The sequence below is a fragment of the Polypterus senegalus genome, chromosome 3, assembly GCF_016835505.1.
Source record: "Polypterus senegalus isolate Bchr_013 chromosome 3, ASM1683550v1, whole genome shotgun sequence".
NCBI classification, from domain to species: domain Eukaryota; kingdom Metazoa; phylum Chordata; class Cladistia; order Polypteriformes; family Polypteridae; genus Polypterus; species Polypterus senegalus.
Genome location: NC_053156.1, coordinates 158,395,186 through 158,539,364, shown reverse-complemented (window position 1 = coordinate 158,539,364; position 144,179 = coordinate 158,395,186). Strand labels below are relative to the sequence as shown.

At 38.0% G+C, this 144,179-nt stretch overlaps 1 protein-coding gene across 2 annotated transcripts; it reads left to right on the top strand.

Moving 5' to 3' along the window:
- The first annotated feature begins 41,466 nt into the window (after positions 1–41,466).
- On the top strand, positions 41,467–143,970 carry rab10 (RAB10, member RAS oncogene family). Of its 2 annotated transcripts, none has more exons than XM_039748130.1 (6): positions 41,467–42,134; positions 94,366–94,426; positions 110,167–110,305; positions 128,095–128,184; positions 139,938–140,039; positions 142,129–143,970. In XM_039748130.1, the coding sequence occupies exons 1-6, from the start codon at positions 42,008–42,010 to the stop codon at positions 142,213–142,215; spliced, it is 606 nt and encodes a 201-aa protein (XP_039604064.1). In that variant the 5' UTR covers positions 41,467–42,007; the 3' UTR covers positions 142,216–143,970. The 2 variants fall into 2 exon arrangements, with proteins under 2 accessions (XP_039604064.1, XP_039604065.1); XM_039748131.1 differs by lacking the exon at positions 41,467–42,134 and adding an exon at positions 64,066–64,121.
- Positions 143,971–144,179: the final 209 nt, after the last annotated feature.

The window sequence follows — 144,179 nt, the reverse complement described above, 5'->3', positions numbered from 1 at the left end:
CAAAGGTGTGCCAGGCAATGCTCCAAGGCTTTATACTCTTTCTATATGTGCTGTCCCACACTTAGGTAAATCATGCCGTTTCAAACAAAGAAAAGAAAATCCAATGTTATGCTGACTCTGACACACAGAAAGTACAATGCCCATTTCACAGTTTGTCCTTAACTTGTCTTGTCTTAAAAAGCTTACCTAGCAGTTCTTATATGGTGAACTCGTATGTGCTAAATCTGGCCTTGTGTTAGCTGTACATGTGAGTGGATTTATAAAATATTTTTTGTACAGAGCACAGTGACATATTAAACTTATGTTCTGAATACAGATTTTTTTTACATTTTTAAATCTAAAGGCTTGTCTGTCCATTGTATCATGTTCTTTGTAAGAATCCTTTAAAGTATAAACATCTTGAAGTACTGTCATTTTTACATTGTGACTTTTTTTCAAAAGTTGAAGAAATGAAATAATCTTTTTATTCAAAATGTCTTTATTTCAAACCTGATTCATCCTAGTAGGCACTTAACCTTGTGAACTCATCAGAGCTGAAACAGCACATTAATGCTTTCATCACCATCAATAACACCTTGAACACCATTAGGATTGAATAGTTGGTCAGATTTCTGTTGAACCTTGTGTCATGCATCATTTAAATCAAGACAGAATCTGAATTATCTGGCCATATACTTTCAATCCTCTTCTCTCTCTCTTTTGTTTAACCACACACAAACATATATATATATATATATATATATATATATATATATATATATATATATATATATATATATATATATATATATATATATATATATATATATATATATAGCAACAGAAAGAGAGAGAGATGTATAATATAATATTTATAATATAACCAAGGCTGACTTTTAAAGATTACAAAAATAATGTATTAGTGATATATGGATGCTGGGCAATACAGCATAGAGTGTTTGTCTCCCAAGGTGACAGGTTTCAGCACCAGGGTGTTGCTACTACATATTTTATTCACACTTCAAGCTTTTATAACAAAAAGGCTGATGAGGCTGCAGGGATGCCTAAGGCTGACATTGAGAGCTCTAGAAGCAATGCCCCAGGATTTTTACAAGGCCAAGTTCTGTTGTTGAAGTAGAACTGCTTCAGTCCTTGGGCTCCAAAGAGAGTTAGGAGAGGAATGAGAAGCAGGGTCTGACAACGAAGAGAGGTTTGTACTACATGAAAAAGAGAAAGGTGAGGGAGGAAACAAATAGTTTTGTTTCATACTTTAAGTAAAAAAAGTTGACTGGTTATTCCACAGGTTAGGTATTTGTATTTGTCAAGGCCAAAGAGGCACAGTTTTTGTTATTTTGTCACTATTATATGTTTTAATTTCTTTTTACCTTACCATATATAATTGTGTGTGTGTATATATATATATATATATATATATATATATATATATATACTATATAAAGGCAAAGCCCCCTCACTCACTCACTCACTCACTCACTCACTCACTCACTCACTCACTCACTCATCACTAATTCTCCAACTTCCCGTGTAGGTAGAAGGCTGACATTTGGCAGGCTCATTCCTTACAGCTTACTTAAAAAAGTTGGGCAGGTTTCATTTCGAAATTCTACGCCTAATGGTCATAACTGGAAGGTATTTTTCTCCATTAACTGTAATAGAGTTGAGCTGGAAAGACGTGGGGGGGGCGGAGTTTCGTGTGACATCATCACACCTCCCACGTAATCACGTGAACTGACTGTCAACGCAGTACGTAGAAAACCAGGAAGACCTACAAAAAGCGCTTAAGAAAACATGCATTATATAATTGAGAAGGCAGCGAAACAATAAGAAGCGAGCGAGTGACATATACTACCATATTCATGAGTGCTGCTACCTCGGAAAGAAAGCAAGGTGTAAACCTAAACTTTAAATTAAGTTCATAGACAGGCTACCGCTGGCGTTTCACATGCCCACAGGTAATGCGGGATACAAGTTTAATGAGAGGACGCAGGATATAAATGAGAGTTTTGATCACTTTGTAACTAAGTTAAAATTGTAGGTGAAGGGGTGTGCTTATGCAAATTCCGAGACTGTGTTTGTGGGGATTGACAGTTAAGGCGGGTGGGGAGTCACGTTATCATCTCCCCTCCCATTCATCTCATTTCGCTCTGAGCTGAGCTCCGCAGCTAACGCCGTCTTCCGAAGCAACTTCGTCAGACTGCCACCAAATACTTACAGAAAAATCCACAAGTTAATACACATGCTGTCTCTAGAGTTTCTCCACACTGAATCCTCCAGGCACTACTTACAAAAGGTCAAATTGACAATCGTGTTACGTTATTTTTAAAATCTTTCCTTTTCTTAGCACAAGCACAGCTGAGAAGCTTCGATGCATGTGCTCCATAACCCATCCATCCATCCATTTTCTAACCCGCTGAATCCGAATAGGGTCACGGGGGTCTGCTGGAGCCAATCCCAGCCAACACAGGGCACAAGGCAGGAATTAATCCTGGGCAGGGTGCCAACCCACCGCAGGACACACACAAACACACCCACACACCAAGCACACACTAGGGCCAATTTAGAGTCGCCAAACCACCTAACCTGCATGTCTTTGGACTGTGGGAGGAAACCGGAGTACCGGAGGAAACCCACGCAGACACGGGGAGAACATGCAAACTCCACGCAGGGAGGACCCGGGAAGTGAACCTGGGTCTCCTAACTGCGAGGCAGCAGCGCTACCACTGCGCCACCGTGCTGCCCTGCTCCATAACGCGTTAAAAAATAATGCATTTAATCACACTTTGCATTACAAGCAAAGGGGAGCTTTTGTCAATGCATGATTTCCTGGTACACTGATTACACTGATCAGCGCATCCCGATTCATTTTACCCTCGCACCACCTTAGTTTGAGAAGAAGTATGAAAAAATATGAGGTTAACACAGAAAAACAGATCACCAATTCAAGCTTTATGAATAATCGATTCGCCATCAATAATTGTTTTGGTAAAGCCATCCTCCTTCCATTTTATAATTTTTCCGCCACTAGCCGTGATTAAATGAACGGTAAATAAAGTAAGAGCAAAGCGAGGGTGACTTATTTAGGCAGGCATATATATGACAGCAACACTCATGACAATGTCAAACATGTTACGTTATTATTAAAAATGTTTCCTTTTATTTTTCATTACTTCTTTAACACACTACTTCTCAGCTGCGAGGCGCGGGTATTTTGCTATATATATATATATATATGAATGACCTCCAAAGAGCGCTGAGACTTTTGATATCATGAACGTGTCTGCAAAACTGGGGTCTCCTGCCCAGCAAAGTCGAACAGCCAGCGCTGCGCATAGCTGTGCCGCCTTTGAGACGCTGACTGCGCTTCTGCCTTAAGTCAAAGTGAGCACTTTTCATTTTTTTCATCCTCCCCCTGCGCTATAGCCCAGACAAGTGCAAACACGGGACCCCTTTTCTACACCACGGCAAAATAATATTAAGGCGATTCACACTTTCTTTTGCACGTATACGATTATGAGGTCCTCAGCTCGGATTATGAAGACACGCACACGAGTGGAGGACTGACAGTGCCATCACAGCCGATTAATGGACGGGACGACTCACCAGTCTACACAAGACCCACCGCGACTGTCCCGAAAAGGCGATCATAACGTCAGCGAACACATCTCTCTATACTATATAAAAGAAAAAGGCAACTTTCCTTTCTTTACACCTTTTTTCCTTTTATCCCAAACCAAAGCCTTTCTCTCTTAACACTGCAGAGGACACAAAACTAATTTTCTTTAAATGCCGGTAAGGCACATTACCAGAGGCACAAATTTGAACATTCACATAGAAAATGTAATTTCAATGTACCTGTACTTCTTAAAACGTTAATGTTTTACTGTTTAATAACTTATAGACTATAATTTATTATTTTTCCCTTGCACTCAGTGACCAAACCTATACACACACATATAGACACATACAAACATACACACAAGTATATGTATGTGTATATATATACACACATACATACATACATACATACACACATATATATAATTTGTGTGTGTGTATGTATGTGTGTGTATATATGATGTAGATAGGTATGTATGTATATATATATATATATATTTATATATATATATATATATGTGTATATGTAGATATGTATATAGATATGTAGATATGAAGATATGTATGTGTATATATATGTATATATATATATATGTATGTATGTATGTATGTATGTATGTGTGTGTGTGTGTGTGTGTGTGTGTATATATATGACAGCAGCAATCCAAGCTGTGAGAAAACAGTAAAAAGGAGGCGTGTCAGATGTTCTGGTACAGTTTCTGATGCTGCTACCGAAAACAACTTTGTGACGCTGCTGCCAAATACACAAAACAATGTAACAAATCATGTTACATTATTTTTAAAATGTTTCCTTTTCTTTTCATAACTTCTTTAACACATGACATCGCAAGCTGGTATTTTGCTATATATATATATCACAGCGACACTCATAACAGTGACAAAACAATTACATTGACAATCATGTTACGTTATTTTCAAAATGTTTCCTTTTCTTTCTCTTTCCTTCTTTAACACACTACTTCTCCGCTGCAAGCGGGTATATATATATATATATATATATATATATATATATATATATATATATATATATATATATATATATATATATATATATATATATATATATATATAGATAGATAGATAGATAGATAGATATATATATATATAGATAGATATGAGAACAACATATATATATATAGATAGATAGAGATATATATATATAGATAGATATGAGAACAACACTCATATCAATGACAAAACAATTACATTAACAACCATGTTACGTTGTTTTTAAAATTTTTCCTTTTCTTTTTCGTACCTTCTTTAACACACTACTTCTCCATGGCGCTGGTATTCTGCTAGTATACTAATAAAAGGCAAAGCCCTCACTGACTCACTCACTCACTCACTCACTCAGTCACTCACTCACTCACTCACTCACTCACTCACTCACTCACTCACTCACTCACTGACTCATCACTAATTCTCCAACTTCCCGTGTAGGTAGAAGGCTGAAATTTGGCAGGCTTATTCCTTACAGCTTACTTACAAAAGTTAAGCAGGTTTCATTTCGAAATTCTACACGTAAAGGTCTTAACGGTCAATAACGGTCAATAACGTCCGCCATATTGAACTTTCTTATTTATGGCCCCATCTTCACAAAATTTGGTAGGCGGCTTCCCTGCGCTAACCGAAACCGATGTACGTACTTATTTCGATGGTATGACGCCACTGTCGGCCGCCATATTGAACTTTCCAAACGTCACTAATTCTCCAACTTCCCGTGTAGGTAGAAAGCTGAAATTTCGCAGGTTCATTCCTTACAGCTTACTTACAAAAATGAAGCAGGTTTTATTTCAAAATTATACGCATAATGGTCATAACGGTCAACAACATCCACCATGTTGAACTTTCTTATTCATGGCCCCATCTTCACGAAATTTGGTAGGCGGCTTCCCTGTGCTAACCGAAACCAATGTACATACTTATTTCGGTGGTATGAGACCACTGTCAGCTGCCATATTGAACTTTCCAACGTCACTAGTTCTCCAACTTCCCGTGTAGGTAGAAGGCTGAAATTTGGACGGCTCATTCCTTACAGCTTACTTACAAAAGTTAAGCAGGTTTCATTTCGAAATTCTACGTGTAATGGTCATAACGGTCAACAACGTCCGCCATGTTGAACTTTCTTATTTCTGGCCCCATCTTCACAAAATTTGGTAGGCGGCTTCCCTGTGCTAACCGAAACCAATGTATGTACTTATTTCGGAGGTATGACGGCACTGTCAGCCTCCATATTGAACTTTCCAACGTCACTAATTCTCCAAATTCCCGTGTAGGTAGAAGGCTGAAATTTGGTACTTACTTCGGTGGTATGATGCCACTGTCGGCCGCCATATTGAACTTTTCAACAGTCTTTGTTACTTATGGGCCCATCTTCAAGAAATTTGGTACGCGGGTTCCCAACGCTAACTGAATCCTACTTACGTACATAAATACGTCCATAGCCTGCAGCTCGGTCACTGTGTGAGGCAGCGTTGGGTCCCCCATCCCAACACCTCCCACGTTGTTGGCTGCCTGACTATATAAGGCCGTCTGTCGCTCCAGTCTCTACATTCCCTTCCTTGCTTCGCCACGGGATTCACGTCTCCCTGCTGATAACTACAGCCTTTTTATTTAATCCATGGCTTCTCCGCTGTTTTATTGTTCATTTATTACGATTATAGTTATTGTGTAGGTATTTTAGACTTACTTTACATTTGTTCAGGTACCCATTTCCTTTATCATTCCAACCATACCCACATTAACATGTCTATCGAGGTGATCACCATCGATCAAAGAACTGTCACTTACCGAGTGGTTTCCATGCCCGGAGATGGCACCTATCTTTTCCATTCTCTTTGTTACATATTGCATGGCCATATCAGGCTCACTCTTGATATCCGGAGGAACATTGTGTCTTATGTATTGAATGACTGGGACAGATTGAAGGTGTGGACTGATGACGGTACAGGAGATAATTAGACTACACAGGAGCACTAGATGCATCTGCATGTGAGTTGATGGCTGCCGCTGAATTGTTCGGTTGTCACTTTCAAGTGTACCGAAATGGCCAAATATTTTACACCTTTGCACAACCGCCAATGCCTCTTAAACATCTTAGATTCACAGGTGACAATTTCAGTAGTGGACACTTCGATGTTTATGAATATTTAAACTCTTAAAAGCTGGATGTAAAGTTATCGATGAAACCAGTTGTATACTTACAACGCTTAACAGATGCCGAATGTCTCTTCAACACAAGTCCTGCAAATACTGTCATAATTGAAACAAACCATGAAACTCACACTGATTATGACAGCAGCAATCCAAGCTGTGAGATTTGAAACAAGATTACTTTTCACATGGCCTACTGTACATTGCATGCTCAAGAGTAAGCTCAGCACACAGCTTGGTCATATTATAACAGGAGGGCCGAACTGACAATGTGGTATACAAAGAGATGCTTAACAAATAATTATTGGTATGTTTTCCCTCAGTTTAAAAAGGTTTAATTTTCTTCTTAATAAAAATTTTAAGGCAGTACTTCGCCGCTGCAAAGCGCGGGTATTTTGCTAGTATATATATATTGTGGCAGTAGGGGGCGCTAGTGCTCCCTTGAACCCTCAGGGATGACTCCAAACACCAAGTAAAAGTCCAAGACTCTTTTATTCTTTTATAAGACAGTGCACCAAGCACTTCCCACACTACACTATTCATAAACCAGTAACTAAATCACACTAATCTCTCCTCCTCGCCCAGACACTTGCTCCTCTACCTCCCAGCTCAGCTCAGCTCAGTGTCTGGACTGGGCCATAGTCCTTTTATAGACCCTGACCCGGAGGTGTTCCTGTCCCATCAGTCCACAGTTCCTTATTCCTTCCGGGTCAGGACAATCAGTCCTTTACTTCAACCCGGGAGCACGTCGTTCCTTCCCATCACGTGATCATGACGTACTCCCGGGTCATAAGGCATAAAAGAGCCCATAAGCCCCCCCCACAGCAACTCCTGGTGGCCCCCAAGGTATCCAGCAAGGCTGTGTATAAATACTACAAAGTCCATAAGGCCCTGCTGGACCTCGGGGCACGATCCTGCTGACGGGAGAGCTCCTCCTGGCGGCCTGGGGGTGAGGACCAGCATGAGAAGCCGGCAGTCCTCCACAATATATATATATAGTGGAGACTGGCCCAGACACAGACAGACTGACACATTCATTTCACCCACAACACGTTTATTTACAACAAAGTTACACAAGTGCACCACAAAAACCCCCAAAAGTTCTGGCCACAACAATGCTGTTCTTCCACTTCAGGCCGCCTCCTTGCCTCCTCCAGCAAGCTCAGTCCTCTCCGCTCCCGCCCTGAATGATCACCCGGATGTGTTCCAGGTGGGTTCCAGCAAACACCCGCTGACACGCCCCTGTGTGGCGGAAGTGCCGGCTGCATCCCCGGAAGCACTCCGGGTGTCCCTGCTCTTCTTCCCCCCAGCACTTCCTGGTGTGGCGGAAGTGCTAAAGTCCAGGGCTCCCAAGGCACGGGAACGCCCCCTGGTGTCGACCACGGGCCCCTACAGGGAGGAGCTTCAAAGCTCTGTGCCCGTGGCCCTCAAAGCAACCAGGATGGCGACCCCCATGTGATCCAGGGCGCACATAGACCCTCCTCCGGTCCCTCAAGGTGTCCCAGGCGGGTCTTTGCACCTGGCATCCCTGACAATATATATATATATATATATATATATATATATATATATATATATATAGTAACCACCAGGGGATGACACTGATCCCCAAGATATGTATTAACCACCACAACTGCTCAATAAACTTGTCCAAAGATCAGTCAATTTATTACTCCTTCCTTCTCCAAACAGTGTTTCCCGCCACCTCTTGACTTTGGTTCCTTGATGTGAGGTAGTAGGAAGTCGGACCCAGAAATACTTCCGGTGCCACAACGTGTCTTCTTGGAAGAATTTCTGTATCATATGGAAGCGAGGCAGGTCCTTCCCTGACAGCACTCTCTAACAGCACTCAGGGACTCTTACAGGGCTGCATTTCCTGACTACAACTCCCGTGTATTCCTGCAGATATCCAAAATGGGACACCTCATTAGAATCACTGCCACCAGTCATATGGGAGATGGAACTGTTCCTGGTGACCAGCATCCGCTTGTCCCTCATTCATATATTTTCTATATTCCCATTTACCACCACATGATTAAGAAATCTGGAGCATTTCCCAGTATAATGTGGATGTGCACGTAATCTTCCTGTGGTGAGTCTCCAGCCTATCACAGGACATACTTGCACACACCCTCAATCACAGGGCAAACTAAAATTCACCAGTTCATCAAACATGCATGCAAAGACAGAAAATGCTGACTCCACAAATACAGTGACTGATAGAAGGTAAAATAACTTGTGTATATATATATATTTTTTTTTTTGCTAAAGCATAATGTGAATTATTTTAGAACTGTAATGCAGAACTCTTATGCCTGCTATGAAAGTCGTATCAGCCCCAGTGAAAGCATTTCCTCTAATTGAAGATGTTTGGCAAAGATGTATACAAATATTCTTTGGATTTTGTGATTTTTTTTTTAACCACTCCTTTTTTCAAGTCTTAAATATTATTCCAGATGTTATCCCTGTGGATTTCATCACTGCATAAATTGACCACAACCACATGAGTATCTTTGTCTCAAATGTATATTCTCAAAGCCCTACAGATCACACAATGACCTTTCTCTCAGTCTGAACAACATGCCTGTCCTATAAGAGAGCAGGAAGACTTTAACAATGAGCAAAACTTGATTGTTTCCCATTACAGGGCACTTAATGAAAAACATGCCTCGTTTTCCTTCATGGAATTTTGGCAACATTCTTTGTGATTTCTTGTAATATTTCATGCGTGAATGTTAATGACAGCACAAAATCCCCAAGGACATCTCCTCCCAAAAGAAAACAGACTGGTCATAATAACAAATAATTAGTGACTTGGAAATATATTGAAATTAAGGTTTTTTGTCATTGGTTAGGTTTCTTTTTGTATTCTTTGTCTTACAAAAGCTAACAGCATGAGAAAGGTGTTATACAAATAAAATGTATTATTATTATTATTAATAATAATAATAAATAAGATTGCAGTTTCATGTAGTCAGATATCTTGATATCATAATCAAACACTTTTATTTTGTTTATTTCATAATAACATAAAAACTATGCCATTTATGTATCATTTATGATATTTCCTGTATGTGGTTAATATTATTAATAATTTATATTGTATTACTAAGAACCCACACCATGAGCCATCTCAGTTCACAGATTTGCACTGTAGTAGTTGTAAGTGCTCAGTCATAAACCCAAGATGTCTTGATTACGATGGCCCTTAGAAGCAGTCTGTTATCAACCTGAGCTAATAGTAGACTCCTGGCCTGGCTAAGCAAGTAATACTTCTGAACACTGTGAGCAGGGTGGCTGGTGACGTCAGCTGAGCTATGTACTCGGCCTTATCTTAATGTACAGCTCTACCAACGTAGGTATATTGTAAAGTTTTTCTTTTGAGAATTATCTATCTATCTATCTATCTATCTATCTATCTATCTATCTATCTATCTATCTATCTATCTATCTATCTATACACACACACATATAGAAATATACATATAAATATTTGCTGTCTCTGGCCATATGTGCACTTTCAGCTACTTTCCTCAGAATTTGCATGTGTGTAAATGTTTCTTCACCAGTTCTACCTCTATCGAGCATGTTCCCATAAAGACTGCTTTTGCCACTCTGTCGTTATTTTTTAAGCACCTTTCTTTCGTATACTTTCTTTCTTTTAAAGTGACTCTCTCATTTTGCCAATTATGTCTCTTCTCCTTGTGAGTCTCACACTCGCACTTCTTCTTTTAAACACATCACGAAAGCAAAACTGACCAATAACACAAAAGTCAAACTGACGACTCTGAGGCACTGGACATACCCACGCACAAACACACACACACAGACCTCAGTGTTTTATTATTTAGTAAGTTAATCTAGGTAGCTAATTTGGGTAGTGATTACCTTATGAACCACCTTGAGGATGCTACCATCACAACAGGAGGCCATTCAAGACCCTATACGTTATAATATAAGCCCTATTGCAGTGTTTGAGGTTCCCCAGACCGCTAGTGGGTGATGTGTTAGAGCCTCATTGGCACACTGTGGAGGAAAACCAATCTGGCCTTTTCCTATGGATTTCTGTAGTGGGAGAAATGTGCAGAAATCTCTCCTGCTGCTAGGGGGAGTCCTACCCATCTGACACCAGAAAGTAATGAGATCTGCTGGGACCCCACAAGGGCTTACAACAGAATACCTGGAAGTTGCTTCCTTTGCTCAAGGAGCTTAGAGATGAGTAACAACAGGCAACAAGAGCTCAGCTGGTCAGTGGGAGGAAGGAAAGCAAAAGTAGTGAAGGGTAAGCAGGGGAAATGTGGAACCGAGTAGCCAGGGGTTACTACTGTTAAGTTAGTCCCGGGGGGAAGAGGTGTTTATTGTTTTCTGATTTTATTGTACTTTGCTGTTCCCCGTATCACTTATTTGGAGTTTGTTATTAAAGTGTTTATTTTGTTTTTGTTAATTTGGACTCCTGTATTGGTGTTTGAGGTTGGGGAACCTCACACTACAATATATATATTGGCAAGCTCCCTAGTACTGTAAAATATGCAGTTTTGTTTTGGCAATGTTTAGTATCAACCAGCCAACTGGATAAATTACTTTGGGATCCTTTAAAATATTTTCCTGGTAAAATCAAATTACCTCTTTGAGAAAAATTATCGACTCTTAATCAACTTCAATCTTCTAAAGAGACAACTAATATTAACCATCTACCTTTCATAATAGGATTTGCTATGTGCCTATATCTGTTATCAAATGAACATTCAACCCCCTTTGTTTTCTCTTTTACAATGCCTATCCGGTTAAAATTTTTTATAAGTATAACTCTTCTTAATTAAACTTTCTTTCTGAAAACTGTAGGTATTCCCTTCTCTGTCTGTCTACACAGATACATTTAGCAGAGATTATATTTTAACCACCTCTAGCATTTGGTTTCACCAGACACTACCTTGATGTATTTTATTTTGAAATATACATTGTGACAGTGAGGCTCTTGTCCACCTTTCCAACCCTCAGGTACGACTCCAGACACTGGATAAAAGTTCAAGACTTCTTTATTTAATACCAATAATGTGCACAAAGCACCCTCCACACTACTCATAAATTCAATAAACAATAATACTATTCTCTCCTCCTCACCCAGACACTTCGCCCCTCTACCTCCCAGCTCAGCTCAGTCTCAGGGCTTCCCCACAATCCTTTTATACACCCTGACCTGGAGGTGTTCCAGCCCAATCAGTCCACAGTTCCTTATTTCTTCCGTGTCAGGGTAAACAGTCCTTTTCTTCAACCCGGGAGCACGTCGTTCCTTCCTGTCACGTGACCGTGACGTACTCCCAGGTTATAGGGCACATAACAGCCCACGAGCCCCCCTACAGCGACTCCCGGTGGCCCCCAAGGTATCAAGCAGGGCTATGTATAAACACTACATAGTCCATGAGGCCCTGCTGGAACTCGGGGCACAATCCTGCTGTCGGGAGAGCTCCTCCTGGTGGCCTGGGGGTGAGGGCCGGAGCACAAAGCCGGCAGTCCTCCACAACATATACCTATGTCTTCTCTGAGTTAAGCTCACTGTTGCCTGCTGCTAACGGGTTGCTTAAACCAAACCCAAACACTTTTAATTAATTTGATACAGTTTATCCTTGCAGCATCAGATATAAAGAAGGTAACAGCCCTGGACAGGGCACCAGCTCCCACTTACTGTACACAGTGCCAATTAACCTTAAATATTCAACTTTGAGGATGTAGAAGGAAAATCAGAGTACCTGGAGGAAAACTCAGACAAACAAGGGGAAAACATGAAATCTTCACATTGTCAAAACAAAAAGCTAAACAAATCACTGAGCTACCATGCCACCACTATTAAGAGTATGTAAATACACAATTCCATTAGTTTTGTTGTTGAATATATTTAAACACAGAAAAATGAAACCCTTACTAGAGCAAAAAAGGTAAAAAGTCCTGCAGGCGCAAAAATGTAATGTTTAGTAGCAAAGCACTAAAGATGAAGCCAAAGCATTACAGAAACACTACCTTCCACATCTACACTTTATATGTCAGTTCATCAACCCTTATTCTCCATAATACAAGATGGCTATCTTGGGAAAAAAGAACATTTCAAGAACTATTAGACATACAATAGGACTGCAGGGTATAAGTATGAGCAAAGACTGAACAGCCAGAACGCTTTCAGCCTAAGCAACCATAGTCATAGTTTAAAAACATGATATAATAGAGATTAAAATGTATACACAAATTAATAATTATTCCTGATTTCAGCTGTTATTTTAAAAGGATTATATCAGTGATGATGCAAGGTGGCTATAAAAAATTGTTAATAAATTTCTCTATACACAAACTTCTCTTCACCCTAATTTATTATACCTGAAACAAGTTGCCTAGCCTGGACCCTCAAATCATGACTTCACATTATTTTGAACATGTTAGGTGAATTAGAATAGATGAGCTCATATGGCAGAAAGAAGGACAATAAATTCAGTGACATTCTGCAGGTAAATTGAAGGGTTTTGGTCTTCACTTGGATGAAAATCATTCCTCAGGAGACAGATAAAACAGGAGCCAAGCAGTGCCTTCGGAAGTGCACGTTTTTGAAGGGAAGTCATGTCTCATGATCAGTGTATTCTAAGTAAAGAAAGTTGTATCTGACCATGAATTGTGGACTTTTGTCAGGTAAAACTGTTGAAAAGGTAAATGTTTCAGTTGCCACAGGCTAGACAGACATGGTGTATAAAATGACGTAACACACTCCTTCCAACTTAATTTAATTTAGATTTTGAAGTGTTTGGAGAAGTCTTACACAGAAACATTAAGTGTAACGTCAGAAACAACTCTGGCAAGGATGCCACTCTATTTCATGGTCAGAACTGGATATTGTGACCATTAAGGGGGCGTTGCAGCATCCCAAACCCCAGACACAACCTCACAGACACAAGTCCCAGTTTAAATAAAAGGTTTACTATTACAACTAGCAGAATACCCGCGTACTTCGCAGCGGAGAAGTAGTGTGTTAAAGAAGGTACGAAAAAGAAAAGGAAAAATTTGAAAAATAACGTAATTTGATTGTTAATGTAATTGTTTTGTCATTGATATGAGTGTTGTTCTCATATCTATCTATCTATATATATATATATATATATATCTATCTATATATATATATATGTTGTTCTCATATATATATATATATAGATATATATATATATATATATATATATATATATATCCGCGCTTGGCAGCGGATAAGTAGTGTGTTAAAGAAGGACAGAGAAAGAAAAGGAAACATTTTGAAAATAACGTAACATGATTGTCAAAGTAATTGTTTTGTGTATTTGGCGCAGCGCCACAAAGTTTTTTCGTCTAGCTGCATCAGAAAATGTACCACAACGCCTGACACGCCTCCTTTTTAGTGTTTTCTCACAGCTTGGATTGCTGCTGTCATATATATACACACACACACACACACACACACACATACATATATATACACATACATATCTTCATATCTACATATCTATATACATATCTACATATACACATATATATATATACATACCTCTCTACATCATATATACACACACATACATACATACATACACACACACAAATTATATATATATGTGTATGTATGCATGTGTGTGTGTGTGTGTGTGTGTGTGTGTGTATATATATATATATATATATATATATATATATATATAGATAGATGTGTGTGTGTGTATATATATATATATATATATATATATATATATATACACATACATATACTGTGTATGTTTGTATGTGTCTATATGTGTGTGTATAGCTTTGGTCACTGAGTGCAAGGGAAAAATAATAAAATATAGTCTATAAGTTATTAAACAGTAAAACATTAACATTTTAGGAAGTACAGGTACATTGAGCACTACTGGAGTGGTTTCAGGTAAACTACATTTTAAAGACTGTAACACAACAGGTAACTAACAGCAGCTAAAATGTATATGGATCATCTCTCGTTAGTAGATCCCTTTTGAAAGGCGCTACACGACGGCTGTGGTATAGAAATTACATTTTCTATGTGAACGTTCAAATTTGTGCCTCTGGTAATGTGCCTTACCGGCATTTAAAGAAAATTAGTTTTGTGTCCTCTGCACTGTTAAGAGAGAAAGGCTTTGGTTTGGGATAAAAGGTGTAAAGAAAGGAAAGTTGCCTTTTTCTTTTATATAGTATAGAGAGATGTGTTCGCTGACGTTATGATCGCCTTTTGGGGACAGTTGCGTGGGTCTTGTGTAGACTGGTGAGACGTCCCCGCCATTAATCAGCTGTGATGACACTGTCAGTCCTCCACTCGTGTGCGTGTCTTCATAATCCGAGGTGAGGATCTCATAATCGTATACGTGCAAAAGAAAGTGTGAATCGCCTTAATATTATTTTGCCGTGGTGTAGAAAAGGGGTCCCGTGTTTGCACTTGTCTGGGCTATAGCGCAGGGGGAGGATGAAAAAAATTAAAAGTGCTCACTTTGACTTAAGGCAGAAGCGCAGTCAGCGTCTCAAAGGCCGGCACAGCTATGCACGCGCGCTGGCTGCTCGACTTTTGCTGGGCAGGAGACCACAGTTTTTGCAGACACGTTCATGATATCAAAAGTCTCAGCGCTCTTTGGAGGTCATTCATATATTATATATATAGCAAAATACCCGCGCCTCGCAGCGGAGAAGTAGTGTGTTAAAGAAGTAATGAAAAAGAAAAGGAAACATTTTAATAATAACGTAACATGATTGACATTGTCATGAGTGTTGCTGTCATATATATGCCTGCCTAAATAAGTCACCCTCGCTTTGCTCTTACTTTATTTACCGTTCATTTAATCATGGCTATTGGCGGAAAAATTATAAAATGGAAGGAGGATGGCTTTACCAAAACAATTATTGATGGCGAATCGATTATTCATAAAGCTTGAATTGGTGATGTTTTTCTGTGTTAACCTCATATTTTTTCAGACTTCTTCTCAAACTAAGGTGGTGCCGCGCGTCGCAGCGAGAAGTAGTGTGTTAAAAAGCTAGAAAAGAAAAGGGAACATTTTAAAAATAACGTAACATGACTGTCAATATACAGTATTTGTTTTGTGAGTGTTACTGAGTGTTGCTGTCATCAAGGATTTGATTATCATTATTTCTTTCAATCAGGTTCGTATTTGTAGGATGTGTTGTGTTCATGTTACATTCCGTGTTTGTCAATCGTTGTAAAGATGACAGGTTTCATTCATCGATTCGTTTCTTACTGCATCAATAAACAGCTCGTCTTCTTTATCTGAGACCTGACACACTGCATGCACGGGTATTTTTTACACTGTCTTCCTTTAGCGGGACATTGACTTTTTCCAACGTGTGCTTTGTTTCCGCAGTAGTTGGATTTATGAATATGCTTGTATGTATGAGACGCTTCATATTTTTTGCTGCCTTTTCAATTGTGTAATTCGGTTTTGTTCAGCTCTTTGGAACTGTTGCCTTTTATCTGTGCACTGCGCCAGTTCACGTGAGCCACTCGGTGTACATGCATCGAAGTTTCCCAGCTGTGCTGGTGCCATCTCGTGCTATGTCCATGGCTGTATTTAATGTTACCTTAGTCCTGGCACTTAAAACTTTCTCTCGCAGTTTCGCTGAGTTTGTGTCAAACACCACCCTGACCATCTCATCTTCCTCTCCATAAGCACAGTCCTTCACCCGTGAATATTTACCCGTGGCAGATTGCTATTGGATTGCCGCTGACGGACGGCCTTATATGGGCAGGCACTAAATTACAAACGCCAGCGGCAGCCTGTCTATGAACTTACTTTAAAGTGTAGGTTTACATCGTGCTTTGTTTCCGAAGTAGCAGAACTCATGAATATGGTTGTATATGTCACTCGCTCGCTTCTTATTGTTTCGCTGCCTTCTCAATTATATAATGCATGTTTTCTTCAGCGCTTTTTTCAGGTCTTCCTGGTTTTCTATGTACTGCGTGATTACGTGGGAGGCGTGATGATGTCACACGAAACTCCGCCCCACGGCGTTGAAGCTCATCTCCAGTACAGTAAATGGAGAAAAACTGCTTCCAGTTATGACCATTACGCGTAGAATTTCGATATAAAACCTGCCCAACTTTTGTAAGGAAGCTGTAAGGAATGAACCTGCCAAATTTCAGCCTTCCACCCACACGGGAAGTTGGAGAATTAGTGATGAGTCAGTGAGTGAGTGAGTGAGTGAGTGAGTGAGTGAGTGAGTGAGGGCTTTGCCTTTTATTAGTATAGATTACCTTTTCAAAAAGCTTCAACAGTGATATCTCCTGGGAATTGCCTGTTGGAAGTACTCCTGGGTCAAACAGAAGTCCCCAAAAGTAGCAATTGTGAATCCTGGCAGTACCCTTGGTGGCCCCCACAGATGCCCACAGAACAACAGGTCCCAGCATGCTCTGTGGGTATCCATATGGGAATCCTGATACTGAGAGGCTGCTATCTAGCATATTGGGGGAGAAAATATTCTGCAGTGTTCATCTCCCCTGGTCCTTCCATAGCACTGGCTTCCCAGCCAGGTAAGGGTCCTTATTCAGTCCTGGCCAGGATTCCAATCCATGTGTGCAGTCAATTACAATATCTATTCACATTTTTCATATAGGGGTGGCGCAGTGGTAGCGCTGCTGCCTCGCAGTTAGGAGACCTCGGTTTACTTCCTGGGTCCTCCCTGCGTGGAGTTTGCATATTCTCCCCGTGTCTGTGAGGGTTTCCTCCGGGTGCTCCGGTTTCCTCCCACGGCCCAAAAACATGCAGGTTAGGTGCATTGACCATCCTAAATTGTCCCTAGTGTGGGCTTGGTGTGTGTGTGTGTGTGTGTGTGCCTTGCGGTGGGCTGGCACCCTGTCCGGGGTTTGTTTCCTGCCTTGCACCCTGTGTTGGCTGGGATTGGCTCCAGCAGACCCCCGTGACCCTGTAGTTAGGATATAGCGGGTTGGATATTGGATGGATGGATGGATTTTTCATATAAGAAACAACTGTTGCAAACATTTAAAAACATGGAGCACATTAAAGCTCACAGATAATATTTCAGATCATATTGTTATTGAGATCTTCTATTAAAACAAATAAAAATCACTAGGACTGTAAAACTAATGTGTACTTTTATAATGTTGTTACAGATGCAGCTCAGCACGAACACAGCCAGTGACAGCAAACCTAAGTTTATGGCCAAGCTTTTGTCTTCTGTTGTTGTTGCAGTAAATGTGGAATTGATTATAAATGAACTGATGCCTGATTTTTCAGAAAGTATACAAATGAGCTCACTTGATTATGAAGTTTCCTGATGAATTATGCATGTAGTAGCACTTTAATGAGCTATTTGATAAAGGAATAGATTGAAACAAATGAAATATAATAATTAAAAGTACAAATGGTAAAGTAGATGCAATGTCAAATTACAAACTGAGCCAACTGCCACATCATAAATCAATTTGATAAGGTAACACAGAGTACATAGATATACAGGAAAATGTCATACTTTATAAGAAGACCTAGACACCACTTTCTAATCCTGATATGAATTTACATTTTCAATTTTATTATAATATTATATTTAGTAGTGTGGTGTGTAGCACTACTGGCTTATCAAGTCCTAGAGACCTCTGTCTGGCCACTATCAGTGCAAATTCATTTCAATGAATTGTGATCCTTGAGCATTTTCCAAAACACTGTCAACTGTTTGTGTCCTGACAGCATCTGCAGCCAAGCAGGAACCAAATCTGAATAAGATGCCAGTTCAATGCAGAGTACACTCAGACCCATACCTACACTCACCCAAACTGGAGCAATTTACACTCAGTAATTTTAATAGTATTCTGTAATTCTTTGCTGCTGCATTATGCATTCAGAGTCCAAGGATAGAGGGTCATGCCCTATCTTTTTCAGTATGGGGCTTGAGAATTGTGTATGTATGTGGATTTTTCATAGAGGTCCCCATTTTTTCATCATTTCATCAATGTGCTTGCTAGATTAGTTGTTTAACCCTAAATTGGCCTGGTCTGAATGAGTATGTCCCATGATGATACTTCAAGGCAATTAATAGAAGCAATTATTAAAGAATTTGTGGCCGTGCTACTGCCTCACAGCTCTGGGAGACTGTGTTCAAATTCCAAACCCAGTCTGTCTGTGGAGAGTACAATGTTCTCCCTGTGTGAATTTTTCTCCAAGTATTCTAGTTTCCTTCTTATATCCCAAAACATTTGCATGTTAGGCTGATTGATGATTCTGAATTCTGCGTGGGTGGACCCTGACATGGCCTGGCATTGCACCCAAAGTTCATTCCTGCCTTGCATAGGCCCTAGTCCACCACACTCTTGAATGAGATTAAAAAGTATGAGAATAATATGTTGTCTAAAGCTCTATTTCTTTTTTCAACTTTGCACTTATTGAACTATTTTATTGTTATTCATAGAAGCACCTTAGTGGTGTAGTAATTAATGCTGCTGCCTTGTAGCTGTAATTCCTGGGTTTCAAGGAGTACCCCCTTCACAGTCAAGCAATAATTAAGAGGATAAAGTTGTCAGGTTTGTCTTTATTCACATCTATAGGCATATTAAAACTATTTCAAAATTGCATTATAATAATACACAACTAATTCAGAAAGTTCGATGTCAAAGTCAGTAAGGGCCAAAAAGTAAGGTAGGCAAAGGGGAAGCAAAATTGGCTAACACTGAGTGCAGAGGTATCATAAACACAGAAATAAAATAAACAATACTGGAAACAACAATGAAAATAATTCAGAAAAGTGCACAGATTGATGTGGGATATAATTTTAACAACATAATTAGAGGAGCTATTCATGTAGTAACTACTACTGTAATGGTTTAGATATTTTTGCTCTTCTTCTGATCAGTGGCGTAGCTGGGGGGGCAAGGGGGGTACATCTTTCCCCGGGCGCAGCATCCAGGGGGCACCAAATTGATGTTACGAAATTTTAGAATGATTAAATGTGCTAAAAAGTAAATAAAAAACATTCGCATACTCAGTCCATCACTCCATCAGTATGAGGATATATTTTTCCTATGTTTTTTGTCTCTTTCTGATTTTAAAGCACGTATTAGTTTTATATACCCAACAGACAATAATTTATCCCCTCCACTACTCTTAACATGCTTGACTCCCACCCAGAAACATTTTTGACGTTATTAAACAGGTCGCACGACTGACATGAGGCATTAGTGTATGGAGCGGGAGGTTACCGACAGTATACATTTTGATGAACTAATCGATAAATTTGCAGCAGCAAAGGCTAGGAAAATTTCTCGTTGAAGTTAATAATTACATTTAAAGCATTATACATCAAACTATTGTTTTTACTTTATAATAACTTCATTTTCAGGTTATTATATTATTATATCCAATGTAATGTTTAAGTTTTTGCAATGTTATATTTGAATATTTTAGAATAATTATACTTTCAAACTGCCATTGTTGTCTTAATTATTTTACTTCGTTTTATCTTTATAAATTTAGCGAAACCTATATCGAAAATATACACATAAAAGTGCTTTAAAAAATTTAAATATTTAAAAATTTAAAACTATAATAAAAAATATGAATTTTTTTTCTTAAAATACTATTATTTTAAATACATTTTTTAAAATTTTCTTTCCCTTGCTCATTGCATTTTGGCAAACAGGAGGGGGCACGAAATCTTCAGTTGTCCCCGGGCGCTGAAAACCCTAGCTATGCCTCTGCTTCTAGTATCAATTTTCATTAACACCACCAAGGCTTTTTAAACTATATTTTTCAAAGCTGATGCTTAATTTACTCATTTCGTTGTGTTAAAAAACACATTTTGTTACTGAAGGAGTTTACTTGCTATGTGCTTGAAAAGTTGCTGTCTTAGTCTTTGAGGACTGGAATCTACTGTATGTACAGTGCCCTCCATAATGTTGTGGCAAATAAATATTTTGCCTTGATTTACCCCTCTGCTTTACAGTGTAAAATTACGCATACAATAATTCAGATGTGATTAAAGTAAACATTGCAGAATTTCATTTAAGGGTATTGCCATACATTTCAGTCACAGCATGTAGAAGTGATAACACTTTTTGTACACAGTCCCCCCAGGGGTCCAAGGGTCGGGGGGACCCTCATGAAAATGAAACCAACTGAGTTGTGAAGCTGAACCCAGGTGCATTAGATGTTTAGAGCGCAGCTTGTGAGCATCAGCAGTTGCAGTGCTGGAAGTTAAGCATCAGCAAACTCCAGCGCTGCACCATTTGTTTGATTTTAGCAGGGACAGTCTCACTTCGAGCAAAATAGTGACTGTGATTTTTGTAGAGAAACAAGTCAGTCAAATGATGAATGGATAGTTTCCCAAATTGTGTTATAATGGGGGCGTACTATCACAAGGTTTTACTGTATTTGCTTTTTATTATTGAATACAAAGCATGTATAGGCTATTTCATTTTCCCTAATTGCCATCTCTTCATGCCAGACACGCTAATCCCAACACAAATATGAGTAAATTATGTAATATGAGATATCTAATCAGCTAGAGTTATAAAGCTATTAGACTGTGTTTGATGTTCCATAAATAAAAATAAATTACATCATTTAGTTGTAGTAATACAGTTTTATTCAACATATCTGCAAGCTGGTTGTGGCTGGCAGCACGGTTTGGGGGAGAGCGCTCAGTGGTCAAGCCCAGGGGCTTAAAGAGTTGGGATGTGTATCTTATAATGACCAGCCGATCAGTTTCAGAATGCGGACAAAAAACAGTTTAATGAAGCTAAACTAAGAACAAGATCATTAACAGCCAACTCATATTAATTCAAGACCTCACTTGTAACTCTGTAGTAAAAGGCAGTACTTTTTAAATGTGTTTAGTGAATTGCATATAAAGAATATTTTTTATTCACTTCATACAGCTAAGCTGTCAATAGCAGTTATTGTGCTGCCTTTCTCTGCCCACTCCATTAATTGAGATTATTATCAATTCAAATAAAAAAATACCTTGGCAATAAATTATGTTGCTAAAGGCTAACAATAATAAACAAACAAATAAATAAGAAAATGTCTTCTTTGCTGCTGCCAATCAATATGTGGTGCTCACGTACTGACGTTCAAGTTCAGTAGTGTCAATGAAGAATCACTGAACCGCATGTACAAAGTTTGTGAGGAAATTGTTCCTAGTGTTTGGTACATAAAGCAGACTACAAACAAGTGAATTTCTATTTATTCAACTTGCTGCTCACAGTCGTCCTGAACATAATCTTTCTCTGGCTGTCCATTAGCATCCATGGAAGGCAATTTAACAGACACGATTTTGACGGTTGCAGTTCCCACAGTACACTGCCAGAATTGTCAAAATGGGGAAGTTCTAAACCTTTAGCTATGTCTGAATCTGGAATTTAATTCTCCACATCAATATGGTTTTAGTTAATCTGCTTTCTCATTCTCTTATTTGTAACCATAAATAAACAGCAGTTTGTACATTGAAAAGCCGCAATATATGATCAGGCAATTCAAGTTCCTCTGGCAGACTATCAGGGCTCCTTTTATGAAAGAAATGCATCATCAGAACATGTGATAAAATTACATATTCATCAGCATAAAACACAGACTTGACACATTCTTGATTCATACACTAATAGTTGATGCATTGTACATCCCCATACCTAACCTAAAGGCTAATCTAATTTTATTTTGTCCTATTTTAGCTCCACCGATCAATGGAGACTTTATTACCTTTTGCTTTCACAGCCTGGATCAGCTCCCGGCATCCATGGAGCTGTTAAACTCTATTTATGTCTCAAATCAAGCATCCTAGTCAATGCCCCAGATAAGGCCAGAGTTCAGTGTTGAGCTGTGCCCCACACCTATTGAATGTGGATTGTTAAAAGATAATCTGAAAGAAAGAAGACAAAGCTCACAGAAGTAAAAGAAAAGGAAAATATTGTCAACTTACAAAAGCCAGTTTTTGTGTTATATTTAAGGTAAAATTAGATGCAATAAAAATTAAAGGGAAATAAAATGGGCATACCTGTGTGACATTGAAATTGATTAATATTGTTAACACATTAAAAATGGCTTTATATTAATCATGTATTATATTCTGCTTTTTGTAATGATGGGGTTGAAATTAAATTTCAATTATTCATGTTTTTATAAGGTGCTAAGAGCTGCTTGTAGTTTTATGTTTATATTAATGTCTTGAAAATCGTAAACCTCAACTTGCTTTGGTACAGATTTCAAAATTATTATAAACAATCACATGAATTCCACCCCTTTACTGTTAAACCTGTGAAGCAGCTGTTAATTATTACCTATTTCATATGGTGACTTACATGCTCAGGACACAGGAAAATTGTTTATAGGCATTTTTTGCAGTTAAAACACAGGCATTTACATGACTTGCTCAGGGTTACACGGTGAAACAGAAGTGCAAACTGAACTAGCAACCTTGGGATTGCGAGACACAATTCCACAAATTATAGCAGCAAACAGCCAGGTCCATAAGTATTTGGACAGTGACATAATTTTCATATTTTCGGCTCTGTACAGCACCACAATTGATTTGAAACAAAGCAATCAAGATGTGATTGAAGTATAGACTTTCAACTTTAATTCAAGGGGTTTAACAAAAATATTGTATGAACTGTTTAGAAAAGACATTTTTATGTCCCCTCATTTTCAGGGGCACAATAGTATTTAGACAAACTAACAATCATAAATATTCTGTAATGATCATTTTCGATAATTGGTTAAAAATCCTTAATAGTCAATGACTACCTGAACTCTGGGACCCATGACCATCTCCAGGTGCTGGGTCTACAGCCTAGGCATACTTTGCTAGGGCTTTACTGCAGCTGTCAACAGTTGCTACTTGTTCATTGTGCTTTTTGCCATCAGTTTTGTCTCCAGCAAGTGAAATTCATGTCCATTTAGGTTGATTTTAGCTGACTGACTTGGCCAGTTGGAAGAATTTTGCTTTGAAAAGTACTTGGTTTACTTTCGCAGTATGTTTTGGCTCATTGTCCATCTGTACTGTGAAGCATCATCCTACCATTTTTATAGCATTTGGCTCAATCTGAGCAGATAGTATAGCCCTATACACTACAGAATTCATGCTGCAACTTTGGCCATCATTCATATCATCAATAAACACTAGTGACTGATTTCAATTTGCAGCCATGCATGATCATTACATGAAACTGCCTTCAGCCTGTTTCATAGTTGATGTGATAGTCAAAGGATCATGAGTCATTTCTTCTCTTCTCCATATTCTTCTGTTTCCAACATTCTGGAATATATTGATCTAAATTTCCTTTGTCCAAAGAAAATTGTTCCAGAACTGGACAGACTTTTAGAAACGTTTTCTGGCAAAGTCTAATCTGTCCTTACAGTGTTTGAGGTTTACCAGTGGTTTCCATCTTATGCTAAACCCCCTGTTTTTACTTGGATGAAGTCTTCTCTTGATTGTAGATTTTAGCAATGATAGGTCTACTTCCAATGACAAGTTATTTTTCACCAAGGACAGAATTCTGCAATCATCCTAAACAGCTGTCTTCTTTGGTTTTCCAGACCTTCTAGTGTTGCTGAGTTCATTCAGTGTGTTCCTTCTTTTTAACAATGTATCAAATGGTTGATTTGACCACTCCTCGTGTTTCTGTTATCCCTCTAAAGGGTTTGTTTTGTTTTCTCAACCTAATGATGGACCATTTTTACTTGCATGGACAGCTCTTTGGACCTTATATTAAGAGTTCACAGTGACAGTTTCCAAATGCAAAATCCACACCTGGAATTAATTCCCGACCTTTTACATGCTTTATAGTTAACGAATTGAGGGAACTGCTCCAACCTGGCTACAAAACAACCTGTCAGTCATATGTCCATATACTTTTGAGCCCTAGGAAAAGAAGGGCTATGCAGAAAAATGGCTGTCATTCCTAAACAGCTCATAAGATATTTTTGGTAAACTCCTTAAATTAAAACTGAATGTCTACACTTCAATCACCAAACCAAAGGGCCAAAATTATGTAAATTGTGTTACTGTCCAAATACTTATGGATCCTAACTGTATATGGCTAACTGCATAATAAGAATAGGACAGGTTGGGTACTTCACCATATCTCTTTATTCTTTTTTGCCTGCTGTGCTATATAGCTCTCTCTTCTTAGCTAGCAGACTCTACAATTGCTTACCTCTCTACTAAGTGTGAAAGACAATGAGACTATATATCAGGGGTGGCGAACTCCAGGCCTGGAGTGCCACAGTGGCTACAGGTTTTCATTTTAACCCTTTTCCTAATCAGTGACTAGTTTTCACTGCTAATTAACTTTTCCCCCATCACTTTAATAGCCCTGTTAGAAGAGTTCAGCCCTCTGAATTGATTCCTTTCTTCATTAAATGACAGCCAAGCAGAAATGAGATGTGAAACGAGCTAACAGATGACCAGCTAAACTGAGGCTTCAAACTCCAACCAATTTCACTCCAATCACTTTCTTAATGAGAAGCCAATTATTGCTGTTAATTAAACCCATTATTTAATACCATGGCTTGTTGCTGCTCTCATTTTGCCACAGCACATATTTCGAAAATTGTTGTTTTTCTGTTCTTTCTAAGAGCACCGTCAAAATGTTTTGGTGTCCTGAGAGATCAACGTTACCAAGACTATCACCTCTTCTTTAATTTCAGATATTGTGTAATGGGCACAGGGGAGCTGGTCATGTGGTGGCTTGTTTTGTGTCTCATTATTGTTTGGCTGCTAATTAAAGAAAAAGAAACAACTATGGGGCCTGAGTCAAGTTAATTAAAAATTAATCAGCAGCAAAAACTGGTCACTAATTAAGAAGATAAGAATGAAAACCTGCAGTCACTGCGGCCCTCAAGGCCTGGAGTTCGCCACCCCTGGTCTATATCCATCCATCCATCCATCCATCCATCCATTATCCAACCTGCTATATCCTAACTAAAAGGTCACGGGGGTCTGCTGGAGCCAATCCCAGCCAACTCAGGGCGCAAGGCAGGAAACAAACCCCAGGCAGGACACCAGCCCCTGGTCTATATGCTTTTAGCAAACTAAAGAGATGATCCCAGTACATGTAAAGAAATTAGAAATTTTAAAGACGGGACTCCTATTTCTCAAATAACATGCCCTCACATTTCCAACTACATATTTTATTGAACTGATTTCATAAAAGGTCATCGCTGCCACCATACCAGGCAAATCTTGAACGAAATGGCCTTCAAATAGATCAGCTTCATACTGGAGCCGACCAAGAACCTGTTAAGTACACAGATGTCAGAAGAGAACAAATTGAACATCATGAATTTCATTTTGCTGTTATCATGTAAAGGTCTAAGGCCATAAAAGTTATTAGTTAAAATTCTAAAGGATAACAAACACTATAAGATGCATTGGTAAAACGTGTGAAGTAAACCACATTTCCACTATCAAAGCATAAAATTTAAACAAGGCTAATTTGAATGCTGTTTATTACTAATTAAATTTTGTGGCTGGGCATAGGATTATATTCTTGATCTTTGATTAAAATATTTTTGCATATAGTAGCTTTAAGACCATTTTAACTTTTGAAAAACAATATAGCCTTCAAAATCTGGTGTATTTACAGTTTACATACCTTACACATAGATAAATCAGAGGGAAATACAACTGAACTAAAAATATAATACTCCAATACTGAATTTTAAGTTAATACCTCAAACATATTAGTGTATTACCAGTTGGATACATTACAATGTTGAATATGACACTTAAGAACACATTTATTTACAAATGTAACTCTTTAAACCTTAACATTCACAGTCCAACTGAAGTGCTTCAAAAACAGCTTGGCCTCTAAAGTCAGAGTCTGATGTTACACTTTCCTATTTCTGTTTTCTGTTATTTATATCTCTCTCTACTTGTTATTTGACCAAGTAAACATATACCATGTAAAATGCAATTTTAAAATATGGTATAAAGATAAGGTAGCCGTCCACTTTTTAGACTCCTTGTCCTAGTATTGGTTGCTAGAGCAGTCCATTGAAGGATAATTAGTATAGAAGCATACCTTCTGGATTGTGAAATAAAAAGAAAAAGTTCCTTAAAAATTCCTCCACTAGATAAAACTGGATAAAAACATGAAGCCTGTATATGTAATTCACTACCAGCAGATTAAAAAAGTATAATAATAAAAAACAGAAGTTTTACTCCCACATTCAGAGCTACTGTTTCATTTCCCCTGTTTTGTAAATCAGAACAGGAGGGTTTGAGCAAGGAATGTCAAAAATTCACTCATATGGACAGTACCAATATTAAGATTGTTTTTTTAGGGTTTGTCAACATTGTGTGTGTCTGCTGCTTCCTAAATGTTATTCATATTTTTCTACTTCAAACAACAGCTCTTTGACTTTCATAAATGATGTTCTTTCGTCTGTATTACTTGCAGGTTATTTTTGTGACTTGTTTTCTCACAGTTACAAAAACATCCATCCATCCATTATCCAACCCACTATATCCTAACTACAGGGTCACGGGGGTCTGCTGGAGCCAATCCCAGCCAACACAGGGCACAAGGCAGGAAACAAACCCTGGGCAGGGCACCAGCCCACCGTAGGGCACACACACACACACACACACACATACACACCAAGCACATACTAGGGACAATTTAGAATCAACAATGCACCTAACCTGCATGTCAAACAATTGAGATTAAATACTGGATTCAAAACAAGATATGTATCTATATTTTGATGTTAAACCAATGTATTTTACATAAGATATTGAAATATACACATTAGAGATGGAGAACACGTACATCACTCAGGCTGGAATGTTTAGTAATCCGGTGCACTGTGTAGAAGTGGATTTTTTTTGTTTGGTTCACAGACAATGTCTGGTGCAAAACACAATTGTTACAGCACATAATAAGTTACCTTGCAAACAAAAGAAGGCAGTGATAGGACCTAGGGTGATAAGGACCATATTTAAGAAAGACTTGCAGAGTCAAGAGGAGATGACTTATGAAAGACAGACCTCAGTATGTGCGTCTTGAGAACTGCATGTCTGACATTGTGGTCAGCAACACAGGAGCGCCACAGGGGACTGCACTTTCTCCGGTTCTGTTCAGCCTATATACATCAGACTTCCAATATGATTCGGAGTCCTGCCACGTGCAAAAGTTTGCAGACGACACTGCTATCGTGGGCTGCATCAGGAGTGGGCAGGAGGAGGAGTATAGGAACCTAATCAAGGACTTTATTAAATGGTGCCTCTCAAACCACCTACAACTGAACACCAGCAAAACAAAGGAGCTGGTGGTGGATTTTAGGAGGGTCAGGCCCCTGATGGACCCCGTGATCATCAGAGGTTACTGTGTGCAGAGGGTGCAGACCTATAAATACCTGGCAGTGCAGCTGGATGATAAATTGGACTGAACTGCCAATACTGATGCTCTGTGTAAGAAAGGTCAGGCTGACTATACTTCCTTAGAAGGCTGGCATCCTTCAACATCTGCAATAAGATGCTACAGATGTTCTATCAGACGTTTGTGGCGAGCGCCCTGTTCTATGCGGTGGTGTGCTGGGGAGGCAGCATAAAGAAGAGGGACGCCTCACGCCTTGACAAACTGGTGAGGAAGGCAGGCTCTATTGTAGACACGGAGCTGGACAGTTTGACATCCGTGGCAGAGTGACGGGCACTGAGCAGGCTCCTGTCAATAATGGAGAATCCACTGCATCCACTGAACAGGATCATCTCCAGACAGAGGAGCAGCTTCAGCGGCAGACTGCTGTTACTGTCCTGCTCCACTAACAGACTGAGGAGATCATTCCTCCCCCACACTATGCAACTCTTCAATTCCACCCGGGGGGGTAAACATTAATAGTATACAAAATTATTGTCTGTCTGTTATACCTTCATTGTTATCATCACTCTTTAATTTAATATTGTTCTTTATCAGTATGCTGCTGCTGGAGTATGTGAATTTCCCCTTGGGATTAATAAAGTATCTATCTATCTATCTATCTATCTATCTATCTATCTATCTATCTATCTATCTATCTATCTATCTATCTATCTATCTATCTATCTATCTCAGTATAGCAATGTTAGAAGGCATTAACCCTGGAATGTATGACTGGTGCCCATATAATTCTAGTAGCTGTAGATGACAGAAAATGACATAGTGGGATCTATCATGGTACTAGCCTTATTTCTATCACCACTAGATTACACTAGGAAGTCCCAACAGAAAATGCTGTGTGGACTGTGCCCGGCAGTTTATCCCGGCCAAGTCCCCCAAGCCGCCAGATGGAGCCCTCCCTGCAGTATGGAGGTGCCCCTAAGACCAGCAGGGAGTCATGGACTATTTAGTTTTTATTCTCAGCCCTGCTGGATACCACAGGGGCCGCAAGAGGGAGCTGCAGGGAGGACCAAAGACTTATTTGTACACTATGACCTGGAAGTTCGTCATAGGAAGAGCGACGGACTTCCGGGATGAAGAAAAGTACTTTTTACCTGACCCGGAAGTGATACAAGATCACATGGACTGGGGACTGGGAATACTTCCGGGTCAGGGAATATAAAAGGACTGAGGGAACTCCCAGACGGCGAGCTGAGCTGGGTGGTAGGAGGGCAACGCGTCTGGGAGTGGAGGATTGTGATTATTGATTTGGTATTGTGTATTGGTTTATGAATAGTGTAGAGTGGAGGGTGCTTAGTGCACGTAATTATTATAATAAAAAGAATTATTGTGGCACTTTTACCAGGTGTTTGGCGTGGTACCTGAGGGTTCAAGGGAGTACTACTGCCCCCTACTGTGACAGCTGTAAGTCTACATTGAAAGTTGGAACTTTGCAATTCCTATGCACCTAATATTTGTAAAATATCAACAAATTGAGATTTTAAAGTCCATGAATTACTACTTTCAAAAATACAACAACAACAGTGAATTTCTTGTATAACCCAAAATCACATAAGGAATGCCTCAATGGTCTTTTGACAGCCCCACAGGCTTCCTAAGATGACAAAAAAAAAAAACTTCTCAGAAAAAGACCTTTGTATGGAAAAAATTGGAAGAAATTTTGGGAAAGGCAATTCAGAAAGAGACCCCCTTCCAGGTTGGTTAGATGTGCAATGGGTGTCAAAAAATGTCAGTCAGTCATTCTTCAACCCGCTATATTCTAACACAGGGTCACGGGTGTCTGCTGGAGCCAATCCCAGCCAACACAGGGCTCAAGGCAGGAACAGATCCCTGGCGCCAGCCCACCGCAGGGCACATACACCCACACACCAAGCACACACTAGGGACAATTTAGGATCGCCAATGCACCTAACCTGCATGTCTTTGGACTGTGGGAGGAAACTGGAGCCCCTGGAGGAGACCCACGCAGATATGGGGAGAACATGCAAACTCCACGCGGGGAGGACCCAGGAAGCGAACCCAGGTCTCCTTACTGTGAAGCAGCAGCGGTACCACTGCTCAATCGTGCCACCGTAAAAAAATGTGGTAAATACAAAACACAGAATAGAGCACAAGTAATCCTCTTCACGGAGCTAGTTGGCCAATCTATCATTGCCATGTCAGAAATACACAAACTACAAGGCAAAATACAAGAATAGATTATACCACTCACTAAATACAGACGTATCGCATATGAGGATAAAAAATTTGTTCAAATACACCAAAAACAAAGTACAAACTAATTAACATAAATGAAAAACAATAATAATAATTGGCTGTTCTACACCTGAGTCAGTGCTAGGCTGGCTAGTCTGATGAACAGTCCCTTTACCCTATGATTCCAGTGCTCAGATGACTGTTCCATAGGCTGGAAAATAACTGGGCAGTAGATACTGATATAGCAACAATACTTCTTGGTATCACATTTCCTATATCTTTGTTTCTCTGTGTGAAGAAATATTTTCTAATGTTTGTGTAAAATTTACCCAAATACCCTTTTCTATCTCTGTAAATTATTGCTGACAGGGTGGCATGGAGGTACAGTAGGTAGCACTGCTGCCTCATAAATCAGGTGTCCTGGATTCAAACCCTACACCTGGATATAGTCCATTTTGGAGTTTGCATGTTCTTCCTTTGTCTATATGATGTACAGGTTAGGTTATTTTTCAATTCCAAATTGGTTGAGTGGAAGGGTAGGTGTGCACATGAAAGTCTTTTGTGATAGACTGGTGCCCTATCCTGGTTATGTCTTGCCTTATGTACTGTGCTGCCGAGACAGGCTGTAACCTTCCCTGAACCTGAATTGGATTGAATGAGTTTCAGAATGTTTATTTGTATGCTCATTTTTAACAAGTCTCTTTCTATGTTTATTTAAAATGAAAAGATTCACTTGCTTCTATCTTTCTTTCCCTGTAGTCCTGAAACTAATCCTTCAGCTCCTCCCTGGACATCTTCCATTACTGTTCCAGATTTACTGTAATATGGAAACCCAAATCTGCAAAAAATATCCCCAATGTGATTTTACAAGTGCATTACACAGTTTAAGTGTAATCACCTTTGATTTGTGCCTGACACAGTGTCCTATGTAATTTAACATGTTATAAACCTGTCATGTCCTCTCCTGTCTGGGCGTGTAGTGTGAAAAGTAAAGTGGGATTACTAAATGTGTTTTCTGTTTGCAAGTGTGTGAATAGAATGAATGATCTTATTGGGCTAAATGGCCTGTCCCATGAATCCTTACCAGGTTTACCTTCGTTTTTAGCCCTGCATGAGGTATCTTATGAAAAGGATTTTGTAAATCATGATAATATCACATATGCCACTGTGAACAAATTATTTTTTATTTCTTCATGAAATTCCAGGATAATAGAAAAAGTTGATCATGATGTATCCCATTGGTTCTTCCATTACCCATAATTGCTTTATTGAGAATCCAGAAGCAGGAACCAGTCCCAGAAATAGTGTCAGACCACTATAGGGCTTATTCATGTAAACAGCCAGACTTACTTATACCAGGCCAATTTAATGCTGACAATTAGCCTGACATTCAATCTGTTAGGATGTGAGAATAAAGCTAGAGTGCCCAGAGGAAATTCATTCAACACTGAATTACAATTAAGTGTCAACATCAAGTGAATTATTGATTACTGGCCTTCTGTCTCCTTAAAAATGACACTATTGCTTGCTTCTTCTAATATGTTCTTTCATACGTAGACCTACCATCATTGTTCCTGCTACTGATTAGAACTTCTTTTGTTTCAGCCTAAAAAAATACTTGTATTCAGTACAGCTTCTCCACAACAATCATTAGTTTCTTTTACATATAAAAGCTACTCCAGAAAATTATCAGAAACTTTGTGGCTGTGAGGCAGCATGAAGAAAATCAAGTGAAGAATCCTGAGATGCTCAAATTGTCAATTGTCCATGTCAAGAACTAGTATAATCTGCAAAAATTTTCAAGGTTTGTATTATATGAGAACAAGGCCAGAACATTGCTGGATAAAGTGCATAAAATGCCCCAGTGTTTGCAAGCACAACATACTGAACGAACCAATCATAAACAGCCTAAATGTTGTGGAATGAAAGTCTATGACTCACTTAATTATTTTATGGGAGTATATTTTCCTTTTAAAGTTAGATATAAAAGACTTTTGAAGAAAAGAATCTATACTTCATCTAAACTAAGGAGCAGGCAGGGTTACTGCCAGATGCAGCTATGAGTCAGCCATCTGCTTCGCAGATACAGTTTTCCTACCGAGAAGGGAGCAATGCATTTGTGAGAGTGAAGCATGAGTGAAGGAAGGTGTGCCTGATAGTCTTTTGATGGAAAATAAGAATTGTGCAACTTTTGGGAAAAGTAAAATTTAAGCTTTGTGTACCTTTGGGTCCCTGCTACATTATATTGGGTTGTTTTATCATGTAGGTTTTTTCACTTTCAATGTGCAATGGAATAAGACTTTCATGTGTGACCAGGAAAATTACCACATTACCCTGGTATGTGTGCACAAGAAAACTGCAAAAGAAGTTTTGAGACTTCAACATTCTTTTTTTTTTTTTGCATGTATATAGTGCTTTTCTAACTACTCAAAGCACTCAGCAATTGCAGGTTAAGGGCCGTGCTCAAGGGCCCAACAGAGCAGAGTTCCTTTTGGCATTTTACGGGATTCAAATCGGCAACCTTCCGATTGCAGATCCCTAGCCTCAGAGCCAACACTCTGCCTTATATTTATTATATTTCATTATATTACATTATAAATTACCCAGACATGAAATGGAGTAATGATTGGTATGCAGGAGTGTAATTAGCATGAGAGAAAAAAAGAATCTCTTCAACACATCAGTTTACAGTCATATTTTAAGATTTCATCCAAACTTATAAACTTCTAAATGTACTTGCAACAAGCAAGAACTACACATTGTTTTGGATGTCCTGCAGAACTGTTAGACTGGAAATTGTAATGATTGCTACCATTTCAATGTACAGTGCACATGTATTTCCCTAAACACAAATAAACATTTGGTCATATGTTAAAGAAAAACAAGCAGTTTTAAAAGTCAGGCATACAACCACTGTACACAGGCAAGATGGAGAAGAATATCTCTGCATTACAAGGTACGAGTTATAAAAATATGAAGACAAGATATGAAGTGACATAAGAAACAATCTAAATAGGTTCCTTTGTGATTTATTCTACTAAACTACAATGACCAGTGCAATTTGAACTTAAAAAAAAATCACACACTATGACATAAATACCGTAATCCCTTTAGCCTCATTAATATTCATTACATCTTTTTCCTATTGAAGACTAAGGGACTTTGCTCGCCAACCCCCCCATGACTGCACAACACGCTAGCCTCTTTGCAGTTCTGTTGCTTGCATATGGGGAAGCGGATGTACAATTTAAAAACAGATTTTTATTTTCATGGGAGTTGTTACATATGCCTAATAGAACTATTTTACATTACAGCGAGTAATTAATCATATTAAAAAAGAGTAAAACGTAATAATTTGAAAGTAAATTATGTTTCATGTTACATTAGAGTTATTTATTGTGTAATATGATTTTGTTCTGTTTGGCTTTAAAATTAACACGGATATACTTTTTAAACTTAGACTTTTACTGTGAAACTTCAGTAAAAACAATTTTTTGAATTAAATTTTCGTCTATATCACATTGAATTTTGTTTCTTTCTCTCTATTAAATAAAATTACTTTTTCGAATGATTGGCTCTGAGATTTGTTAATTGTCTTTGCAATAGCTATTCTAACAGGAAACTGTAAATGTTTTAATACGAATGGCATATAAAAATCTCCTTTGTTGTCTAATGTTATCCGCGGAAGATGTACTATATTACCTTTCTTGGATACATCCTTCTTTCTACAATAATTCGTGCAGTGGAAGACCGGACGGTGTTAATATTCTTTGTGATATTGTAAGTTGATGTTTTCATCTTCTGCACGATCACCACCAACTGTTTCAGCACAGTCTATTGACTGTCATTTAACCAATTTGCTGTGTAACCGATTGACATTTTTGGCATTAATTCGTTTGACTTCATTGTTCCTCAGTGCTGGGATTGCCCATGTACTCATTTTTTCTGTTGATAACCCTTTCTGATTAAATTCTTCAATAAGATTTGGACATAATATGTCTTCTTTAATTGAGGAAAATGTTAAAATTTATAAGAGCTGAGAGAGCAGAAGCTGTGTCTGTCAAAAGCATTCACACGAATGAGAGGTGAGATTACCGTGTGCATGGTTGAATATGGTTGAGAGGAGGGCGTGACTTGAAAATCTCACAGCCAAAGTCTCATCTCGTGGGTCTTGAAAAACTTTTCCAAAAACTCTCATCTCGTTGCAGGATTTTGTTATATAATAGAGAGATAACTTCTAGATAAGTTCTAACAGAGCAGGTCAATGCCAAGGGGTCATTCAGCCAAGGTATAAGCTATAGAGGCTGCAGTGGTTGTCATTTTTTTCTTCAACTGTATTTAAAATGTTACACATTGAAGATTATTGCATCTACTGCATTAAAACTTGTCAATTAACTACTAGGTAGAAGGATATTAAAATCATGGAAATAACATGATCAACTTTTTCAATTACTTGCTCTACTTGGCTAGATTTCTATTTAAGCCAATGGTGGTGTCTCTTTCAACACTTAAGAAAGCTTAGAATTTTATAAGAAGCTATGCATTATAATGGATTATAAGCTTAAGTGGTAGAGGTAAGATCTGCAAAGTCATCAAGATTATGTGATCAGTGGACACAGAACACAATCTACAATCTGGTGTACTTTTTTTAAAGTGGCATAATACTTGCCTTCCTATCAGAATGAGACTTTCTCATTACAAGCCTGTTGCTGTAATTACTTCTCTACGTCAACACGAGAAGCTGCATGTCATGCTTAGTATTGCCAGTGACCAAGTTTCTCCACTTCTGCTAATCTTATATCTACTTTGTCTTTTAGAAAATGTTTTTAAGGATGACTTGTACAGCCACCAATGAAGGCTTAATATGGCAAAAATTAAATAAGGCATTTGTCTTTGTGACTTTGTCAGTCACTAGACATGTCACGGTCAAGAGTAGCAACAATGTTAGTAGATGGAAATTGCACTAATTAATAGGATTAGGCAAGGTTATTATAATACACATAGGCTATTAGAAATCCCAAGTTGTTTGAACAGATCAAATACTCAAAACTGAGATATACTTAAAGAAAAAGTGAAAACTTACTTGAGGTAGAAATTAAAATATGAATTCATAGAAAGGAAAGGACCCCATGTTGGACAATGAAGACATTCTGAAATGTGAATTTCCCCTTGGGATTAATAAAGTATCTATCTATCTATCTATCTATCTATCTATCTATCTATCTATCTATCTATCTATCTATCTATCTATCTATCTGAAATGCCTGTTAAATAAGTTTGCCTCCTGAGAAGGAATAACTGCTTAACTTCAACAGCTGCACAGCAAAAGAAACTGGAAAGTGAGGACAAGTAGAAACTGTATGTGATTGAAGTGACAAAAGCTAAACAGAGAATCGAATGTGTGCCTAAACCTGAGAAGACTGGCATTGATAAAGTAAGGCATAAGGATGATTGAATAGCGTTAATAAATATCTTAACTTCATTCAAATGCTTTGTAGAAATTCAAGATTTTAGTGTGTCAGGCCACTTTGTTTTGAATTAATCTATTTATATTATACTAATATTCATATGGCTATCAGAAACTACCATGTAATAAAACAGGTATATCACCTACATTTGACAATGCTCTTAATGGGGTTTACTTTAATAATCTTGATTATTATCAAGATGTTTAAACATCTATGCACATATAACAACTGCATTTTTGCTGGAGATGGAATAAATGATTCTCTACTGTTTCTGATTCTTAAACATTCCACTTTAACCTGGGAGAAACAGCTTTAGCATAAGTCAGTTCCTGGCATGCATAAAGGCTGGATGAGCAACGTTATTAACAAACATGAAACTTGACAAGGAAATTTTTTGAAACGGAATAGGCAATCAGATGATATCAAGAGAATCCGGAGGATGAATACCAATTCTTGTTTACCGCATCCCGCTAAAATATTTTTGTGGGTAATTAAAGTCAGATATCATTATATACTTTGGAAGGTTTAAATTGTGCAATAGTAATACCAATGCTCCTATTTTGAGGCTAATCACCAGCTCCCCTCCTTAAGGGTTTGATTTATTTTCTAACCCTGATATATGGTTTAGAGATCAATGAGTCCCATGACATCTTCAGGTGATGTAGAGTTTTTTTCATCTCTTAAAACCCTCACCTACTAATAATAAGCATTCAGCAATTTATTGGAAAGGACATCATTGTAGACTTTTGACTGCCATTTTCTTTCAAGACTGTCAATAAAAACATTTTAGTGGGTTATTGTCTAAGTTTCCCTGTAATGGACTGGCACCCAGTCCATAGTTGTTTCCCTACTTGGTCCCAGGGCTGCCAGGTGGGGGTCTGGTTGCCTGCCATCTGGAATTGAATTAAGTGGGTTCAGTAATGTACAGTATGTTTGCATGTGTGGATTATCTTACAAAATCTTGCCAAGTTCCATAAAAATCCATCTTTCAGTTTTTGCATGATGTAGTAACATAAGATTTATACATATAGTAGTACCAGCAGAGCAAGCATTGTCACATTTACAGAGCATAGTGAACTTGCGTCATACTTGTCTAACATGGAACATATCACTAATCTCCAGTGCCAATGAATTGGAATAAGCGGGTTTATATACTGAATAGATGGATGTATTCTTTAAATTGTCATGAGATATTTGAATATTGTCATTATCATAAATAACAAAATATAATGGAGGAGTTTACACTTAATTCAGGGCAGTGGCATGTGAGTTATGAGAAAACACTGAAGACATTGCATACTTTCCTCTGAAGCAAACTGCACTTGAAGGGTGACATGATACAAGAGTTTAATTTTAGAAAGGAAGTGGGAAGACTAGATGCCAGCTTTTAATTTAAACTGCTTTTCAACAAGAGCATGGGGGCCTAGACTGAAGTTAGTTAAAGGTAAATTTTGCACATACAGTATTTTAGAATATATTTCTTCAGATGTACAAGTGAAAAAAACATTGAACAAGTCACAAAGTAGTAAACTGGAAATCTTTGGTTCCCAACAATATTTTGAAAATATATTGGAAAAAGAAAATGCCAAACTCTGTTGGGATATATATCAGTTCTCTGAAAATTTTTCTTATGACAAAATTTAAGCAATGACATTGCTTCAGCTTTGCTTCTAAATTGTGTAATATAGTGTAAATAATTTTTGCTAGAATTTTACTAAAATAATATACATTAAAGTGTACATAATAGATTGATAACTTTAATTTGGATGGCTGTTCCCTACAAATAAACCATAATTACCTTTATTTGAAATGATAACAAAGAAGGCAGTTTGGTGTTGTGGTAATTAGCTTTGGTGTCTCATAGCTCCAGAAGACTGGGTTCAAATCCTAGCCTAGTCAATATCAGCAAGTTCTTCTTTTTTTTTCCTCTGGATTCTCTGATCTTCTTCTCGCATCCCAATGATGTCAATGTAAACTTAACTGGTTATTCTAAATTGATTCCCAGGTTGGGTGTGAAGTTGAATGTGCCCTGTGACAGACTGACTGGTTCCTGTATTACAACCCATAGTAACAAAACAGGCTCTGAACTCCCATGACCCAGCACTGAAATAAGGGGGGGGCTGGATGATGCTCAGCTCTATCATTCAATTGACTATACCTGTAAAACGCAATTACAGAAAAGAAACAGTTTCTAGTCTAAATAGATGTGTCAGCAAATATTCAAAAGAAGTGTAATTGAATATAAAAAACTGTTACTTGCATGTGTTATATTTAAATATACTGTAATTACATACAGTAAACAAAGGGCTCAGTTATGGTACATCTTCTTGGCACCCTGGAGGCAGCAAATGACAGAATTAAAAAAATGAGTGCCATTATGAACAAGGCTGCATATTCTCTCACTGCCTTGGCAATATGTGTTTATAATGCCTCAATGTGGGTGTGACTGCTCTTTTTTTTTGCCAAGTCATAGGTTTTTTTGTTTGTTTTTAGCTTTTTTTTGTCATGCTGGTGTATATTTCAGAGGGTTTGCTATTTGTCAAAACATAATAATATTTATTTATTGTGCTTCTATTAAAGGGCAAATTTCCCCTGGGGACAAATAATGTGCCATCCATCCATCCATCTATCCATCTATCTATCTATCTATCGTATACACATGTATCAAGTTTACATATAAAAGCATTTAATCACATGAGCCACATTTACACATAAATAATGTTTATTGTAGCACATTGGTTAGCACTGCTGCCTCACATATAAAGCATCCAATTTTGTGAATTTGTGAATAATAAAGTATCTATCTATCTATCTATCTATCTATCTATCTATCTATCTATCTATCTATCTATCTATCTATCTATCTATCTATCTATCTATCTAAAGATCAAATCCTATGCCCAGTCATGTGAGATTTCTACTGTATATTCTCTGTATGGGAGTTTTCTTCCCACATCCCCAAAGATATGCAGGATAGGTTAATGGGTAATTCCAAACTGGCCATTATGTGTGAGTGCGTCCTACCATGAACTAGTGTTCAATCCAGGTCTGTTTCCTGTCTTCTGCCCACTATTGGTGATATAGGCACTATGATCCCTGTGAATCTAAATTGGATTAAGCAAATTTAAGGATGAAAATTTACCTGATAATTATTCACAGTTTCTGACGCTCACTAACCCTTAGTCTACATTGCTTATAACATTTTAGCTTTAACTAGAAGTACTTTAACCAAGTTGGTTGATGAAGCCAATAGAAATTAAGCAGTAAAATATTATGATGCAGGTACCCTTACTTACAACTCCGGCTGATGTAAAACACATTACACTGTTTCTAGGTACACAGAGACAAAGGCCTATGACACCTGTATCTTCATTCAGAGTAACCACTGACCAGCCATAACCACTAACAAACACCTCAAGCTCTCTTTTACTATTGAGCTGAATAACCTTTGGTATAAATGAGTAACATTAGATATTGTATATGAGAGATCACTTAGTATTTTGGAAACTGTCATTTTTCAGCTCATTGTTCCCTTATTCTATCAGCTACTGATACCACCCCATGGGCTAATGCAATACCATTAGGAGAGTAGCAACATTTGCCAACTAACCCAGGTTTAATCTGTTTGTTACATTATTATTAACTGATTAACAGTGTACTTGAACCAAGCACAAGTATGCATATTTGTTCACCAGAACAAGGTCCCTAAATTGGGCTAACTTCAAAATATTAAAGTGGAATTTATTTTTTTCTGTCAATCCAAAACTCTGCAATACTTTGTCAAATGTGTGCTAAACATTCTGTTGCGAGATAGGGTATGGGAACCTTTTCAAAAGAATCATATTTATGTATAAATTTGCCTTAAAAATGGTCTGATTTTCTTGTAAGTTACAATAATAAATAAACAATCTAGTTTAACAAAGTGTACAACTTATTGTATTGTTCTTCTACATATTGAATACATAATTTAAACATTCATATAAGTTTGAAAAAGTATGTGAACCCCTAGGCTAATGACTTCAACAAAAGCTAACTGGAGTCAAGAGTTGGTAAATCTAAAGTCCACTCAATGAAATGACATTGGAGGTGTGGTTTAGAGCTATTTTGACCTATAAAAAATAATTCAGAAATTGTGAGTTTGCTGTTCAGAAGAAGCCTCCCCTGATGATGAGACCTATAATCAAGAATTTGTAACTTGTATAAACCTGGAAAGAGCTACAAAGTAATTTCAAAGAGTTTAGACAAACTAAACCAATTAGACAAACTGTGCATGAATTTAGAGTGTTTAGTACTGTGGTTACTCTCCCTATAAGCTGGTACCCAGCCAATAAAACTCAAAAGGACCATCACAGAATGATCATGTAAATACAAATGGCTCAAAATTCCACCTGCATGTATGAGTAGGATTTGCAACTACTAGAAGCTCTTGTTAGAGGTTATTGCTGCCAAAGGAGGTCTGAGCAATTATTAAATCAAAGTGCTCACATACTGTTTTCACAGCACACAACGAATGTATGATGGGTGCTTTCAATAAAAATGTGAAAGATTTTGTGCTATAATTGTCTGTTATTAGCTTAAGAATAACATGTTTGTCTATACTTGTGATTTAGATGCAGATCAGATTACATTTTATGAGCAGTTAATGCAGAAAACCAGGGCATTCCAATATGTTAACATACTTTTCTTTGCCACTTTAGTCTGTAAAATTAACTGAAAACTACAGATACTCAATAAATGTGACAGTGCCCTTTATTAAATACTGATGATCATTAATGTATATTGTGATGGGAAAAACTCAGGCATACAGTAACTTAATCAACTACAACTTTTGGAAGAGTAATGGAGAATGTGGGGGTGTGCTCTAAAATGGACTGTCCCACTGTCCGGTATTGGTCCTTGCCTCGAACAAAATTGTTTAAAATGTTAAAATAAGTGTGCGGATTATTTACCATAGATATTACCACTATAAAGTTCAAGATCACAAGAATGATTTTATATACAATACGTTCCTTGCTAATTGTCTTCGAAAACCATTGTATGAATCGATATGTAATAAATTCAACATCATTAGTACAAACTATTACTGATCCAAGCATAATATGGCTATTATATCTAACTATGACAGAACTACAACCAAAATCCCATAACTAAGTTCAGAAGCGCCGAATTTCCGCATTTCAAACTCGATTAACAGGTTTACAAACAGCCTTCCGACTTCCAAGATCCCCATTTTTGTCTTTGGGAACGCCCGCAGCCCTCAAGGCACATGACATCATCCGGGTTAAGTTGCCGCGACACTGGATACCACGTCACCAAATTGAGATCTCGTGCAAGTCTCAGTAACGGGTGGAGTCATTGATGCCATTTTGGCTCGAACAGGCACTGGAAATTACATTTTGTTGGATCCAGCATGTCGTTTATAAACTCCCAGTTTCAGCAGACGTTTCTGCGCCGTAAGCCCGCCCACATTTTGACCCGCCCACCCATGGTCGGCGAGATCAGTCCAACTCCAAACACATGCCAGTTTAGGAATGGGGAAACCTTATCTAAACGAATCATAAGCCAGGACCGGCCTCGGGAGGCGGAGAATGGGCGTGTCTTGAAGACCAGGGTGTCGCCGTTGGGGCTCCATTCGAAGGCGACGGCGGTCGTCTGTTTGAACGTAATATCTAGATTAAAAAAAAATCGAACGAAGACAAACGGGGTTTGACGACACTGGTATCTGAAATACGTTCAGTTTGCGGTGGAACGGAAAAAGTGCTCTCCACAATTCCAAACCTAAAAGTTGACTGGCATGTTGGGGAATAACGGAAATTTTAAAACAGCGAGTAGTTTGAAGAAAGAGTAAGTCGGGTTGAGAGGGGAGCCATTTTGTCCCGACTAAAAGAAAAGAGTAGAAAAAAATTGAAAATATTAATTCTGTTACCTAAATTTAATCATCACATTACAAGACTACATCTTTTAAACAGGGGGCAACCTTGTCAATCCATCCTTTTGTAAATATAGGCCGGGAAAGGACGTTAAGAGAACCAGGCTGGTTGCTTTAAATAAAAGGCGTTCCTTTTTCGCCTCTGTATCGCTGTTGGGTTCTTTTGGCAGAAAGCTTTGTTTTATATTTAAACACCACGAAGTACACATTCTCAGTTAAATGGCGAAGAAGACGTACGATCTTTTGTTCAAGCTGCTGTTGATCGGGGACTCGGGAGTCGGGAAGACTTGTGTCCTATTCCGTTTCTCCGACGACGCCTTCAATACCACCTTTATCTCTACTATAGGTAAGTTTTTAAAATGCTTTTTTCTTCATTGTATTATGGACTGGTATTACAGTGTCATATTGTATGATTGTGCAGTCAGAATGTTCTTATTTTGCCTCTTGTATCTTCAGCATGGTTTTACCTAGTTAGCCGGTTTCATTATTCGCATGGCTGTCGTATTGGCCTGCTCTAGGTCTAAATGTGAAAGTAGATGTCGCCTCATTTTTGTGTAATCTGGGTAGGATTATGTGATCGAAAGACTCTTGTCAGACCTTTACCTCATTATTTAAGTAGGCATGCCCAACTACTCTTTGTTTGCATTAGTCAGTTCATTTTATTTACCAGTCTCAAATTTTGTATCCGCGTGGAATAAAAATACATAAAAATAAATACATTGTCTCCCCGCGTTGACTTCTCTGTTACCATCAGAGGCAAAGTCAGCGGCCTGTGATTTGTATGCTGAAGGGATTCTACTGTACTGGGGATTCATTGGGAGGCGGCACCTCGTTTTCCACACAGCTGACTTGTGTGCCGGAAATGGCGTGTACGTTCAGTTTTTTTATTTTCGATAGTGACAAATTTTTTTGTGTTCGTCATCTCCGTTTGCAGATCATCTGTTATTTCTGTACATGCATTTGTTCAGAAATTATTTATTAGCTTTGACCCGTCAAATCGACGTCAGGTGTTCATTACAGTGATCACATTAAGAAACGTTCATGATCTGCTTGTTTATGTGCCCGGGTGTCAATAAGCAAATACATTCAAGTGTAGAGAAGTGTTTTAACTCTGATTCCCTTGTCATACTGCTGTTTTGTAGTTGCTTAATCAAAAAATCCTATATGTTTATATATGGCTCTTGTTTTTAGAAACGTTGTTTTGTGTATACCTACGTACGTGCATGCAGTAAGGTATTCGGTTGGATAGACTAGAAGAAATATTACAAATTAATGTGAAAAAAAGTTGGACATACAACACAATTTATATGAGGAAAATGTCTACTAGAGTTAATTTTTGGAAACGCAAATTTCCTCAGGTCAAGTATTATTTAATCTATTTTTTTTTCTTAAAACACTATTCCAACTTTAAAGGTAGATGAGATGTAAACCAATTGATAAATGCCATGTAATAAGTTATATTTTGATTTTAAAAAATAAGTTTGTAATATTGTGGGGAATAATGTAAACCATTGTCCAGTAAATGGTGGTGTCTGCTTGTTCAGCAAGTACAGGAATGCTAGATGTAATGTACGTATTCGTTGTCATTTTTTTCCCATGTTTTTACAAGGACAGCTTTCAATTGTGTGACACTGAAGGGTTTTCTCATAAACAATGAATTGTACCAGTATTCTAATATGAGTGTATATAATGTCCCTTGTCAGGCCAAAAATAATTTTCCTATTATTTAATGTGACATTCTGTTATCAAATCTGCTTTATCTAGTACAGAGTCTCAGGATCTGGAGCCTTTCCAGGCACCTGTAGTCCAAGGCATTCATTCTAAGACTCATACACACACTTGCAGTGTGGTATTGCCTGTTAGCCTAACCAAATTATCCTTGGGGATGTGGTAGGAATACAGTATATGTACGTATGTACAGAGAATATGTAATATCGAACCACGAGCAAGTGAAGAACTCAAATCATAGATGCTAGTATTCTCTAACAAGTACATCTGAATTGTCAAAGATGATGTTCTGCCCTGGCATCAGCTTATATTGTGTTTTGGAATCATCTGATGAAATGCAAAGCTCCTAGATGGTCGTTCATGTCAGACCAGTTGGCTCATAATGAAATTCTACAGCAGTTGCCCTGATATGGACAGCAGTGCTCTTTCTTAGAGGGCAAGGTTTCTTTTTAGCCGTCTTCCGTAAAAAATCTCAATTGATATTTATTGGTGATACATGCATGCATCTAATGAAGTAAAAATACCATAGATCATTAAAAGTTCATGTGGTGGTGGTGGTTTGATAAATCATGAATGATGTTGCATCTTGGTCTTTTTCAGAACTTTTCTGGACAAATTAGGAACCAGGCCTGGGCTAATGGCCTAGATTGCTATTGGAGGTGACACGCGTACAGTGGTTATCAAATTTAACTAATAGGCATTTGTATAACTATCAGTATGAAAAAACTTACTAAATTACTGTAACCTTTCTCATCTGTTTATGGTTGTTTTACTTTTCCCCCTTTGTCTTTTATTATGCTGTTTTGATCTTTTAATCATATCCCCCATCTGAATTTTAAACTTTCATCTTGTTTGAGAACAGAGCAAACTTTAAGCTCACAAGTTATTTTGCATGCTACAGAATGTTGAGCATGGGTTTGCAAGTCTTCCCATTGGTGTATATTACTTTAAGTGTCACCTGGCTACTGGTTTAAATTTAGTCATTATCTAGTCAAAACATCATTATCATTTTTTCAATTATAATGATAAAAATCACACTTTTCTATATATAATTTTAGGTCACTTGTCAGCTTAATTCACTGGTGCTTGAGCGATGGTTTAGAACTGAGGTGCCTTGTTTATGGCGTATTTTATTGTACATTAAGTAAATGCCAGCTGGTTTCCTTTCAACACAATAGCAATGGAAAATAACTACCATATGCTTGATTTTTACAGTGAAGTGTGTTGGTGATTTGCTTTTTAGCTGTATCCAACAGCAGGCAGATTATGAAAAATCTAGGTGGTTCCACTGATATCATATGAGCGTCTCTACCTGTCTTTGCATTCATTGGCTTTTGTACAGTAATCCCTCGCTATATTGCATTTTGACTTTTATGGTTTCACTCTATCCCAGATTTTATATTTATGCATATCTAAATATATGTGGATTTTTTGCTGCTTTGCAGGCTTCTGCGGACAATGGGTCTTTTTACTTCTGGTACATGCTTCCTCAGTTGGTTTGCCCAGTTGATTTCATACAAGGGACGCTATTGGTGGATGGCTGAGAAGCTACCCAATCAGAGCACACAGTTAATTTCCTGTGTGCTGATTGGCTCAGCAATTGATCGCTGAATTCGATTCCGCTGCGTTAACCAAGAAGTCTTGTTTCGCTCATTCAGCATCAACGTGTTTCGCTGTGTAAAGAGTTAACGTTTGTGCTCTTTTGTGTTTATTTTTTTGCATAGTCAAGCCCTTCGTTATGGCTCCAAAATAATCTGCTACCGCTTCAGGGGCCGTGCCCCAGCTCCAACAGAAGATGCTAACAATTGCCGAAAAGGTAAAAGTTTAGGATATGTTGAAGGAAGGGAACAGCTACACTGCTGTAGGATGCCATTACGGCATCAATGAGTGCACGATTCTTTTTTATTTAAAAAGCAGGAAAAAAAATATAAGATATACGGCCGCAGTGTCCTTTACCCAGGGCGCAAAATGAGTAGTAAGTGGACGTAATAAGGCTGTAGTCCAGATGGAATCTGCTTTAGGGATTTGGATTGAAGACTGCTGGAAGAAGAACAACGGCAGTGCTACACAGTCGCTTGAAGAGGCTCCTTTAGAAGAGCTGTAATGTTCTCCTTTGTTGTGCAGTAAAATCAAACTCATCATTATTGGACAACTTGGACAAGATTTGCCTGAAGAAGGGGCCTGAGTTGCCTCGAAAGCTTGTATATTGTAATCTTTTTAGTTAGCCAATAAAAGGTGTCATTTTGCTTGGCTTTTCTCTACCATGAAGAGTAAAATTTGGCTCTATTGGATTTCAGAACTCTTCTCCAGTCCATGGCTGGATATAGGAATGTCACAAGAACCGATATTACAGTAACAAGTTGATACCAAAATGCAGAATATTTCAAAGTACTAGCTTTTTTTTTTTTTTTTTAATTTTATAAACATTATCGGTAATACAGGGTGAAGATCAGTACCATATTGATGAGTGACAGTACAAGTGCATGTATTACTAATGTGTGATAAATTAGTGAGTAAAACTACACTTGAAGATGGTTCACAGTGCTACTGCAGTGCATTAACACACTTTAAAAAAGAGTAACAACAGAAGTCATGTTTGGAAAAGCGTTTTGAGACCGTTGAACTTCAGTGAATGATTGCCAGAGTCATACTTCTCATTTTTTTTTTAATAAAGGAAAATACAAACGCAGTCTTTTGCTATTGCCACTTTTATCCCATTATGGAGGTATGGATGGTAATTGTTTAATTTGTCGATGGTGACATGAATACTATGTATTCTCATGTTCCTTACAGTCCCAAAAACAGAACAGTGGCTTTGCATTCATTCTCAGATTGGATGTCTGTCTGAGCACCGATTCATTTTCTAACCATTGCACGCATCCAGAATCACACATATAGGACTATGGAAGTAAACTAAGCTGTAAGCAGTACTAACAACATTTGTAGCAAGTAAATCTTGATATGAGTTCCAAACGAACTAGATGTCTGACTTAGGTACACCAGTGATGAAATGAGCTGCTCTGTTTATTAGTACCAAAATCAACTTTATTTAGTATTCTAGTGCTTCAAATCACATCTCTTTAGTATTATGACATATACTACTCTAACAGAAAAACATCACATACATGCAGTTTAAGCAATGCAAGCAAAACAGTAAACGGAATACAAATATACAGACATGAAAATTGTGTCATTTGTTTGGTTTTATTATTATTATTATTGGTTTTATTATTATTTTATTATATAAAACAAAATCCTGTGGAATGAAAGACTATTGGACAATACATGATCTTCATGTTAAGATCACGAAAAACAAATAAAAGAACCGCGAGATGAAAGAGAATGGGCAAAAAAAAAAATAACCCAGTAGTGTAAAGGGAAGCAGCACACACAGATACAGGGGTCTCAGTCCACATCATTCAATGTACAAAATGTAGATTTACTCAATAATGGAACATACACTATGAGAATCTGTGGAACCGCAACAGTTAAAGCAACGGCAAGTTTAATTTCAAAGAAAACACAATTCGGTCAGGTGTATATTTATGATGACGGAGAAGCGACCACAACGCGAGCAGTAGAGACACAAAGTAGGAAAAAGGACAGCAGCTGTAAAGGCTTTAAACAGATCGAAGGGCAGCGTGACAGCAGCCCAACCCATGTGTGAGCAGCGTTATAGATAGATACTTTATTAATCCCAAGGGGAAATTCACATAATCCAGCAGCAGTATACTGATACAAAAAACAATATTAAATTAAAGATTGATAAATATGCATGTAAAAGCAGACAATAACTTTGAATAATGTTAGCATTTACTCCCCCGGGTGGAATTAAAGAGTCACATAGTGTGGGGGAGGAATGATCTCCTCAGTCCAGCTGCACTCCCAGGTATTTTTAGGTCTGTACCCTCTGCACACAGTCTCCTCTGAAGATCATGGGGTCCATGAGGGGCCTGTGCCTCCTAAAATCCACCACCAGTTCCCTGGTCTTGCTGGTGTTCAGGTGTAAGTGGTTTGAGTTGCACCATTTAACAAAGTATTTGATTAGCTTCCTATACTCCTCTTGCCCACTCCTGATACAGCCCACAATAGCAGTGTTGTCGGCGAACTTGAATGTGACAGGACGCCGAATCGTATTAGAAGTCTGATGTATATAGGCTAAACGGGACCGGAGAAAGTACAGTCCCCTGCGGCACTCCTGTGTTGCTGACCACAATGTCAGATCTGCAGTTCCCAAGACGCACATACTGAGGTCTGTCTGTAAGAGAGTCCACAATCCATGCCACCAGGTGTGAGTCTACTCCCATCTCTGTCAGCTTGTCCCTATGGAGCAGAGGTTGGATGGTGTTGAAGATGCTAGAGAAGTCCAGAAACATCATTCTTTCAGCACCACTGCCTCTGTCCATGTGAGAGAGGGATCGGTGTAGCATATAGATGATGGCATCCTCCGCTCCGACCTTCTCCTGGTATGTGAATTGCAGAGGGTCGAGGGCGTGGCGGACCTGTGACCTCGGGTGGTGAAGCACCAGCCGCTCCATGGTCTTCATCACATGTGACATCAGAGCAACAGGCCGGAAGTCATTCAGCTCACTAGGATGTGATAACTTTGGGACTGGGGTGATACAAGATGTTTTCTAAAGCCTTGGGACTCTCCACTGTTCCAGGCTCAGGTTGAAGATGCGCTGTAGAGGACTCCCCAGTTCCCGCGCACAGGCCTTCAGCAGCCGTGGCGATACTCCATCTGGACCCGCTGCTTTGCTGGCACAAAGTCTCCTCAGCTCTCTGCTCACCTGCACTGCTATAATTGTGGGTGGGTATGTCTCTGCAATGCTGGTATCAGCAGAAGGATGGTTGGAGGATGCAGTACTCCGAGGTGAGGGTGGGTTAGGGTGGTCAAACCTGTTAAAGAAGTTCATTTGGTTTTCTCTCTCCACGTCTCTCTTGATGGTGGCACCCCGCTTCGAGCTGTAGCCAATGATGATCTTCATCCCATCCCACACTTCCTTCATGCTGTTATTCTGCAACTTCTGCTCCAGCTTTCTCTTGTACTGCTCCTTTGCTGCCCTGAGCTGGACTCGGAGTTCCTTCTGCATGTGCTTGAGCTCATGCTGGTCACTGCCTTTAAAAGCCCTTTTCTTCTGGTTCAAAAGGCCCTTGATGTCACTTGTGATCCATGGCTTGTTGTTAGCATAACTGCATACTGACTGTTCTTACTGGAACTACAATGTCCATACAGACGTTGATGTAATCAGTTGTGCAGTCAACAGCCTCTTCAATGTTCTCACTATGTGACCCCTGCAGTATATCCCAGTCTGCAGTTCCCAAGCAGTCTCTCAGAGCCTGCTCTGCTCTTGTCCTGCAAGAAAGAATTTAACCACACCAAGTATTTTTTTTTGGGGGGGGGGGGGGGTATGAACGTCACGCGAGACCAGGCAGTGAGCCATCATTTAAAACAAGTCCACAGACATCTAACCCTAGCAGTTGTTGGATTGCATCTGTTAGACAAGTATCATGTGCTTCCAGCTCTTAAAACAATGACAAGAGACAAGCAAAATGTGCAGCTTGCCAGCAGCAGGAAGACAGCAGATGATGTGACAGCATATCGTTAGCATGCGTTCAGCCACCCCTCCTCTTCACAATGCGAGCACCATTATACATCTGGCGAGGAAGAGATGTAACCACGCATGGGGCTGAAAATAAAGGACAAGTATTGTTTTTACAAAAATTTTTAAAGTAAAAGTGAAAATAATGCATATGTAACAATTCCCAAGAAAATAAATTAAATAATCTCTTTAAATTGTATATTGCATGCCTAAGGTAAAGTCATCCCTGATGGAGGATCGCAGGAATCGTGGGAAAAAGGGGTTAGTCATCGGATTAGTGCTATGTTAGATGTGGAATGGCCAAATGGGAGAGGCAGCTTGATGAATGAGGTCCCCAGGGCTCTAAACAAATCCAAATCGTATTATATGATACTAGCCAACCCGCGGCGTACCATACGCCGCATAATCAGGCCGGTTTTTTAATGATTTTTAAACAGAGGGAGAAAATTAACATTTGAAAAATCGGTAATGTAATAAATCAGCAAGAAAAGCAACATTGTAACAATGCACGGAACGAACCAACACACAATCGTCTGTGACTGAAAACTGGTGCACCGTCCTCGTGCCTTCTCCTGCCAGACGGAGGGATGGGGGTGCACGGCGCGGAATGTGGAACGGGAGGAAAATGACTTCCATTCAGCTCTGTCCGTCATGCTAGTCTGCTGATTTCTCATTCAGTATGCACTGCCCGCTTATGTGCCCACCTCCAACTCGTCACTTGAGCCGCCGTCTTTATATAGTCCAGATGTACCTGTGAGTGACGTAGACTTTTCATTGCTCTGTGCGGTTTTGGCTGCTATTCTATATATAATCCACCAAGACACCCGACCACGGTAGTAGCGAGGTGGGAGGGGGGTGTGTACAAAGGGTTGGGACGCAACCAGTGGGAGCGTATGAGTCGCACTTAGTGGGAATTCTACGGTTTGCAGCCCAAATGGGGTTCAACGGCTTACCCACGCTGGGTAGACACACGCTCGATGTCATGCATAACTATTTATTGAATGCTAAACACTTCTGGAAAGGCATGGTTGTCTAAAACGGTTTGCTGTGAGAATACAACAGTAAGTGAATGAAAAGATGGAACTCGGGAGAGAGCAAAATGCAACACAATAGTGAACCAGCAGCATAACAAACACCGCATAATTATTTATTGATGGTTGGACACTTCTGGAAAGACACAGTTGTCTAAAAAGGGAGGGTTTGAGGATACACTTACCGCGTTAATCAAGTCTAGCTTATGATGCTGCAAGTTATTGCGAAGCTACCTCACACGATGCTGAAGAGAAAAGTTGATTCTGAAAATAGAGCCTTTAAAAACCGATGGGAGGCTGAGTATATGTTTACTGAACCCGTGTGTCTCATTTGTGGAGCTAATGTGGCTGTAATTACAGAATTTAATCTAAGACGGCACTATGAGACAAAACATCAGGGTAACCTGAAAGACCTGAATGCAATGCAGAAGATACAGAAAGCAGAAGAATTAAATAAGAATCTGACACTTCAGCGGACGTTTTAACCGTGCACAATCACAAAGTGATTTCAAGTGAAGCTGCTTTTATGGGAGACACAAATGCACCAGTGCAACTTGCCCCACTTTCCCTGTTGCCAAGTAATGTTGAACCAAGTCATCACTACGGTGTTCCCAAATACGCACTTTGCTGATAAACTGAGCGCACTGAGTTTGCACGGCGCTTTGGTGACTTTGAAGAACAAAAAAAGTCCGTCTACATGCGACTCGAACCTTGTGCATGTTTGGTAGCACATATTTGTGTGAGAAGCTCTTCTCAGTGATAAAGACTAACAAAACAGCACACAGGAGTCGCCTCACTGATGAGCACCTGCAATCCATCCTGAGAATCTCCACAACACAGAACCTCACACCAAACAAAAACGAACTTGTTGCCAAAAAAAGATGCCAGGCGTCCAGCTCTAAAATGACATATGAGCAAAGACAACTGAATGATTTGATTTGTTATTGCTGAAAGGAACACATTTTATTTATATTTCCAGGTTTTGTTATGCAGCATGTTCATATTTGAATTTGTATAATTTTGACAGGATATATTTTTATGGAGAACAAAATCTTTTGGGGTATTTAAAATCTAAGTTTATTGTTTATATAAAATTACATAAGAGTAAAGAAGTTTGAATGTTTCTTCTTTTAACGTTTACTTTATTTCTAACTTGTATAATTTAGACAGGATATATTTTTATGGAGAACAAAATATTATAAGTTGTTTAAGGTTTGAGTTGATTTATTCAGTAATAATATTCCTGTCTGTTTTTACCATTCCTACCAAAGATATTTCTGTCGACTAAATAAAAATTCCTTCTATTTAAAATTTAAATAGAACTTGAACAAATACGATAGTTTATATATATATGACAGCCACACTCGTCACTCACAACAGTGACAAAACAATTACATTGACAATCATGTTACGTTATTTTCAAAATGTTTCCTTTTCTTTTTCATTGCTTCTTTAACACACTACTTCTCCGCTGCGAAGCGCGGGTATTTTGCTAGTATAATAATAAAAGGCAAAGCCCTCACTGACTGACTCACTCACTGACTGACTGACTCACTCATTGACTCATCACTAATTCTCCAACTTCCCATGTAGGTAGAAAGCTGAAAATTGGCAGGCTTATTCCTTACAGCATACTTATAAAAGTTAAGCAGGTTTCATTTCGAAATTCTACACGTAACGGTCATAACGGTCGACAACATCCGGCATGTTGAACTTTATTATTTATGGCCTCATCTTCACGAAATTTGGTAGGCGGCTTCCCTGCGCTAACCGAAACCGCTGTACTTACTTATTTCGATGGTATGACGCCACTGTTGGCCGCCATATTGAACTTTCCAACGTCACCAATTTTCAAACTTCCCGTGTAGGTAGAAGGGTTACCCCATCTTCACGAAATTTGGTAGGTGGCTTCCCTGCGCTAACTAAAACCGATGTATGTACTTATTTCGGTCGTATGACGCCACTGTCGGCCGCCATATTGAATTTTCCAAACGTCAATAATTCTCCAACTTCCCGTGTAGGTAGAAGGCGGAAATTTGGCAGGCCGATTCCTTACAGCTTACTTACAGAAGTTAAGCAGGTTTCATTTTGAAATTCTATGCATAACGGTCAATAACATCTGCCATATTGAACTTTCTTATTCATGGCCCCATCTTCACGAAATTTGGTAGACGGCTTCCCTGCGCTAACCGAAACCAATGTACATACTTATTTCGGTGGTATGACGCCACTGTCAGCCACCATATTGAACTTTCCAACGTCACTAATTCTCCAACTTCCCGTGTAGGTAGAAGGCTGAAATTTGTTACTTATTTTGGTGGTATGATGCCACTGTCGGCCGCCATATTGAACTTCTCAACAGTCTTTGTTACTTATGGGCCCATCTTCAAAAAATTTGGTACACGGGTTCCCAACGCTAACTGAATCCTACTTACGTACATATATCGTCCATAGCCTGCAGCTCGGTCGCCGTGTGAGGCGGCATTGGTTCCCCCATCCCAACGCCTCCCACGTTGTTGGCTGCCTGCCTATATAAGGCCGTCTGTCGCTCCGGTCTCTACATTCCCTTCCTTGCTTCGCCACGGGATTCACGTCTTCCTACTGATAACTACAGCCTTTTTGTTTAATCCACGGCTTCTCCGCTGTTTTATTGTTTGTTTATTACAATTATAATTATTGTGTAGGTATTTTACACTTACTTTACATTGCTCAGGTACCCATTTCCTTTATCATTCCAACCCCCATTACCATGTCTATCGAGATGATCATATTGCACGGCCATATCAGGCTCACTCTTGATATCTGGAGGAACATTGTGTCTTATGTATTGATTGACTGGGACAGGTTCAAGGTGTGGACTGATGACGGTACAGGAGATAATTATACTACACAGGAGCACTAGAAGAGTGAAATGCTTAAGCCCTTCACCTATGGTTCTGCATGTGAGTTGATGGCTGCCACTGAATTGTTCGGTTGTTGCTTTCAAGTGTACCGAAATGGCCAAATATTTTACACCTTTCGACAACCGCCAATGCCTCTTAAACATCTTAGATTCACAGGTGATGATTTCAGTAGTACACTTTGATGTTTATGAATGTTTAAACTCTCAAAAGCTGGATGTGTTTTTATGGATGAAACCGGTTGTGTGCTTACAACACTTGACAGATGCCAAATGTCACTTTAACACAACAAATCCTGCAAATACTGTTGTAATTGAAACAAACCACGAAACTCAAACCGATTATGACAGCAGCAATCCAAGCTGTGAGATTTGAGACAAGATCACTGTTCACATGGCCAACTGTACGTTGCATCCTTAAGAGTAAGCTCAGCGCACAGCTTGATCATGTTATAACCGGAGGGCTGAACTGACAACATGGTATACAAAGAGATCCTTAAATAATTGGCATATTTTCCCTCAGTTTAAAAAGGTTTACTTTTCTTCTTAACAAAAATTTTAATGCAGTACTTTGCCGCTGCGAAGCGCGGGTATTTTGCTAGTATATATATAAACTGGTCAAAAAAATTAAAGGAACACTTTGAAAACACATCAAATGTCAATGGGAAAAAGAAATCCTCCTGGATATCTATACTGATATAGACTGGGTAATGTGTTAGGAACGAAAGGATGCCATGTCGTTTGATGGAAATGAAAATGATCAACCTACAGAGCCCTGAATTCAAAGACGCCCCAAAAATCGGAGTGAAAAAATTATGTGGCAGGCTAGTCCATTTTGCCAAAATTTAATTGCAGCAACTCAAAATTGTACGCAGCACTTTGTATGGCCCCTGTGTTCTTGTATACATGCCTGACAACATCGGTGCATGCTTCTAATGAGATAACAGATGGTGTTGTGGGGGATCTCCTCCTAGATCTGGACCAGGGCATCACTGAGCTCCTGGACAGTCTGAGGTGCAACCTGGTGGCATTGGATGGACCAAAACATAATGTCCCAGAGGTGTTCTATTGGATTTAGGTCAGGAAAGTGTGGTGGCCAGTCAATGGTATCAATTCCTTCATCCTCCAGGAACTGCCTGCATACTCTCACCACATGAGGCCAGGAATTGTCGTGCACCAGGAGCCACTGTACCAGCATAGGGTCTGACAATGGGTCCAAGGATTTCATCCTGATACCTAATGGCAGCCAAGGTGCCTTTGTCAAGCCTGTAGCGGTCTGTGTGACCCTCCATGGATATGCCTCCCCAGACAATCATTAACCCACCACCAAACTGCTCATGCTGAATGATGTTACAGGCAGCATAATGTTCTCCATGGCTTCTCCAGACCCTTTCACTTCTGTCACGTGCTCAGGGTGAACCTGCTCTCATCTGTAAAGCACAGGGCACCAGTGGTGCATCTGCCAATTCTGGTATTCTATGGCGAATGCCAATCGAGCTGCATGCTGCTGGGCAGTGAGCTCAGGGCCATTTAGAGGACATGGGGCCCTTGGGTCACCCTCATGCAGTCTTTCTGGTTGTTTGGTCAGAGACATTCACACCCGGTCATTTTGTAGGGCTCTGGCAGTGCTCATCCTGTTCCTCCTTGCCCAAAGGAGCAGATACTGGTCCTGCTGATGGGTTATGGACCTTCTATGGCCCTCTGCAGCTCTCCTAGAGTAACTGCTTGTCTCCTAGAATCTCCTCCATGCCCTTGAGACTGTGCAGGGAGACACAGCAAACCTTCTGGCAATGACACGTATTGATGTGCCATCCTGGAGAAGTTGGACTACCTGTGCAACCTCTGTAGGTTCCAGGTATCGCCTCATGCTACCAGTAGTGACACTGACTGTAGCCAAATGCAAAACTAGTGAAGAAACAGTCAGAAAAGATGAGGAGAGAAAAATGTCAGTGGCCTCCACCTGTTAAACCATTCCTGTTTTGGGGGTCATCTCATGGTTGCCCCTCTAGTGCATCTGTTGTTAATTTCATTAACACCACAGCAGCTGAAACTGATTAACAACCCCCTCTGCTACTTAACTGACCAGATTAATATCCCATAAGTTTCATTGACTTTATGCTATACTCTGATTAAAATGTGTTCCTTTAATTCTTTTGAGCAGTATATATATATATATATATATATATATATATATATATATATATATAGATATAGATATAGATATAGATATAGATATAGATAGATATATAGATAGATATAGATATATAGATATATATAGATATATAGATATATATATATAGATATATATATATATATATATATAGATAATCTAATGTGAAATTCTACTCCGTACTTCTAGAATTTTTATTTTTATACTGTATGAAGGATTTATTCTGTTCTATGTATTGTACTGTATTGTATTGACCCCCTTCTTTTTGACACCCACCGCACACCCAACCTACCTGGAAAGGGGTCTCTCTTTGAATTGCCTTTCCCAAGGTTTCTTCGATTTTTTGGGGGGGGGATTTTTTCTGGTCTTCTTAGAGAGTCAAGGCTGGGGGCTTTCAGGAGGCAGAGCCTGTTAAAGCCCCTTGTGGCACGTCTTGTGTGATTTTGGGGTATACAAAAAATAAATTGTATTGTATATCCAGTAAACCAAACACGGGGGTGGGCGAGCAAAGCGAGCAGGGGGTGCAGCCCCCTAGTATTCATAATTATAATCCCCTGTGACTAATGTAGTGAAAGAACATACAGTTTATCATATTTTAATGGTACACTGGCAAATGTATTGCAGTGTCTGTTACAATTAATTGACTACAAGTCAATTTGGATTTTTACATATGCTAGATAAAGTCTAATCACTGATGTTAGATACACTGAATCAGAACAACAATTGGCTTTTTTTTTTTTTTAATCAAGTGTTCTTGAGTATGTTAAAACCTCAATTATCAGTCGGGTCCGGGACTGAGGCCATGACAGATAAGAGAAAAGATAGATAACAGAACAGCTACTTTAAAAATATCATACAGCAAATTAGCTTAGCGAATAGTTGTTTTTTTAATCTGAAATACAATCAGTATGGTGTTGCTATTTAATTGGTGCCGACTTTGAGAGATGTTCTGTTGGATGAAAGTTACTGTGTAACCATGGACAATTTTTATACTTCGCCAGAGCTATTTGACGTCTTGCTGCAAAGAAAGACTGATGCATAATGAAAAGTGCGTCCTAACCATCGTGGCATGCCTGAAGACTTTGGCAGAGCTAAATTACAGTAAGGTGTGCAAGTAGCTTGGCAAAAGGGTAAAGTGCTTTCTCTGAAATTGAAAGACAAGAAAGATGTTCATCTTCTTAGCTCTGTACATAATTTAGCTACAGTCACTGTACTGGCAAAAGTTAACAAGCAGGTTACAAAGCCTTGTGATGTGAACGACTACAATAGCACGATGGGAGGCGTAATTCGCATGCTTCAAAAATTGGCAGATTTCAATCCAGTTATGTGAGTTTGGGACATTTTGAAATTTGAATCAGTTTGACTCATTAGAGAACATGAACTTTTTAGTAAGTTTGTACCAGCTAATGATGTAAATATTAATCTTAACAATAGCAAATGTTACAAACCTGAGGCATTCTCTGCCAAACCAGATTTTAAAAGCATGTTTTTATAGAAACTGTATTAAAGATACAGTTAAAAATATGGTAGGGTGGAGTGGTGGCGGTGTGGCTAGGGATCTGGCTGCAGTTGCATCATCCAGGTGGATGCTATATATTAATGATGGTTGAAATGGCTCCCCGCTGACTATTTAGAGTGCTTTGAGTAGTGAAAAAAGTGCTATAAAAACTTAAAGAATTAATTTTTAGTATCATAACGTTATACTGGTATTGGTATCAAATACAAAAATTCTGGTATCGTGGCATCCCTAGGTGGAATTAGCTGTCAGAATTTCTTGTCAGTTCAATGTTAGACAAACCTTACATTAGCCATCTAACAGCTAAGAAGCTGAAGTCCTAATTTGTTATACACACTTTGGTTACCAGACTAGTGAGCAACTGCATACAACTGATGCTTAAGTGCTGCTTTAGTTTATTGAGTATTTAGCAGCTAACATGGACTGCAAAAATGAGTGATTTAAAGGCATTCTTTACAAGATGAAAGCATTATAAACAAAAAGAGGATGTTTTATCCAGGCATGGGTTGACATTAACTCCAAAAACACACGATAAGCTAATGTTTTTTTTTGCCAAAAAACAATACTTTAATTCGTTTTGAATAAGTGACAAACTAAATCTTGCATATATAATATATATAATATTTATTTATATTTATTTATATTAACTAGCGACTGGGAGCCCGATCGAATCGGGCTTCAAATTTTATGTTTGTGAAATCCGTACTTTCTGTGCAAATAATTATTTGTTTTTTTAAGTCCTTGAAATGATTTTGTTATCATGGCACTGATTTTTGCTTAAAATAGACCTTTTTGGCTGATGTAATGAAGAGCTACCTGTTTAAACGGGGCTGCGAGATGTGAACTCAGCTCTTCGGCGCACCTAATTTCATTTTTTCTGGCAAACAAATTTCAATCAGAGTCAGAGTAATAATTATGTTGCCGTGGTCATTTTAGATCTGAGATCTGCTAAAATTTAAACAATGGTTGTTAATACCCAGCCATCATTACCCAGTTTGCCAATAGATGTCAGAAGGATGGATGCCAAAACCGAACTGCTCGAAGATATATAGATATATATATATACACACACACAGTGCATCTGGAAAGTATTCGCATCGCATCACTTTTTCTACATTTTGTTATATTATAGCCTTATTCCAAAATGGATTAAATTCATTTTTTTCCTCAGAATTCTACATACAACACCCCATAATGACAACGTGAAAAAAGTTTACTTGAGATTTTTGCAAATTTATTAAAAATATAAAAATTGAGAAAGCACATGTACATAAATAAGTATTCACAGCCTTTGCCATGAAGCTCAAAATTGAGCTCAGGTGCATACTGTTTCTCCTGATCATCCTTGAGATGTTTCTGCAGCTTAATTGGAGTCCACCTGTGGTAAATTCAGTTGATTGGACATGATTTGGAAAGGCACACACCTGTCTATATAACGTCCCACAGTTGACAGTTCATGTCAGAGCACAAACCAAGCATGAAGTCAAAGGAATTATCTGTAGATCTCCAATACAGGATTGTCTCAAGGCACAAATTTGGGGAAGGTTACAGAAAGGTTTCTGCTGCTTTGAAGGTCCCAATGAGCACAGTGGCCTCCATCATCCGTAAGTGGAAGAAGTTTGAAACCACCAGGACTCTTCCTAGAGCTGGCTGGCCATCTAAACTGAGCGATCGGGGAAAAGGGCCTTAGTCAGGGAGGTGACCAAGAACCCGATGGTCACTCTGTTAGAGGTTCAGAGGTCCTCCTGTGGAGAGAGGAGAACCTTCCAGAAGGACAACCATCTCTGCAGCAATCCACCAATCAGGCCTGTTTGGTAAAGTGGCCAGACGGAAGCCGCTCCTTAGTAAAAGGCACATGGCAGCCTGCCTGGAGTTTGCTAAAAGGCACCTGAAGGACTCTCAGACCATGAGAAACAAAATGCTCTGGTCTGATGAGACAAAGATTGAGACTCTTTGGTGTGAATGTCAGGTGTCACGTTTGGAGGAAACCAGGCACCGCTCATCACCAGGCCAATACCATCCCTACAGTGAAGTATCAGGCCAATACCATCCCTACAGTGAAGTATGGTGGTGACAGCATCATGCTTGAACTGGGAGACTAGTCAGGATAAAGGGAAAGATAACTGCAGCAATGTACAGAGACATCCTGGATGAAAACCTGCTCCAGAGCGCTCTTGACCTCAGACTGGGGTGACGGTTCATCTTTCAGCAGGACGACGACCCTAAGCACACAGCCAAGATATCAAAGGAGTGGCTTCAGGATAACTCTGTGGATGTCCTTGAGTGGCCCAGCCAGAGCCCAGACTTGAAACTGATTGAACATCTCTGGAGAGATCTTAAAATGGCTGTGCACTGACGCTTTCCATCCAACCTGATGGAGCTTGAGAGGTGCTGCAAAGAGGAATGGGCAAAACTGGCCAAGGATAGGTGTACCAAGCTTGTGGCATCATATTCAAAAATACTTGAGGCTATCCAACCTGCGAACGTTGCAACCAAGTCCCAGCCTCACTAAGTCACATGTTCTGGGCCTGCACCAAATTAACATCATTCTGGACAAAAAGTTTTAATTACCTTTCAGATAGCCTTGGACTCACAATCCCTCCTAACCCATTAACAGCTGTGTTTGGTGTTCTTCCAGATGGGTTTAAAGTGGAGAAAGACAAACAAATTGTGATTGCATTCACTACACTCTTGGCGCGCAGACTTATTCTGATAAACTGGAAGAACCCAAACTCTCCTCTTTTAAGTCAGTGGGAAACAGATGTGTTATATTATTTGATGTTGGAAAAAATCAAATACTCAGTCAGAGGATCTGTACAGACTTTTTTCAAAACATGGCAGGATCTAATCAGTAATATTTTAAAATAAGTTCATAAAGCACAGAGAATTTTTAATTTAGGTATGTTTACAAGCCTTAAATTTAACGCCGTTTGCCTTGCTCTCTCTCTCAGGGGTGGGGATCGATCGATCTGTTCTTAACTTAATTCTTCTTTTTGTAAAATCTTGATTGCTTTGTATGGATTGTAATAAAATTAATAAAAATTAAAAAAAATAAATAAATAAATACTTGAGGCTGTAATTGCTGCCAAAGGTGCATTGACAGAGTATTGAGCAAAGGCTGTGAATACTTATGTACATGTGTGTGTGTGTGTATATATATATATATATATATATATATATATATATATATATATATATATATATATATATATATATATATATATATATATATATATATATATATATAGATAGAGTGCATCCAGAATTTTATGTTACACTGTTTTATCTTGGTAGAGTAATACAACAGGGGAAAGTAGAGCAATATACTGTATATTATTAATATGTAGCCTTAGAATGCCTAATCTCACAGACTTAACCACTGTTTATAAGGTATTATTGTTTATAACTTATCCCCATCTTCCCTTCTATATCTATAACCTCAGGCAATTAGATGTAGTAAAAAGATAAGCAGGAGTTCAGTTACACATAAAATAATGTATTACTGATAATATTCATAAATAATAACAAAATGCACAGTACATTTGAATATTGGCAACCATACAACCTGATAAAATGGTGATGTGTAACTCAGGTGGCACACAGACTTGTAGTTACTTAAAATGTCTCAAGTTAAGGCATCATTGGTGCTTGGCTTTCAGCCACATGTCTGTTCAATATGTCTGAAACTGTGCTCTTCATTGTGTTGTCTTCAGTTCATGGTGTGATGGTCGTCTTCAGTTGTTAGCAAGAGAAAAATGCTTCTTCATCATTTATTGGTTAGAGAGAGAGAGAGAGAGAATGTGGTTGAGCAAGCAAATTTATAGGTTTTCGTCCAACCCCCTACAGCCATATCTCAGACCAATGGGGGAAATAGTACATCTTAACTCCTGCAACCCCCCAAGACCATATGTTAAGCTAACCTGGCTTTGTGTGGGGAATGAAAGAAAGACTTTAGCAGTGGCACATGTGCTGTCACTTGTGCAGAAGTGGTTGTACTGGCACCTGTGGCATGTTACCTTTCAAATTTTGATGTTAATTGTACAGCTGCATATGCTTAAACAGTGTTTGGGACAGGGGTCTAATTAGCAGTTAGACCGAGAACAAGTACGGATTAAGAACTCACACAACAGCCTAAATTGTAGTGGGTTAGTTTAGTGGAAGGTGTGGACTTGTCTCATTTTGAATCATCAGATCTGATGACCTATGTAGACTTCATCCTGGATGAAAACCTGCTCCAGAACACTCTTGACCTCAGACTGGGGTGATGGTTCATCTTTCAGCAGGACTACGACCCTAAGCACACAGCCAAGATATCAAAGGAGTAGCTTCAGGACAACTCTGTGAATGTCCTTGAGTGGCCCAGCCAGAGACCAGACTTGAATCCGATTGAACATCTCTGGAGAGATCTTAAAATGGCTGTGCACCGATGCTTCCCATCCAACCTGATGGAGCTTGAGAGGTGCTGCAAAGAGGAATGGGCGAAACTGGCCAAGGATAGGTGTGCCAAGCTTGTGGCGTCATATTCAAAAAGACTTTAGGCTGTAATTGCCGCCAAAGGTTCATTAACAAAGTATTGATCAAAGGCTGTGAATACTTATGTGCATGTTATTTCTCATTTTTTTATTTTTAATAAATTTTCATAAACCTCAAGTAAACTTTTTTCACATTGTCATTATGGGGTGTTGTGTGTAGAATTCTGAGAAAAAAAATGAATGTAATCCATTTTGAAATAAGGGTGTAACATAAATTATGGAAAAAGTGATGCGCTGTGAATACTTTCCGGATGCACTGTAGATAGATAGATAAACAAACAGTTTGTGTGTGTGGATTTACACTGATAAGCAAAAAAATTAAAACTACCTGTTTAATATTGTGTAGGTCCCCCTTGTGCTGCCAAAACCACTCAGACCCCTCGAGGTATGAACTCTACAAGATCCTTGAAGGTGTCCTGTGGTTTCTGTCACCTAGATGTTAGTAGCAGAAAGTTGTAAAGTGGGGCCTCCATGGATTGGACTTTTTTTCCTGCTTATCCCACAAATTCTTGATACCCATAAATGCTTTATATAATTGAGATCTTGGGAATTGGGAGGCAAAATCAACACCTTGAACTCTTTGCCATGTCCCTGAAACCATTCATGCAAAATTTTTTTGAAGTGTGGCAGGGCTCATTATCCTGCTGAAAGGTGCCATTGCCATCAGGGAGTGCTTTGCAGGGGTGTCCATGGTCTGCAGCAGTCTTTAGGTAGGTGGTATGTGTGAAAATAATACAGTATCCTGATGAATGCCAGGATCCAAGGTTTCCAAGCACAACATTGCTCAGAGTATTGTACTGCCTCTGCCGGTTCTTCTCAGAGAACCTTGTGCTGCCATTTTTTTTCCCAGGTAAATAATGCACACACACACCAGGGTATGCACATGATCTCAAAGAAAGTGTGATTTATCAGAGCAGACCTCCTTTTTCCATTGCTTCATGGTCCAGTTTTGATGCTCATGTGCAGGCACTTTAGGCAGTGGACAGAGGTCAGCATAGGTACTCTGATCAATCTGCAGCTACAGCATTCCATATGCAGCAGCTGCGATGCACTCTGTCTTCTGACATCTTTCTCTCATGGCCAGCATTTTGTTTTTTTTAGCAATTTTTGTTACATGTGGGATTGGACAAGACGGGCTAGTCTTTTCTCCCAGTGTACGTCAGTGAACCATGGGATTTTGTGACCCTTTTGTCTAGCCATCACAGTTTGGCCCTCATCAAAGTTATTCAAATCTGTATGCTGGCCAATTTGTCCTGCTTCCAATGCATCACCTTCAAAAACTGACAACTGACTTGCTGCCTAATATATCACACCCCTTGGCAGGTGCCATTGTAATGAGGTAATCAATGTTATTCACTTCAGTGGTTTTAATATTGTGGCTAATCAGTTTGCGTATGTATATGTACTTAATATTATTTTAGGGCTATCATATTAGCCAAACATTAAGGTTTGATTTTTCATATTAAAAAAAGTACAGAATTGCAATTTTTTTTTTTACGATTGGTTAAATATTCTAGATGCTAAATGAACATGTGTACCAAGGTTATTATAGAAATAAAAACTAACATTAAAAGGAAAAAATATTTGTTCTGACCTTACTTGGAAATTCAGTTTAGTTTGTTTTCCTTCATCATGTATTTTTAGTTTTAATTTAGTTTTTATTTCACACACACATTTCTATTTTATTTTTATATCTATTAGTTTTAGTTTTAGTAATTATGGCCTACGGAGTTTAGTTTTGTGTCACAATCAGACAGAACTGTACACCTAACGGTTTTGAATAGGAGTTTAATTTTAATGGAAGCTTACTACACTACATGGTTTGCTATCTGGTTTTGTTTTAGTCTGATAAAAACAAGAATAATCAAAACCAGATACTGAATTTAAACAATTGTGCACAATTTTATAATGTTTTAAATATTTTCTGTGCCATTTGTGCTGAACAAATATGCACTAACTGTTGCCACTTTTTTGCTTTTACTATTATTGCCCAGAATGGGCAAATTTATAATGACATTTTGGTGAATTTTAAGCTTTGAGGGTTTTTTTTTTTTACTCTAAATGTCTATAGCATACAATATATCCTGCTCCAACACAGTATGCTTATAATGAAAGCGTTCTATACTGCATTCAAAAAACTCCCATACTGGACTTCATTTTCTAACAACCATATTGATCTCTGATTCCATCTCCGGCACATACAATTTATAGACAGGATTTTGTCACCTGCATGTCTGAAAAGATATCAAAAACAGAAAACAGATTCTTTTGTGTTCTGACGGGTCTGATCATGAAAATCATGGAGGCTTAGGACAACAGGGCTGTTAGGTTTGAATCATTGTGAAGGTTAGGGGTGGTGAGACTTGAATTGCCAATGTATAAGAATGGTAAGCCCTTAATAGGCAGAGTAAGAGCAGGTAATAGGTGTATGGATGGGTACAAAATGACAGAGACACCATCTGAGATTAAGAACAATATATACATTATCTAAACCTGTTTATCCAGAGCAAGATCACAGGAAACCTGGAACCTACCCCAGCATGTTTGGATGCAAGGCAGGAATAATCCCTGGTATGCAACATATATGATATATGGCTGACGTTAAGAACAAAAATAATATGATATTTCAATTATCCATTTTGAGAGAGAGACATTGATCAGTGACAAAAAATGTCATCGGCTGGCATTCAGATTTTCACTTGCAGCAAAGTGTTGGTTAAATGTGGTTCTGAATACATAATCTACATTGTGAGTTTAGTTAATTTAATTTACTGAAAGTGACAAACTAATTTTTATCTTTTTAGGGAACGTGTGTGCATGTTCATTTCACAACCAGAGCTAGAGGTGCTACAGAGTATGTTTAAAATATTTTTTTAAATACTTTCTGAAAACTTAATGCAGACTTTTTTTTTTTTTTTTTTGCTGAAAAGTTCATGCACTTTGTGTTTAATTTCAAATTAAAAGAAAACTTTTAGTAATGGATTAATTGACAAAATAATCACTATATTAATCAGTTATCAAAATAATTGTTAGTTGCAGCACTAAGCACATTAGTTTGAAATCAGTTCTTTATACAAGGAACAAAATTATTTAACAACCATATCACCCATGTAAGTGTGCTCCTGTAGTTAAAATGTAGTTAATTCTTGGTTGCCGCACATTTAGCAGCAATAACTGAAACAAAACAATTCCTATAATTTGATAACTGTTCTTTACATTGCTGTTGGGGAATTACTCTAACACCTTTTGTAGAACCACTTTAATTCAGGTACATTGGTAGGTCTCCGAGTGTAAAAGCATTTCCATTGGGTTAAAAGTCACGACTTTTAATGGGTCATTCCCGACATTTTAATTTCTCATTTAGTTACAGACTTGCTTTTGCATTTTGGGTCATTGTCTTGGTGCCTAACCCAGTTAAGGTTTAGATCACAGGCAAATGATCAGAATATCCTTGTAAAGTACAGAATTCATGGTTCCTTCAATAATGGTAAGTCACCTTCATGCTGCCACCACCATTTTTATTGTAGGTTTCTTCTTACTGTCAAACACTCTACACTATATACTTTACACGAGACGTAGTGGAGCCTGTATCATCCATAGAGTTCTGCTTTTGATTTTTATATACATAGAGCATCATTGCAGGAAGCTTGGAGATTATTGAAGTGTTTCTTTGCAAATGTGGGGTGAGCACTAATAGCAGATTTTCCTGCCTTCCCTTCCATGAATCCCATTTTTTAATACTGTCTCTTATTGTGAAGTCATGAACACTGGTCTTAGCTGAGGCCAGAGAGGCCTGCACAGTTGTTGTTCTGAGATTTTCTGTAATTTCTTTATTGATGTGCTCTTGGGGTACTTTTGGCAAACTGACCTTTTCTGGTATAATGTTCTACATTTGGAGAGGACATATTTTAATGGGGTGAGGTAGAATTGTAGAACCTTAGAATTGGTTTTGTCACCTTACCTGGTTGGAAACCTTTTTTCCTTGTCTCTTCTGGTATTTCCTTTGATTGTGTCATAGCTTTCTTCTAGAAACTTGTGGTGACTACTTTGCTGTCAGATTCAACAGGGTTGTCTGCAGTCAGGTGTAATGATCAATTTTAGTCAGCTGTTTGAGTGAGCTGTGATGTGTTTACATAGATTGTTGTAGACACAACACATCAAATTATTTCCCCTTACAATTCTGGGTAGCACACTCCCAGATAAACAATCAAGGCAGGAACTGGGAGAACTTCTTGCCCGTTCTGAGGTAGTGGGGGGTTGGTATTGCAGGCTACTTGGGTTTATCAACACATTTACAAGACAAAAGAGGCTGACGGAGAGGTGCGAAGGGATTTAAATTGGGTCGGATTTACGAGTTTTTTCGTTGGCTCTGGTAATTCTAGTGTTAATCTGTGCCTGAAGCTGCTGTGCTGTGAGATGCCTATCATGCAAGTTGGTGACCCTTAGAAACTTGACTTCTGGTTGATTTGTGACTTTGGGTCTGTCAGATCTCTTCCTGTCAAAGTTCCTTCTTGTTTCCAATTGCCTTTGGATTGTATAGGACACCATGCGCACTGGCAAAAATTCTAAATGAAATGCCTACATTTCTAAGGCCAGGGTTATACTTCACGCGATGCATGCTGCAGCGGATGCTCCTGCTACACAAGCGTTGTACTGTTTATACTTGCGCACGTACTTTACCTAAATCTGGAGGAATACACCAGGTGGCAGTGTGAGATATTCTCACAGTGAGAACTGATTCGGCTTCATTATGTTGTGAATTACCATTGACATATAAGTTGCATTTTTCAGCTTACAAACAAACCTCTGGGCACCAAGAAAGCAGCAGTCACAGTTTACTTCAATGTATGAAATAAGATCAAAAGAAGTTATTCCTGCATCATCCCACAACACAAACACATTTAAAAAATTTTGCGCTCACTGTTGCTTAATTGCTTCAAATTTTTCTTTGACATCCAATGGCATAAAGAATACCGTATTTACACGTGCACCACGTGCACATTTTTTCCTGAAAATTAGCATTAGAAAATCGGGTGCGCGTCATACACGAGGAAACTGTTTGGGCTTGCGCTCTCTCTCTTGCTCGCGCACTCGTGCTCTGTCTCACTCACAGTTGTTCACGCAGTCACGCTCTCTCTCTAAACACTTCCTATACAACCACAACACGCATCGTACACGGGGGAAAATGATTTTCACGATTTTCTTTGTGAAAATTAGGGTGCACATCTTACATGACGGCATGTGATACACGAGTAAATACGGTAGTATGTTGCTGCCCCAAGTGTGTTGTCCTTGTGTTCTAAAGGAAGTTTAAAGGCAAATATTCATAGACTTGGAACTGTTTAGAAATTATAAGTCAAACTGCAGGTAAGATCAAAAAAGGAGACCCTGAAATAGAATTTTCTGAGTCATACAGTAAAACCACAAGCATTAACCTCTATCCGATGTAAATTTATCATACCTCTCATCAGACTGACCCACCCCTGTGCAGTAGAGTATTCAAAAGGTACATTAAGGTAGATAAGTAACAAGGTACAGGGGGCTGGAGGGCTAAGGCAAAAACTCTTGTCCTTTTGGACCAAAATATTTAGCATTTTAATGTATTTTCAATCAAATGTTGGTAATTTAACAAAATTTTTAATTCAGGCTTTACTGCTGTTCATGACGTGTGTAAATATGCAAGTTCATTGGAATTTCTACACAACCTTTTAGTCAATAACATGTTCCACACATTAGATACCTTATTCGCTTTTTTAGAACATTGTAAAATCAAAAACACTTTTTTTCATTTGAAGTATATACAGTTTAGTAGATTAGATTACGAGACGCAATATGCGTCATGTGATTGGGAAATTGACTGCACTCTTAAAGTGAAACAGAGTCTAACATAGTGTATTGCATAATACGTTTACTATTGAATATTTATTGGTGTTAACACTAGAATTACCAGAGCCTACGAAAAAACTCGTAATTCCGGCCCACCCTAAATCCTTTCTCGCCTCTGCATCTTTCGTCCTGCAAGGGCTCATTTATACTTCACGCTCAGAACGCGACAGCAAGCCTCTATGGAGATCCTTCGGGGATCAATGTGCGCACTTTGCTGTTTAATGAATGGCTCAAATACAGCGCTATACATTATGTTGCCGATGTGAAGTTGCAAAAAAAAAATAAAATAGACGGCACAAAAGATGGTATGTGAGACTTTTAAAATGTATCGTGTCATTTATATATGTCTTTTTTATTTTTTAATTTTTGCAACTTAACAGCAACATAATGTATAGCGTTATATTTGAGCCACTGAGAAAAAAATAAAGGACACGGTGAAAACGTGTATTTTGTGATTAAAGTGGAAATTTCGGCTTTAATCTCGAAATGTCCATTTTAACCTCGTAGTTTACTTTATCATTAAAGCAGACGATCGTAAACGTCATCCCAGTTTTTAATCGCTACGAGCTTCTTGGACCTGACAGCAGGTAAAGTAAAACAATAAAAAATAGATGGCACAAAAGATGGTATGTGAGACTTTTAAAATGTATCATGTCATTACGATCGGGAATATGCGACGCTTGAATATAAAAGCACCACGGATGCATCTGTATATCGGCATTTTGTTTCAGCAGCGTAAAGCAGCAATAGATCGCCAAACAGAACAAATTAAATGTATGATATTCCAGCTCTCTGCACATTTAGAATCTTTAGATTTATACTTGATATCACTTTCATGATGAAATGCATTAAAATGTGTATGTTACATTTTACATATAATTTCGTTTAAATAATGAATACTGTTAATAAATACACACATGGGGGAATAATTATACACATGGGGGTGTCACGGTGGCGGAGCGATAGCACTGCTGTCTTGCAGGGAGTTATGTTGCTGGTATTCCACACTGTGCTCCGGTTTCCTTCCAAAGAGATGCAGATTTGGGGATTTGGTGCCGCTAAAATGACGCTAGTGTATGTGTGTGCTTGTATTCACCTTGCGATGAGCTGAGGCCTCGTCAAGGGACTGTTTCTCACTCGTGCCCAATGCTTCCTGGAATGGACACATATATCCCTGGATTTATGGATTTAATCAATAAACATCTTTTTCAGAGATATTGCGGTAAGGTGTTATCGGAATTTAATTGGTGTTTTAGGCAATTCACAACACAGAGAAGCCGAACATGTTCTCACCGCAATAATATCTCGCACTGCGACCTGGTGGATTCCTCCAGATTTACGTAAAGTACGCGCGCAAGTATAAACACTACAACGCTTGCGTAGCAGGAGCGTCCGCTGCAGCATGCATCGCGTCGCGTGAAGTATAACTCCGGCCTAAATGTTTCAATAAGCAGCAAGCAGCCTGGTATCCCATCCCCCCGCCCACCACCGCAGTTCAATTCACAAAAAAGTTTCTTAGTGCTCAGTGTTTATCTTCAAGTGAAGTGCTGGAGCTTTATAAGGTAAAAAAAAAAAGTACATCACCATTTGGAGTACATACATTTCATGTGTGTTCTCTGTCAACAACAATCTATGTAAAAACATCGCTAACACAAACGTTTTTATGTAAGAACTTTTTATACTTTGTTTGCTTAGGAACAGTAATAGTAACTGTTATATTCACGCACATTCAAAGTACAGTGAAACTCTTACTTGTGTGAGTAACATGCAACAATTTTCCACTCTCTGCCTCCCTGATTAACAGTAGCATATTGACATGCTTGGGGTCCACTTGCATCTACAATCTGCCAGTTGAGAACACCCATGCTAACAGCACAAATTTTATGTTAATGCTCAGGTAGCCTCTCCTTATTACCAAGATGTATGTATATTAGTTCTGTCATTCAGTTTGAGGTAGTTAATGAGCAAAATATGCTTCTTAGAACCAGTTTGCATGGGTGGGGAAAATCGGAAGCCACATTATTTTGAGTGGTATTTTGAAAGTACACAACTACAGCATTTCTCTAAATCTACATGTTAAAGCGCTCGATAACGTCACATCAAGACTGTCTGCTAAATGGTTAACTAGAAAAGTTTTGACTGTAGGGCCACAGATTAAAAAAAAAATACCACTCAATTTAATAGAATAAAAAATCACCTATTCTTGAAAAATTCCTTTAGTATTACTTGTGCGTTATACATTTGCATTTATTTATTTGGCTGATACTGGTTACATCCCTTTTTGGTTTTCCATTTGGAGCACAGGCAGGTCAAGTGAGTTGTTCATGGTCGCATAGTGTCAGTAACAGTATTTGAACTCACAACCTTAAAGTCCAAAGCTTTAACCACTACACCATGCTGCCTGCCTGTGGAGATATGTTTTAGATAGTATATTACTGAAAATGGATTTTCAACTGAAAAACAGGAAAGCTGTTTATGATATAAACTTTGCAGCTCTGCACAGAAACATACAAAAATGTTAAAATTGATGATATTGTGAAATATCTGAGTTGCTCAGCTGGCTGTGTAAAAGGTGGAAATGAGTCCTATGTGAAATGGCGCTCTCCTTTGGGCACAAAATTAAAAATAAACACAAAGTACAAAAGTGAAACTTCCATGTAGAGTTGCAACTAATGATTATTTTGGTAGTCGACTAATCGTTCAATTTTTTTTCCCCGATTAGTCACAATTATTTCATGCCTGACTATTTTGATGCCTGCATATCCTGTTCTGGGCTGGAGTGCATGTCTTACCTCATCTTCTCACGCCTGTCCACCTGTGAATGTCACCCTGACGTCTCTGCAATAACACGATTAAAATAAATAATAATCAAATTAAAATAACAACCAGTGAAACATATGAATTTGAAAATAATCAGATGTTTTATATGTGTGTTACCATCACAATAAAAAAGAAATGCACTAAACAATACAAACTAAAGTGCACATAGTCTTTAAAAAAAAAAAAGTGAATTTAACAACCAAAAATGGCCACTGGTGTGTTTTAAAGTCCAAATGTTTAAATAAAGCATCAATTCAAATAAAATAAAACAATAATGTACAGTTTATAAAAGATTCAGTTCATATATTCCTGAGTGCAGTGCAGGAATGTGAGCATTTTGACATGCTCTGGTGTGAGGCTGGCTCTCTTCTTTCAGACAATGTTCCCAGCTGCTGAGAAGAGACGCTCAGAGGGAGTAGAGGTAGCATGAATACACAAGAAAGATTTTGCAGACAGAGAAAGATGTTTTAATCATCACACTCTAAAGGAAAAGAGTTGTAGTTTATCACATCATGTACTGTATTATGCCAAAATAAAAAAAAACGGACTAAAATATGTAACAAGCTAATTACTGATATACTCCAAAATACAAGTTACGTAACGTTAGAGATGTGTTACTATTTATATGAACTCAAATATTATACGAAAAAAAAGGAAAAAAAACGAGGATGGCTCAGCTACAACTATTTACTCATTTATTATAGCTCCAAACATGTTAGCAAACATAACTGAAATTATATTCACTTAACCCTTAAACCGCCGCAACCGGCTAGAGTCGGTTTACAGTGCAATTTGGAAGCACACCGAAGCGAAGTATATGCGGCGACGTACATTCATTGACCTCCGCAACCGGCTAAAGTTGTTTCTCAGTGCAATTTGCCAGCACGCCGGAGCTGAGTATATTCGGCGATGTACTGTATATTCATTGAATGCTGCAACCGGCTGTAGTTGTGTCTCAGTGCAGTTTGCCAGCATTCAGGGGGCGACTATATTTGGCGATGTATATACATTGAACCCTGCAACCGGCTATATTTGCTTGACAGAGCAATTTGCCAGCACGCCAGAGCTGATCAGTCAGTGCCTTACATTCATTGAGCAGCCAGCTCATGAGCACTGCCGGCCCCGGCAGAACTGCAGCACCAATGTCTCTGGGATTCGGCCACAACACTAGACGAGCCTGCAGTCATCAGCGTTTACATTTGTGTGTTTGCATGCAGCCAGTTCAAGCACAGTTGGCTTGGTGATTTACTGAATTTCAGCAGTTGGCTTCAGTTGCACCTTGAACATATAATAGACTGTTGCAGTAGTTTTTTTTTTAATAGTTTTTACAGTTCATTTGCACTGTGTAAAATGATCGGTGTTGCAGTAATTGTGATGCTCTTTGTATGAATAAAAATACGTGTTCTGTTAAAATTTCACATTTTCTTTGTGAATTGTGACGTTTACAGTGATCCCTCCTCGATCACGGGGGTTGCATTTCAGAACCCCGTGCGAAAGGTGAAAATCCGCAAATTAAGAACCATACGTTTATATTGTTATTTTTATATTGTCACGCTTGGGTCACAGATTTGCACAGAAACACAGGAGGTTGTAGAGACAGGGACTTTAAAACACTGCATACAAACATTTGTCTCTTTTTCAAAAGTTTAAACTGTTCTCCATGACAAGACAGAGAGGGCAGTTCCGTCTCACAATTAAAAGAATGCAAACATATCTTCCTCTTCTAAGGAGTGTGCGTCAGGAGCAGAGAATGTCAGAGAGAGAGAAAAGCAAATAATTAAAAATCCATAGGTGCTGTTCGTGCTTTTAAGTATGTAAAGCACTGCACGGGAAGCATATCGTATATCAAGGAGTTTTATTTAATACCTAATACGTGCTCTGATTGGGTAGCTTCTTAGCCATTCGACAATTGCGTCCCTTGTATGAAATCAACTGGGCAAACCAACTGAGGAAGCATGTACCATAAATTAAAAGACCCATTGTCCGCAGAATTCCACGAACCGGCGAAAAATCCATGATATATATTAAGATATGCTTACATATAAAATCCGCAATGGAGTGAAGCTGTGAAAGTCGAAGAGCGATATAGTGAGGGATCACTGTATCTTCTCCTCAGATGTTTTTCTTCGTTGGTAGGACTGTGTGCAGTCTAGACAAACAATACTGCCCCGAGATGTTCATGTAGTGCATTGCAGTTACAAAAAACAATGTGGTTCTTTGTGACTGGAGCCTCTATTGAAGGTTCTGTTTATGACGCTGTGACGATTTTTTGTAGTCAACGTTGTCGATTACGTTGACTAATCGTTGCAGACCTATTTCCATGGCCCATTTCATTGGTGTGGTTAAATTAGTGACCACAATATTTAGTATTACAAAGTGAAAATTTATATGAATGGTGTAATCAATAATATTATTTGGTTTAAATTCTTAACAGAAATTCATTGAACAGCAATTAATCCTTAAAATTCTGTGGCATGCTATCTTGACATGACACTACCTTTTTGGGCACAATTCTGAAATCAGCAGTGGTAGCCTAGTTAACTGTGTTTTCATCTTCTTGGTAAAATTCCCTTTTGTACTGCAGGTGACAGTGCCTCTAGATACAATTTCCCTGACCCAGTATGTGTGATCAGCTGCCAAAAGTCTTGGTCATGAGCATGTCTTGTTCTGCAGTCATATACACAGCCTTATCTGCTATCTCTGAACAGGTAGTCATTACAGGTTGTTCTTGCTCCTTGTCTTGATGTTGTGGTAGATTGGTACATTCTAATAATTGTTTTATTGTAATAATTCTAATAATTGTTTTTAATGCATTGTACATTTTCTGCTTTTACATTTCACCACAGTATTACTCTATTTGCAGCGAACTGTGTTACGTTTTCACTTAAATTGCTCCTAATCAGAGATGCATTTGGCATACTTCATTCTCAGTGTAGATGTCTGTTGTGCTCTTGAATGTACTTCATGTTAAGGCTACACCAGGTCTGGCAATCCAGCAAAGTAATTCAGTTTCACAGTGCAGATATCAATTTATCATATCAACGATAACCTTGTTTGGTTTAAACTTTTAAACTAAATCATCCCAGCAATGATTATTTGTTAGTATCTCTTTTTTGACACCATTCTAGCATATTGCAGAAATTCTGCAGTGTGAGGCCACTTGAGTTGTTTTTGTTTAGCTTATATAGTTATTCACTGTGCTTTAAAGTAATTTGTCTTAGACAAGGCTTGTTTGAAGAAATACATTCAAAATGTAACATTATATATAAATTCTAGCTTTACCTTAACATTAAAATTTTGAAGCATATATAGTGGGACCAAATCTCAGTCTCAAAGACTTTTCAGTTACAAAAAGCTTAGAAGGTAAGAAAAGTAAGTCATCTTGGCATTTACTGTTAAGTTACCCCATTAAAAATTATGTGACCTAGAAAAAGCAAACAGTGGCATCTCCACATGTACTGCTTTTAACTGAAGTGCATCATGAAGTCTATTAAATGGGGATACCTTCGATCAAGTACAGTGGTGGTGATAAGTGGGAGTGTGCTAAGGCGGAATGCTTAAAATGTCCAACTATTTTACACCTGACTGTCATAGCACCAGTAACACTTCTCTGTGCAAAAATGTTCTTTGCCACAGCCAGATGAAGTGTATGAGCAACACAGGGATTGGTTGGGACTCTAGTGTTTATCATGTTTTTGGCATTGTTGTGGACCACAATTTGAACATAACTTTTCAGAATGGCCCAGGCGGCAAGCATTTCCTGAAATGCATCTGCTATTGTTATTACCTGGCCTGTATGGGAGCCGTAAAACTGTTTTGCATGCAGCATGACCTGCTGGAAAGTGAAACTCACACCTGTCCACTGAACAGGTAAGCTAAGCTGATCATAGACATTAGACACTCACTGCTACTCCAAATGTCACTGGTGAAGCTGACCGCTGTCATGTTGTGCAGTAAGTGGCTGACATGCTTTTTTACAAACTTGTGCATTCTTGGTAAGACATCTACGACATGGGCATGACTTGGAAGGTTGTATTTAGAACATTCAGGAGGCTCTGCTATCCCATGTTATCAATAGCCGACAATAGTTAATTGTCAAGAACAATATCCTAGACAAGAGCTTCTGTTATTTTTGCTGCTCGTGGGTTATTGTTTGACATTTTTACTCACTGCAATACAGTAATCCCTCCTCGATCGCGGGGGTTGCGTTCCAGAACCCCCCGCGATAGGTGAAAATCCGCGAAGTAGAAACCATATGTTTGTATGATTATTTGTATATATTTTAAGCCCTTAGAAACTCTCCCACAGTGTTTATAAATATTCTCCGCACAGTTATACAGTCAACCCTTGTTTATCGCGGTTAATCAGCTCCAGACAGATAAATGAATTTCCACGAAGTAGGATTCTTTATTTATAAATCTAATATTTTCGCAGTTAGAGCATAGAAAACCTGTTTACGACCTTCTAAATACGCTTTTAACATTATTAGAGCCCTCTAGACATGAAATAACACCCTTTAGTCAAAAGTTTAAACTGTGCTCCATGACAAGACAGAGATGACAGTTCTTTCTCACAATTAAAAGAATGCAAACATATCTTCCTCTTCAAAGTGCGTAAGGAGCGGAGAATGTCAGAGAGAGTAAAGTAAACAATGAAAAATCAATAGGGCTGTTGTGCTTTTAAGTATGCAAGCACCGCGATAAAGCAGCGGCAATGAAGGGATCAATGCGAAGGTAGCCTTTCAGCATTTTTACAGGAGCGTCCCTATCTTCTAAGCAAACAGCCTCTGTGCAAAAAGCCCCTCTGCTCACATCTCCTCCGTCAAGCGCAGAGAACGTCAGAGAGAGAGAGAGCGCGAGATTAAAGCAAACAATCAAAAAATCAATAAGTGTGCTTTTGGACGCACCTCGATAAAGCGGCATTTCTTAGAGGAGCGTCCGTGTCGACTGTGCAAACAGCACCTCTGCTCACACCCCCTCCGTCAGGCGCAGAGAATGTCAGAGAGGGTGAGATAAACAATCGAGCACCGCGCAGGAGGCATATCTTATAGCATTGAGGAGTTTTAGTTAATATGTAATACGTGCTCTGATTGGGTAGCTTCTAAGCCATCCGCCAATAGCGTCCCTTGTATGAAATCAACCGGGCAAACAAACTGAGGAAGCATGTACCATAAATTAAAAGACCCATTGTCCGCAGAAATCTGCGAATCAGCGAAAAATCCGCAATATACATTTACATATGCTTACATATAAAATCCGCGATAGAGCAAAACCGCGAAAGTCAAAGCGCGATACAGGAAGGGATCACTGTATTGGTTTAATGATGTATGCCGCAAAGAGGCAGTTTTGTTGTGTTTATTGTTATGTTTACTTTTTGTTTTTGTACCTCCTCTTGATGTGTTAGCAGAGCACTGTTTATAAAAGTCTGCTAAGCTTTGGTTTCCACACCGCAGACATTTTGTGTTTTTTTTTTTCCCTCCTCTCTCCTAAAATTCACACAATCACATATACTTATTTTTATTGGTTATAGCCATCGGTGCATTTTTTTTTGTCTACGAGTACATGAGCACTGTATTAGATCAAAACCCAATACCAGTATTGGTATCGTTGCATCCCATAGCCGTTGCCGTGTCAGAAACATGCCCCGAAATGTGCGAACCCTGGTTTTTTTTTAATTTTTTTAAATATATATGAACATTTCTACATGGTGTGACCAAGATTTGTTCAAATACTCTTAAAGTCTGCAGTGTACCCTTCCTTTAATCACGTCTGAATTGTTAACTGGAGCAGAGGGGTAAATCAAGGAAAAATGCCTTTGTCATAAACATTATGTAAGGCACTGTGTGATGTACTGCTTTATGATATTTTGCATAACACATTAAGTGATTATAGTATACTATCCAACCCGTGGCGTACCATACGCCGCATAATCAGGCTGGTTTTTTAATGATTTTTAAGCACAGGGAGAAAATTTAACATTTGAAAAATCGTAAATGTAATAAATCAGCAAGAAAAGCAACATTGTAACAATGCACGGAACAAACCAACATACAATCATCTGTGTGGCGCTCAGGCGCGGAGGTTGGAATGGGAGGAGAGGAGAAGGACGTCCACTCCGCTGCCTCCGTCATGCTAGTCTGCTGATTTCTCGTCCAGTATGCACTGCCTACTCATGTGCCCACCTCCAACTCGTCACTCGAGTCGTTGTCGTCTGTGCACAGTCCAGATGCAGCTGTGACTCGCGTAGACTTTTCATTGCTCTGTGCGTTTTTTGCTGCCTTTCTATATATAATCAACAAAGACACCTGACCACGGTGGTAGTGAGGTGGGAGGGCAGTGTGTACAAAGTGCAGGAGCATCTAAGAAGACGCATTTTCGTCGCGGATGCGAATTGCTGTATGTAGCATGTAAAACAATTTGCTATGGTGCACGCGGTCGTGCATCGTAAACGAAAACTCCGTTTTTAAAGACTGGTTACTTCATTGCGTATACGACTGTAGGTGAATGAAAAGATGTAACTCTGGAGAGGGCAACATACAATACAGCGTTTTACACGCTGCATACAGCGATTCACATTCACGGCAAATTGTTTTACACGCTGCATACAACGGTTTACATCCGCAACAAATATGAATCTTCTTTGATGGTGCTGTCGCGTCCTCCCACACTCTCGAAGCACATACACTGCCTGGTCATGTGCCCGCTCGCAAGAGCAACTAACAGAGACTCGCCCACCAACTGTAAGACTATGGGATACCCCTCGCAAACTGCTCCACACGCCGCATACAGCGATTCACAGCCGCGACATGATTTTTCTTAGATGGTCCTGTCTTGTCCACCCTCGCAGTCGAAGCATACACACTGCCTGGTCATGTACCTGGTCGCAAGAGCAATTGACAGAGACCTGGCCACCGAGTCTAAGACCATGGAAAACCCCTCGGAAACTGTTTTACACGCTGCATACAACGATTCACATCCGCGACAAACAAACTGTTTTACATGCCGCATACAGCGATTTACATCCGTGACAAACATGCCTCCTCTTAGATAGTCCTGCCGTGTCATGTGGTGCCTCTGTGTCAACCGGTCAGGCACAGAGAAGGTCAGCTGCTGAGAGAGCGTCTTGACTGTTGCAGGGCCTGCATTGGTGAAGCAGGTGAGACAGTAATGAAACAGAGGCACAGGGCTTATTGGTTTTTAAAGACTGCTTCCTTCATTGTGTTTTAACCTCAGTTTTAAAGGATTGTTTTAAGGATCCCATGGGATACCCCTCGCAAACTGTTTTACACGCTGCATATAGCGATTCACTTCCGCGAGAAACATGCCTCTGTGAACAGTCAATGTGGCTCGGCGCTGCATGTGACCTCTACGACAGACGAATATAAAATACGGCAGTTTTTCTGTGTCGTCGCGTCCGAGTTGGTGGCCGTGGTTCTGTGAGTTGTCATCGTATCCAATGGTCTTAGAGTTGGTGGGCGTGGCTCCTTCCTGCGTGCGCCATGGGTGTCTCACTTGTCGGCGGCTTATTGAATCCACACTCCTTCCAGCATGCTTTCCATGGTAGTCTTGCCTTAGTGAATTATATAAACTGCTCAAAAAAATTAAAGGAACACTTTGAAAACACATCAGATCTCAATGGGGAAAAAGAAATCCTCCTGGATATCTATACTGATATAGACTGGGTAATGTGTTAGGAACGAAAGGATGCCACATCGTTTGATGGAAATGAAAATGATCAACCTACAGAGCCCCAAATTCAAAGACGCCCCAAAAATCAGAGTGAAAAAATTATGTGGCGGGCTAGTCCATTTTGCCAAAATTTAATTGCAGCAACTCAAAATTGTACGCATCACTTTGTATGGCCCCCTGTGTTCTTGTATACATGCCTGACAACATCGGTGCATGCTTCTAATGAGATGACAGATGGTGTTGTGTGGGATCTCCTCCCAGATCTGGACCAGGGCATCACTGAGCTCCTGGACAGTCTGAGGTGCAACCTGGTGGCATTGGATGGACCAAAACATAATGTCCCAGAGGTGTTTTATTGGATTTAGGTCAGGAAAGTGTGGTGGCCAGTCAATGGTATCAATTCCTTCATCCTCCAGGAACTGCCTGCATACTCTCACCACATGAGGCCAGGAATTGTCGTGCACCAGGAGCCACTGTACCAGCATAGGGTCTGACAATGGGTCCAAGGATTTCATCTTGATACGTAATGGCAGCCAAGGTACCTTTGTCAAGCCTGTAGCGGTCTGTGTGACTCTCCATGGATATGTCTCCCCAGACAATCATTAACCCACCACCAAACTGCTCATGCTGAATGATGTTACAGGCAGCATAATGTTCTCCATGGCTTCTCCAGACCCTTTCACTTCTGTCACGTGCTCAGGGTGAACCTGCTCTCATCTGTAAAAGCACAGGGCACCAGTGGTGCATCTGCCAATTCTGGTATTCTATGGCGAATGCCAATCGAGCTGCATGCTGCTGGGCAGTGAGCTCAGGGCCCATTAGAGGACATGGGGTCCTTGGGTCACCCTCATGAAGTCTTTCTGGTTGTTTGGTCAGAGACATTCACACCAGTGGCCTGCTGGAGGTCATTTTGTAGGGCTCTGGCAGTGCTCATCCTGTTCCTCCTTGCCCAAAGGAGCAGATACTGGTCCTGCTGATGGGTTATGAACCTTCTATGACCCTCTCTAGCTCTCCTAGAGTAACTGCTTGTCTCCTAGAATCTCCTCCATGCCCTTGAGACTGTGCAGGGAGACACAGCAAACCTTCTGGCAATGACACGTATTGATGTGCCATCCTGGAGAAGTTGGACTACCTGTGCAACCTCTGTAGGGTCCAGGTATCGCCTCATGCTACCAGTAGTGACACTGACTGTAGCCAAATGCAAAACTAGTGAAGAAACAGTCAGAAAAGATGAGGAGGGAAAAATGTCAGTGGCCTCCACCTGTTAAACCATTCCTGTTTTGGGGGTCATCTCATTGTTGCCCCTCTAGTGCATCTGTTGTTAATTTCATTAACACCACAGCAGCTGAAACTGATTAACAACCCCCTCTGCTACTTAACTGACCAGATTAATATCCCATAAGTTTCATTGACTTTATGCTATACTCTGATTAAAAAGTGTTCCTTTAATTCTTTTGAGCAGTATATATAGATTATTATTATATTTTCCACATTAAACTATTGATTTTTGAAGGAAACAAAACTTGCATGTTTCAGTAAACATGCCTTCCTTGCTGTTCTCACATGCACATATATACACCGTGTACACATATAGATAGATAGATAGATACTACAATAGAAAAAATGCTAAGCAAATAACAATGCAGAAATGCAATTAATCTAAGATTCTAAGAATGAAAGTATGGAAATCCTTAATCATGTCCTACATATGAATTGATGCAAGGATTAGGGCGCTTCATCAATTCATCATTTCCATCCTTAGGCATGCATTCAAAACTCTGTGTACATCCGGGAGCAGTGATAAAAATGGGTTGAAAAGTCTATATGGGCTGCACTTCAGTCTGTATGTTCCTACTGATTACTAAGGCCACATTTATCCTGCAGTTAAGTAACTGTTTTAAGTTTAGGTTCTAATCTTTTGTATGCTGAAATAAATTTTGCAAGCATTTCAAATCTGGTGTCTTTTCATCAATTGTGATTCGAGGGATGCTCTGATCAGTGTTTTTTTTTTGTTTGGCAATACCAATCACTGATTTAAAGTTACTAGAATTGTGCAGTTTTGATTCCAATACTAATTCTGATTTGTTTTCTTTATTCTTTAAATTTTTTTTTAAACACTAAGTTTCTGCATAACCAGCCACAGAGACACTTGTTTCCTATATTAAAGTGGCATTTTTATAATGAAGCTGCAGACTACAAGTGTTACCTCTTCATTTTTATTAACAAAATTAAATCCTTTAAGCTTTTTGTTAAGTGACCATAAAATGCTTAAATAAATAAATTCCTGTTAAAATTAGGGATGCTCCAATCAGGTTTTGGGGCCGATACCAATTACTGATACCATGTTATTGGATCGGCTGACTCTGATTTCCCCTACCTTTATCTCTTTTAAAAACCCTTGGAGTATTTTTTATGGTGGGTGGCGTATCAATACTTAGACCATCCCCCAAGTTGGAAGACCAGCTGCAGGGTTGGATACAGTTTGTCATACCCAAACGTTAATGTCCACACAGTTTTTTTTGCAGCCTTTGTCAATTTTCATAAAAAGTTTCACTCTGTTGATCAAGCTGCCATGTAGGACACCCTGAGAATTTGTGGGATCCCTCATAGTTGCTGGATATTTTGGCTGGCCAGAATGGAGGCAGAACCTCTGCATCTCCCAGTTGAGCCTGGGGTTCGTCAGGCGTGTTTCTTTGCTCCTATTCTGTTCAGAGCTTGAATGGACTATTTGTTGGGCAGAGTTGTGGGGTGCAGTTGCTGTTAGGCATCTGTTGTTGAAGATTCACAGATCTTGACTTTGCTGACAATGCTCTGAATGGGGCTTCTGAGAGACTGAGTGCAGAGTCTGAGTTTATGGGATTGCGAGTGTCATGGATATAAACCAAGATCCAGGCCTTTTGGGCACAGCAGTGTGTCTTTCTGTGGATGGAATGTCTCATCAAGGGGTTTACTTACCTTAGTACAGTAGAGACATTCATATCTCTAGTGACTCTTACTATGAAGTCAGTAGACAGATTGGGATAGTGTGGGGGCGGTTGGGGTTATGAGGGTACTGGAAAGGGTTGAGTGGTGTTCTCAATATCTCTGCAAGACTTTAGAGTGCTGATGCTTCCTGTTTTGCTGTATGGTTGTGAAATATGGATGCTATTCAGTGAGCTGAGATGAATACTGGACTCCTTCGGTACTGTGTCTCTTTCGAGAATCCTTGGTTTGACTTTATGTCGAACAAGAGGTTGCTCAAGGAGTCCCAAATGAGGCACATTACCTGCATTGTGAGGGAGTGTCACATGTGACACAGTTCCCCAAGGGTTTGCTGAGGACCCTAGTGGCTGGACCAGGCCAAGGTAATGCCCACATAACACTTGGCTGCAGCAGATAGATGGTAATTTCCAGAGGGTGGGACGGGAACAGGTGTGTGTTTGTGGTGTTGCCAACCGGGATCCCAAGCTATTCTGTCTTGTGGTGGGTGTTACAACATGCTGTAACCAAAAAAAAAATATTTTTCACCATTTGTCTAAGAAAAAAATATGTATTTTCCCACACTTGGTCTCAATTAATTAATTTTGGTAGGTAAATACTGCTTAAATGTAAATATACAGTATCTCACAAAAGTGAGTACACCCCTCACATTTTTGTAAATATTTTATTATATCTTTTCATGGGACAACACTGAAGATATGACACTTTGATACAATGTAAAGTAGTCAGTGTACAACTTTTATAACAGTGTAAATTTGATGTACCCTCAAAATAACTCAACACACAGCCATTAATGTCTAAACCGCTGGCATCAAAAGCGAGTACATCACTAAGTGAAAAATGTCCAAATTGTGCCCAAAGTGTCAGTATTTTGTGTGGCCACCGTTATTTTTCAGCACTGCCTTAACTCCCTTGGGCATAGAGTTCACTAGAGCTTCACAGGTTGCCACTGGAATCCTCTTCCACTCCTCCATGACAACATCATGGAGCTAGTGGATGTTAGAGACCTTGCGCTCCTCCACCTTCCGTTTTGAGGATGCCCCACAGATGCTCAATAGGGTTTATACTTGACATACTTGACCAGTCCAGTACCTTTACTCTGTTTCTTTTGCAAGGCAGTGGTCGCCTTGGAGGTGTGTTTGGGGTCGTTATCATGTTGGAATACTGCCCTGCAGCCCAGTTTCTGAAGGGAGGGGATCATGCTGTGCTTCAGTATGTCACAGTACATGTTGGCATTCATGGTTCCCTCAATGAACTGTAGCTCACCAGTGCACAACTCATGCAGCCCCAAGCCATGACACTCCCACCACCATGCTTGACTGTAGGCAAGACACACTTGTCTTTGTACTCCTCACCTGGTTGCCGCCACACTTGCTTGACACCATCTGAACCAAATAAGTTTACCTTGGTCTCATCAGACCACAGGACATGGTCTATCAGGCGGTTGTGGCAAGCACCCTCTTTTATGGGGTGGTGTGCATAAAGAAGAGGGATGCCTCATGCCTGGACAAACTGGTGAGGAAGGCAGGCTGTATTGTGGGCACAGAGCTGGACAGTTTGACATCTGTGGCAGAGCGATGGGCACTGAGCAGGCTCATCTCAATAATGGAAAATCCACTGCATCCACTAAACAGTATCATCACCAGACAGAGGAGCAGCTTCAGCGACAGACTGCTGTCACTGTCTGCTCCACAGACAGACTGAGGAGATTGTTCCTCCCCCACACTATGCAACTCTTCAATTCCACTCGGGGTGGGGGGGTAAACGTTAATATTATACAAAATGTATACAGGTGCTGGTCATAAAACTAGAATATCATGACAAAGTTGATTTATTTCAGTAATTCCATTCAAAAAGTGAAACTTGTATATTAGATTCATTCATTACACACAGACTGATGTATTTCAAATGTTTATTTCTTTTAATTTTGATGATTATAACTGACAACTAATGAAAGTCCCAAATTCAGTATCTAGTTTTGAACACTGCGCTACCGTGCCACCACCTGCTAGCTCAGCTACTGTAATTCCTTATGTTGAAGGAGCCCTAAATCTAAATTACTGTAAAGCTTATAAAAGCAGTTGCTGGAAAAGAAAATAGTTTTTTGTAACAAGCAAATTTGTGCATTACCTATCAAGACTTTTGTAGTGAAAACTAGCTGATTTAGATCAGTAGCCAATCGTTTGCAGCAATACTTAAAAAAACCTTTTTAAACTAAGTCAACAAGTTTACACATAAAATCAACACATTTGGGTAATAAACTACTAAGCCTATTGTTTAGTCAGTAGCAACGGCAAATCCGCCCCAACCCCCAAATTAATAATGTTGGCTGCTGTCGTACATACAAGCTCACTGACTATCTACACTCAGACATGGAGTGTCCGTTTTACTTACAGGACAAAAAGTTCTGAACTCCATGGCAAGAATATGTTTTCTATTTATTTGTGTAAGTTCTGACATAAATATGAAAGTAAAATAAAACAAAACCAACCATGTCACATGAAAAGTTAATAGTGATTTGATCTTTTGAGAGGAATCCACACCTCACAGGTATAAAAATTGTGGAAGAATACAAATGCTTAGATGGTGTTCATTGCTGGTCTTTTTTAAAATGACCAAATAGCATAATATTTGGTAGTGTTTTAGGTTCAAAAATGGCATGAATAAACGATTTTACAATGTGTGTGAAATTGCAAGATCAATACTCAACTGTCTTGGACGTATGTGGTAAGTTCTTTAGTAGTACATAATACTCAAAAGGATGCAACCTAAATATACACAACATTTTTTTCCTTACCAGCCACTGCTGTAGGGGATAACCCTGCAAAGGTGGGGGATTTTCCCAACCCAAAGGGTCTCCTGATCAGATGTTCTCAAGTCCTGTCTCAAAACTACATATTTTATTTTTGAAAACAGAAGTGAATATTTTGTGCATCTTTCAGCCAAACAAAGTAGTGGGAAACTGGTGTATTGCATCATGTAATGCTATAAATTACTTGCCTCGTCTGTGGCAAGTTTCAATGGATGGCTCTAATGTAAATTGGAAATTTTGTTTATTCTTTACAAGAACAATTGGACATCGAAAGCTGTAGACTTGGCATTATTAACCCTTGTGTGGGACCCCTTTTCAAAACTTAATCCCATCATGCCAATCATAGCAATCATTTGCATCACTGTCAACCATGAATACAGTCATCCCCACCCCCCAATTCCTCCATGCTCATCCAAAATCCAACAATAACTTTACTGTTCACGTACAATCCGTAATTTCATCAGACCGATCATTCTGATTTCTTTTCAAAATGGAATTGGGGACACAACAAATAAGTAGCTCTGTGTTTGTGGCTAATTTCCAGGAACAATCCAGTATGGCAAAGAAAATCTCTGCTCAGATGGCCTTAGAACTCATTTTAGAAGAGAGAGAAGACAATGTAGAAGGATTGTTCACTTTGGGATATGAAGAATACGAGGATCATATTTCTGTTAATAAGAAACAGTGAGTTTGAAAACGATGATAGATGGCTACAGCTAGACCGTGCCCTATGAACTCATGCCGTGCGCAGAGTATACAGTGCTTCATCATTATTGCTCTTTGGAACTGTGTAGTAGATAGTGTGGTGGCAAAGTGTAGAAAGTTAGTTGGACACTTCAAGCATAGTCCTGCTAATGCGTGTGTAATGGGACTCAAAAAGAGCCACTCATGCCCATGCGATGGAATGCCTCATTGTCAATGATTACACGACTGTTAAGAATGCCATGCGAGCAACCATCACCCACTAATTAAATCCTCCAGCAGTGCTGACCGATGGTGAATTTCACGAAATTTAGATGCTTGAAAATCTTCGAACCTTGCACGAAAGAATTTAAAATTTTTGTAACCTGTCATAACGGTCAGTTTTTCCAAAGAAATCTAGTAAAAATTTGTATCAATTTGCATTTTAGGAGCTTTTGTTCTATTTTATTTAAGTAATGCTGCCATATTTCAGTTGCATAATGATAACTTAATTATTTTATTATTTTTATTAGTACAGTACACACTAGCATTCAAAAGTTTGGAAATCACAGAAATTTGTTTTTGAAAGAATTTATACTTCATTTGTATATATCTACCACTGAACTGATTTAAAAATACAACCAAGACATTACTAAGGTTGCTGGCTGTTACTGATTGAGTTGACTAATTTATGTAAATTTTTTATACATGTATGACTGCAAGGCCCCATTTTTAACCTTCATTACTCCATTGTCCTAGAGCAAATGAAAGGATGCTGGAGAAGTGCTTCATGCTTTCTCTCAAGTATGGCAAAGGAAATGTTATGATGTGACATTGCTTTGATGATAGCAAGATGCAAGTCTTACTAAGAGTGCAAGGAATAATGAACCAGAAAAGTTATCACTTCATTTTAAAATATCATGCCATCTTTTGTGAATAGAACAATTTTATGAAATAAAAAGAATGCTGTAAAATTGTAAATGTATTGAATGTCATTTCTGATCAAGATAATTCCGCCTTACTATGAGTTCTTTCTAAAACTAAGAAATTTCTCAGTAGTTCCAAACTTGTAAATTCTGGTTTATGCATATCGTATGAGCTACATGCTTTCATTACAGATATGGGACATATTTGCTTGTGGGAGAAAAGTATGTGTCCTGCTCAATTATTTTGACCTGCCCTGTGTTATCTTCTGCATGTGATTAAGCTGTCTGATGATGATCCAGGCTATGTGATCCAGTTTAAGCAGAACTTCACTACTGGCCTGTCAAATATAAAAACACCCTGAACTTGTCCTGGCTGAAAATAGCAAGAGCACTTGACCCACACGTCAGACTGGAAATGCCTCTGAAAATCAGAGAGGGAGGGAGTTTAGGCAAGCTTAAGGGAAAGACTACAAAATACAACTCCTCAGACAGCAGAAAATTAAAATGTTTCTCTTGATCTGTACATTTGACTCAATTTATCATACAGTCGAAGTTGCTAACACATCTTTGGATCATTGCAAAGCAGAGCCCATTATTTAGATGGAGAACTGTCCTTTGCCGTGGTGGGCAAAGCATTCAGGTACTTGTGAGGATTGGGCACATCTCTCTCAAAAATACTTGGCATCTCCTGCATTGACTGTCCCACATGTGAGGCTTTTTTCACTGTCCGGTCATATTGTAAAGAAAAAATTGGGAATGGTCTCCCCTAGACATTCTCGTATAATCAGAAATTGGGATGCATAATTGAGGAGTAAACCACAAGACAATGATTATATTTTTATATTATGTACATTAAAGAACCACCAACAACAAATTTAATCAAGTGAATAAGATTTTGAACAATTATTATAAAAGTAAAGTTAAATAAATCAGACTCTGCAGCTGCATGAATTAAAGGTAAAGTACCACTTCCGGTTAATGGGAATAGCCCAAAAGTTGATAGAAATGGAAATAGCCCAAAAGTTGATAGAATCTGTTTTATCCCTAATACTTGTATGCAAAATTTGGTTGACCTAAGTGAAAGCGTACTCAAGTTATCGTGTTTACATACACACACAAGCACACAGAAAGACATAATTCTAAAAATGACATTTTCAGACTCTGGGAGGTCTAAAACATCAAAATTCATCAAAATCTCGACTTCGAATCTTTGGACAATTGCAATACTTTATCTATACTTCGTATACGAGAAAGTATAAAAGGGCTGCATTCTCTGTTGAAAGTGCGGACAGGTATGTTGGTCTAAGCAGCTAGCTTAATAACAAGAAATGACTTGACTTTTATGTTTTTGAGGTTTTTTAAATGAATTTATTAAAAGCAAATAACATTCCATACAGTAAAGTCAAACTTAGCAAAACTAAATTTATTTCAGCTCCCACCCAAGGGGCAGGAAGGGTGGTTTTAACTCTTGACACAATAAAGTATACTGTATAATTTACTATGATACAGATTATACTAAATAATAAAGTATAAAATATGTTTTTTAAAAAATAGATTGTTTCCCAGCCCTTATTTATTTATTTAAAGAGCTTCTGTAAAAAGTCAAATTTCCCCAGAAGACAAATTTCTATCATTCCATCCATCCATCCTAACTTAAACTACAATTTCATGCATACATTCTTCACCAGATCTAAATAAGTAGAAAACAAAAACTAGAGAAGAAGTATAGAATAATTCTATTATTTTACCTTACAGAGGTTTCTGTCATACCCAAAAACTTATTTCAGTGCATCCATAATCCATACCCCTTCACCTGGGCTCACCTTCCAACACTTGAGTTGATTCATTTTCATAAGGGGTCCCTGGGTAGGGGCCCAGCAGGTCCATTTGCATTGTTTATCAGGAAACTATTAACTGAAAACAATAAAGAGCAAAATTTTAAAGCAGATCATACGAGGCTTATGACATATTTAAGTTAGTAAAAATTAAAAAGTAGATAAATGAACATAGACAGTGTTTGCAGACATACTTGTTAAGTGTTGTGGTTGGGAAACAGTTCTCTACGAGTATACAGACAGGATTCAACTCAAAGGGGCCTTTTTTCTCCTTTACAGGTGCAGCAAAGTATACTAAAGGTGGGCCGAATATTTTTGATTATGCCTCATTGTTTTAAGGATTATGGTTCAAGCCAAGCAAGACCAAGATCAATTGAGTGATATAGGGATGCTCTGATTTATTGCCTAATTTTCACTAAATAAAAAGAGTACTTAATCAGCGATCAGTAAAATGGCTGATCAAAAAAATGATCTTTTCAGCCCCTGCTTTTCCTAAGTATTACGGTACTTAAGTTTTTTGCAGCCGAGTTCCTGTAGCGTATACAAAGAGTGGCAAGTTGAGGTTTGTTGCTGTTCAGTCCAAATTTATAATTACACCTCAAGAATTACAAATGTCCAGCTCATGCACTGAAGAAAAATGCACCTTTATAAATGTAGTAAATGTATATTTTAACAGTAAAAAGCTGTAGTTCAATTGATAATTTAAAACATTTAAAACCTATAAGTACAAGTGTTTAATTGCCAATATAAATTAATTGATTGTGTAAGAATAAATAAATAAATACAGGTAGTACCAAGTTACGGACATCCGACATACGAACAATTCATACTTATGAACGGGGCCACAGCTGCTCCTTCATCTGTCTCGGGGACGCGACACAGGCTCCTCACTAATTGCTGCTCTGCCATGTTCAGCCTGGGGATGCTGCAAGTGGTGGCTGGAGGGGGGCGGTTTTGCTGCTCGTGCAGTGTAGTGTCCCTCGGGCAGCTCCTTTTAATGAATGGGGCGGTGGGGGCCCCACCCCATTCATTCTCAGAGGCCGGCTTGGTGTGTGACAAGCAGTGATCCGTGGTCCATAGTCACTGGGGCCGCAGCTACCGTGATACCCCCAAAATAAGACCTACTCCAAAAATAATAGCCCTAGCATGATTTTCAGGCTGTTCTATAATATAAACCCTCGTCAAGATTGTCACCTGAAAAGTAAGGCGCCATAAGATGCGACGTGTGTGCCCAAAACATCCTTAATTCTGCGGACACCTTGCCACAATATCTCTGAAAAGGATGTTTAATGCTTGCATCCATCAATTAGGGGATGCGCCCATTTCAGCAGCATCGGAGAAGAAATAAACAACATCCCTGGACAGGGCATCGGCTCATCGCAAGGTGAACACAAGCACACACATACATTAGCATCAACAATTTCCCAAACCTTCATGTCTTTGGATGGAAAACTGAGCACACTGGAAACTCACCTGGAAGACAAGCAAACTCCAGGCAGGGATCACAAGTAACATGACTCCCTGCGAGACAGCAGCGCTACCACTTTGCCACCCCCATATATGTAACTATTAATAGTATTCATTATTTAAACAAAGTTAACGATTTATCTGTAAAATGTAACACACATATTTTAATGCATTTCATCATGTATAATAAATCTAAGAATTCTAAATGTGCAGAGAGCTGGAATATCCTAAATTTTATGTGTTCTGTGTGGTGATCTATTACTGCTGGACGCTGCTGTCAGGTCAGGAGGAAAAACCAAAAAAAAGCGAGTAGAGATTAACAACTGGGTCGGTTTTAAAATGACGTTTACGACAGTCTACTTTAATGATAAAATGAGGTTAAAGTGAACATTTCGATTTTAAATCCGAAATTTCCACTTTCATTATGTCCTTATTTTTTTTTCTCTGTGGCTCAAAAACACTGCCGTACATTCTGATGGTACAAGGTACCCAAAAAAAAAAAAAAATCTGCACAGAAGATGGTATATGAGACTTTTAAAATATATTTTGTCTTTACTTTGGGCAGTATGTGACTCTTGAATATAAATGCACCACGAATGCATTTGTATGTCGCATTTTGCTTCATTACATCGAACCATTCATCAAACATTGAAGCATGCACATCAAGCCTATAAGATCCTAAAGGAGGCTGGAACCGCCCCTCGCCTCCCCCATTCATTCTCAATAGCAAGCCTGCTTGTACTTTTACGTGCATAGCAAAGAACTAATCAATGAAGACCTTATGTAGAACAGTAGATGATAGCATTCAGTTGAAGAAAACCAGAACCTAGGGACTCCAACAAAAAAGTTTTCTACAAAAGAGTTAGCTGATGCATTTCGTCTCATCGAAGCAGGAATGGCAAGGCTATTTATGATGAGAAAAAACAAAAGCTCCATGCAGACCTCCCTTGATGCCTAATTTAAGAGACCAGTCCCATCCTCTTCATCATGTCCATCATGTCCTACCAACATTATTTAAGGCTGTACTGTATTTGAAAATGTTTAAGCATTTACTGTGCATGCACAGAAAGGTCAAAATAAAAAATATGTTGAGACAAACATCTGTCCAAATTGCATTTATTAAAATAATGTACCTGTTCCGATTTACATAAAAATTCAACTTAAGAACAAACCTACAGTCCCTATCTCGTATGTAACCCGGGGACTGCCTGTATGTACTTTTTTAATTAAGCCTTGTTTCAGGTTCAGATACATTAGAGAAAAAACTTAAACAATATGACAGCTTGTAATTATGAGAAGTATTTTCTTTTATGCCGTATTTTATTATGGATACTTATTTGTTTATACAGTGATCCCTCGCTATATCACACTTAGACTTTCGCGGCTTCACTCTATCGCGATTTTTTTCTCATACACGCTTACGTCACTACGCATGCGCTTTCTGAGAACTTTTATCTAAGCCCTACAATGGCTCCTAAACGTGCTGCTTTTTCTAAGCATTCTGACAATAAAACTAAGCGCCGGAGGAAGATGCTTACTATCCAGGAGAAGGTGAAACTCTTGGATATGATTAAAGATGGCAATACCATACAAAAGCCTCCTCACGCATATGAAAAGACAGCGGCAGCAACTGCCTATCAAGATGTTCATCAGTCGCGCACCCAGACACCCACTGCCTACTCCTAGTACTTCTTCACTGAAGACAAAAACGCACCTGCTGAAGATACTGCACTACCTCTGAAGACTCTCCTACTGAGGTCATGCCTTCATAGGTTAGTGGCTGTGTGCAATTAAATGTACAGTACAATAATCTACTATATAAAAGCGTTCGGGATTGTCCTTCTGTCCCGTGAGTGCAAAGTGTAGCGGTATTCCGCTTATTACAGACTTCCTACTTGCGGCTTGAGGTACGAAGCAACGCGATGTGAGCAGAATTCTGCTGCACTCATCGTTCCCTTGCTTTTGTGCGCGATGCGCTGGAAAAATAGACAAAATTTTGTCTCTGGAAGTAATTAATGTTGATGGAGTACAAATGCCTCACCGCGTAGTAAATATCAGGGGAGATGGTGCTTGCTTATTCTCATCTATAGCTTATTTAGTGCATGAAACTCCGTCTTTAGCGGTACAGATTCGGGCTGACATTGTACGACTTTGGACAGGCACTTGAAGGGATAAAAAAAAAAACGTAGGTTTTCGGGAGATGTTATGAATGGGCACTTTGATGTTCTCATTCCCTACACTTACATGCCTGATGTACACATGAAGCGCACAAAAATTGAGGATAAAAGTCGGTTGCCTTAAAAGGTGAGTGCGCCTAGTAATATGATATTTGTAACGTCTAATATGTCTTATTTTCTCTTATTTTGTCTAATATATTGGGTAATACGAGTGTAATGGTGACTAAAGGGTGTTATTTCATGTCTAGAGGGCTCTAATAATGTTAAACGTATTTAGAAGGTCATAAACAGGTTTTCTATCCTCTACGAAAATATTCGATTTATAAATAAAGAATCCTACTTCGCGAAAATTCATTTATCACGGTAGAGTCTGGAACGGATTAACCATTATAAGCGAGGGTTCACTGTATGTTTTATTAGTTAAATTATGTACTTTAAAGAAATTGTATTTCAGCATTTTTATGGTCACTGAACAATAATCCTACAGAATTTTATTTTGTTAATAAAAAAATGAACAGTTTACCACCTATGGTCTATAGTTTAATTTTAAAAATATACTGTAATATAGGAGTGTAGGCTTTTATGCATCTGGTAATAAAGGATAAAGGAAAATAAATGTGAATCAGCAGTTCAAATAACATGAAATAGGTGATTGGTATCTGTCTTAAAAAAAAAAGAAAAAAAAAAAGTGAAGCATCAATAGTTTTGGCTGTGTTAGCTGAAATGTGCATTGCTGAAATAAAAAAATTATGGAATTATGAGAACATCTTATGATGAACAAGTCAAGGGTTCTAGGTCTTAGTATGAGTTGGAACTGGGTGAGATTCTGTTCAGTCTTTAAAGTGTACTGGAGAAATATTTAAAAAAAAAAAAAAAATGTTCCACAGAAATTGGGTTGAAATAACCGACTCAGAATATGTTGTGGATGGGAATGGCTGAAAGTCTTATTAATTAAGATAAGCTAACAATGCAAAATTATGAAAAGGCTAAGAGTGAAATGAATTTGCAAAAGCAGATCTGTAAATTACTACAGCATTGCATAGCATGCCTGGAGTAACATGATGCCAAAATTAGTACAAGGTAAAACAAACAACTATTGTTTTACAGTTAGTTGTCAGCTCTTGCCTTTGAACAAGACCTTTTCAATTAAATTCAAGTTATATTTAATAGTGTAATTTGATCCAGCAGCTCTATTGTGCATAACAGTCAGGGGATATTATTGGTTGGACGCTACCAATAAGTAACATTTATTGTCCGTTAGGGTTGTGCAACATACCTGGGACTGAAATTTTGAAAACTGAGCACTGCCAGCATTTCGTTAATTTTACTACCATAATTAAATGTTAGTTTTTTAAGCACTTTGTGCTTAGTCCATTTATTAACTACTCCAACACTTTTCAAATGTACAGTGCATCCGAAAAGTATTCACAGCGCATCACTTTTTCCACATTTTCTAATGTTACAGCCTTATTCCAAAATGGATTAAATTCATTTTTTTTTCCTCGGAATTCTACACACAACACCCCATAATGACAACGTGAAAAAAGTTTACTTGAGATTTTTGCAGATTTATTAAAAAAATGGAGACAGCACATGTACATAACTATTCACAGCCTTTGCCATGAAGTTTAAAATTGAGCTCAGGTGCATCCTGTTTCCCCTGATCATCCTTGAGATGTTTCTGCAGATTAATTGGAGTCCACCTGTGGTAAATTCAGTTGATTGGACATGATTTGGAAAGGCACACACCTGTCTATATAAGGTCCCACAGTTGACAGTTCATGTCAGAGCACAAACCAAGCATGAAGTCAAAGGAATTGTCTGTAGACTTCCGAGACAGGATTGTCTCGAATCACAAATCTGGGGAAGGTTACAGAAAAATTTCTGCTGCTTTGAAGGTCCCAATGAGCACAATGGCCTCCATCATCCGTAAGTGAAAGAAGTTCGAAACCACCAGGACTCTTCCTAGAGCTCGCCGGCCATCTGAACTGAGCAATCGGTGGACAAGGGCCTTAGTCAGGGAGGTGACCAAGAACCCGATGGTCACTCTGTTAGAGGTTCAGAGGTCCTCCTGTGGAGAGAGGAGAACCTTCCAGAAGGATAACTATCTCTGCAGCAATCTGCCAATCAGGCCTGTATGTTAAAGTTTACAGACGGAAGCCACTCCTTAGTAAAAGGCACATGGCAGCCCGCCTGGAGTTTGCCAAAAGGCACCTGAGGGACTCTCAGACCATGAGAAACAAAATTCTTTGGTCAAATGAGACAAAGATTGAACTCTTTGGTGTGAATACCAGGCGTCACATTTGGCGGAAACCAGGCATCGCTCATCACCAGGCCAATGCCATCTCTACAGTGAAGTATGGTGGTGGCAGCATCATGCTGTGGGATGTTTTTCAGCAGCAGGAACTGGGAGACTAGTCAGGATAAAGAGAAAGATGAGTGCAGCAATGTACAGAAACATCCTGGATGAAAGCGCTCTGGAGCAGGTTCTTGACCTCAGACTGGGGCGATGGTTCATCTTTCAGCAGGACAATGACCCTAAGCACACAGTCAAGATATCAAAGGAGTAGCTTCAGGACAACTCTGTGAATGTCCTTGAGTGGCCCAGCCAGAACCCAGACTTGAATCTGATTGAACATCTCTGGAGAGATCTTAAAATGGCTGTGCAACGACGCTTCCCAACCAACCTGATAGAGCTTTAGAGGTGCTGCAAAGAGGAATTTTTTTTATTTTTAATAAATTTGCAAAAACCTCAAGTAAACTTTTTTCACATTTTCATTATGGGGTGTTGTGTGTAGAATTCTGAGGAAAAAAATGAATTTAATCAATTTTGGAATAAAGCTGTAACATAACAAAATGTGGGAAAAGTGATGCTCTCTGAATACTTTCCGTATGCACTGTATATATTAAAAAAACACGATGGAGGCTCCAAGGAGGACTGCTGTTTGTATTGATTGGAATGCAGCAACCTTATGAAAATACTTTAGAATAATACATATATATTTTCTCACGCTCACAAACTACTGAGCTATTATTAACAATATTACCTGCATATTTCAAATAGATTTTTTTTCATTCTGAGTGGGGATGATGATGATGGTGGTGGCGTCTACTACCCCTTTGAAGCATTGAGCAAGAATTCATCATATAAAGTATCATGTCATCAGCACATGATTCTTTTCTATTTTTAAACACTAATCAAAAAGGTTTGCCATTTAATTTACCTGCTGAACAGTTCACCACTGTAGCTAGATGTGAATTCTCCAGACCAATAGCTAAGTATGTCTGGCATGGAAAGGGCACTTTTTTTTTTAACAAAGAAGAACTGAGCGTGGCGGTGGGTTTTGTGTTCTACTTTATGTTGAAGGGAAGTAGGAGAGGGATACTTGCAACATTTGTAGTTTAGTCTAGTTTCTGTCACAGTCTCTCTAAAGAAGTATTGTTTTTAGGTAGCCTGTTGTTATTTGCATACAGTTACTAAAGCCTTTCTGTTGGTTTTCCCTTTTTTCTTACTATGTCCTTGTAATTTTTTTTTGTCCGCATGGTTCACTCTGTACTACCTTATCCTCTGCACCAATTGTTCCCTAATTACTTGATTGCACTGCAAAGATCAGAAGAATTGAGCCCAGTATTACACCCGAAGTTATCAGTAATTTAAATGTGTAATATTTTTGTTTACAAATTTTAATTCTGGATAAACATAAATGTATAATGAAAGTGAGTTTTAAGAGTAGCTGTATAAATGTTGAGAAACTTTGTGGTTGAATAAGTAGCAGGATTCCTTAAACTTTTGACAATACAATACCTCTTGTTCTTTGCTTCTACAGGTATTGATTTTAAGATCAAAACAGTTGAACTTCAGGGAAAGAAGATTAAGTTACAAATTTGGTAAGTATTCATTTTGCATTCTGTAAAATTTCATTTTATAGAATGTGAAATTGGTTGAATAAATTGTGTCATGTGTTGGGTTAGCTTATGATTGTTTTTGTAATATTTGGCCCTGGCAAGGTAGTTAAATACATAATTTTTAGATATTACTGCATGTATGTATAATAAAATACCTCCTTTTGTATTATAAAAATGGGTGTTAGATTATACATTTTAAAAATTATTTTAAAAGTGGAGTATGATAGATATTGCTTGATGCTAGTTGAAATCACATGTCAAGAGGATCAAAGTGAATTTGTGGATATCTAACTTTAAACATTCAGTTCTTTTGCATTCTGTTTGAACAATTTAGGTATACTGTATTTGCAAAGGTTGGATTAATGGAAAATGCAGGGTGCTGTTTTAATTTTCCAATAAGTAAAAACAAAGGACAAATATACGGTTAATTGCACATGTATCCTTTAAAGTTTTACTTTATATAACAATGCTTCCTCTCTGTTTCTCCTGTAAGGCCTTGAAGCAGAGAAACCACAGCAACTGCCATGTACCCACCCTTTTTAAATGGTTAAAAGCCATACAGAAAGATGTATTCTATGTGTAGTGTTCATGGAGCCTTCCTAATCATATGTAACCTGACTTTTATTTATATATTTTTTATGAAGTTAACTGTTTGCTTTTTGTATTTGAATTTCCAGCTTCAAATGAGAGATAACATCAGGCAATCGAGCACTAAAAATGTTACACATTTTATTCTCTAATACAAGTATGTAAATAACATTATGGTATAGTGAAACTTTTACTTTGATACCTCCAATGTACCTGATGGCAGCACAAGGAAAACCATAGTATCACTGAACCTAAATGCCTTCTAAAAATTTTAACAAGCTTAACTCCTCTTTTACAAATTGAGTAACATGTATGTTTTTATAACTGCTTTGCTGGATTGCTTGTTCAATGGTCAGGTGTTGTAGAAGTGGTGTTCAGTTGTTGTGGTGTTGGCCTTGGTAAGTCGTGTAACACAGTAGTCGGCATACTTTTTACCCCAAGGGTCAGTAATAAAACTTAACTCGCCTTAGGGGGCCAGATAACTTGGTTTCTCACAAAACCATTAATGAAATGTGTATGTTTCTCTGCTGATAGTCGTCAGTATCTGGTGTTAATTTGGACACAGTAATCCACAGGTGTTCATGCTTCCATACATAGTGCAGTGGGGCAAAATGAAGCAGGCTGCTTAAGATGCCAACTGGGTAAATTCCCACTACACTACCAAGACTATTCTTTGGATAACCTGAGGCTTCTCGCTCTAATAACAAACCGTACTCTTTACAAGTTGTACATTTTTCCCAACAACAAAATTAACCAACAAACAGTAGACTGGAAGGTAAAATCAAACTCGGTTATATTGTAAATCGAAAAGACAAACAAATATTCAATAATGTAGATATGTGTGTGCAAAATACCACTGTCCCAATGACACCAGTGACCAAGCACTATATAAAACACAAATATATAAATATTTGCAAAAAACCCTCCCTTGCCCCTAAACAATGAATAAAAACACGGAACACAAATACAAACACAGATTAGTTAAACACAGCAATTGAAATGTGGTGAAAAATAAGTCCAAAATTAAAGTCCGGCCAGTATTGATACTGGCTGTAGTATTGCGCTCCTTCCCAAAAACGACCTCACTGTGAAAGTCTTGGCTATGGCTGGTATGAATCTGAACCCCGGCATTTCTTGGTTCTGGCTGTCATGATGATGAATTGGATGTTGAAAAAGCAAGCAGTGGAATGATGCAATAAATGGCAGTGATGAGTTTGTAAATGAATGGGCAAATTGTCTTCTTTCTCCTCTTGATTTCTCTCCTCTTTCTCTTCGCCTCTCCCTTGCCTTTCAGTCCTCTCGTTTAAATGCAGAATGTCCCAGATGTAACTGGTAGATCCAATAGGTGATTTCCGTCTCAGGTTGCAGTTACCCTCCATCATCCGTTTCCTTTTCACTTACGGGGACAAAATTTACTGACACAAATTTAACGGACAGAAAACGGGACAATGAAAACAAAGTGCACTCAGCACAGACAAAAACAAATACTTACTATTATATAGACCCGCTACATTATTTTATTCCAAATGTATTAATATCTTGTTTACATTAACACTAGAATTACTAGAGTCTATGGAAAAACTCGTAAATCCGTCCCACCTTAAATCACTTCTTAAAACCGTTCTCACCTCTCCACCAGCCTCCTTTGTCCTGTAAATGTGCCGATAAAAACAAACTGCAAGCAGCCGGCTATTCCATCCCCCCCACCGACTTAGAACGTGCATGAACTTCTCCCAGCTCATGCCTCGATTGATTATCTGGGAGTGAAGTGGAGTTTTAGAGTGGAAATAATAGATTGTTATTTGGAACACACGCATTTAATGTGTGTTCCGTTTCTACAGTAATCTGTTTAAACACATTGTTAAAACAAACATTTATTTTTAGTAATAAATGTTACAAAATGGAGGCATAAACTATAAAATGTGTGAAGCCTGAAGGCCAAAGATCAAATAAAAGACTTTCATAAAAGGTTCAAGAATGTTACAACAGTTTCGTGGGATACTGGTAAGATTTCGTCACTTGGAGTGCAGCAGACTTGCTGTACCTCAAGAGACCCGAGTTCAATTCCCCGCTAGGGAGAAAATGTTTTTTTTTTATTTTTTTATTTTATTTATACCTTCGGTGTTCTGCCTGCCTGAACTCCCTGTCTATCTATATAGTAATAACAGTAATTTTATTATTATATAGGAGCTTCCCTGTCTGCCTATCTATCTATATATCTATCCCCTTAGCTGTTTTTTTTATATATCTATTATACAGTGACTTCCCTGTTTATATATCTAGTGCCTTGTCTGCCTGTCTTTTTGTCTGATTGCATATAGCGTTGAACTTACTGCTATGTACTATTCTGTCCTCTGCATGTCCTGGAGTACAAAAGAAACACCACCTTACAGCAACATGTGCGAACTGGCAAGATCGGGAAAAAAAAACACGCTTTCACTGATTACAAACCGCAAGATGAATGAAGGAGACAATATATGTAAAAACATCATTGCACTAATTCAATATTATTTGAAAATGAACAGTGTCAGATCAGGTTTGAGTATGCGCCTAATCTGACGCTGTTCGTTTTCAAATAATATTGCATGTTCTGTGCGTTGAAACTGCTGCACTGAATAAGCTGACGCCTTCTGTAACAGCGTCAGCGTGTATTCAAACCCGATCTGACACTGTTCGTTTTCAAATAATATTGCATGTACTGTACTATTTTAGAATTAAAACATAACATTTGATTTCAGTCCGTCTGTAAGAGCCAGTGTAAATGCATGATAATTGCAAAGGTTCCATTCTCTCAGTCGTGTTCACGATACCCACCCCACCCATCTGAACACTGGTGTTTTCACATAAAGACGCGCTATAGCTCGAATGTGATTTATTTAGAGACGCGCTATAGCTCAAATGTTATTTATATAGGGAAGAAAGTACAGTGTCAGGTGCTCATTCAGTGTAATAGGAACCATAGCACACAGAGGTCTGTGCACTGCAACAAGTACACATGTTGTAAATGTAGGAAGGGTGTGTGGGAACTGTTAATATTTGAATGTGATGATTTTATATAGCACGGATCAGAAATCAGCAGTTCTTAACATTGCCCCATGCAAGCTGTCATATCAACCACCTACTGTAACTTGCTGTCTTTTTTTTCTTCGGTTATAGTCTTGAATGAAAGTGCACTTGTTTTGTTATACTTGTACACCAACATATGTTCCTGTGTTTGAGCGACACGGGCATGCTCAAAAAATAGACGTGTAATGCCACGAAAAGTGCACGCAGGCACTTCAGTTCACAAGCATTGGTACGAAAATGCAGTCACAAGTACACTGCAGAGCTATAGGCATCTTTATGTGAAAACAGCAGTGTCAGATGGCGGGGAGTAGGTTAGGATCCTGAACACGACTGAGAGAATGAAAAGTGAATTAAAAAAAAAAAAAAACAAAGCTAACCTTTACAAGTAGCATAAATTACACCGGCTGTTACACACTAAAATCAAATGTATATTTTTATTGTTAAATAGTAAGAATAAGAGCAGTTTACTTCTCAAAATTGAGTCGTGCGGGATCGAACTCATGACCTTTTGATTACCATTCAGCAGCTGGATACCATTACGCTACCGTGGCAGTTGTATTTTTGAATAAAAGCATACTTGTTCTGTTATATTTGTACCATTTGTGAAAGTGTTTCTTTGATATTTGGACTTCAGGCTTCATACATTATATAGTTTATGCCTACATTTTGTCATTTACTACTAAAATATGAAAAACATTTCTGTTTTAAAAATATGTTTACACGGATTACTGTAGAAACGGAACACGCGTGAAATGCGTATATTCCAAATAATGATCTATTATTTCCACTCTAAAACTCCAATTCACTCCCAGATATTCAGTCAAGGCATGAGCTGGGAGAAGTTTGTGCACGTTCTAAGTCGGTGGGGGGGATGGAATAGCCTGCTACTTGCAGCTTTTCTTTATCAGCAAATTTAGATTATAAAAGACGCTGGCGGAGAGGTGAGAATGGTTTTAAGAAGCGATTTAAGGTGGGATGGATCTACGAGTTTTTTCGTAGGGTCTGGTAATTCTAGTGTTAAAGGTAATTACAGCAAGTTACGTCCCACTCTCAATCCCATTTCTGTTTTCCCATCTTAAAGATGCATGATTTGGATAGCACATACCTGAAGTAGCTTCATAAAATGGCAGAATTTTCAAGGCAAAAAAAATGTAATCCAGTTTAGAACAGCTTATTCTTATTCACAATATGATTGGAGTTGGTATGGGAATATTGTTAAAAAATAGTCTAACTAGGCCTGCATTGTTTTGTGTGCTGTCAAGATAAGCTTTTAAATGACACACTATCCACATGCACACATGGCAAGACCAAAGGCGGCTCATGCGCATTGGAACACCACACCAATCCTATCTACACAAACACAAGTCAATACATAAATAAAGGGAAAGGGGGGGAAACATCCCAACCAGTAATCACTATTGTTCATCTGCCTGTAAAAGTTGCTGTAAATGCACACACTATAATGTCTGTAAAATACACCACTGTTGTCAAAGAGGCATAAGAACTTGTCTTATTATTATTATTATTATTATTATTATTATTATTATTGCATGATTTTATTTAACTTTCCCTCTCTGTTTGGCTGGGTCAAATTTTGCAATCAGTTTTTTTACCCACTTTTACTAAACAGATTTTCTTCAAACTTTACATGCATGCTAATCTCTAGTGACAAGGCACTATTTCATCAGTTTTGACCAGAGATCTGTATGTTAATTACATCAAATTCAAACATCTAATTTCCTTATACTTTCAGCAATTACATAAACACACACATTATAATGTGTATATGTATGTACAGTATGTTTTGGGGCATGTAGAATGCGATTCTGGTTAACGTTTGTAAATGCTTACATTCTTCAGTGCAGTACGTTCTTTGTGTACATTTTGTTTTCTCTCTATTATATTAACCTCCTTAGTGCTGCATTTTATTCCAAAAAAATATTTTAAAAGAATTGCATATTTTTTTTGGCGTAAAAAAATGATGCCAAAACAGTATATAATATCAAAAGTGTTTAATCTTAAAGCACAGTGAAAGACACAATCCAAAGTCACAGTCAAGACAGTAATAGCATGTTTCTTTATTGATTTTCTTTCATGATTTATTACATTTTGAACAGCACACTGCACAGGAGTTGATTGGTTTTTTTTTTTTTTTCCCTTCAGTTGGTGGTATGTAATCGATAAAATATCTACAATTAAGATGTGTTGGATTGATCATCGATGTGCTTGCTTGACTGTGTCTCTTTACTGGTAGTGTAGACGTTGGATGTGCTTCAGTGATTTGTTATGCAAGTTGGCATGTAAAGTTTTCATGAGATACAGTTTCTCCATCTTCTTGTTTGTATATAACGAATGCATTCCGAATGCACTGTTCTACCAGATGATGCAGTATCTTTTTGTGATATTTCTCTTGTTTCCTCTGCATAAATGGATAGAAAGTCAATTCTTGTTCCACATGATCTATGCCGCCCATCTTACTATTGTTATCAATTACAGCTCAAGGCTTCATAGCCTGCTTGTTGCCTTTTGCCTGCACAGTGACTGTGGCTGCATTATGCACAGTGCTAAGAAGACAAACATCTTTCTTGTCCTTCCAATATTTAGGCGCAAACACTTTACACTTTTGCCAAGCTACTAGTGCACCCCACTGTAATTTAGCTCTGCCAAAGTCTTCAGGTATTCCCACGACTGTTGGGGCGGACTGTTCCATATGCGTCAGTCTCTCATTGCAGCAAGATATCAAATAGCTCTGGCGAAGTATAACAATTGTCCATGGTTACACAGTAACCTTGATCCAGCAGAGCAACTATAAAAGTTGGCAGCAATGACGTAGCAGTGCCGTACTAATTGTATTTGTGGTTTACTGATCATGCCTACAAGTGAGAGTAGACGACACACCAACACCTTTGCCCATTTGATGCTTGGATGTAATGCTTATGCAAGACCTGCCTGTAATGTTGCCTGAGTAATGCTTGGGACTTAGGCTGACAGCACTGTTACAGCCTGAGTGATTCTTGGTTCTAATTCTTACGCAAGATGCATCAGTGCTACAGTACTATTGTCTTGGGACTAACGCTTGTAGCACGTTTTTCACAGCATCTAACAGTAATGAGGTTAAAAAAAGATTTCTGCTGTGTCCGTGTTATTTAACCTTGACCCCTCCCCTCCATATCGGTCACCCAATCATTACTCCTACTATACACATCCTCTTTCTGTATCACCCCATGACACACTCAGTGCTCGCCCTTCAATGCAGTCTGCTATAATGGCAAGGCAGAAAAGCAAATTATCTGTGCTGCTAACTCTCCCTTCAATGTAGTCGGCTATAATGGCAAGGCAGAAAAGGAAGTTATCTATTCAAGAATGTAGAATTTTAAATTATGATAGAAAAATAGCAAAAAGAGCTGCATTTAATAAAAATTGAGAAGAGAATTGTCCAATAAATAAGAGAAAAATATCCTAAATTTTATAGAATGTAAGTTAGAGGATAAAATAATATATAGTATTGTTTTTGATGAGTTGTTAATGTAATTTATTTACTTTTTATTACATTTTACTTTTTTTCTTCTACTTTTTTTACTTTTTACTATTCATTGGTTTTGTTTTATTATTCATTGGTATTTAAAATAGACGGTTATAGTGAAATACTCAATTAACTGATTTTCTATCTATAATAACTAAGGACCAAACAGTCTTCCTCCTGTGCCCCCGCATACTCTTGTATATACCACCTCCCTAAATACAATCACTGTCTCTAATGGGAAGGGTGCCTCGACACCCTTTGAGCAGCTCAGCCACGAAATAATGGGTTCTTAGTGCCTGCTCCGGGGGTTGGTAAGTGAAGCGAAGAGTGGCAGGACCGACTAGTAATAAATATATTGCAATAAAATTGTAAAAGAAATGTATTTAAATATGTGCACATTTTTATTGACTGTTTAAAAATATCCAGGAGTATTACAAACAATGTAACAGGAATTTTTCTAATAAATAGCAATAGTGCCTGAGATCCACCTCCCCTTAACTCCTACCCTTTCCTCACCTTAAAATATAGGGTGGTCCAGATCTAATTATGCAATTTTCATTACACTATAAGTTAAGTTTATTACATAGAAAATCGCCCGAAAAATCCTAGACCATCGAGAAGTGCACAAACTGCCGACATGAAAAATCATCTTCGTGCCGAACTGGAATCGTCCCCGCATAAATCAAAGTCATCCAGACGATCTGGATCAGCATAATTAGATCTGGACGACCCTGTATGTATATCAGAAACAAGAAGTTTGAGCACGGTTTCTATTTATAACTGCAAGTTTTATTATCACAGAATATTTTGTAATAGTAATGCTTACTGAAGATGTTTAGGTTCCAAATGGGATTTTTAACCTGGGACTCTTAATGTTTCTTTTGCTGAGCATCTCGTGCATCTGAGCATTTTGTAACCATTTATGTTGTCTGGTTTTATTGTTCCTCATTCTAATGTAGGTAGTTCATCTTCCAGATCATTTACTATAGAGACTATTTCAGTGATATTGGTAACAGTTATAATAAGGGTTTTTTTTCTCTCTCTCTCTCATAACAAATAACATATTGGCACTATTTACAGGCTAAATCCGCAAGCTTCACTTTTTCATATCTGAAATCGTATCCATCTGATATTACTAAACTGTATGTGCCGAATCTGATCCAGGATTAGCTAAATGCAACACCAAAGGATTTACACCTTCCATGATCATGGGTTTGATGCTAAAAATGTATATTCCAGATTGAGCAATATCGATAACTTTGAGAAAGGAAATAATTGTCAAGGCATTCAAAGAACCTTCATTTCCATATTCGTGGTTGTTTACGCGTGCTCAATTCCTGAATATTACCCACTCCTTTGAATATACCACATTTTATCCAAATTTCTAAATGTCTTTCGAATATTATGAATACTTTGGCTCACAAAAGTTTCAATTGTCTGTAGTAATTTTTCATCATTCCACAGACTCCTAGAAACTGCTCAGTATGTACAGTTTCCAGCATCTGTGGTTTCAACAACCTTCACGTTTATTCCTCATGTAGTTAGCGCTTTGAAATTCATTCATACATTTAATTGTGAACAACTTAAGTTTTTTGTTAATAACCATTTCACTTCAGCGATCTTGTTGCTATGCTATGAAATCACCATGTGGTAAATTGTCCAATTACAGTATACATCAACGAATTGTTTTCGTCAGTGTTCATCTGTAATGTTCGAATCAATGTTTCTCCTGCCCTATTTTTCCAAATTTTGAATTGAACTCTGACTTTTATTTACTTCGGCCATTTCTGATTCACACTCTGTTCATTGTCATTCATTTTACCTAAACATATGAACACTGGCCTGTGATGTGAAAAGTGCATTTCATAACACCAGCCTTGAACCGATTCGTCATGAATGCTACATCAGTTTGAATGTTCATCATTGTCGTTGACACATCGATCAGAAGTAAAGAACATAGCTTCTGTTTTCCTAAAATGTTTTTGATGTATCTTGCATCAAAATTGAAGTCGCCAGTTACAATGAATGGAGATTTCGTTGCTTTGCTCATGCCTTTCTCTATCCGGACAAAATTAATACATTGCTGATTTCTAAAATTAAACAATTCCACATGCCACAAACACCCTTTTGCTTTCTTTCCAAATACGCAATAGTATCTCATGTTCTTAACTGAAACATTCAGATTAGTTAAATTGTTGATTTAGATGCCTCAGATCAGAATAGCATCTTGTAATTTATTAATCTCATACACATCATTTGATGAAGTGAGAGTTTTGGAAAATATTAATACATCACCACTCGTACCATTTGTCATTTATGATTAACTGTATTGATATATTATCGTCAGACCATTCACTACTTTTAAATCGTTGAACAACAATTTACATTTTCTCTGTGTTCTTAATCTTTCGAGTTCCTCCTAAGTTGCATTGTTTTGATCCGTTTGTTTCGGTGGCACAAACCATTCCACAATGTACAAACCCAAAAGAGTCATTGTCCTGCTCATTGTTCTATGCAGCATCCTTCTCTTGATTCCCATGCATTTGTTCAAGTTAACACAAATGCAATCGAATGTTTGTCCCTGGCTCTTGTGTGTCGTCAACACTTCAGCCGGAATTACTGGAAATTGCTTCCTTGTAGTTTTATTTTTGGTCTTGTTCATAATTGCCAGTTCCGGCTGCTTTTTACTTATAAGATTTAATTCTCCGGCAATGTTATGTACTTCCCCATTTAAGATCTTGCATTTTTACCTATCCTGTCCGAACTAAAGTCAATCCATAATTTATGTGGCTTTCCATTCTCACTGAATGTGATCAACTACAATGTTCCACGTGCTCTGTTTACGAGACCATCTTTGACATCGATGTTGGAAGTAATCATGTACTTGATTCTGATTTTCAACTTCAAGACGTACAGAACCCCTTAACTTCCATAGAAGTTTTCTTCTTTAATGATTCCAAAACTGTACTTTTAAGGGCAGCACCAACATTTTCAAAGATTATATCTTCGGCATAGCTCTTGTACATCTGACCTGGTGCATTCACAATTCTTTTATCGTTATACTTGTTGACATCTTTGTTTCTTGGAAAAAGTCGTACCATGTTCTCTGGCACATCTGTTTCATTACAACGTCTGGAATTTAACAAATTGATATTGTCTTGTGTCGTTCAAGCCAAATTATTTATGGCATCTATGAAAAGTTTTTCATGTTTCTGCCTCATTTCCATAAGTTTGAAAGTATGAAATTAATCCCATAAAGGATTCATGTCAAAAAACTCTCCAGTGTGACTTGACAAACCAGCATGTTACTTGCACATTGTGTCACAGGAAGTTTGAATGCAATGTGTAGAGTTAAGCGGTTGATCAGAAAGGTTTCTTTTCCTAATGGAATGTCTAACAATACAACCATTTTGTCCTTATCAGCTCCTGGAATGTTATCGAAATCATAACTGGCCAACTGGTAAAGGCAGTTGAATACCATGCACTTGCCCATACCTGCTGATCCATTGAACACATCTTTGTTCTTTGTGTTACATATCATGACATGCATTTAGAATTCCCTTTGCAATGTGTTCAGTGAGTGAATTATGTTAGTTTGTTCCTGTCTATTCTCTGAACACAGCTGTAGTTAATTTTCTTTTTGTCCCCAACCGTTTCCTGATTGATTTGCTCGACAATGTTGACCATCTGTTTGTTCATTAATTTGTCAGCTATAAAGTTCTGAATCTTCTCCTGTTCTACTTGTTCATTTTCCTGTTCAACACGTTCGAGTACTACATCTATTTTATTCACCGTGACTGCATATTTTAGCCTGTTTTTCTGGATTGTATCGATTTTATCACCAGAAATCTTTTCTCAGATCTGGTTCTAAAATGCGGCAGTCTTTTCTCCACAAAAGAAACAGTAGATTTTGCTTGTTATAGTAATTAGGAGCATCCTGAACAAGCTTAAATTGTCTGTATTTTATCACATTGAGCTTTCTTCTTTCCTTGACTTATCTCTCGTTATCTGACTCGCCATTGTTTGCCATCGACTTGACTGAATGGTAGTTTGCAACAAAATCAGCTAGGCAAACATTTACTACGTCAAGTTTTTGTCTGTTATCTCCGGATCCTTTATTGATTTCAGGATCTGGACATGGTCAATCATCAGAAGGGTGTTTATGAACACTGTTTGTCTACTGCTTATCAAAAGGGCTAACGATAAAACATGGTAAGCAGCTTCTTACACGCACATCAGATTGAAGTTTAGAAAAACATTTGATTCTTGAAGCGCTTATGACATTGTTGCTTGGGTACCACTTGTAGCACCCATCTGGTGTCCTGAATCACAAATGTATTATGTGTCTTGCTGCTACATGGACAGCTCTGAGTAATGATAAACAGGGCTGTGATGGAGTCCAGAGGAAAACTATTATTTGGAGGATACAGGGCACGCTGGGGTGAGGGGCAAGTTGTGCTTTTCAGACTGTGTGGTTTATTAAACTTGAACCATCTAGCCATGAGTAGTAGACTGCTGCTGATGCTTCCCTTTTATAGGCTGGAGCTGCTTGGGAATTCCATCTCCCTTTTTTTTAAATAACAGTTGCCCCGAGTACTTTTAAGATTTTTTTTTTTTTGATGTTGATATTTGTTCTTGCTTTGCCCGGCCAACACTGCCATTAACATACTGTATATGTAAAGTATAAAACAAGTGCAATCTTACATTTAATGCACAGCATTCATTTAAGTTAGAATGTATTCAAATGTTTACTTTTTTTTAATTTGAATATTCAAATATTTTTTGGCAAATTTGCCAGCCCTAGTACACAATGATATCTTTCTGGTGCTGAGCAAAATTGTTTGTAAATTCCTATGCATTCCATCTACAAGTTCACCATCATGTTTAATGTTCGTGACAATGTAGTCTCATTTCTGCATTCATGTCTGAAACCTGCAAAGATTGACATTCTTGTGTGCTTGACAAAAAAAACATTTTTTAAAGACCACAGTGAGTGTTGAGAATAAGCTGAGGTGTCAGATAAGAAAGTATTATGTAAGACTTTTGTTGTTTGAAGTAATTTAAAATTTTTTGTTATTCTCCACTACATCCTATACTGGCAGCCTTTTTGAAAAAAGTTCAAAAGTTAAATGCTGGTTACTTGCAAATAAATGTATTACTTGAAAAATTTATTTAGATATTTTGTATAAAATTAATATTCTGTTTCTATTCTATTTAGCAATAACATTTTTGATAATTGTTCTGTGGTTTGTCAATTTAAAGCTAAATGCTGGATATCAGTAAATAATGTTCTACTGATTACAGATTGTGTGATACAGATAAAATTCCATTACAACGAACTCCCAGGGACATAAAAAGTATTATGTTGTAATGAAAATTTTGTTGCAATGAGATTCTGTATTTGTTACTATAGTGCTTTCTTGAACTTGTGCCCAGGCATTTGCAATCATTTCAATAGCTTCTTTCGCTTTAATTTTAATCTCCTCCTGCCTGCAAGTTATGCTGACGAGAATTTTTCTTCGCATTTCCTTGTGATAATACACTTTCAGGGTGCAAATGATGCCAAAATCCAATGGCTGAACCACTGCTGTGCAATGGGGTGGGATGAATTTAATGCGGACATTTATCTAAATGTGGAAGGATGTTGTGGGGCAGCACAGTTATCACTCAGGAGCCAAATCATCCTTTTCTTCTTCATATTGTGAGTTTTCTGAACTCTTTTTGAGACTTTTTTCGGCGTGCTGTCTAGTTGGGGGAGGTCCCAAGAGAGTTTACAAACCTCACATTTTCTTGAATGGGTGCCGCATTAATAGGAATGTTTCTTGAACGAGCATCACTGAACCACATAAACTGCTTTTTCGACGTCTTCAAATGCAGCAGTTCACATACGTTTGCAACTTGAGATTTTTCCTCTTTTTTTGGTTCAATCTGTCAAGAAAGTTGACAACGTCAATGGAGAAATTCCGAATTCACTGGCAATGTTTTTTTTCTTTTTGCCGCAATCGAGAGCTGAAAAAATATAAAGTTTTTTTTTTCTTTCTAATATGAACTGTTATCGTTTTTTCATGTCTGCTGTTTCTGTAGGAGGGTGACATTGAGTTAAATTCCATTGGATGTTTTTCAGATGTTGACGAGCAATAAGCCAAAGGTATCATTGAATACCGCAGGAAACAAAAAAGGCAAAAAAAAAAATTACAAGGAAAGTTCGAAGAAAGAAAGAAAAAATGACAATGTTTCTGTTTGAGGATCGTTGTGCACAACTGAGCTGTGACTACAGAACAAACTGCTCTGTGGGTGATTCATTCAGGCATTTCAAAGTCTTTTGGGCACTTCGTTGTAATGAAAGTATCTGCTGAACGTACTTCGTAGTAACGAGATTTCTATGGACTCGTGTCATATGGGGAAACTGTCGGGACCATAAAAATATGTTGTTGTAAAGATATTCGTTGTAACGGAATTTTACCTGCATTACACAGTGAATATTGAACTGAAGCTGACATGGAAAAAAAAATTATACTGCAAATTAAATCGCAGTTGTAGTATTTGTCAGAAAAATCACAACTAGATATTGACCCCAAGTCATTCTTCCCTACTAAGTGCTGATAAAACCAAAAGGTGTTTCAGTAAAGTAATAGTTTATTGCAGTTTTGTTTTTGTAAGTTTTTGATTATATTTTTTCATGATCAGTTTGTTTTCAGCTTCTTTGTATAGGTTTCAGTTTCTCAATAAAAATTGAAAAGTTCTGACATGATTTGTCTTGGCTTCATTTTTACATCATTAAAACCTACCATTTTAACTGGAGTGTGTAAACTGTTTATCTGCTGTAGGTGGGAGCATTATGGTGTTATGCCTTAATTGGCCGGAGATGCTAGAGTTGGTGTCATCTTTCCTATAGCAGTTATATTTTCTGGCTATTATATAATGTTTTGATTTCACCAGTTTCCTAATTTCAATACGGTACAGTAAGGTGTAATATAGAATCAAACATACAGTCGACCCTTGACATACGACCGGCCTAACATGCGAACAACTTGATTTACAACCAACATCCTGCGTCACGACCCGAATGCGGTCACGTGTATTCGCTTGTGCGATTGTAAACAAACAGCCAAGAGCGTTCGTAAGCGTCAGTCGGAGCCCAGATACATGTGTTTGTGAACGTAATTTCGGTCAGTGCAGTGATTTATCTATATATATAATTCACTAAGACCATGGCAAGCAAGACGCATAATTGCTAAGGAAGGAAGAGAAGGTAACGAAGTTAAAGAAAGCGATTGTTAAGGGATGTTAGCTAGCGAGCTGGCGCGGCACATGATGATGTCATCAGGCTGAGTCAGCACCGGCTTGCCTTGGAGTGTATTATTACAGCAGTTCACAACACGGCCAGCTTTGAACCGAGTGCTTGACTACTGTCATTATTAACTTGAGAAACAGCGATCACAATCGAAACGAAGGAAATTGTGCGGAAATATGAGAGTGGCGTTCGTGACCGATCTCACCAATATGTACAGCATGTCGAAATCCACCATCTCGACAATTTTGCAAAGAAAAGATTTGCATAAGGATGCTCCTTCTAAACAATAACCCCCTTCCGTTTCATTCTCCTCCTCCTCCCCAAAGATGTCAAATTAAATAGTGAGTACAGTATGAAATTGTTATTTCTGGTAAGCTAGGCACTTTTTATAACTTTTTGGTTAGTACATTAGAAAAATTATTGGTGTTTTGATAAATTATGCGCATTATACAACCCTTTTTTATTATGAAAAGGTTAAGTAAGTGTTGCTGTGGGAGGTTCGGAACGCATTATGGGTATTTCCATTATTTCTAATGGGAAAAATAGTCTTGACTTACAACCAACTTGAGTTACAACCAGCCCTCGCAAACGAATTGAGTTTGTAAGTCAGCGTCCACTGTACATTATTTATGCATCCAAAATGTTACAGTAAACTGATAGGCTGGCTCAAACTGAGAGAACATTTATGTTTTGTCCTTTCAGCTAGTAGCCCTTGAAAATCAGTCTCTTGTAGTTTGTAGCCATAGTTTACATTACTCTGCATATTTTACACACACCAAGCCTATCTTCTGTTTCTTGTTAAACTTGATTAAAGTCCATGGGGATCAAGGGAGAGGTTTGAGCAAAACTGGCTAATACACAGCATCAGTTTTGACTTTAAAAAATATATATATTGCAGAAATACCCTGTGGTGTTTGTGGTCACCTTTCTGAACGTATTCACCTATTTTGTGAAACGATCCATGCAGGAGTAAGAGGCAAGAGACAACCTTGGACAGAAATCAAGTCGCCACATTCATGGAAACAACCATGACTACTCGGTTGGGTAATTTTTATAACATGTGTAATGTAATGCAAAAATGTCCATCCATCCTGTACTAGGATGACACTATCATGCAGCGGTTAGTCTGTTGTTAAAAGAATTTTTGTTTGGGCTGTTCATATCAGTGCATAGAATATCTTAATAAAATTTTTGAATAATAAAATATTTTTTATTACATTTTTTTTAATCTTGCAATTTATTATTTTGTAGGGATACAGCGGGACAAGAACGGTTTCACACCATCACAACGTCCTATTATAGAGGTGCCATGGGGATAATGTTAGTATATGATATAACAAATGCCAAAAGCTTTGAAAACATCAGCAAGTGGCTTCGAAATATTGATGAGGTAAGCTTTTTTTTATTTAAAAAAAAAAAAAGTTCCATTAAGTAATGATAATGCTTTGAAATTAAAGTTTTCACTATATGGAATATACGTTTCACTATTTTGCTGTTCATTGTTTCATAAAAAAGAATATGCAATGCAACCTATTTTTTATATAATGCTGTTTACTGATTGCAAACGCAGAGTGCTGTGAACTGTTCTCATTTAATAAACAACTACAGATTTTACTAATTACTGAATATGAAACTGGTGCACAATGTAGATCTGTTAAAACACACAAAGAACAAGATAGTACTTATTAAACGTAAATGGAGACAAACAAATCAATATCTGTCCATAATTTGATGAACTATGGCCAGTTAACAAAAGTAGGGAATAAAATCCTGAAAGAGAAAGTCAAAAATAAAAACACAGTACTGGAGACCGTGGCTAACTGTCCACCTACCTGCTCCTGAGTTTTTTGTGCTGGCCATCCAGTCTGATGAGATAATCTTTCCATCCGATGATTCCAACGCTCCTTTATCTAACATGACTTTTCCACATGCAGTATAGCAGTGGCATCAAGTGCTACATCCATATACTGAGAAGAGAAACAAAATAGAGGAGGGTTAGTAACAATTTAAAAATATTGTGATTAGGGCTGGGCCATATTATACCTTTCACAGTAATACCGGTACAATGTTAGGCAATGATAAGAAAATGAAATATCGCGATAGAATATGGGTAAAACGCGCATGCGCAGTGCCTTTGTTTTCATACGCACATGGCGGAAAAAGCATGGCGGCGACGGAGAATGAGAAGGGCGAAAGCGGATCGTTGAATGAAACAGATGAACCAGAATTGGTTTGTAAAAATGGTGCAACTTCAGTGGTGTGGAACTGGTTTGGTTTTCGCCCGTCAGATACCCAACAAAGCACAATTTTTTGTAGAACATGCAAGTGGGCCGTTGTGGCGAAGGGAGGAAACGCCGCAAACCTATTTCATCATTTGAAGCAGAAGCATTTGTTGAAGTGCAACAAAGCTGTTAAAGCACGTGAAGAGGCATCCGCTTCAACTAGCGTGGTTGTGAGACCAAAGAAGCTGACTCAACAAACAATCGGCATAGCTTTAAATATCTGCACGCCTTATGACAAAAGTAGCAGGGGGGAATTAACTAATGCAGTGACACATTGTTTAGCCAGGGATGTGATGCCCATTCAGAGTGTGAAAAGAGAAGGTTTCACAAAGATGCTTAAAATGTTCGATCCACGCTACAAGCTGCCCACCAAGAAATACTTCTCTAAAGTCGCCTTGCCTGCTTTATATGAAGAGGTCCGTACTGAAGTGTCAAATGCATTATCTTCAGTGGAGTTTTTTGCATCCACCACGGACATGTAGTCAAGCCGAACATCAGACCCCTACATGAGCCACACAATACACTACGTGGACAAAGACTGGAAGCTACAAAACAGGTGCCTTGAGACAGTTTTTTTTCCCCTGAGGACCATACAGGGGAAAATATAGCCAAAGGCTTAAAAGAGTTCCTCAGCTTGTGGAATCTTCAGGAGGAAAAACCAGTGTGTGTGACAACCGACAACGGGGCCAACGTTGTAAAAGCACTCAACAACTGGACCAGACTTTCATGCTTTTCAGCTTAAATACAGTTACAAGGAGTATGGAGAGGAGGGTGGGCGAGAGGGGGCTGTTCATGCTAATAGTGGGAACGAAGCGGCAGTTTACAAGCAAAGAGGATGTGGAGCTGGGCGGGCAAGAGGAAGTCTGATAAAATAAAAAAAAAAATTCTAGTGTAACCAGCCTGTCAGATATCAGAAAAAAGGCGTCCGGAAGTGATATCTCAGTTCTCAGCGTCAGCGCAGTCTGTATAGTGCGGCTGAGCGTACAGCAGCTCTCTTCTTGTAAAGTACATAGCAAACCAATATATACACATACAGTTGTTTAAAAATTAGGTGTGTTCTGTGTGCAAAAATCCTTGTAGCACTCGCTGTGGTTGCTGTTTAAAGTGACCCCATCTGCCATTCTCATATTTGCTCATATTTGGACCTGCGTCCATATTGCAAAAAGTGTGCAGAAACCCTTGCAGCACACACTGTCCTGAGCAAAAGTTTTGTCACTGAATTGCTGAGGGTTTTGTACGGAAGCGTATTAGGGCCACGGTGAAGAAAAAAAAAATACGGACAAAGTGAAGAAAAAAAAACTATATGTCGAGAATAAAGTTGAGATGTTGACTTTATCCTCGACATTTCCACTTTAATCTTGACGCCTGTGACGAGAATAAAGTCGACATGTTGCTACATAATTTATGACGGGGATTTGAGAAAATCTAGTAAATTAAACATTCATTTTAAGATGAAGTTTAGTTTATGATGTTCTACTTTAATGACAAACTACGAGAATAAAGTCAACATGTCGAACTTAATCTCGAGATAAACAGCGAGAATAATGTAGAAATGTCGAGATTAAAGTGGAAATGTCGAGAATGCATACCTGCCGTAGTGCAAGTGTGAATTGAATATCCAACAGGCTCTCCCTTTACCACTCAAAAGTCTTAATGTTGGTAAAAATGCTTGCTCTCTCTCTTACAGGTGGGGATCGATTTGTTCTTAACTCAAATTTTCTTTATGTAAAACTTGATTGATTTGTATGGAATGCAATAAAATTAATAAAAAAAAAAATGCACATTACACCTCTGAAAGAATAATGCAAGAGCTGCTGGATGTCTTAGCATCAGAAATAAAATCCAACATACTGAAAAATATACACACAGAAAAGTTTTTCAGTATTCTGTGTGATGAAAGCACAGATATCTCAGATGTAAAACAATTAATTATTTACATTAAATATGTTTGCCAGGTCACTAAAGAGGTCAGAGTTAGTTTTGTATCAACCTGCAATATGATTGACTGCATAGCTGAGACTATAACCAACACACAGAGTGAGACTATGGACACTCTAGGCTTGAATTTTATGTTATGTTTTATGTTGCAAAGCAACTCTCTTTAAGTTTTGTGGATATTATACATGGTTATGCTCAGGATATATCAGCCCATTTCCACTGGAAATGCCTTTTGGTTAAACTGTCAGCAAGGAATTTGCATTTGCACTGTTAAATTTTTATACAGCTTTGATGCACATAAAAACAGCTGCTTGTTTAAGTGAAAATAAATTGAAGGGGTTTTTTTGCACTAATAAAGTTGTGGAGTTGTAAAGTATTTTGTCTCGCGTCAATCATATCGTCAGTTATATCGTTATCGCAAATGTTCAAATATATATCGTGATAAATATTTTTGGTCATATTGCCCTGCCCTAATTATGATACTTCTATTTGTCTATTACTGACTAACAACAGAAATGCATTATGCACAGCTAATCAGCCTCTCTAGTCAGGGTATGTTAGACTATAATAGTTGTTTTTTCTGTATTCAGAGACAAATAGTTCTCATCCATCCACTTTAACTCACTGACAGTTAAGGGCAACATTGGAGAAGCATCATTTGGTCTAAAAGAAAGGTATAATTGGGTGTCATCTGCGTAGAATTGAAAATTAATGTTTTCTAATAAAATTTCCGAGTGAACTTTTGATCTTATGAACATTTGATACATTTGCATCTTTTTAAAGATTTGTACTGTGTTTATTATTGGTTGCTCTGTGTCATACAGCAGAAGGTTTGGTAAGAAACAAGTACTAGATTTAAAAAATAAAATAATTTAAATTAAATAATTTAAAATGCTTAAAACCTGTAAGTGCAGGTATATTTACATTTAAGCGGCCTTTAATTGCCAATATATATAGATATAGATATACTAGGGGGCTTTGCCCCCCTGCTTGCTTCGCTCACCAACCCCCCTGCCTGTGCTACGCACCAGCAACTTCGTGTCTCTGCCACTCACGTATGTGGACTTTCTTTTCATCAAACAACAAAACTTTTAATTCTCATGGAAAGGCCTCTTCATTGGGAGGAAACATTACTTTTCCCTGATGGCAACACGAATTAGACGATGTACAAGTCTCAGACTTAAAGTTTAAAGCCAAACAATATCTACAGTCATGGCCGAAATTATCGGCAGCCCTGGAATTTTCCCAGAAAATGCACCATTTCTCCCAGAAAATTGTTGCAATTACAAATGTTTTGGTATACACGTGTTTATTTCCTTTATGTGCATTGAAACAACACAAAAAACAGAGGATAAAAAGCTAAATCTGATATCATGTCACACAGAACTCCAAAAATGGGCCGGACAAAATTATTGGCACCCTCAACTTAATATTTGGTTGCACGCCCTTTGGAAAAAATAACTGAAATCAAACGCTTCCTATAACCATCAACAAGCTTGTTACACCTCTCAAATGGAATTTCCGACCACTCTTCTTTTCCAAACTGCCTCAGATTTGATGGGTGCCTTCTCCCAACAGCAATTTTGAGATCTCTCCTTAAGTGTTCAATCGGATTTAGATCCGGACTCATTGCTGGCCACTTCAGAACTCTCCAGCGCTTTGTCTTCAGCCATTTCTGGGTGCTTTTAGAGGTATGTTGTTTATGTATGTATGTACCTTGTTTGACTGTAGGTACTGTGTTCTTTTCTTCGTAGGCCTCATTCCGTTTTTTGTAAACAGTAGAATGATGAGCTTTACCAAAAAGCTCTGCCATGGTCTCATCTGTCCACAAGACGTTCGTCCAGAAGGATTTTGGCTTCCTCAAGTACATTTTGGCAAACTCCAGTCTGGTTTTTTTATGTTTTTGTGTCAGCTGTGGGTTCCCCCTGGCTCTCTTGCCATAGCGTTTAATTTCGTTCAGATGTCGATGAATAGTTCGAACTGACACTGTTGCACCCTGAGTCTGCAGAACAGCTTGAATATGTTTTGAAGTTGATTGGGGCTATTTATCCACCATTTGGACAATCTTTCGTTGCAGTCTTTTATCAATTTTTCCCTTCCGTCCACAGAGATTAGCTACAGTGACATGTGTTGTGAACTTCTTGATTATGTTGCACACAGTGGACAAAGGAACATGAAGATCTCTGGAGATGGACTTGTAGCCTTGAGATTGTTGTATATTTTTCCACAATTTTTGTTCTCTAGTCCTCAGACAATTCTCTGCTCTTCTTTCTGTTCTCCATGCTTAGTGTGGCACACTCAGACACACAACAGAAAGGTTCTCCATTTTAACTGGCTTCAGGTGTGATTGCTATATTGCCAACACCTGTTTCTTGCCACAGGTGATTTCAAGTGTGCATCATATGCTTGAAATAAAATGATTTACCCACAATTTTGAAAAGGTGCCAATAATTTTATCCAGCCCATTTTTGGAGTTCTGTGTGACATGTCAGATTTGGCTTTTTTCTCTGTTTTTTGTGTTGTTCCAATGCACATAAAGGAAATAAACATGTGTATACCAAAACATTTGTAATTGCAACACTTTTCTGAGAGAAATGGTGCATTTTCTGGAAACATTCCAGGGGTGCACATAATTTTGGCCATGACTGTACATAGTTCTATCATATCACCTATGTCCATATATTCAATCTCTTTTCGGTTTTACCTTTTCATCAATATCACATTGAATTTTGATTCTGTGTTTGGAATTGCATTGTGACGACGCAACGTACAACTGCTGTGAGTGAATATCGTTTCTTTCTCTCTACATGAACTCTGCCTGACAATAGCATTCACACAAATGAGAAATGATTGAACCGTGTGCGTGGTTGTAAATGTTTTAGATGTGGGCAGGACTTTTCCTAATCTCTTTACATAAAATCTTGTCTCGCAGGGCTTGAAATTTTCTCTCGCGAGATTTCACTTTCACCAAACAACAAATCTTTTAACTCTCGCGGATACACCTCTTCATTGGGAAGAAACACTACTTTTCCCTGATGGCAACATGAATGAGATGATCTACAAGTCTTCGACTTAGTTTCAATCTGAACAATATGTTCGATCTCTTTTTGTTGTTCCATTATTTCACCAAGTAATAATTTCCGTTTGTGCTAATGCAATCTTTACTATCATTTTTTTGAGACTTTTGAATTTTCATACTTCCATTATCTCTAACCTGCTCTGCATGTGTATCGTGCCAACATTTTTTAATTCTTTATACCGTTCTACTTTGTCATCTACTCTCTTGTCTTTTATTTCCGGCCCCAGACGTGGTTAAATCTCTTGGCACCGTGTCTCATCTCACAGGACGTTAGTGTCTCACTGAGAAAGTCACGTCTCGTCTCTCTTTCCAAGATTTGTTTTTATAATAATAGAGAGAGATCTTACATACTGTATATACACACAACAAACACTTTTTTTTGTTAGAGAAATGGTGAAAACTACTTTTTCCATTAAGCCTTGTTTTAGATCGGCACATTACAGAAAAAACTGAACAATATAACAGCTTGTAATTTTAATTAAGTAATTTGTTTTTCTCCTATGCCAAATGTATTATGTATACATATCTGTGTACATATGTTTTTGTTAAAGAATGTATTTTAATAAAATTTTATTTTAGTATTTTTATGGTCACTGAGCAATAAGCCTATAGAAGCTCAGTGTAAAACGTTTTATATAGGAATAAAGGAGGAAAAAAAGAAAAATATCGGAATTGGCTGGTCAAGTTACATAAAATCTGTGATTTCTATAGGCCTTAACCTGATCAGAGTTCAAGTATTTTAGAGAGCAAGGGTATATTTGAAATGATTATTTTAATTAAGCATATGTGGGTCTATCACTTGCTTTTTATATAGTAATGCAACGTATAGTTTTGTCCAGGAGGAAAGCAATGTTGCCTCAAATCAGTGGCAACCTTTTGTAGGGTGTGTCCATCCATCCATCCATTTTCTAACCCGCTGAATCCGAATAGGGTCACGGGGGTCTGCTGGAGCCAATCCCAGCCAACACAAGGCACAAGGCAGGAACCAATCCTGGGCAGGGTGCCAACCCACCGCAGGACACACACAAACACACCCACACAGTCCCTGAGACTTATTAATTGTCATCGAGAAGCAGAGCCTTACTGGAAATTTGAGGCATTTCAATTGAAATGGGAGATCAGAGGGTATAACGGTGATGCGAGGAATACATTCAGAGTGTGGTGCTCTGCTGTTTTTTTGTGTAACTGCCTTCACACAGCTTCTCCGCTGCTTTATAAACGAACGCCATATAAGGCCGTTGTTTCTCCTTGCTTCGCGGTTCTGTACTGTTTTATTGTTCGTTTATTACGATTCTTATAGTTATTGTGTAGCTATTCAAGACTTACTTTACTGTTCAGGTACCCATTTCCTTTATTTAATTCTTGGCTTGTGTGCTATTTTTTGTTTGTTTATTACGATTATAGATATTTATTGATTCCCTTCTTTAGCTGACTGCCTGCTCATATAAGGCGCTCTGCTGGTTTTTTGTGAAGCAGCCTTTACACAGCCGTTCCGTTGTTTTATAAACGAATGACATATAAAGCTATCCTTTTTCCTTGCATTGCCAAGGAAGCTGCCTTTTTATTTAATCCACGGGTTCTCCGCTGTTTTATTGTTCGTTTATTACGATTATTATAGTTCTCTTTATATATCACATTGTCAGTTCAGCACTCTGGTTGTAATTTGACGAAGATGCGCAAGCTCACTCTTGACAATGCAATGTATAGTTGTCCAGGAGAAAAGCAATCTTGCCTGAAATCAAGGGCAACCTTTTGTTGGATCTGTCCCTGAGACTTCTTACTTCTCATCGCGAAGCAGAGCCTTACTGGAAATTGGAGGCATCTGAATTGAAATGGGAGATCAGAGGGTATAAAGGGGATGCGAGGAATACATTGAGTGTGGAGAAACTTTAGAGACAGCATGTGTATTAACTTGTGGATTTTTCTGTGAGTATTTGGTGGCAGCGTGACGAAGTTGCTTCCGCATGACCGCGTTAGCTGTGGAGCTCAACTCGGAGCATATTCTTTTCCTACCTTGTCAATTGTGTAATGCGTTTCTTGAACAGGTTTGATGCATGGAAGTGATCACTCGTACTGCGTTCAGTCAGTTCACGTGAGCTGCTCTCTTGTGTGATGTTGCGATGTCCACGGCTTTATATAATGTTAGCTAAGACCCGGCACTTAAAAGTTTCTCGCTACAGCAATTTTAACTCCGTTACAAAGTGATCCAAAGTCTCGTTTATACCTTGTGTCTTCTCATTAAACTTGTATCTCACGAATAAAGTATTCTGCGTTTTTCTTCAGCGCTCTTTGGGAGCTCTTCCTTCTTTTCTGCGTACTGCGGTCACAGTCAGTTCACATGATTACGTGGGAGGCGTGATGATGTCACACACAGCTCCACCCCCCCACGGCCGTCGAGCTTACGTCTGTTACAGTACATGGAGAAAAATAGGTTCCAGTTATGACCATTACGCGTAGAATTTCAAAATGAAACCTGCCCAGCTTTTGTAAGTAAGCTGTAAAGAATGAACCTACCAAATCTCAGCCTTCTACCTACACGGGAAGTTGGAGAATTAGTGATGAGTGTGAGTCAGTCAGTCAGTCAGTGAGTGAGTGAGTGAGTGAGTGAGTCAGTGAGGGCTTTGCCTTTTATTAGTATTGATTTTATAATAGTCCATTATACAAATGAGATCTGAATCTGTGCCTGGATAAAAATTGATAACTGGGCTGTTTTCGTAATGGCTGTGCTTTTTTTGGCCACAAAGGAAAGGTCACTAAAAATTTTCAAACATTGCTAGATCTGTGACTGTTTCTTGCTTGTAAGCTAATGTTTACAGGTACTTGTTTCCTGTTGAGGCAGGCGATCTCAAACTTCTGAGTATGCACTGCAATATTTAATGCACCCTGTAAGTAAGCCCTGGATGTGTTGGTAAACTCCTTTGAAACCAGTGAAAGTGGCTTTGTGTGTTTTAGCCTGTGTAATCAATGTTTGTTGAATGTGAGTTTTTTTCCTACTCCCCCCCCCCCATATTTCATTTGATTTCATAATGGTGCTATAACTTAAAACTGTTTTTGAAAAGACATTTTATCTTTATATGAAAGGCACGGGTGTACGAAGTCCCAGGTACCTCTGTGCTCTCAGACTTGTGCTCTCTTTTTCTTTCTCTCATATATCCCTTTAAAACTGTCTTCCTTTATCCACTTTTATATAATTTCCTTAATGGGCTAACAGACTAACATAGCAGCCAGATTGTACTCACATTGATAGAAAAATTACTGTACCAGTATACCAATGAACTGACAAAGGGCATGCTAGAATTTATTGGTAATTCATACTATTACCTTAATAGAGCTATATACATTGATGTATAAACTAAACTAAAGGGAAATTAATCAGGTTTTGCACACCGTGTCTAGACAATGTCATAATTAATATAAACTGTGATGCAGGGGCCTGTATCTCGTGTGTTTTAGATGATTATGCAGCAGGAACTGTTGTAAGGGTCAGTCTGTTGTTTAGTACTAGGTGGTTTGTTGAATTTACGGTATATAGTATATACTGTTTTTGTTTATGTGTATATGTAACATTTAGTCAGGATTATCTACAAGAGCTACGTGCTAAAAGTGGTACTGCATATAGATGTGTTTTATGACTTTTCCATGAATTGGCCCAGCTGCTGTTAAAATTAATATATACTGCTCAAAAGAATTAAAGGAACACTTTTTTAATCAGAGTATAGCATAAAGTCAATGAAACTTATGGGATATTAATCTGGTCAGTTAAGTAGCAGAGGGGGTTGTTAATCAGTTTCAGCTGCTGTGGTGTTAATGAAATTAACAACAGATGCACTAGAGGGGCAACAATGAGATGACCCCCAAAACAGGAATGGTTTAACAGGTGGAGGCCACTGACATTTTTCCCTCCTGATCTTTTCTGACTGTTTCTTCACTAGTTTTGCATTTGGCTACAGTCCGTGTCACTACTGGTAGCATGAGGCAATACCTGGACCCTACAGAGGTTGCACAGGTAGTCCAACTTCTCCAGGATGGCGCATTGCCAGAAGGTTTGCTGTCTCTCCCTGCACAGTCTCAAGGGCATGGAGGAGATTCTAGGAGACAAGCAGTTACTCTAAGAGAGCTGGAGAGGACCATAAAAGGTCCATAACCCATCAGCAGGACCAGTATCTGCTCCTTTGGGCAAGGAGGAACAGGATGAGCACTGCCAGAGCCCTACAAAATGACCTCCAGCAGGCCACTTGTGTGAATGTCTCTGACCAAACAACCAGAAAGACTTCATGAGGGTGACCCAAGGGCCCCATGTCCTCTAATGGGCCCTGAGCTCACTGCCCAGCAGCATGCGGCTCGATTGGCATTCACCATAGAATACCAGAATTGGCAGATGCACCACTGGTGCCCTGTGCTTTTTACAGATGAGAGCAGGTTCACCCTGAGCACGTGACAGAAGTGAAAGGGTCTGGAGAAGCCATGGAGAACATTAGGCTGCCTGTAACACCATTCAGCATGAGCAGTTTGGTGATGGGTTAATGATTGTCTGGGGAGGCATATCCATGGAGGGTCACACAGACCGCTACAGGCTTGACAAAGGCACCTTGGCTGCCATTAGGTATCAGGATGAAATCCTTGGACCCATTGTCAGACCCTATGCTGGTACAGTGGCTCCTGGTGCACGACAATTCCTGGCCTCATGTGGTGAGAGTATGCAGGCAGTTCCTGGAGGATGAAGGAATTGATACCATTGACTGGCCACCACACTTTCCTGACCTAAATCCAATAGAACACCTCTGGGACATAATGTTTTGGTCCATCCAATGCCACCAGGTTGCACCTCAGACTGTCCAGGAGCTCAGTGATGCCCTGGTCCAGATCTGGGAGGAGATCCCCACAACACCATCTGTAATCTCATTAGAAGCATGCACCGATGTTGTCAGGCATGTATACAAGAACACAGGGGCCATACAAAGTGCTGCATACAATTTTGAGTTGCTGCAATTAAATTTTGGCAAAATGGACTAGCCTGCCACATAATTTTTCACTCTGATTTTTGGGGCGTCTTTGAATTCAGGGCTCTGTAGGTTGATCATTTTCATTTCCATCAAACGATGTGGCATCCTTTCGTTCCTAACACATTACCCAGTCTATATCAGTATAGATATCCAGGAGGATTTCTTTTTTCCATTGAGATCTGATGTTTTTTCAAATTGCTCCTTTAACTTTTTTTGAGCAGTATATATATATATATATATATATATGTATATATATATATGTATATGTGTGTGTGTGTGTGTTTGTGTGTATTGTGAAGGACAGCCGGGTCCCATGCCCGGCAGGGACGCCCCTGCTACTTATGTTCCGGGGCAGCCGCCATGGGCAGTCCAATACCTCCCCTGGGACGCTTGGTTTGCAGCCTCCCTGGCCGACGGTGACTCCCCAACCGCCCGCAGGGCTCCATGGGAGATGGAGTCCTCCACAGCTTGGTTGGGGTCCGGCGTGGCCGCTAGGGGGAGCTGCCTGCTTCCCACAGCCCAGCTGGACGAGCTTTCAGCCCCGCCCGGAAGTTCAATTAGGACCAGGTGGTTAATCACCTGGAATGCTTCCGGGTGGGCTACAAAAGGGCCCAGCCACCACCACTCGGGGAGCCAGAATCGGGAGGAAGAGGACGAGGTTGCCTGGGAGGAGTGGTGGAGCAGGATAGTGTGTGGTTTGTGTTGTGTTTTGTTTGGTGCTGTGTGGCACGGGGAAGACGTGTCACACAGCTGAAGAAAAATAAAAGCCTGTGTGTTTTGTACACGTTGCCTCTGCGTGGTCTGTGCAGCGTCGGGCTATATAGCTTTTACAATATATATATATATATATATATATATATATATATATATATATAGTAACTGTCAGCAATTATGTACTGCAGTTCAGAGGTTACTTAAATGTGGAGATATCTTTGATTCATTATAAGCATAATTTTGTTAAACTGATGCTCTTTTTACATGCTATCATTTTAGCTTTTGATTTTATGTCCATTTTACATGTTTTTTTTACTTGATCATATTGCAGAAAATAGGTATGAATTGGTTTGTATGGTGTTTTGTTTCTTACAGAGGGGTATCCCCTGTGTACGTTTCAGTTACTTTTCTTATTCCCTGTCAAGCAATTATCCATGTGTTTTTTTTTCTACTTATGTGGTTTATGTTCTTTGTTGCTATTCTGAAACTTAATTTTTTTAGTACCCTTCATTTGATTAGGTCTATACTAGCTTTTTGAAAGCTCTATTATAATTTCAATTTGTCATAAAAGCAACCTCAATTCCTGAATTGCATTGATGGATTCTTGTACCCAGGGTGCTTTACTTGGCTGACATACAAGCATTGACTGTGTACTAATATTGCTTTAATGTTTTTTCAAAAAGGCTGAAAAAACTGAGATATTCTAAAACTTCTGATCAGTAGTGTGTTATATATGTTATATGCATGTGTGTGTACACGTAAATGTGTATCAGTGCAGTATGTATATATTACACCTAAACTGTTTTGCTTAGTGGCACAAATCATCATCAGGTTCATAAAACTTTATTTTGAATTGTAAATAGTTGGAAGGGTGAAACTTTTTTATTTATAATTCTGATCAAGTTTGTTGTTTGTTGCACTCTCTTTCTGGGACATTATCACTTCAAATATTCCTGATCTTATACCACTACAAGGAAAATTTTAAATCATCATGATGATGGTGTTATATTATAGAAAATTATTTCTTTTTCTAAAGTAGTTTTTGAATTTTGCAATTGTTTATGCTATACAGTGTTGTTTGCAATTGTTTGTGGGCACACAATATAACTTTCTATATATACAGTATATATATATATATATATATATATATATATATATATATATATATATATATATATATATATACTTAAAGAATATGGTCTGGTCTTTGCTTGCAAATGGTAGAATATGCTTTTCAGTACGACAAACTCCTTATATGGTGATTTATTTGTAAACCATAAAGGTGGTGGAAGAAAATCTTTCATTTTACTGGTTCAAAACAGAATCTCTACACATTCACTCCTAGCAGTTAATAACGTTTTTGTTCCAGGTGTTCCTGTCCATCTGGAAATACTTTCTGTGTTGTTCTTGTGGTGTTTGAAGGTATATTCCAACACCTATATGACAGGAAAACTAACATTCAAAGTGCATTTTTGGTTAAAACGTAGTTGGAGTTTGCAACATTATTGTGCTGTCATTTTTTTTCTCCCAACATAGTTCCTTCACCAGATGATAATGCTTAGCAGTGCTGTTTCAGAATGTAATTTGGCCATCAAGTACTTATGCTTTCAGTAATTAAGGCATGTTCATAATGTAGGTATTTTTTGAAAAGGTCATGTAAAAGCTGAAAAAACATTTTTTTATTCTACTTGAAAACAAAAATAGAGATGTTAGCTTTGGATATTTCATAACCTTTTTTTTTTTTTGGCTATTGCTGACACATTGTGCATCACTTTTATTTGTAAAAACTTATTTCAACATGTGTGCTAGTAAGAACAATATTATAATAAAGTTTATTTTTTGGTGAAAATATGGTTGAACTTTGCTACTTAATACTGTCATTTATATACAAAACAATGTGTTATCCAGATATAACTATTTTAAAAGAGAAATGTCTGACCTTCATTTTGATGTATAGAACATATATATTAAGTTAATTATGAGTATTTGAGGCCAGTTCAATCACAAAAGCAGAAGTTTGAGTTTAAAGGGTTAACATAATAAAGAAGAACCTCTGCAGCCTCACTTTGATCTTGACTTTCAGCATTGAAGTCATGAAATTAAAGAAATAATTGGTGTATTATGGAATCTTGTACCTAGGTGGTAAACAAGTCTGCTCATGTATTTATCATAAGGTGTAGTACTAAAAGTGATAACGTTAGTGATAATAAAACCATACAATAAACTATGCCCTGCAAATAAATGTTGATTTATTCCACAACTGGGATTAACTTGTTGATTTAAGAACCATTGTCAGACCCTGTACTTTTAAGAATGTGTACATATACTGTAAATGTGTATCGGAACAGCCATTTATAAATTTCCACTTAGTCTAAATACACTAACATTTCCATAAGCAACATAAAAAGTGTATGTAGTATTCTTTCCAATAAGATGTCTCCTCAGATGTACCTTGAACTATTCACAAATACAATACCATAAACAGTCACTATGTGCTTCAAATGTTTAAAGTGATGCAGTGTATTACCATAATATTAGTTCTTCACCACAATTTCCTCTGTATCCGGGGTTCTCACCCTGCTTGCCAGAGAAGATGCAAGATGTTCCTCACACACAATCAAATACAAATGCATTGGTCATTACACTCCATGTTTAGCAGATATGTAACACTACATTATTTGTAAAGACTTGTAATGCTGTTGTAATTTGTATGTCTGTCAAATCCGCGTACTTGAACATTTTACAAAGAGTGCTTATAATTTTTTGTTTTTTCTTTACATGCTGTGACCAGGAATTGTTAATATAAGACAATTAGGAGGTGAGGGCATTCAAGATGGTGGTGTGTTTTAAGTCTGAGCCAGAAAATCGAAAGATACAGCCAACTGGGCAAAGAATAAGTGTTAGCAGTGTGAAGACATTTTCAGGCACTTCTCCAGTAGTCATCATGTGAAGGCTCACTGTTATATGCATTTATTATTTATGAAAAGAAAGTTTTATTTAGAAAGCTTTTCAAGTAAGTTATGAAGGGTATTAATTATTGATTAGACAAATGGGGTTGGGAGAGTTGGTTTTGCTTTTAGTGATTGTGAAAAGGTGTCCTAATTTTTCATTCTCCAATGCTTTTCTTCATATTAAACAAAATAATCCTATTACCAGGTAATTAAGTTTAAAATCTTAATGAAAATTAAAATCTCAACTGGAAAGCAGCAATGATAAAGGCCAGATATTGACAGCGTGTTATTAATCCCCAGTGCGGAGAACAGTGTCAGTATGGAACTTTTTAATATCATAAAACCTGAGTGTGTAAGAGGTGTGTTATAGCAAAGAGAGCCTTTACCCAAATATTAATTGGGAAGTCCCTACTAATTGTGAAGCATAGAAACAAAAATTCATAGATGCAATCCGTGTCCATTTTTGAACTGACTATATTTAAACACCATTGAGATATCCTTCTAGATTTATTATTCTGTGATAATCAAGATAGAATTTTGGGTTAGAAGTCTGTTCTTAACTGGCCGTGTTTTCATATCATATTGGCTGAGAGAATTAATATTATTAAAAATATCCTCCCAAAATGTGTATACCTATCTCTTTGTATTTCAGGATATATTAACCAATTATGTTTTAAAAAATGGTTAAATGCATATCAATAGATTATGCTGAAACAGTTGGTGGTGGTGATGGTGCAGAAGATGAAAAAGTCAACTTACAATATCCTGTAGAATACCTACAACTGTTAACACCATCCACTCTTCCCCTGGCTGAATTACTGTTGAAAGAAGGATATATCGTAATGTTATTGCATAATTTATGTCTAAATGATGGGTCATGAAATTGGACAAGATTAGTTGTATTCAAAATTGGTCGAACAATTCAGACATGTAAATTTTTAAGAGGTGACAAGAAAGGTAATGTTATCCGCAGAAGGTGTATTACATTAGACACCAAAGGAGATCTTGATATGCCATTCACATTAAAATGTTTACAGTTTCCCGTTAAAATAGCTTTTGCTATGACAATTAACAAATCACAAGGTCAAACATTCAAAAAAGTCAGTTTATTCGAGAGAAAGAAACGTTATTCACTCACGGGCAGTTATACGTTGCGATGTAACAATGTAAATCCAAACACAGAATTAAATTTCAGTGCGATACTAATTTAATTAAAAAAAATAGTTTTTACTGAAATTTTACAGTGAAAGTGTAAGTTTAAAAAGCATTTGTGTGTTAACTTCAAAGCCAAAGAGAACGAAAACGTATAATTCAACAAATACCTCTTAACGCAACATGAAACATAATTTTCTTTCAATTTATTACGTTTTACTGTTTTTTTACTATAGTTAATTACTCGCTGTAATGTAATATAGTTCTATTATGCATATGTAACAATTCCCGTGAAAATAACTAATCTGTTTAAAGTGTACATCTACTTCTCCATAGATGATGCAGGAGACCGGGGTTTGGCAAACAGGGGTCAGAGCCCCCTAATTATTTAACAAGACAATCCTATTTTTCCACCAATCTCAAATTCTCATTTAACATATAGAATTGACTTGGCATTGGCTCGTTTAGAGTTGTGTTGTTCTATTCTTTAAAATGCTTTCCGAAATGTATAACCTTACATTTAAACATTTATTTGTACATGCAAATTATAGAATTTACAGTAAGCAAACTTTCCCTCTAATCTTCTGTATTTTCAGTATTTTTAGTATTTTTGAGTCATTGCTTCATATTAAACCTTTTTTTTAAAAAGGTGTGTTAGTGTGCAATAGCAAGAAAGCACTTACTCACATAGTCATGTCTATCCATATAAAACAACTTGGCTCCCAGTGGACTATTGAAATTTGGCTTATTAATACTTTAAAGAAATTTGTTGCAAAAGTTCAAGTTTTGATGAAACATTGCAAAAAATTTTCTGAAACTGCTATTGAAAAGCATTGATCAGTTTTCCAACCTGTCCATTGCCTACCAGTAAAACATTATGTGCTGCTTCAATTATGGGTTAGTTTGGCTTGAGATGCAGGTTGTGTCAACTTTATATTTTGTAGACTTCTTCTACACGTTCAATAACTGCTCTTGTTGGCTAAATAGATCCCAAAACAAATTAATGCAATGCTGGCAGAGACATGTGGATGCCAATTAATGCAATGCTTGCAGAGAGAGGCATGTGGATGCCAACCGCCAACAACGTCTTGAGTGATCCTCTGCAGTGTCAACTTACTTCTCACCAGGTTAAATAATTTTTGTAACTGTAAAATTTTAAAACAATGCAAGTAAGGAATGCAAAAAAGTAATATTAATGAACTTTTCTAGAGGTAATTAGTAAAGGAAAGGGGCTTATATATTACAGTACATGGATGCATTATCTGTAGATTATATTGACTCAGTATTTCTGTTAGTATGATCTATCGGCAAGTGCCACAATAACCTTCAGTAATTGGTTGCACCCAACAGTTTTATCTTGAGACTTCAACAGAGTTTAATGCCAACAGGTACTTCTTTCAAAACTTTGTTCAAAAATTATGAACTACAATTAACCATAAACCACCCACAACTAACTGTTTGATTTGAAATCTAGCATCTATGAAAGCTAATGCAGCTTCTACTGACCTATTTCAGCCTTGTTTTTAAGTGCATGCAATCAGGATACATAAATTTAATTATAGACTCTACTAATACAAGAACTTAATTCTATCCCCATTAATATTTTGTATAGCACTCATTGTTACATAATATTAATACACAAAACTGTAGTATCTGTTTTAAAAATGTGAAATTAATAAAAACCAAAATGTTACAGCTTTCAGTTAAGTAAGTCCCTTAACGTATATGAATTGTACAACACAGATACATTTTCTAACTTGTTCTATGTTTTGTATGGAAAAGTGTTAGATCTGATGTACATAATGTATCATACGTTGATAAATTACTTGTAATGCAATCATTTAAATCAGTACAATATAAAAATACAATTGTTAAAATTAACAAATATAAAAGTAAAGTAAATAACATATTTGACAGTATTTCATTGTTAAGGTTTTAATACACTAAATTAGTACTTAAGGATTTACTTGTTTTCTTGCAGGGGCATGTGATTGTATTAAGTACATGAATTAAGGGGAGGCTTTATGACCTTTTACATTCATTTCTGCTTATTTTTTCAGCATGCAAATGAAGATGTGGAAAGAATGCTGTTGGGAAACAAATGTGACATGGAGGAGAAAAGAGTGGTACCCAAAGCAAAAGGAGAACAGGTATGTTGTATATCTGAAGCATTCCACGCATACAGTTTTTCTTATTACAATATCTTTGTTATGGATGATCCTGTATAACATAATGATGACTATGGAGAGTAGGCGGGTTTGACAGTTTTTTATACGCCAGTTTCAAACACTCGTGTATACTTGCATGAGACGTTTTCATTTTAAAATCTCATGAAAGAACAACATTAGTTTCCTTCCTTGTTATTTATTTTATCAAACACCCAATAAAATGAAAGTATTACAATATTGCATTTCAGTGACCTAGAAGCTAAATTCAGATTTTCCCTATCCACCTAGAATGACAAAAAATGGGAGACAGTTAATAGTAAGTTATCATTAAAACATACAGTAATAGTCAAATGCTTGTCAGTTTTTCAGTTTGAGTAAGTAATTGAGGGAGACATAGATAAAACATGCTAGATTGTAAAAATGTAGACCTGGCCCTTGCAAGGTAAATTTAGTTTTATTTTCTATTACTCTGTGAATTATGACTTAATTTTCGCCATTGTACTGTGCGAGTTGGTTATGTTTGAATTGAGCAAAACGAGATAGAGTGGAAAGTGTTAACGTGCGTTTTCATAGTAAAATGTTTAATAAGCAGTAATTCCTCCCTTTGTTGATAACCTATTAAATGATAACGAATTCTTATGATCCCAAGATTTCCTGATAAATGGGCAAAGATTTATTTTGAAATATAATCTAGGATCTACGTAGAAAGTACATATTTAAGGACATCACTCTCAAAGAGCAGCTTGTTCTACGTGCATTTTTGACAGTACCAAAACATGCTATATGTTAAAGAGTGTGTCTGTTTTCATAAACTGAGGAAGTAAGCTCTAAATAAATTACAATTTTCTGGAAATCTAATGCATGAGTTATGTTAGAGGTGCATAATTTTGAAAACCCACAGAAATTTCGTGGTTTGTATTGTAACTTAAAGAATTAATCATTTTGGGAAAAATGGGGAAAGACTGGGACACGTAAACAGGTTTCCTTTTGTTAAACCTCAGTTACAAGCACACATTTTGATCAAAGATTATATTTGAGCCGTTAGCTAATAATTATGCAAAAGTCTGACGGTCCCATTCCCAAACATGTTCCATTTATGCAATACTGCATGTTTTAGGGATGGTGGAAATGTATGTATTTTTAATGGAAAAGGAACATTTTTGATGGAAGGAATAATATTTTTTGAGTGGGAGTTTTTTTTTTTGTTTTGTTTTTTTATGAAACTTTGTTCCCTTGCAAAAGTATTTCCAGTCTAGAGTCAGAAGTCAGTGTGTAAAGTTATTATGAGAAGATATGCAAGCGACAAAAATGTTAAGTTTATCAAAATACTGCACAAAAACACACTCGCAGCATCTACTGTGAGAATGACTGACTGTCACTAAGGCTGATTCTTCATGGTCATTCAAAGTATACCTTCCAGCAGTCTGCAGCTTGGAGCAGGGCTAGGTGTTGGTAACTTTCAATCACAGTCTCAGTCATTCTCACAGCAGATAGTGTAATCAAATAACAGGTATACTGAAATTAAACAAATAAACACAGCATCAAGTTGACTTACTGCATCTGAGAATGAGTGTAACTGTGTCACTTAAGGCCCTTATAGTTAGTTAGGTGCAGGCAGCTGCAGGCGTGGATGCACACTTCAGGCGTTCAATGCGCAAAACTGCACGGAAACAGAATCCCCCAGTTTTTTCTTTGCCTTTAAATATTGATATTTCAGATATTTCCATGTCTGCCTGCACAAACCTTCATCTTTGAACAGGGTCTAGGTGATTTCTCATCATGAATTTGTGCACATTTGGCTTTTGCTATGTGCTTTTAATGTTAGATTGTGTAGGTTTGAGTAGCTAAATTTCATGCAGCTGTTCCTCTAATGAGCACAGGTTTTGTTGTCTAGCACAAGTGGTGCACACAGGGCCACACAGTCACATGAAGGTGCAAGTGGCAGAACTGATGACACAATTTGTAATCATACGCATCCTAGCAGGCCCTTGCGGTGATGTGTCTAGTATAAATGGGCCTTAATGTCAACACCCAGTCGTCTTCATGGTCATTTCATGTAGACCTTCTGGCACTCCGTAGCTGTCGTGGTGACTTATCACAAGCTCAGTCATTCTGATGGCAGATAGCACAATCACATAACAAGTAGACTGAAACAGAAGTATGTGAGCATAGCTTTAAGTTGACTGAAATACTGCACTTTCTGTGAGAATGACTGAGAAGTTTGATTGTGAGTCACCAACACCAAGCTCCACTCTGAGTTGTGGACTCCCAGAAGGTGTCATTGTAGATTGTTTTTTTTTTTGGTTGTTACTGTCAATGTTGGGTTACAGTTTTGATAGAAGCAGAGATGTGCTAAAGTTAAGTTTAACTAATCCCTGTATTTATTTTAAAGGAAGGATGAAGAAGGTTACCAAACATTCTCTTGTCAGAAACAAAAGCTTTCCGCTGATGATTAATAATAGTAAAATGCAATGTTTGATTTGTGTATTTTATTATTAATAATTGTTAAAAATTCATATTTGTTGTTTGTTGTATATTCTTCTACAATAGCCTGCCAGTTTCTAAAACTGTTTTAGAAATGATGGAGCAAAAAACAAGTTCCCCAAGGGAAAGACAGACACGCTGTGCTAACTTCTCGTGCAAGTAGAGGAAGTAAGAAAGACTTCACTCAGCCAACACGCTTTCTTTCGCAAATACCCATTAGTCTTGGTGCATGGTTTCCGTGTAGTTTCAATCCTGGTATAGATGTGTAAGTAATAGGGAGCCGTTCCCTCAGACCCATTGTGAGTATTGAAAGACTGACTTCAGTTTGAAGCAGACAATGACCATCGGAGAGGAGAACTGCGTGGTGTCTCGCTGCAGGAGTACTGTGTGACTGAATAATGGAATTGAAGTGCAGTTTTGGTTTGGCCACTATGTATGCAAAAGTCTTTAGAAGTCCCAGTTTTTACCCTCTTTTTTTTTTTTTTTTTTTTTAAAAAACGCCTGGTAGCTTTATAAGGAACACTACAGGTTGACGACTGCTACTGTCATGTGTAACTGTATTGATGTACGACTGCCTTTATGTACGAATTGAAGAACATTTTCAGTTACCTATGTATTTATTTTAAAACTTGTCAATTTAAAGACAATCTTTTGGCTTTCTTTTTTTTATCATTTATTATTTAAGGCTTTATAAACGATTAACAGTATTTTAAAGTCAATTCTGAGTGGCACGGATAATTCTGGCAGCTACATTCTGCACTAGTTGCAACCAGTTAATGTCTTTCTTGGGTAGTCCTGAGAAAAGTGCATTACAGTAATCTAGCCGACTAAAAACCAAAGTGTGAACTAACTTTTCAGCGTCTTGCAAAGTTATAAGGGATCTAACATTTGTTGTATTCCTTAAGTGAAAAAAATGCTGTCCTGGTAATCTGATTAATATGTGAACTAATGGAAGCATGTAGATAGATCCTTGTGGAAGACAATACAGAATATCATGTGTCATCAAAGTATAAATACCACAACTAATAAAGAAATTTCTACCTGTTAAGCAAGACTTAAACTACTTTGACATTGCAAGAGTGGTCCATCTACTGACTAAGTAGGGCTGCAACTAATGATTATTTTGGTAGTTGACTAATCGTTCAATTTTTTTTTCATTTAGTCACGATTATTTCATACGTGACTATTTTGATGCCTGCGACCTGTGGTTGCACATCCTGTTCTGGGCTCCAGCGCATATCTTACCTCATCTGCTCACGTCTGTCCACCTGTGAATGTCACTGTGATGTCTTTGCATTAACACGATTAAAATTAATAATAATCAAACTAAAATAACCAGTGAAACATATGAATTTGAAAATAATTAGATGTTTTATATTAGTGTGACCTTCACAATAAAAAAGAAATACATTAAACAATACAAACTAAAGTGACATAGTCTTAAAAAAAAAAAAAAGTGCATTTAACTTAACCAAAAATGGCCACTGGTGTGTCTTAAAGTCCAAAAGTTTAAATCTTCAATTCAAATAAAATAAAACAATAATATACAGTTTATAAAAGATTCATTTCATATATTCCTGATTGCAGTGCAGGAACGTGAGCATTTCAACATGCTCTGGTGTGAGGCTGGCTCTCTTCTTTGAGACAATGTTCCCAGCTGCTGAGAAGAGACTCTTGGGGGGAGTAGAGGTAGCAGGAATACAAAAGAATGCTTTTGCCGGCAGAGAAAGCATAGCTCCAAACACGTTAACAAACATAACTGAAATTATATTCGCTTAACCCTTAAAGCGGTGGAAGCGGCTATAGTCAGTTTCCAGTGCAATTTCGCCGAAGCCGAGTATATGCGGTGACATACATTCATTGACCTCCGCAACTGGTTAAAGTTGTTTCTCAGTGCAATTTGCCAGCAAGCCGAAGCCAGGTATATTCTGCGATGTATATTCATTGAATACTACTACCGGCTATAGTCATGTCTCAGTGCAATTTGCCAGCATGCAGGGGGCGAGTATATTCGGCGATGTACATTCATTGAACCGCGCAACCGGCTATATTTGTTTCAGAGAGCAATTTGCCAGCATGCCGGAGCTGATCAGTCAGTGCTGTACATTTGTTGAGCAGCCAGCTCACGACCACTGCCGGCCCCGGCAGAACTGCAGCACCAGTGTCTCTGGGATTCAGCCACTGACTAGCCTGCAAGCATCAGCGTTGGCCTCTGTGTGTTTACATGCAGCCAGTTCAAGCACAGTTGGCTCGGTGATTTACTGAATTTCATCAATTGGCTTCAGTTGCACCTTGAAAATAGATTGTTGCAGTAGTTTTTTTATAGTTTTTACAGTTCATTTGCAGTGTGTAAAATGATCAGTGTTGCAGTAATTGTGATGCTGTTTGCATGAAAAAAAAAAGTGTTCCATTAAAATTTCACATTTTCTTTGTGAATTGTGACGTTTACTTATAAAGTGCAGCTAAAAAGTATTTGGCTTCCGGGGTGCATTAACCCACAAGTATGTGTCAGTTTAAGAGTTAACTATCATTGTCGAAACCTTGATATACACATTATAGTACAAGCATCAACGTTAACACGTGACACTAACTTTACTTGCTAAAACTTACACTCAAGAGACGGCGGCATCACAGCTCCAGGATGCTTGCATTTCAGATGCTCATGCATCATGGTGGTGCTGCCGTAAAAAGAAAGCTCCTCTTTGCATAATCTGCATTCAGCTTTTTTTTTTCTTTTTCGGTGAAGTGCTCCCACACTTTAGAAAGTTTCTGTCTCAATTTTTTTCAATCTCCTTCCCCCTCCTCTATCCGACTCACCATTGCAACCACATTTATTTTCCTGTACATGCTTCTTGTCCTCAGATGTTGTTCTTCATTGGTAGGACTGTCTGCAGTCTTGACAATAACAAACTATACTGCCCATATACTACGTTCATGTAGTGCATTGCAGTTACAAAAACTATTGTGGTTCTTTGTGACTGGAGCCTCTATTGAAGGTTCTGTTCATGATGTGTGAACAATAAAAATTCCACAACAATGAGATTTTGTAGTCGACGACGTTGATTACGTCGACTAATTGTTGCAGCCCTATGACTAAGGCTATTTATAAGAATATTGTGATCAATGGTGTCAAGTACTACACTCAGATCTAAGAAGATGAGAACAGATAAACGCCCTTTGTCCACATTAACCCGCAAGTCATTTACTACTTTAACCAGTTAATTTTCTGAACTGTGATTTGTTTAAAAAACCAACTGAAACTTGTCAAGAATAGTTTGTTTATTCAAGTGATCATTTAGCTGTGCAATGACTGCCTTTTCAAGAATTGTACTTAAAGGCAGGATAGAAATAGGTTTAAAATCGTCAAAAACAGAAAAAAGTATTTTTCTTGAGCAGGGGTGTAACAGCAACAGTCTTAAGACAGTCTGGGAAGTTCCCCATATCAAATGATGAGTTTACTGTGTCAGGCACACTACAAATTAACACATTGGATACTTTGAAAAAGCGTGTTGGGATTGGGTCAAGGACACAAGTGGAGGGCTTCAACTGAGAAATTATTCTACATAATCAGGTAAATCTATCCTGGTGAATGAATTTAATTCACTTAAAAAAGAATACCTGGATGTAATTGGATCAGCTTTTTGTACTATATTATTTATAATATCATTAATTTTGTGTTTAAAATATGGCAAAAGCCTCAAGTTTCACTGGTAGTTTTTGGAGGAACTCCATTGAGTGAGCTGGGTTTAGCAAACGATCAATAGTAGAAGATAGAACTCTTGGATTACCAGCATTATTATTTATACTTTTAGAGAAGTAGCACCGCCTCTCCAGATGGACTGTGTTGTTGTATTCTGTTATTTTAGCCTTCAGTTTTTCATAGTGAGTATCAATTTAGTTTTTCTCCATTTACATTCAGCTCTCCGGCATGTTTTTTTTTTTGTTTTTTTTTAAATCGGCCACTCTTTGGGTCTTCCATGGTAAAATAATGCTGGAGGATTTTTTTAACTATCTTTTCTGGAGTAACTATGTCAGTGACAGCTCTCGGTTTAGCACATTACTAGTTTCATTATTATCACTATTACAGTAAGCACTACAAACAAACTGGTTGTTTACAATGTTAGCAAACGTTGAAGCTGAAGATGTATCAAAATGGTGTTTTTTTACTCCTCATCCCCATCAATGGCTCTAAAGAAAGTTAGTTTATTTATTTATGTCTTCTGGAGTTACTGGGTTTTGAAGTACTGTATTTTAATCCATACAGGTGCAATTGGGTTTAACCCATTTTTAAATGTAAGTAGTGATGAGTGAATGCTGCAGAGTTTATTTAACCGTTTGTTTGGTGAAATCACAGAATTGTTCAAGAACTTTGCCAAACTCTGCATTGAAATCAGGAAGGAGAACCTGAACTAGTTTTTTTGTGGATGATATTGGTCTTTTAAGTGTCCCTGAGGTCTGGGGAAGCATCTGTCAACTATCCTAGACTGAGACAGCAGTGCTAACCTCTCCACCTCTGTGCCTCAAACAACAAAAGATGCAGAGCAATAACCATGCCCATGAACTAGCAATAAGTAAACAAAATATAGTTCATTGCACTTGGGGGCACACACTTTGGCAATGCCATACAGCAGCGGCATGGGACTGGCTTGTTCCATTGTTCACAGTCACAACTCCAGGCACAACTACCATGTTTTCCAGAAAATAAGACCTACTCCGAAAATAAGCCATATCATGATTTTCAGGCTGCTCTGTAATATAAGCCCTACGCTAAAAATAAGCCCTAGTCAAAATCGTCAGCTGAAGAGTAAGGCACCTAAGGCCAGGTTTATACTTGCCTGAATCATCCCTTAAATTCAGAGGACACCTTGCCACAATATCTCTGAAAAGGATTTTTAATGATTACATCCATCATTTCAGGGATGCACCCATTCCAGCAACATCGGTGCAAGACAGAAACAAAATTTCTGGACGGGGTATCAGCTCATCGCAAGGTGAACACAACCACACACATACACTAATGTCATTGTAGCTTCACCAAATCCCCAAACCTTCATGTCTTTGGAGGGAAAACTGAGCACATTGTGGAAACCCACCAGGAAAACATGCAAACTCCAGGCAGGGATTACAAGGGACGTAACTCCCTGCGATACATATGTGTAACTATTAGCAGAATTCATTATTTATACAAAGTTAACGATTTACCTGTAAAATATAACATATATTTTTAATGCATGAAAATATCAGGTGTAAATCTAGGAATTCTAAATGTGCAGTGAGCTGGAATATCATAAATTTAATGTGTTCTGTGTGGTGATGCTGCTTGCCACTGCTGTCAGGTCAGGAGGAAGCCCCAGAACCACGTTGCAATTTAACAACTGGGTCGGTTTTAAGATGACGTTTATGAGTCTACTTTAATGACAAAGTAAACTACGGGATTAAAGAGGACATTTCGAGTTTAAAGCTGAAATTTCCACTTTAATCACAAAATAGACATTTTCAATATGTTCTTATTTTTTTTCTCTGTGGATCAAATACGTCTCTGTACATTCTGATGGTATTGTAAAGGTGCAGAAAAAAAAAAAAGACGGCACAGAACATGGTATGTGAGACTTTTAAAATGTATCGTGTCATTACTTTGGGGAATATGCAATGCTTGAATATCAAAGCACCACTAATGCATTTATTTGTATGTCGGCATTTTGCTTCACTACATCGAACCATTCATCAAACATCGAAGTATGCACATCGATCCTGGAGGATCCTAAAATCGGCTGGAGTAGCAAGAAATTCAGGCTGGAATTCAGTGCTTGAGTGTGGAGAATTATGACGATATTTCAGAAGAAGATGACATCACTGTATTTGGATAAATGTATATTGTTGTACATGAATAAATATAAGATATCCCCTGAAAATAAGCCCTAGTGCATCTTTTGGAGCAAAAATTAGTATAAGACCCTGTCTTATTTTCGGGGAAACACTGTAGAACATCAGTTTTGTTTCCTATGCATCTGTGCAGATATTTCGTACTTTTTGCAAGAGGAAGGAAACAACTTGTAAAATTTTCTTTATTATTTCACAGATTGCTCTTGTGCTTTTTGAGGAGGAGGTGGAGGGCTCCTTTAAGACTTGTTCTGATTCATAGCAGTGATGGCCCATTAGCATACGATTCATTCTTTTTGAATGGCTCCTTTCAGTGAATCATACAAACCGATTTGTGAGCATGAACTAATAGATTCAGTGGAACTCAATGGGAGTGCGGAGTACTAAAACACATGCATGTACTTCCAGTGTCATATCAGCCAGGACTTTTGTTTTACTGATAGAAGTGCATGCACAAGAACATCCTGAACCATGAGTCTTGACTAATTTGATTTATGAAAACGTCACTATCCGAGAATCATACTAATGATTCTTGTTCATTTGATTCGCATATGAACCGTTATAAGTTGCACAATTCTCATTCATTTGTGATTCTGTAACAAAATGTCAAATTTTTTATGTATCTTAAATATGTTATCATGCTTTGTGTATGGAAAATAGGACAATGGCATATGAATTATCCTATAATTATAAATTAGGTATTTACATATATAAACACTATATTTGTGGCAGAATTGTGGCAGAAAAGTAATGAGACTGGCAACACTGCAAGCAATCTGGCAACGCTGCGCTGTTGTCCTTGATAGAGCAGGTGTATCAGTACCCTGCCATAGCTCAGTGTGAGTTTCAACTCCTTCCGTTAACTACGTGATTTTTGTGACTGCTATTAGCAAAGCTGTGTTTTTGGTTGTGCGTCACGCAAAATGGAACAGCGGAATTTGGGGCAACGTTGTGCAATTAAATTTTGTGTTAAGCTTGGAGAATCGGCAAGTGTGACGTTAGAAAAGTTAAAACAGGCCTATGGGGAACATTCTTTATCCCGAGCTCAAGTTTTTCGCTGGCACAAATCATTTTTGGAAGGCAGGAAACACGTTGAAGATGAACACCGTTCAGGCAGGCCTTCAACTTCGAAAACCAATGAAAACATCGAACGTGTGAACACTCTTGTGAGATCAGACCATCGTTTAACATTAAGAATGTTGAGTGAACAATTAAATTTGAACATTTACCGTTCATCAAATTTTGACTGAACATTTGCACATGGGAAAGGTCTGTGCCAAAATGGTGCCGAAAAACCTCACAATTGAGCAGAAGGACAATCGAAAAAGCAAGTGTCTTGATCTTATTGACAGAATCGCTAATGAGCAAGATTTCTTTAGTCGTGTGATCACAGGTGATAAATCATGAATTTTTGAATACGATCCTGAGACCAAGAGGCAAAGTCAGGAGTGGCACACTGCAAACTCTCCTCGACCAAAGAAAGCTCGAATGAGCAATCAAGATCAAATCAATGCTGATTTGTTTTTTTGACAAAAGGGGAATCGTCCACAAAGAATTTGTTCCTCCAGGACAAACTGTGAACCAAGTTTTTTATAAAGACGTCCTTGAAAGGCTCAGAAAAAGGGTCATTCGCGTGAGACCAGACATTGCAGACAAATGGATGCTCCATCATGACAACGTCCCATGTCACACTGCCCTCTCCATAACAGAATTTTTGACCTCAAAAGGCATTCCTGTGGTTCCCCAGCCCCCTTATTCACCTGACCTCAGTCTGTGTGACTTTTTTCTTTTTCCTAAACTGAAAAATGTCCTCAAAGGACGTCATTTCGGGACTTTAGAAAACATCCAAAAGAGTGTAACGGACATGCTGAAGACCATACCGGTTGAAGACTTCCAGCGCTGCTACCAACAGTGTGAACAACGTCTCCATCGGTGTGTAGCTGCCCAAGGGAACTACTTTGAAGGGGATAACATTGATGTTTGAAAAAAATAAAAACTTTGATAAATAAAAAATCAGTCTCATTACTTTTCTGCCACACCTCGTGTATACAAAATGTATAGTGCTGCATATCAAAATGCTTGAATTATTAAATTATTTATTTTTTATATGGTCAGAGTGAACCCTGGGACTTCCCATATATCCCAGACTAAAATTAATCAAACAAATCAAAAGAATCGATTCACTTAAGCAGGTAGTTCAAAAGTATTTGGTCACGGGCAATCACAGCATATCATTTTTACAAATTTTTATGATCAATACATGTTTTAAGTAATTGGTTCCATTTAATTATGTGAAAGAGCTTTCTCACATCCATTGAATGCAAAACCTCGGAGGACTGTGTTGTGGCTGGCATATTTTATGAACATACAGTGGATAATCAATAAATAGTCTGCATTTTTCAAATACTGATCTTAAATAATAGCAAGAAACTTTGTCACTATTATGCTCATGAGAATCTTGAACAAAGTGTTGAGATGACTTTATAGTAAGGCTATTGGTGTATACATCATGAACATTTTTATGATTTTTATTTTCTTTAGAAAGACAGATATAAGGATGCACTACATAACATTTTATGTAGAGATCTACTGACTTCAATGAACATAGTTAATTTAATAGACTATTTTTTACCATAATTAAACAATTTGTTAGATTTTGGAAAATTTTAAATGGTTCTTTCCTGTTTAATGCCTAGAGTAGTGGTGTTAAAAATACAGTATTATTTGTTATATACAAAATAAGAAAATTCTTTGTGAATCTTATTTGAATGTTAATTTTGTCTATCTCTCTGTTGTCATTGGTCTTTGTGCTGTCATCATTGATTTCTGCAGTAGTGTTCCAAACTTCATTCTTATAATTGGTTTAATAAGTTATTATTCTTGATGTTCATGAATCACATTTTAATCAAAAATTGCTGTGATTGTCTTGTAATAATGAACATTAGCTCAGTTTGTGAATTCTGTATTTATTTTGTAAGAGGACTATTCTTCAATATTCAATGTTAATGGTCAGTTTTGGAGATATGGTCACTATTTCTGTTTTTGTGTGGTATGCAATTTTAATGCATGCTTCTTACCCTTAGATTGTAGGTGTGTTCTGGAAATATAAAACCACAGCTGTGTCCCCTGGGTTGAAACAGACTAAAAAAATTGGCATTTAGATGAATAGAGTCAAGGGAAGTCCACAGAATATGTCACATGTGATTAGAACAAAATTACTTGAAATAAGAAAATATATCCAAATTAGTCGGTTTTCTGTTAAGATAAATTGGCATACAGAAGTGGCCATTAAAATAACCAGTTTGGGTGGATGTATGTGTGAGACAAGAAAGCTTGCACTTAAATATCCCTATTCTTTGCTTTACTTTCAGATTGCTAGAGAACATGGAATTAGGTTTTTCGAGACTAGTGCAAAAGCAAATATTAACATTGAGAAGGCATTCCTCACGTTAGCAGAAGATATTCTTCGAAAGGTATGTATTAATCTGTATTCTTTTTGTTCATTAATTGATCTTAACCTGTCCCTTTAAATATGAATTAGAGCCTATCTTATTAGCATCAAACACAATAAACCAATTCATCTCAGGGCACACTTACTCAGAGGTACAGTTTATAGAGTTGCTGACCAACTTACACTTTCGACTAGTGTGAGAACAGAAAGAATGTTCACATTCCACATGGACAGTCATCAAGCTTGAGATTCAGCCCGACACTATATATCTTTTTTTTAAAAAACATTTATTCACGTTCCAATTTCTTAACTCAGATTTAGGTTATTTACTCTCTTATGAAACTGTAATAATACTTTCCAGTATCAAGGAAATAATTTCTAACTTCTGAAATGCTTTTAAAATAAGCATTTAGGTATTTTTGGTGACTTTTTTGTTGAAGATGTCACCGTTATGCAGTATATTATAGATTCAATGATAGTCATTTCACGTAGCTCAGCACTGTGCTAAATTATCTGACCCCTTTATTAATGTTTCATTTTAATCTGATGTTTGCATTAAGTATGTCATAACAAAGTTTTGAAAAAAATGCATATTGGACATTAACATTTTTAATTTCTCATAAAATAAAAGATGAGTTAATCTTTGTTACTAATACCAAGTTTTTTTTTTTTGTTTTGATAGAAGTGAAGGTTTTATTTTGTGTAAAACAGCAATATGTGCTTTATTAAAATAAAAATCTCAGTCAATGAGTTCATTGTAGTGCAGTAGTGCTGGCAGCAACCAGCCTTGGACTGGGCACCAGTCCATCACAGGGCATATTCACACATATACCCACACCCAAGCACACGAGGATAATTTATTAGCATCACAGTTTATTGTCTTGAAGATAGGACTAAATTTTTTCATCTCCATATCTACATTTTGAGGTTCAATGATCAGTATTTTTTATCACCAATTTCAAAGATACCTTTTTTTTGTTACATTTTAAGCTTCTAGGATTTATGCAGATAACTGCCTACAGCATGGTAAAAGGATTCTTTTCATTTAGACATATATACACCAAACATGAATATAAATCATACATGAAAATCTCTAAAATTTCTAGAGAGTGTGGCAAATAGTGGAAATGTATTACTGCTGTGTACCAGTAAGAAGAACATCAATACAGTTAAATGAAACTTGACAAAAGTTACCACTTCCATCCTACATGGATTTTGGGAGGATGCCTGTTTTATGTGCTCCTTTTATCTTAGGAAGTACATGGGGAGCATTCAGAAAATGTAACTCCCATTTAAGGTAGGTGAGTTGCACTTTAGTGGAATTGGGCTGTATTTTGTAGTCAATTTCATTTAGCCAAAAAGTTCACATTTATTTTAATTTGTTGTCTTTAGTATAGTACCATATTTCTTTCAGTAAGTCAGTCATTATCCAATATGAATCTGTTAGCAGTTTTGTTAAATTGTGTGTATTGTATATGCAAATATAGAAAACATTTTAATTGCTTTACATTTAAAATATTTCTTGTTTTTTGTGTCAGTAATTTAGAAAAGTAAATGTGCAGCTTTTAATTTCTTTTATTCTGCTCTATATTCAGCTTTTTTAGTGTCTTTAATGCTTTTAAGCATTGACTAATTGGGCCACAGAGAGCTAAATTGTTATACTTTGAGGATTACTTTGAAGGAATTTATTTGCATATTCATGTTGTGCTTCACAGTATTTGGATAGTGTTGTATCTCTGTCCTTTGGTGAGACAACTCTGTTACTATTTGTGTTAATTTGTTCCTAAAATGTCTTTATATCTAATCTTACACTTTAAGTTTTGTAATATTTGTAAAGGCAGATGTACTGTACTCAAGTAATATTTCTCTTTCAAATAGCTTACAAACTAAATACAATTTACTTTTATATTTATTGTGGCACAGGAAGTGAGCATTATCTGTATATTAGTCCTTTCTGCATTTTTAAAAGATGAGAAGGATCAGTTTGTAGGATACTGTGAATATCTCAGCGAACCTAACCTTTGCATTTATACATTATTCAAAGACAGTGAACAAGTGTCACAATTTATGTTTAATATATATATGATTGTGTGTTTTTTTATATTTTACAGACCCCTGTAAAAGAGCCCAACAGTGAAAATGTAGATATCAGTAGTGGTGGAGGAGTAACAGGATGGAAGAGCAAGTGTTGCAGCTGAACAAATCTTCTTTCATTCTTCCTATGTCTCTCTATCCCTCTGTTTCTATGCTCTGGAAATAAACCACTTTACCTACATCAGTCCATGTCCCCTGCCTTTCAAATCTTAATCTTTAACCTTGCTGATATTCTTCCATTCATGACTGCTTGCTGACAGTACGTTTTTTTTATTTCAAAACAAATGTATAGATAAAAAAAATCATGTCCTATTTCTTGTCTCTTTTTCAAAAATGAAAATGAGAAAAATGTACCCTCTAAAACTCACCACTACATTTTTTATGTTGCTAATATATTATAGTCGAGACCTCCTGATCACAGTTGGCATATGTAACAGTGATTTGAAGCTGCAAAGGATGTGTAAGAATAAAACAAAGGTTAGAATTACTTATTTTGTACAGTAGTGGGATTTCTGTTATTTGGGTTGTATTTTAGTCATTGCAGTTAGCAAATATGTGCAGAAGTGATGTGGCAGAAAACACTTGAGTATAATTTGCTTGAATATTTTTATAAGGTGGAATTTATTTCATCCTGTGCCTTACATGAAATAGAAGGGGCATCAGTTCTGCCTGTAGTGCCACCATAAGTTGTGGGTGCAGCATATGCTCAGTTAGGAGTTTTAATATATAATTCTTATTGTTTTCACCATGACAGTGTCAATATTTAAATCTCTTAAGGGAGTGCAGAAATGTTTGAATTTCTTGTATTTAAAGTAGAAATTTTAAAAACATTCACTTTGTTAACTTTGTTTAACCACATTAATAGTTATTTGATTTTGTTGTTTGTTTTGCATGCACTTCTTCAAGGGGGTAAAAATGTACATTTCCAAGATGCTCTTAAAAACATTACTCCAGCTTCCAAAAGAGAGAAGAAAAAAATTAAATGGCAGATTTGGAAATTCAAACAGTTTTTTGCATGTCCATTAAAATGAGCTTGTTTAATTTCTGTTGTTTATTCTTTTGTTATTACAATTTTTATTTTGTGCACCCTTTCCCCATACTTGGTTATAACTAATTTGAAGAAAAGCCCAAAGTAAAATGCACGTATTAATATTGTGTTAGGGTGGTATTATTATTGCTTCATACTAATTAAACGCATTGTAGTTTTTGAAGAATTTGAAACTTTAAACATAAAAATCAGACAACATAGAGGAGAGAGTGTCTCGTAGCAAAAAAAAAAGTAATTCCAATATTATACAGTACATGTCAATTTTGAATACATGCCTTGATATGAGCAGTGGAAATATAAGTTTTATTATCTGAGCTAAAGCAAACTTATTAAAATGTTTTTAAAGTATATTAGCATGACACTTTTGGCAGTGTATTTTTGATTCAGTGATTGTCCTTATACATTTTGCAAGACACCTGTAAATCTAAAATAGAGGTGGTTCTGCAAATTAGAGTGTTTATTATTTTTTACAAAGGAAGAAAAAATACCAAGCATGATGCTCAGTGTTTGTAAGTATGTTCTACTGTGCTTTCTTCTGGTACTCTTTCACATTTCTGCCATAATAATATATGAGGGAATATTATGTAAATTAATGTTTATAAGCGCCTTTTAAAATATTTAGCTTTGCTTTATTTTGGGGTTCAGTTTATTTCTATGTATTTTGGGATCCTGTGTAGAAACTGTGTAAAGATCAGGTCACATCTATATCAGCCTAAAAGTCCTCTGTGGCATAGTACTGGAGTCTTAGGGTTTAGTTTTAATATTTACTAAAATATTACTAAAATGTCAATAAACTGAATATTTCTAGTTAGTTGTTTTTATTGTTATTACTCTTACGTTTTGCGAATCAGTGTTCATCCCATGCTTTATCAATACATTAATTTTGGACAAGTTTTATATTGTATTGCATTGGTTTTACTTGGAATCTCTTTAATATGTGGTGCCACCTACTGACCTCCTGAAGTTGTTGCGCACATCTTTTACTATTTGGCTGAAGACAAAAAAAAACCCCAAAAAAAC

Coding starts and splice junctions, on each gene's coding strand:
- rab10 (XM_039748130.1), top strand. CDS start 42,008: ATGGCGAAGAAGACGTACGATCTTTTGTTCAAGCTGCTGTTGATCGGG. Junction 94,427..110,166: donor AAGATTAAGTTACAAATTTG/GTAAGTATTCAT, acceptor ATTATTTTGTAG/GGATACAGCGGGACAAGAAC. Junction 140,040..142,128: donor CAGAAGATATTCTTCGAAAG/GTATGTATTAAT, acceptor TATATTTTACAG/ACCCCTGTAAAAGAGCCCAA.